Source organism: Agelaius phoeniceus, chromosome 10, assembly GCF_051311805.1.
Source record: "Agelaius phoeniceus isolate bAgePho1 chromosome 10, bAgePho1.hap1, whole genome shotgun sequence".
Taxonomy (NCBI): domain Eukaryota; kingdom Metazoa; phylum Chordata; class Aves; order Passeriformes; family Icteridae; genus Agelaius; species Agelaius phoeniceus.
Genome location: NC_135274.1, coordinates 1,914,108 through 2,058,286, shown reverse-complemented (window position 1 = coordinate 2,058,286; position 144,179 = coordinate 1,914,108). Strand labels below are relative to the sequence as shown.

The 144,179-nt window shown below is 41.4% G+C and overlaps 1 long non-coding RNA gene across 2 annotated transcripts; it reads right to left on the bottom strand.

The window, feature by feature from the left end:
* Nucleotides 1-71,151: 71,151 nt before the first annotated feature.
* On the bottom strand, nt 71,152-123,448 carry LOC143694902 (uncharacterized). 2 transcript variants are annotated; one of them, XR_013183709.1, is made up of 5 exons: nt 123,409-123,448; nt 110,814-110,980; nt 100,069-100,141; nt 96,366-96,576; nt 71,152-71,448 (listed from the first exon to the last, which is right to left on the bottom strand). It is a non-coding gene; the product is annotated as an uncharacterized LOC143694902 (long non-coding RNA). The 2 variants fall into 2 exon arrangements; XR_013183710.1 differs by lacking the exons at nt 110,814-110,980; nt 123,409-123,448 and adding an exon at nt 104,134-104,184.
* Nucleotides 123,449-144,179: the final 20,731 nt, after the last annotated feature.

Below are 144,179 nucleotides of genomic sequence, written 5' to 3'. Positions count from 1 at the left end.
AGGATTGTTCCAAGATTGAATTGTGAGTAAAAGATGAAAGCAAAACCAACAAGTCACTGGAGAAGAGGATTTAAGGCAGGAATTCTAAAGAACTAAGAATGAAAGGTTTCTGACACTCAGTTGTGATATGCAGTCTCTTAATCAAAATCACCCTGGTGCTGGAAGTTGAGATATGATTCCTGGAAAAATCAAGGAAACTAGGGACTAGTAAACTCAATGGCTCTCCAAGGCAAATAGATACAAAATAAAGAAATCATTTTGTGGTAGACAAACAAATGTAGCATTTGGGAAAAAACAAATTTGGGGAAAAAACAAGCATGCTTCATAGATGGCAGTCGAGCTTTGCAGTCCTGAAATTCTCTGAACAGGTCAAGAAGAAAAGTGAAATTAAGTTCCAACAGTACACTTGGAATTTCCAAAAGCACTCAGCAAGGTCCACCTAGCAGCAGCTTTTAAGGAGATTAAGCAGCCATATATAAGAAGAAGGGGTCTCACAAGGATAAATAATTGCCAAAGAGACAGAAAACTGAGCGGGAACCAGTTATTTTTTGTAGCAGGGAAATCACCAGGAGTTCTCCAAAAGGACAGAGACTGATATGTCCAGGTCCTTCAAAACTTTATAAAAGTTCTACAAAGGAAAGTGAACAACACAGTTTGCTCAAATTAAGTTGCTCCAGGTGGTAAATAAGACATCATCTTGCACAACTGTGGAATAACATTGCAGAGCAGACTTGCCATGCCTAAAAAACTGACAGATGAAATTAAATGTAATAAATGTGAAATTCATGGTAATAAATGAAAAATTCACTGAATGCAGGTTATAACCTTCCTCCAGCAAGCAGGATAAGATGACTTAACTTTAACTTTGGCTTAATCTTCCTGTGAGAAATCAGAGTGGCAGAAAACCCCAGAGCTGGGATTGTCACCTTCCCCTAAAAGTCATCTTCTAGAAAAACTGATACTGCTGAATACTGGGAAACTGCTGGAAACACCCCTTGGATACCCCTGTACTGCTAGAACTGGAGATCTACACTGCATGTTGGACAACAGGCACAGAAGGACAGGAAAATGGACATGGCTCCTTCCTGCACTTTATCAGCAGTTTGGGAAGTGAGAACCATCCTGGGAACCAAACTTGGCTCAAGGCTTGGGTTCAAGGTCATGCTCAGGCACATCAGGCAGGTCCAAAAAAATAGTTATTGACTCAAATCTCAAAGCTGTGTCAGGGGAAACATAGGTTGGATATTGGGAAAAAGTTTTTCACAGAAAGAGCGATAAAGTACTGGAATGTTCTGCCCAGGGAGGTGGTGGAGTCCCCATCCCTGGGTGTGTTTAACAAAGCCTGGATGTGGCACTGGGTGCCAGGGTTTAGTTGAGGTGCTGGGACTCCATGATCTTGAAGGCCTTTTCCAACCTGGTGATTCTGTGAATTCTGTGATGTTTGAGTCTCACACACCATCTCCTACTCAGGTGAGTAAAGAGCTGCAGGATTAAAATCTAGAGGAAAAACAGAACCTCAGAAATTGGCCTATCATTATCCCTGATTTTCCACATTAACTGTCCAAGCCCCCAAGGATCAATCCCCTCCCTGAGGCACAGTTGCTGCTTTCACACAGCCAAGCTCTGTGTGACTGACCGGAGTTTGACCCTGAATTACTCTTCCCCATTTGCAGTCTCAATTTCAAACACATGGCAAGCATCCACTTTTGCTTTTAATTAGTTGGTTTCTCACTTCTTGAAGGCCATTTGTGTGTTCTTCAACTGAAATACTGTGCATATCTCTACCTCTGAGGGTGGCCTGGAATGAATTTTGGTGATATATTAGATCTAAGGCCTGCAACAGAATAAGAGAGTTCCACATGTAGCAGTGCTTTCAGAGATAGAAATCTGCTGAGCAGAGTGCACATGTGCATCTGATGGTACCTTCTCATGAGAAACTGATTTTGTCCTCCTTTTCATCACCTATGTAATTGCTACAATTAAAGCAAGAGAAGTGGAAGACTTCAGGAGTGCAGCTATGGTTGTTTGTGTTAAATTGCATCATCTCCCTGCACTCAGCACAGCCTGTGTGTGCTCATGCCACTAAAAGCTCCTCTGCAGGGGGAAGCAAGTTTCCCTGGCATCTGTCTGGCTGCCAGCCAGGCATGAGATGGAGCAACCTTCCCCTGGAACTTGGTATGAGTTCAAGTGCAAGTTTCTACAGATAGTTAATCAGTGGTAGAACTTCAGGAGAAACACTGCTGCATGAGAATTTCCAGTGGGTTGAAAATGCACATTTTAGGAGGTGAATTATCTCAGATTGCCTGCTTCAGCATGTCAAGCAGCGTTGATGGGATGCTGAGCTACCCTCAGGTCCTGCTCCTTCACCACAGAAGGATGAACTCTTTCAGGCTCCAAGGCTGGAGGCTCAGACTGAGCTGTCTGGGTCAGAGTTTGGTGCTGTGACACAGAAACCCCCTGCTCCCATGGCCAGTCCTTGGGGGGGACAGGGCATGTGGGGAGATGGGGGTTCAGAGAGCCCATGGCTGCTTCTCACCAGCTTTTTCTTTTTCTCCATATTTGCCTTTTCCATTCTCTGAGCAAACATTGCTGATGATTGTTTTCACACTGGCCTTTGTTCCAGGGTGATGTTGGATGGAATGAGCTGCCCAGAAATGGATGTTCCATCTCAGGCTCCCCATTGTGCTGCCACATGTGTAAGTCTGACAACTGAGCCAGAGAGGAAATAAAGCTGAGGGGCATTCTGACAGAAAGGTATTTCAGCAATCCTTAGAGAACACCAAGACATAACAAGATTCCTACATCCCTTTAGACTCATTACTAATACCAAATCCACTGGCAGAGCTGTTAGTGGAGTTGCTAATTGCCAAATGAGCCAGTGCTAGAAGAAAATTCCAACATAAAACCCCCACCCAAACCACTGTACTTTATGTAAATGTATCGTGGGCATGAAGGTACCCTGTAAAGTGTCTCCCATTTGCAGGATTAGAAAATAGTTCTCAGGACACCTTTGTCAAAGGTTTAGCCTTGTTTTTTCCTTCCCAAGGAAATTACCCAGAGTTAATACATCAGATAAATATATAAATAAACTGAGTTCAACATCAGACCTTAAATTCAGATGTCTATAAGGTGCACAAAGGCTCAGCCCCACAGTGTGTGCTCCAGGTACTCCTGGATACACTGCTCCTCTGTATTTGAGGTCCAGACCAGGTGTCCCCCCTCAGCCACCACCTCTGCTCAGCTCTGCCCTCACCTTTCACAGCCCTGGGCTCCCTTCTCACAACTCACTCATTCTGTAACCAACAACACTCCCACAACTCCTGTGGTATATTAGAGCTAAGCCAGGCAATGGAATAAGACAGAGAAGGAAATGGACCTGGCATACCCAGGGAGAATATTTAAACTAAAAATAATTATACTTAAAGCATGTTGGCAGCCAGAGCTGTTGTAATTAAAATAAGGTTTATTTTGCCCATTAAGCAACCTGCTCTTTACTTTTATTGCAGGAAACCACCTACTTTGAACATTAATAAAGCCTTTCAGCTACTGGTCTGGCTGGAGACCAACATCCAGCCACTCTCCACAAGTACTGAGCACTTGGTTAAACATTTTTAAAAATCAGATTTGCTCAGAGTACTCCTGGTACCCTGCAGACAGAGAACCTGAAGACAGACTGGGCATCATCATAGAAAGCAGGGCCTCTAAACAAGTGTTTCATTCTGGAAACTTATAAGAAGCTGTGGCTGTACACTGTACAATCCTGACTGCATTCCTTGGACAGTGCTGTTGCATACAGGAAATACCTAAAGAAAAACCACTCAATAACGCTAATAATCTTTTAAGACCAGGAGGAGCTAGAGAAGACAACAAATTTGGACTTGAAATGCTTGCAAGACATCCAGATTCTGTGTGGCTCAGACATGCAGATCTGCCTAGGCAGACAGAGAGAACAGGTCTGGTTATGCAGTTCTGTTGTTCTGGTACCCACAACAAATAGCAAAATAAAAAAAAGGAAAACCAAACCCAAAATGTACAGGTGTTATTTCAGGTTGATTTTGAAGCATTCAAAAATAAGCAGCCAAAAAGGCCCTTATTTCAGACAAAGTTGTCCATATTTGTATCAGCACTGGGCAGCTACATCTCTAGAAACAGCATTTTAGAAATGCACTTTGGAAACAGCGTCCAGAAACAGGTTTGCTTCCCAAGCCAGTTTTTAGGATGTCATTTCAGCAGTTAAACCACTGTTGTACCTTCTGTCCATTTCCCAAAGAGCAGGATCTGAGCACCCCTGTTTGGGATGGGCTTTGGGAAGCCTGGCACCTACAAACCCTGAGGCTGTAGCTCACTTTGGAGGGTACAAGAAGAGCTCCACAGCCAGAGGCTTCCCTCCAGGGTGTGGCTGCAGTGCCTTCTGCTGCTCCTGTGTGTTCCCTGAGACCTCCTGGGACTCCTCACACCCACACCCCACCAGCTGCCTTTCTCTGAAGCTCTGTGCCCAAATCCTCACCAAACCCTCTGACTCCCCTTTGGAAAAGCAGATACCCCACCCTGCAGAAGAGAGGGACGCACAGAGCTGCAGACCTGAGCAGCCACTGGCACCAACCTCCAGCCCCCAAAGGCAGAGCTGGAGGCACTGGGCAGGCAGTTCAGGGTGCAGGACTGCTGCACGAAGGTGAGAAAATTATAAAGAAAGGCTTCCTAAAATCAGGCCTGCTCAGTTAAATGGATGGCTGGCCCTGTCAAGCTAGCACTTTGTAAGTTCCCATGTGAGAACAATCCTGGCATGAACAGTTTGTTAACATAACAATCTACTCTTGGATGAAAAACAACCAGCATCTACAGAAACATGAAATCTATCCCCATGAGAACAAGTGAAGAAAACATGTAAACAGTTTAAGAGTAGAGAGACTTGATGGACAAGTAAAATACCTTTTATTAACCAATAGAGGAATAGGCAAGAAAGCTCCTGACCAATTGGAGTCCCACATGAGATCTGTAACACTCTATAAAAAGGAATAAATGTGAATAAAAAATGGCCTTTTTCCACCATGACGAAAATGGAGTCCTGTGAAATTTATTCCAATAGATGACTTCCCACTAGCCATGGAAATGCAACTGCAAGGCCGTGTATCATCCTGCTTGCAGAGATATTGCTCCCTGTGATGTCACTGACCCAGACCTGACACCTCAACACCCTAAAGCCCAATCATGTTTCCACATGTGAAAGGGGCAGCCCTGGACCTGCTCTGTCAGCCATGTAAATTCAGTGAAAACGACAGTATTCAGGCTTTGGAAGGTTTCTCTGAAACCAGAATGAATGGTACCAACCATCACCTCCTCCAGTTTCCAGCCCAAATAAATGGATTCATGGTATCATGCTGGAGTTTCTTAGTTTGGGCTGATACTGGGAAAAATCTCCCAACATATTAAGAAGTTAACTGTGAGGTCAAGGGAGAGTTTTCCATGCAATTGTTCTGAAACCCCAAGCTTACCTGCAGTCTTTTCCACCAATTCTGATACTCTTGGAATGTCACAGCTGAGACAGCCACGACACACAGAGTGTCACCATGCAATTCCAGAAGGATTTATGCATTCAGAGAAACACCACATCACTTGAGAAAGCTGCAAAAATCTGCTCTTCTTGTTCTTTAGCCCCACCTTTTATCCCCTCATGTTGATGCATTGAGCCCTCCATTCCCTTTGGTGGTTGCCCCTGGGCACTCCATGGCTGTTGCCTTTAACAGTGTTCCCTGTCTGGCACGGCTGTAGCCCTTTGAGGCTCTGCCCCACCCCAATCACCACAAGCTGCACCTGCACATCCCCACTGCTCACCTGGGGGGTTGGCAGCCCTGGGGCTCTCCAGGCTCTCCACCCCTCCCTTGGCACCAGCAGCTGCCTCTCCCCTGCTGCCCCCCACATCCTGGGAGGGATGGGCAGTGCTAAACCCAGAAACCCTGAAGGGATCAAAACAGCCTCACCATATCTGCCTGAGCCTAACAAACATCATTTTGATTCACTTCCATCAGATAAGAATTGTGCCCTATAAACAACTTTTCAACACTGAAAAAGCAGCTTCTCTGAACACTGTGCAGTGCTACAGATAACTAACATAAAAAATGTCCTGCAACGCAGGCACTGAATAACAAAATAATCAGTTTTTCCACTCAGATGCTTCCTAATATTGCTTCTGCTTTTTTTTGCTTTTTTTTTTGCCCTTTTTTTTTGTGGGATATGGTGTTCATAATAAATAATTTCAAATCTTAATGTTCACTGTGTTCACTGGCTCCTTTGTCACTGGCAACTCTCGAACTGCCAAATGAAAAATATCTCATTTTTTGGTATTCTGTAGAAGGACCGTATATTTGTCAACAATTTTATAGCTCTTAGTAGTACTCCATGAATATCATCAGCATTGGATCCTCTCTCAAAGGTCTACTATATATAAAAAAAATAATTTAAGCAGCAAGTCTGATGATTCCCTTTTTCTCTTTATTACAGCAGCACTACTGTGCTGTTATCATTATGGGTCTGGCAGCATTTTTATTAGAAACTGCTACTCCAGGGGTTTATAACTCTGCAGTAAAAATTCACTCCAGAATGAAACTTGTCATGCAAGAGAGCTCTTATTTAAGCCCAAACGTCAGAAAATTATATTTATACATTTTTTTAAGTTATTTTAAAGCACATTCAATTGTTCAGACAATTGGACTACAACAATGGCTGGTAATTTGAGCCCCAGCACTGCAAAAAGAGCCTGCTGAATGTGACATTCAGAAATCATTTCCTAAAGCTTGTGGGCACCAAGCTAAAATCTATGCATGCCCCTTTATAAGGAGTGCCTTAAGACAGGCACTGTATTATCAACAGCACTTAAATCTCTCACCAAGCTCAGTTTCTGTCTGCTCAGAGGTAAAGCCAATCCTTCATATCACTCTGGCTGTATCAAAAAGAACATTTAACACAGTTTCACACTGTTCAGAGTTCCAGAGCTTCTTAGGGAAATCAGCAGTCAGCCCTTGCTGAATTCCAGGCAGGCTTCAGCAGGTGCCCAACTTTTAAACTCCTCTACAATCCCTAGCCAAGGAAATCTAAATAAGTATTTTCAGAGTGCTACAGAAAGCAGGGACAAATATTCCATGACCTTGAATCATTCCCGGTTTTCTTCTTTACAAAACAGGGAAAGAAGGTAGCTAATTGCAAAAACCACAATGAGCTATACTCCTCTGAGTGCTCAAGTGGTCATATTAAAATGATATAAATGCTTAAGGTATGACCAGCAATAAAATCCCACAGCCAGAGGCATCTGCAATACAGCAGGAGATGAGACAAGACCTGGGGTGATTTTTGGCTGTGCTATACAGAGATGTATCCTGGAGATTTAGTACAAAACATCAGTTCAACCCAAATTTTGGGGCTTCGAGGGTAATAGGAGAATTTGCCTCTTAAAAGGTGCCTGGTTCTGAAATGTGGTTAATGAAATTAATTCCCCTAGATCCTCCAGAAAAGCTTTTTTGCTCTTTTCAAAAGCATCAATTAATAGAGTAACAAAATTTGTAAATTCATTCTCTTTATTGCTCATTAGACTAAATTCTAGTGATTTGAAGTGGAAGGGATCTGTGAGCAAATGATCACTTTTTCAGAGCAATTCCTGATTTGCCTTTACAAGACTGTTTCCTATGCAGCTGTAACCTACAGTAACTGTTGTCTGACAAGAGCCTTTTAACTGAAATTGCCCCATTACAGCTGTAATAAAATCAGATTAGAAGATTAAGGGGCTGACTTTATGGTTCATCCTTCACTCCCCCCTTTTTAGGTGAGATTTCTATCATTTACTGTACTTTGTAACACATTAAATTCTCAAAATCAGAGGTTTTCATGCTGGCTCCCACAGAATCAAACAAAACCTCTGCAAGCAGCCAAGGTGAGTGAAGGAGCAGCCTTGCTACCACGGAACAAAAATGGCTCAGGGACAAAATGCAGCACCCAGAACATGAAAGGCAGGAAGGCTGAAGGCAGCATTTATCTCAGGGAACACTGATAAAGTGAAACATTCGTTTTGAAAATTCAGGACAGCAAATAATTCAGGAGAAGGCTGAATTTCAACAGCTCTTCTAACACTACTAAAACACAAACTTGAAGGGCAGCATTTGAGAGCTCAGAGGGTTCCTTTGAGCCACATTCAGGGGGGAATCCAGAGTACTACTGGGATGGTCAGCAGCTGCATTTCTGGCTGAATTTCTAAGTCACTGCATATAAGTTAAGTTATTTGCATTACTTTTAGTGGCAAATGGATGGGCCTCCTGCCACTGTTTACAATTCTTGTGGCACCTCTGTTATTGCCTTGCAGTTTAGAATTTCAGTGGCTGGAACAAGGGATGCTCAAGAACATCATTAAAGCCCACCCATTTCTTCTCAGGACCAGCTTTGTGGCTCTCTTGTTTCAGCATTTATGCCAAACAAAGCCCTGATGTGGTTTCCTGACTTCTGGAGCACTTGGATGCAGAACCAGATCAGAACACCTCTGCTGGGAGGATGGACAGTATTCCTGAGAGGCTGGAACAGCATTTGGAGGAGACCAAACATGTACAGATAAAATAATGCAGACCACATCTCTGCTCTTGAGTCACATGAAAACTTTAAAGAATGAAGCACTTCCTTCACAAAGAAGGTAAGGGCATGTTTTAGCTTTAGGTGTGTGCTCAAAACTCACTGGTATTGAATTAATTCCTGGATTTAACAGGATTGACTTCAGTATGTACTTCAATATTTTACAGAACTGGGAATTTTACAGATCTCATTTAACACAAAAAGGTTTTAGCAATGAGCCAGGTGCACAGTACTTATGATCTTCTGCAACTTTTACCTACTGATGGGGAATTAACAAAAATGAGCTTCAGATTACTACAAGCCTGAATCCCCTTTGACTTCTGCTGAAAATTCAACTCTTAATGAACTCAAAACTCCCCACTTTGATAATGATTTCCATAATTCAGAGTTTGGGAACTGGAAACATATTCTGGAGATCTTCTACATCCCCACAGCTCTGCAAAGCTTATTAATGCATGGGTGGTATCCTAACAGATGTTACAAAGAAGGACTGTCTTAAAACACTTTAAAATCCAAACTGATTTGCTGCAAATGCTACAGATTAGAAACAAGTCTCAGAGAAATGTTCAAACCCACAGTTGTCCTCACTGAAACAATTGTCTCCTCAAAATTACCCAGACTAGGTGGTCTGCAGACAAACTGTCAAGTGCCTGACCATTTCTGCATGTTTTGTGGGATTTGCCTTTTAATCCATGAAGCAGCTCTGTGTTCTTAGGATGCTCAGATGTAATGGTTGTTCCTGTCCTGTAAGCTGAACAAACACTTCTCAGGCAACCAGTGGAAGTTTCCCTTCAGTAAATGCTTTTGATGCCTCAGGTTTCAGCTTTTATATTTTTCAGATTCTGTGCTGCTTTATTGTGTGGCTCTAGGCTCACATCAGGGGATGGTGAGCTCTGTGCACAGAGCAGGGAGACAAAACAATTCCTGCTCCAGCTGGGCACCAAGGACAAATGATCCAAATCTCAGCCCAAGAGCACAAACACCGTGGGCTGGAGAGAGAAAAACAAGCAGGGTGGGACTGGATGGGCTAAAGCTGGAATGGGACAATGAACTGCAAGGTGCAAATGGAGCAGAACTGATCACAGTGACAGACCCCGTGCATTTTGTGCCCATTTTGGTTCACCTTGGGTGCAGCCCTGGCTGGGCTCTTGTGCTGCCCAAGGTGGATCCATTGAGGCCTTTGAATAAATCCCTGCTTTATTCTTTAGCTCTGTCCAGCCTCTGTTCTAGGTCAGCCTTCACAGGGCATCACTTTCACTGCATCACCTCAACCTCTGCCCATCCACAGCTGTTGCTGCTGCCTTTCCAATTTCAGGTACCTGAAAGCATTGCAATAAAAAGGAGAAAACCATGCCAGCTTCCCCCAGTCCCAGGACGGGTGGGCACTAACACCTCTCTGTAACTCTTCAGCTGCACAGACTGGTTTCCACTGACCCTTTCACCCTGGAATGGGCTGTGCCTGGCTGGGGCACTGCCAGCAGCCCTTTGCCTGTGGTTCAGGTATTTATTCTGTGGCTCTGCCTCAACAAAGGAAAGGTTTCTGCTTTGCTCTAAGACAGTGATACCAAAAAGTGAGCTAAAAAGAAATTCCAAAGGTAGTGTCATTAAATATCAGTGGTGTTGGCAATGTGCTCCTAAACATTATATTCCTTCAGCCCTTCCTAACTCAGATTAGCGTTTTGGAAGAAAATAAAATGTAAATCAGGCAGCCAATAGAAAGTGATTTCAACAGGCCACAAAATGTTCTTGGCTGGAGCAGAGAGAAATCCCCCAGTGCTCAGCAGTCCTAAATCAGACAAAACTCCCTCTCACATCATTGGGAAGAGAGCCAGAGAAGGGTGAGCACTGAAATCCACTCCTGGGGTGGGTGATATGCCAGAGGAGCTGTCAGTGATTTCCCCAGGCTCTGGATTAGACCCTGGCTGTGAACAAAGCTCTGCACTTGTACACACCCAGCACCAGCTCCTCTCACAGCAAAAAGGGACAAGAAACCTGAGCTGACAATGAGCCAAAGCCCCTCAGCTACAGCCACAGCCCCTCCTGGGCTCCAGAGCTGTAGCCATTCAGAAAACTCCATTTTCTTTACTATGGCTACAGATTATTTCAGTTTTGGAAAGATGCTTCATGTTAATTTTTATATGTGAAACCATATCTATATTTATATCTATACCAATTATATATATATATATATATATATATATATGTATACACACACACTGTATTATTGGCTACAATGTTTTTTTTAACAATTGATACATTATATGTAAAACAATGGTTAAAGAAAGCCTCTGATCTTACCTAACATACAAAGGTATCCAATGACAAGCTATTTTTGTCCCTCAAAAAATATTAAAAACTCCTTTTATTTCACTAGTCTATAAAAATACATTTTAAGAATATCACAAATCAATTTTTTCCTACCTATTGGTAGAGCTAGCCACTCTATATGATTTTTTAATGTTAGCAAGTAGCTCACAAAGTAGTTTTATTTTTAAGTATATTTTTAAACAGTCATAAAGGGCCCAGGAGATCCTCACCTACATTATTTCCTGGTGCTTCCCTGTTTTCAATTAGAGGCATTTTCCAAGGGCAGATGATAATTCTAAGTAATAGCATTTTAATAAAATTAAAATGTTGAAGTTCTTTTTAAAAGGTTGAAAACTGTCACTGACCAGTTATTTCACAGCTTCCCAAACCACTCAAAATGTGGCCAAAATGGGCAAATATCTGCACAACAAAGGTAGGGAATCATCTTTGCATTTGCTTGCTCTACCAACAACAGTGCTGGAATGCCTGCAGGTGTGTTTTCCTGTTCCAACACAATGTCACAGGGAGTGGCTCAAGGAGGACAATTCTTTGATCAAATATAAGTTAGAAATTCAGAATTCACAAGCTCAGCTCAGGTGAAACACCAGCTATTTCCCATGACATTATTGTAATGTCAATTATTTGGTAAAGCAGTAAATAATTACCTGTGTCAGTTTGGCTTTGTCTGAGCAGGGTCTGACCCAAAGTGGATGGAGTGAGTTTGATAAAGTTGGGATTGTGCCCTTTGACCAGGCTGAGGCCATGTTGGGCAGCAAAAGTTTGAGTGGCTAAACTCTGCATTTCTGGTAGGAAAGGAGGGGATTGTGACCCTCCTGCCAATCTGTCTTTGATTTCAGCCAGTCCTTACCCACTAGATATGGTGACAAAGATAAGAGAATAAACAGAATCCTGACAGGAGTTGCAAGTAGAAAGGGCAAAATTCTCATACCAGGCCAGATCCCACACCGAATACTTAATTTTAATTGGATTTCCCTGAGATTGGGAGTTCCATGAATTTTATTACTATTTCTTATGGGGTAACAGATACAAACTCTGTTACACCAGGTATTGGGATGTTTATTTAGAATATAATATCTCATGATCAGTTTGAATGCACCATAGAAAGCCCCATATTAAGCACATCTTCCTGCAGTCAGGTGCACAGTCTGTCCTTCCTTCACATCTCTTGGAGTGATAGCTTTATTGACAACGTGCCCAGCACTCAGCCATCCCCCACCCAGGCACAGAGCACCCCCAGATCCACACCTGGGCTTTGGAGGGAAAGCACATTTGCTTTGTGTTTTATGCTTTTCAATTATTAATTTTTCCTAGCTGCTCTCTCTTTTTAGAATATCCTAAACAGTGTCAAGAATATTCACTGCTCCCATAGTTCATGGTAACAAGCAGATGGAACAGCAGTGAGCTAAAACCTCAACATTAAAACTATGGAAAGAAATACATCTGTTATTATTTCTTGTTCTTACAAAAGATGAGGGGAATGGGAAGAATTTGAGGGATGAGAACCAGAGTCATATGGTATCTATCAAAATGCATATGCTTCCTCTCTTATCTTTACAGCACATAAATAAATGAAATTCTGCCCAGAATTGCTGCACATAAATAACTGTAGGATAACGTTATTAGGCCAATTATTATGGCCAGTTAGAGACTAAAAGAAGATGACATTTTTCTTCTTCTGTCCCTCAGCTCTCCACTAATAATCCTGGCTCACATCCACCCTTTTTCAGCACAGTTACAGCCCCATATGAGATGCTGGGTGGTTTGTGCTACCATATCATTCTTTTCATACTGTATTTGTGGGTGCCCCAATGAAGGAAGGAATGATGAATTTGACTCCATGTTCTCAGAGGCTAATTTATTACTTTATAATACTATATTATATTAAAGAATGCTATACTAAACTATACAGAAAGGATACTTACAGAATGCTAAAAAGATAATAATGAAAACTCCTGACTCTTTCCAGAGTCCCAACACAGCTTGGCCCTGATTGGCCAAAGAGTGAAAACAACTCCCAGCAGAATGCAATGGAACAATCACCTGTGGGTAACCAATCTCCAAACACATTCCAAAAGAATATGTTTGGGTGTTTTTAAGTCAGTCTCCAAACTGCTTAGCAAGAGAGGAATTTATTGGAATCTTTCAGATGGAGTGCTAATTTCAAGGTGCTCACCCTGCCCCAAGGGCAGGTTTTTGGGATGAAAATCCTGCAATCTTTGCCCTGGTGGCAGTTCCAGGGAGCACTGATTATATCAGCTCATCTGTTGGTTGAGTAGAGTGAGACAAACAGAGAGCTCTGATCCAAAACTGAGCTGTTTGTTGGATTTGCCAGTTTTCAACTAGTGTTCCCACAAGGATATGCTGGAATAAATTAAGATGGAACTTCTGGAATGAATTAAATGTATTGTATTTGAGGTTGGATGAGGGGAAAGAATATGGCTTAAGAGTTCAATAATCTTTTTCCTTTATCCCTGAAGGCTTGCTCCACTGTTGAGGATTCCTTGGAGGCCACTGAAAAGTGCCCTCACATGTGCAAGAAAAATGTTTTGTAGAGTGGTGGTGGAGTATGAGAGGATCATGGACAGGAAAGCAAAGATCAGAAGTGGAATCTACTTTTTTAAACCTTGTAAATTCCCTGCAGTGGGATGGGATGTGCTCATTAACATGTGTCATTGTGATGGTGAGTGGGTGATGGACTCTGAGGTTTCCTCTACCAGTTCCAAGCACTTTCCGTATATTCACATTTTTAGCAGCTCTTCCCTGACACTCTGGAATTTGGATATTTTTCTTTTAGTGACAGTATTTTTAGAGACTTGGTGGTTTTAGGGTGATTAGCTTTTGGTACAAATCAGGATTCAATTTTGAAACTTAGGTAATTGAGTTATTCTTAGTAACTAACTGAAAACTAAACCAAATTTTGGCTATGGAAGCAATTGCAAATTTGGCTATGGAGGCAACTCTAAGGAGAGCAAAAGCATGGGTTACAGAACAAACCAAGTGGTGAGTCCTGGTCCAGTAAAGGATTGCCCAGAGGTCTGCAGAAATCCTTTGCACCATCCTGCACTCCTATCTAAGGACATTGGACTACATTTGAGGAAAAAATTGAGTTTACATTCAACTCATTTCCAACTTTGGGGAAAAGAAAGGAGGGATGTATTGAGATAATGCTATATTTTGTTATCCCTCTGATTTTGACATTTCCTAGAGCTGAGTGAAGTAAAGCACAAGGATGGTAAATGAATTCCTAACATTTCCAAGAGAAACTCAGTGCAGTGTAACTCAGTGTAGGAACCCAGACCCTCTCCCTGATTTCCTTTTCTCTGAGGCTTCTCAGCTTCCCAGGAAAGAAATCCTGGGCAAAGAGGATTTTTCAGAAAATATGATGGTGACAAACATACAGGAGATCTTTCACACATTCAGCATCAAAACCTCTCCTATTCCACTCACAGCAACTGTGCCCAGAGTGCCACAGCAGCTTCTACCAAAATATCACTGAGAAGGCACAAGGCCTCAGAAGTGCTTTTACCACCCTGGGTGTGAGACAGCAATCAAGTGCTCTGCATCAGGAGCATCATTCCAACACAACACCTGAGGTTTATTTGATCAGCACTACAGAATATGCAGACTGTTCTCTACAAACAGGCACACAGAGCTGTCATTTAATGCCACAAATTAAAAGCAAAATCAAAAGAAGATAATTTAGAAAATTTGATCAGCTGCTCTGAAGGATTTAGACCCTCTCCCAATCTTTTTACCAATCCGTTCTTAAGCCAAAGGCCTTAGTTTGAAATCAGCACTGAAAGCCCACCACAAGCAAAGACCAATTTGTCCTGGGTTGATCAAAAGCAGCATAGCCAGCAATTCTCCTCCTCAAATACCCCACCTTCATGAGATCCCACCTGGAATTCTGCCTCTGTGCTTCTAGGGAATACATTTTACAGGCAGCCCATCTCCCCTGAATGTGCTACATCCGAGCTGGATGGTCAGGGCTGCTCTCCTCCTGCACCTGAGGGACACCAGAAATGGGCTCACTCCAGATCTGCAACCAAGCCCCTGCCCAGGAGAGCAGAGGCCTCTGCAGAGTGAGCTGTGAACCACTGACTGTGACCTCATTACCTGCTTTAGGGCAAATCTGGGAGAAAACAGGGCTAAACACACCAATGGGGATAGAATTCAGCATCGTAAAGTCACCCCAGGACACCCCATGAAAGAAATCCTTCAGCGGATGGCATTGGGATCAGGGGGCCTCAGGAAGAAAGCATCACCTAAACAAGCATTAAACAGCACTCCATCAGACCTAGTAATGGGTAGCTTTGTCCAAACAAATGTTCTCAACCAATTGGAAATATACTTATCTGCAGGAAAAATAGAAAAGGTCAAATTCAAAAAAACCTTGCACTCAGGCCTAATCATGAGACTGCAGCAGGTTTTCACTGAGGCCCTGGTGTTAGAGGAACTCAGGCAGAAAAGCAGTGTTCATCCCTGCAGTTGGGATTATTAGGGTTTTGGAGGTAAAATGAGACAACAGGATTTTGCAGGGAAAGCCACTGGTTTAGATCTCCTGATGAGAATTGCATTTTGTGTGTACAGTGCATCTTAGTTCAGATGCTCTTGTCAAGAAAACACTCAGTTTGTTTACAGACAATCTGCAGGGGTACCAAAGAGTTCTTTGAAAAATAGATTTTTACTTATAAAGTAGTATGGAAAATATACAGCAGTGAGTGAAACCAGGAAAAGTCTGGAATTCCATGACAACACTTTTACAGTAATTCAAACTACAGCTGCAGTGATTAATATTTATGATCAGGTTATCTTTCCCTCCAAAACAGTCCATTTTGTAATAATTCTTGAAGACAATATGCAGATACCATATGGTCCCAGAACATCTGGAGCCCAAAGCCATCTCTGTCAGAAGCACAGAATGTCACTCTGAGATTGCCCAGGAGTTTCCATATGATCTGCTGCCTCAGGGACTGAAAGAGCAATAACAATAAAGGGAACTGTGAGTGTTGCTTAATGTTTTCCAATGGATCGTGCACATTAGGAACAGCAATTAATGATTTGGTTTATAATGCTTCAGGGAATTACTGTCCAGCAAAATAATGAAATTTAAATTTGCAATAAAGTTTAAGTGTGCAGGCATTTCATGGCAGCACACAGCAGTGATTTGCCAGAAGAAACCAACACTGTTATTGCAGCCACATCCAGATAATCCACAGAAAAAGCTATATCAACCCTTAAGTGATTTGATTATACTCTCTTACTGTTCAAGGGTCCTCAAAGGCATATTCAAAAGCAAATACACCTCACTAAAAGACCACAGGAGCAAAAACCCTGCCCAGAGTTAAAGAACTCACTTTTAGTCTTTAAAGGTACTGCTGCAATCCTCTCCTCTAAATATACTCCCCAAAATATACTTGCAATTGTCATTATTCTATTTTTCAAAATGCCTGTATCCCTTAGCATCTGGCACCACGAGAAATTAAAAATCAGACCCATGAAATAACCTATATAAGAATTATCTGCATTTGGCCAAACTTCCTTTGGCCATTTCTTCTCAGAGTAGGAATATTTGGGAGCAGCAAGTAAAAAATTCAGATTAGCACCTCCCTGTCTGCAGCCCTAAATATCTGAACTTTCCCTCCAAAAATGCTCACAAATATAATGTTGTACACCATGTCCTGCAGTCAATACATCCAAAGCCAGAGAGGAAATTAATTCTGGAGAAAAAAAAAAAAAAAACTCTAAAACAGAGCTTCTCTACTAAAGCAGACCTAAGCTTTTCACACCAAGGGGATGTTGTAAAGTTCAGCTGTACAATTGAAATGACATTTAAAATACCTTTCCAAGAACAAAACACAGGCACCTGAATCTCAAACTTAATCTCTCCCATTTCTACTCCACATTCATGCTGCCCTTTTTTTCCAGTGTATTTATTTTGACCTGATCAGGAAAATCCTTTAATGAAGCTATATAGAGACTGGGAGGGATAACTGGAAATATTTTCAAGGAAATCTAAATATACTTTGATAATGTGTAAGAATTTTATTGAAATGTGTTTATGCAAGCTTGGCCGAGTAATTGTTAATGGGTAAATAGTGATTATTATTTTACAGAAAAATAATTTTAATGAAGAGTTTTAATGAAAACTTTGAAACTTCTGCAGAAAATTGTTGAGAACCTTGAATGAGCTGACATTTATTAACAACAGAGGTGACATGCTCAGACTTGCTTTCTTCCAATAGCACACTGGTATCTTCAACATATCTCTGAATAAAGTTCCCCTAGTGTCTCCAAAAGCTGACAAAAATGCACTGATGGATTAAAAAATCCTAAATATTTCTCACAGGGTAATCACAGGGAAGTTATTCTTCCCAGCATGCCTCACCTGCAGCAAAAGAGCTTTCATCTTTTTTTTTCCAGAAGAGTCATCATCACCCTGCAATGCAAAGTCATTCCCATATTTCATGTGCTGCCTTTCCTGTCTGCAGCAGTTTGCTCAGAGTGGATTCATCACACCACACTTTTTCAGGGACAGTTCTCTTAGCAGCTGGACTTGCATGCCAAGAGACACCACACACTCCTCTGGGGCCTTATCCTCCATCCCCCCTCTCTCCAACAGTGACCACCATCCCTCTCTCCAACAGCTCCAGGCAGGACATGGCCACGCTCCCCTGACCAGACACATCTGCCCCATGCCGAATTCCACACCCAAATGAAAAAGGATGGGTACTTGGGAAACCCTTCTGGCAAAAATTAAACTGCTTTGGCCTTGTCTGCTATGGCAAGCAGGATTGAGAAGGAAAGAGAATGACTGTGTCTTCCACAGTCCATCCCCTGGAGCAGGAATGCTTTCCATTGCCATATTTAATTAGTAATCACAGGAAGTGAAGTGAAATCAAGCAAACAAGTCATTAACTTCTGGCATTTCTGAAAAATCAGTATGGAGTTTTGTTGTGGTGTTGTGAGGGGGGGATCCCCAGGACAAGGTGAGAGATGAGAATCTGACTCCAAATTCTCAGAAGGCTGATTATTATATTTATATTATGTTATATTATATTCTGAAACTATACTAAAGAAAAAGAAAGGAGACATCAGAAGGCTAGACAAGAGTGAATAATAAAAACCTGTGACAGACCAGAGAGTCTGACACAGCTCTACTGGAATTGGTCATTAAGTAAAAACAATTCACATGGAACCAATCAAACATTGGTTGGTAAGCACCCTCCAGACCACGTTCCAAGAAATCAGATAATTATTGCTTAAATTTCTTTTCTGAGGCTTCTCAGCTTCTCAGGAGAAAAATTCTGGAGAAGGGATTTTTCAGAAAATATCATGGCGACAGAGTTTAATGAATAAGTTCAAACCCAGGACCAGAGTAAAATTCACTTTGCCTAAGTCCCTCATCCCAATGGCAGTGACTCACACCCTGCCCCAGAGCAGCAGAAGTTGAGCTCCATCAACACACCTGAGCTGTGCATGTACCTGTGGCCTTCTTCACTCAACTTTCCAATTCCTTCTGGGATGGACATCAAGGTACCCACCTGATCCAACACATTTTATAGCTCAAGTCCCACCAGGAGAGCAGAATCTACACCAACTTCAAATGCAGTGAAGGGCAGTTTTCTCAGCTCTGTAGGACAATAGCTCTGACAGCACTGACATGATGGGGGCTGTTGGTCTGTTTTACACCACAGAAACTCGGTCATGTGTGAGCAGGACATTACTATTGTATACAACATACACCTGGGAACACAAATAAAGGATATTTTAATGTTTAATGGCACAAGGATGTTTAGTCAAAAAACCCTCAAAGGGCAATATTAATACAGCAATGTGCCAAAGGACCCTTAGTAGCTAAGTCCCTGTTATAAAATATTTGTGCTGCAGGAGCTGGGAGGGTAGGATGTGCCCCTCCTTGACTCTTGACAGAGAATGACTCATCACAAATCAAGAACTCCCTGGAGATCCCTGTTTTAGTGCCCAGAGGAAGTGTCTCTCCATGTTATCCCTTATATTTAATATCTTCTTCCCACACTGCCTTAGCAAACCAGAGTGCAGCAGCTTGCCCTGAATGCAGCCAAGGGTTGAACTTGGCTGCCTCATGTGAACCTTGCTGTGCCTATAAATCTGATGTCACAGGAGATGTGGTTCTGGACACTTCCTGCAAACCACTGCAGAGGATCCTGTTTCTCATTTGTGTCAATGAATACTTGTGAACATTCATCAACAATTAAACAGTATGGAGCTAATCAAGCATTACTATCAGCAGATCATAGCAATTCCTATTTGTTTCAAAAATCTGTGCTTTACAGAAGAATGGATATTTTTGTGCTTTATGTCTGCAACCAATATGCACATGAATTATTAATGTGCTATAAAATTAGTAGATTTTGGGGGGGTTGGGGGGGAACAAGTTACCTAAGGCATTTTCATATAAATGACTGCAATTTAACTTTCAAAAAACATTTCATTTTTCAACACTCTGCTCACTTCAAATTGAAGTCTGTACATTAGATTTGGCCAAGCATGTCACAAGAAACTTCACACTTGTAAATGATTAACCCATGAAGACCCAGCATGGATTGAACACAGAAGCAGCAGCCGTGTAACACCAGGCAGACAGCACTCACCCTCAGGAGTCCTTAACAAGTTTCTGCATGAGCAGCTCCAGAAAGCTGAAGCCAATTCCCATGATGCTTGGATGGTCTGTTTAGCAGGAGCACATCGCTGCTCTTCCACACCACTGCTCTAAGCTGTGCACCAGGAAAACCTCCCAGACAGCCCTGCCCACGAGCTGTCACCAGGGGAGGCCAGGGTGGCTGAGCTGGGCTGGCCACTGCAACTCCCTCTCCTCCATCACACTCAGCTCCCAGCACCACCCAGCTTAGCTGGATGTGGAGGAAAGGATTTGATAGCCAAGAATCCTTACATTGTGGCATTCACATTCTCTGAAAAATTCTTTCACTCAGGGTTTTTCTCCTGGGAAGCTGAAAAGCAGAGAGAGAGGCTTCAGAGAAAAGGAAAACAATTTTTATTTCATTTGCTTCTCCTGTGTTGTGCTCATGTGGAATGTGTTTGGAGATTGTTTACCCACAGGTGATTGTTCCATTGGATTCTGCTGGGAGTTGTTTTCACTCTTTGGCCAATCAGGGCCAAACTGTGTTGGGGCTCTGGAAAGAGACAGAAGTTTTCATGATTATCTTTTTAGCATTCAGTAAGTATCCTTTCTGTATTATTTAGTATAGGATAGTATTCTTTACTATAATATATTATCATAAAGTAATAAATTAGCCTCTGAGAACATGGAGTCAGATTCATCATTCCTGCCATCGTCAGGGTTCTTTGATTACAACATTACATGCCTGAGATACTGTTGTAGGCAATATGTTTTTCTGCCACTCCTCCTCATGCCCATCTGAGTTCAGCAGTCCCATGACTCTCACAGAAAGAGAAGTCTCATCTTCCCTCCAAAAAAGCCCCAAATCATCATCATAATTAAAGATCAGTGTATATGTAATAAAGAAAGCTCTTGTTAGACACCAGGCAAATAATTCTCTTCCTCATCTTGTCTTGTTTCTTTCCATTGAAGGCTGAACTTGGTGTCTGATGCACAACCATCACAATCTGCTAACATAAAGCAAGCACAAGAAAAAAAATGGTCAAAATAAGGAATTGTGGATTTGTCTACAGAAAAGTAATGAAAATGGATTAAAGCAGCAGAAGCAAAATTCACACACAAAACTTGCAGGTGAATGCTTTGATTCCACATTCAATAAACTCAAAGTAAAATTCTGCCTGCAACAGCAGGGGACACTTGTTCAGCCTTAGAGGTTCTTCCAGCAAGTGGTTTGAAACAGAATATACAGGAGTGGTCCAAACACTTTCATCTGACCCAGGACTTCCTGCAGATGCTTCTGCTCAGTTCCCACAAGAGGCTTCCTCATTTAGTGGTCTGTAATTCCTGAGGATGCCATTCCCAGGATGTGTGATGTGATGTACATCTGGCCACAGCTGTGCCAGATGGAAACCACCTCTTTGGAATCTTTAAAATGCTCCTCTGGTCAAAGAAACATGCAAAAAAAATGGCAACATTTTTTTCAAACAGGTTCCTGCTACTAGAATGAGCATTCAAGACATAGGAAGCCCTTTGGCTCCCACAGAGCATGTGGGTGGGAGAATAAAGAGGAAAAAGAGGAAAGTTCATTTGGAAAGTCTTGTTGTTCGAAAGTTCATTGAAGGCAATTTAGTGATTAAAAAAAAAAAATCATTCAATAAAACCTACACTAGAGGTGATGATTCTGTAATAACGGCAACATAAAAGTTTAATAGCCAGCTTCAGCTGCCAGATGAGTTCCTACATTATTACATCAATGTTCAGCAGATAACACTTCTGTCTATAAGGAAAGCTTTGTCCAGTTTAATTTTTAAACCAGTTCAGTGTATGTCTCTCACTGTGTTTCTTCCCCACCCTCTTGCTTCCAACACAGAACTACTATGTTCAGACAAATGATCTTGCCCTCAAAACAAAATTATTGCTTCCAACAGCCTCTGCATAGGCTTTTAAAGCATTACAGCTCCTGATTCCTGAAGAAGAATGTATCATAAAGTCAAGTCATGAATTTGGAAGATTAAACAAAGCCAAAGAAACTGCGGGTCTGTGATTTAAAAAATATGCAAAGCTAACAATCTTCACTCTGCTGATTTTTACACATTCTACAAATCAGAGAACCATAAAATGTGAGCTGCTTCTGCCTGAAGTTCACTGCCAAATACAAAACTGCACCAGTGTGAACTGTGGTTAATTCCTCATTAGAAAAAGGAACCCCAAATGCAGTTGGGAACATGCTGGCCAGCACCCTGTTTGTCCAGAAAATTAAGTATTCCCAAGTCAAAAGAACTAATTCCAGAGGATGAAGAAAACATTTTATCTGTTTTCATGTTCCTTTTTCTCCATGTATTCAAAGAAGATTTTTCTTTTGCTGTTTGACCTTCACAGGCACAAGGCCAGGAATTGTTTTACAGGTATGCACAGCAGTCAGTCTAAATTGTAGCAAAAAAGGAAAAAATGCAACATGAATTATCATAGGTGAAATATTTCCATTTTTTTCCAGGGGGAAAAAAATAAAAAGGCAAGCTAGAGGACAATTCACTATTGCAATTCATCTTCTCAGGAAAAAGGAAAAAAGAAAAATCTGGCTTTGATGATTTTCCCTCCTGGGGCAACTGGGGATACCAGAGGAGTCATATTGGCATTTCCCCACAAAAGATAGTGGTGGTCTAATTTACTGCTGCACAGCACAGCCAAGCACAGAGCCAAAGCTGTCTGTGCTCCTGGCAAGAGGCTGGTGATCACTCATCTAATCCTCAAAGGGTGACAAATCTGTAGATTTCCACTTGAAAAGGCAACAAACTGTTCTGAGGAGTAACTGCTAAGTGATAGGTATGGGAATACTTTGATTTCTGCAGGTGAGAAAAAAGGAAATCAAGCATTGTCAGAGTGAAATAACCTTGTGGCTCACCAGTAAACCAAGCCCCTGTCGGTGTCTGGCTGTGGAGGGTTGGAAGAGCTGCAACACCATCTGCTGAGAAGAGGCAAAGCCAGCCAGAAGGGGTGTGCTGAAAGCATCCACATCTCCCAGGGTCATGGAGGAGCCAAACGCTCCCTGCTTTGTGTGTTAAGCCATTTTGAACGCTTTGATGCTCCTAAAGTCTGCTGTCTTATCAACAAAGCTTTCTCTTTGAATTGTCAGACATGACCTTCTCAAGGGAACCTGCACTTCTGGCTGCAAATGGACTCTTCAGCTGTGCTGAGGAGCCAGGGGCATCTGTGCTGCTTTCCCACTCTGGGTGATCCAAAGCCAGGGGCTCGTGCTGTTTGCAGAATGGGTCTGGAGAGAGCCCATGGTGGGTCAGTGACGCTCTTCCATGTCACCCTTGAGTCAGGAATGGGTGAAAAGTGACACATAGACTCTAGGTCTCCAGAAGGCTAATAACCCATTTATTAGAAACCCATTGCTTTTTATACACTACTGTTATAGATGGATAATGAGATGATTGGCTCTCACAATTAAAAGATAACTATTGTGTGAATATTAAGAAAAGCTTTAGTGATGTACAGTTATGTTATTTCAGTTTAGATGTCCTCTGTTCTCCCCACAGTTCCCTTTCCCCTGTATTGTTGCCATCAGACAGCCTGGGCTGTCCAGGACAGGTACAAAGAAGCTGCACAGGTGTCCCTGGCATGGGGCAGGTGGGAATGGAAAAGCTTGGGGGTGCTCAGGGGGTGGGCATGGCAACACCTGAGCTCCAATGCAGGTACAAGAAAGCAGTTTGCACTGATAAATGGCAAAGAAGAGCTGAGTGACAGCCTTTGGGAGGGGCCAGGGCTGGCTGATGCAATCCTAGGGGTATAAAACACTGAGCATCCATGTTGAAGATGAACTGGCTGTGTGGTGTGCATGAGGGGCAGTTCCCAGCATTGCAGCCTTTTCCTTATGTAGTCCTTTGTTGTATTTTTGTTAAGGTTTAATAAACCTTTTTAAATTTTCAAAGTGAGCAGTTGTCTCTCACACTGGGAAGATTTATCTGGCTTTCTCTCTCTGACCAGGCTGTCTCAACCACACTTCCTAAAAGAAGGGAACACCTCTTCCTGTCACCATGGGCAGGTAAGATGAGGTGCACACTCAGCAGGTGATTGCACTCCTCCAGCCCTGAGCAAGGCTGCAGGGATCAGCAATGTGTGTGTGCAGAGGGCACTCAGCCAGCTCCTGCTGTGAGCAGGATGGTTCAATGGATGCATTACCAGTGTGAAGTTTTCCTTTGGGTGACATTCACCACGTGCATGGCATGCTTGGTCGCCCCCAGTGAGTTGGATTTAATTTCATTCAATTACTTCTCATTTTAATTGAATGCAGCAGGCTATGATCAATAAAGGGAAGCGTTATCCTAACCGTTGATCACTAACTCATAAAGATGCCAGGCTTCTCCCAATAACACTGATGGGCTGCTTTGCCTGATTGTTTTTAATGTATGCTAAAAAATGGAAATTGAACTAAGCTCTTTCTCCATACCTTGCAATAGGCTGTTAGATGGCTTCCATTCGTATCACTGCACCACTCTACATCCAGATCTATTTGAAGATTGTGCAGCTGTGTGAGGAGTTTCCACAGAGAGACACAGGAGGAAAGGTGTGATACAACATTTCATAGCTCCATGTAAGATCTTCATCCAGCAGTCTCTGTGTTTGATTCAGAAACCAAAGCCTGATAGGATCTAGAGACCTCAGTATCAAATTGTCATTCTAGGAGGGGGTAAATGCAGTTACAGATAATTGCTATGAAATCAAAAAGCACAGTAGGCAGAGGAGCAAAGCAGGATTGGTATGGTTCACTTCTGCCAACTCACACACAAAAAGAAAATAAAGGGTGATTTTATGCCAACTTTAGATCCAGTCCAGGACAACATAATTTAGCATAAACTTTGTCAGAAGAAACACTATAAACTGCTTTGAATAACCCCACAGAAATATGATAATATACCCTTACCTCACCTAGACACAACTGCCAACACACAAATACAGTAAAAGCAGAATTATAGGTTCAGAAAAGCAAAACAAGGTGATCACTGCAACTCTGCTGTGCAGGGCTTACCAGGCACAAGGCACAGGAGACTCAGGTTGCAATGAAGGTGCAGAGCAATATCCAAGACAGCTTCTAACCAGCTCCTTCCATCTCCCCAGTGCCACAGCAGGGAGGCTGATGGCACATGGAGCTCAGTCCTACCCAGAGCTCCAACAGAGAGCAAACCCCAGCAAGACAGGCATACTCTGAATCTTGCATTGCTGGAGGTTGGATTTCACGTGCACCACCTCAGAGATCAGCCAAGTGTGTTTTCTCTCAGCTATCCTCTGAGGACTTCAACTTGTGTGTGGTTCAGAGAAAGCTTTCTGGTTAGCTTTTTTGATTAGAAGAGTATTTACAAATACAGGACAGAAGCCACCTCTAAACAAAGTCAAAAGTTTTCAGTAAGCACCAGATTTACCTTGGCAACAATACTTTCTATCCCTTTTTCCTCATTTGTTACAAATTTCAGTTCATGGCTGTATACTGTAAATGGAAAAATTTGGAATGAAGAAGATGAAATAAAATACCATCTTTTAAATATGCAATACTGAGTTTATAGCTCTTTTCCCTCTGGCATCTTGTCAGCATAAAATAAAAAGGCTCAGGAAATCTAAATGAGAAAAGCCTCACTCCCATACTTTATCAGTGAAGAATTTCCATGGCAATACTGTTTTGAAGCTAAATGGTTTTATTTATAGATGAAGCAGTTTTCATAGTTCATTTGCCTTTTCTCCAGATTACCATAACCATACATGATCAGTTGTTAAGATCTACAGATATTATCTGTGCAGTGCCAGCAGTTCACTTAATTATTTGAAATATGAAATGATAAATAAATTAAGTGCTCATACAACTTGCCAGGCTTACACAGCAGGCTGCTGGGGATGCAGGGATACAGAGTGGGGTGTGATGGTACAGAATGAAAACTCCTATGGCCACTTTGCAGACATATCTAATAACAACGTGGAGAGTGGCATCACTGGGGAGCAAATGGAAGGCTTGGGTGTGGTGCAACAGCAGAAGGAACAGCAGGAGCAGGGATAAAAAGGGTGTCAGGTGCTGACAGCAGGTCAGGATCCAACATAACCCAGGTAAGGACAATGCAGGATATTGAAATACAGACTAAACCCATGGAGAGACAGTGGTGGGAAGACACAGAGTAGGGGGAGAGATAAGTCAACACCTAGATAAGAAAAGAAATAAATCCTACCAATGGAGAGAAGGAGGGGCACAATAGACAAAAGGAATACAACTACTGTGACCTCCTGAAGGGTACAATCCAGGCACATTCAACACCAGCACATACTGATTAACCTTAGGAAGGTTCCAGGGTGCATAATAAGAACTAGGGAGCCAGCATTGCTTGGTCCTCTTCTTTGTTTTGAGGAATCCACATGGGAAACCTGCCTTAGTGCCTGGAGTGCTTAGTGCTGGCCTGTCCACACGCGTCTTGGTGCTCATGAGTGAAGTAGCATTTGTTTTAAAATAAAATCATCTTCTTCCCCATTGATAATGATCATATTATTTCAACATTAATTGCTCCTCCTTCCCTTGGAAAATTATAAAAGATAGTTCCAGCTTCTGCCCTCAACTTTGACACGGGGGAAGGCAGAAAAGAAGGAAGAACAGCCCACAAGTTGTACAAAACATTGAAAACAAAAGTAATAAAGATGGGGAAATCTAGCAAGAAAAATGCTTTTGGTATTTTTTTCCAGGTAGAACCACTGTCAGTTCCTCTAGTAAAGGCAGAGATCATGTAGTGGTTTTTTTGCAGAAACCTATGATTTAGCTCAAAAATTTGAGTGCTGTCTGTAGCTTTTCATTCAAATTTCTTTGCTCGTGCTCCTAATAGACATTCCCAAACAGTTAATCTCTTAACAAGTTAACTCTGTCACCAAAGCCCATGAAGTGGCTTTTTTTTAAACTCAGGAACACTATGCCCAAAGAAATGGAGAAGACTCAAGGCTCCTAACCTCCACTGAGCTGGAGCCCAGGCTGGGCCATCCAGGAGAGGGAGAAGTGCAGCATACTCTGGCCTTGATTCCATAAAAGTCAGGACTTCAAACTATTGTATTTGCTGGGAATACCCCAATGAAGGCAGGAATGATGAATGTGACTCCATGTTCTCAGAAGGCTAATTTAGTATTTTATGATACTATAGTATATTAAAGAATACTATACTAAACTATACTAAAAAATACAGGAAGGATACTTACTGAATGGTAAAAAGATAATAATGTAACTTCCTGACTCTTTCCAGAGTCCCAACACAGCTTGGCCCTGATTGGGCAAAGAGTGAAACCAACTCCCAGCAGAATCCAATGGAACAATCACCTGTGGGTAAACAATCTCCAAACACATTCCACACGTGCACAACACAGGAGAAGCAAATGAGATCAGAATTGTTTTCCTTTTCTCTGAGGGTTCTCAGTTTCCCAGGAGAAAAATCCTGGCTGAAGGGATTTTTCAGAAAATGTGAATGTGACAGTCAAACCGTGCCTGCCAGAATGGAAAGGCAACTTTCACCAGGAATATGTCCCCCAAACAGGAATAGCAGTAAGGACACAGCCTCACTGCCTGAGGTACAGGTGCCACAGCCAGCTCACAGGTGGGGGAAAGGCTGCTCCTGGTGGTTTCAATCAATTCCTCCTCCACTGGCATTACACTTCATGAGAGGGACCTTTAACTGACTCTTGATGGACACAATAAACACAAGCACCTTTCCTACAGAGGGAATGCTCAGGGTATTGACAGCTGCTTTGTTTACCATGTGAAAAAAATGTCCAAGAACTAAAAGGTGCTTTCAGTGTTACCAAAGAGCCCAGCACATACACCTAAAGATTAAGTGAAAGCCATCAACTGCATCATTCTTGCAATAATTTAATGCATACTACAGGGCCATCCAAAAATCTCATGAAAACAACACATACTCTTTAGCTCCAGTAACCATATTACTGGAAATAGATTTTGCACAATCCTCCTTCAAACAGCCATTTAAACCCCAGGCTTAAAGGAGATTATGCTGTTTGCTGATTTAAGCTGAAAGGGAAGCTTGTTCCAGTCATCTGGAGGCTCCAGAGGCAAAAGCTCATCTGCCAAATTCCCTCTTTATCCTACTACAATGTACAGCATCTAAATTGTGATGATAATCTTGAAGCAAAATGACTTTGCTTTCAAAGATAGTGTTAAAGTCCGTTTCTAAAGCCTTTCTGGCTTTCCTAGGGATTGTTTCAACTTTGGTCTAACGGTGATATGATGTTGCCTGATCTGCTTGATCTATGAAAGCTGATTTACTTCAATATCAGTAAAGATAACCCTTCTGGAACTCTTTATCTTGGACCCAAAACACAGAGGCCAGTCAGCTTTTTACAGGTACAAGCTGCAAAAAGGGGAAAAATTCAAAGTCCAGTCTAATGAAGGGTTGCTGTGGGACATAAATGCAGCATTTCTGTCCAGTTCTGCTGCCCATCCCTGACACTTCCCTGGTCACAGGCAGCCCCCCATTTCCAGAGCAGGGGCTGCCCCAGCATGGATCCCACCTGCAGAGCTGCAGCCAGAGCTGGGGTCCCCAGCACAGCAAGGACAGGTTCCTTTGGAGCAAGCCCAGAGGAGGAACCAGCATGATCAGAGGGATGGAGCAGCTCTGAGGAAAGGCTGGGAGAGTTGGGATTGCTCAGCCTGGAGAGGAGACCAGGAGTGACCTGGTGTGGCCTTGCAGTACCTGAAGGAGCTGACAAAAAACATGAAGAGAGAGTTTACAAGGACATGTAGTGACAGGACAAGGGAGAATGTCTTCACATTGATGAAGAGAAGGTTTAGATTGGGTTTTAGCAAGAAATCCTTCCCTGTGAGGGTGGTAAGGCCCAGGCACAGGGTGCCCAGAGCAGCTGTGGCTGCCCCTGGATCCCTGGAAGTGTCCAAGGCCAAGCTGGACAGGGCTTGGAGCACCCTGGGATAGTGGAAGGTGTCCCTGCCCTCATGTCAGGGGAGTGGAACAAGATGCTATTTAAGGTCCTTTCCAACTCCTGATTCCATGATTTTGGTACTTATTCAGGCCCTGTGGTTCAGTTGCTGCCTTCACTCCAGAAAAGCTGAGGAAACAGCCATGCTCCTGTGTAGCAGCAAGGCAGATGGCCAAGGCAGATGGAGCCATCCTGGTCATGCCTCCACAAACACCAGCCCAGTGACACAGGCCACAGGTCTTCCTTTCTCCACCACACTCCACTGATTAGAGAGACCGATCCTTCTTCCTCCAAGCAAAGTACACTCCTGAGGATAGCAGAGTCCAGGCTTCACAAAGGTTCTCCTCCTGTTCTTACCACAGGAAGGAAATGGGACAAATCCCATCCAAATCTTCAGGGTTAATGGGCACTGAGAGATGTTCAGAAGGACTAAAGTAGGAACTACTGCCATTGTCCTTCACACCACTTTTTTACAAATTCCCCTGTTCTTTTTGCTATTTCATACTGAAAAATGAAATCCTACCAATGGAGAGAAGGGGGGGCCACAATACAAAACGAAAATGAAAAAGTCCACCCCGCTGAGTATTTCAGATACCCTATTCTCCTCAGCCACCACCCTACTAACTGTGGTCTCCAGTGACACACATCATTTTTTTCCCAGTTATCAGAGTCAGGATACTTCCCATTCCAGACTCTAACATTTATTTTCCATTATTATTAACACTTGATGAAAAGGCAACAAGAATGCACTACATAAGAATTTAAAAGGCAATGCAGTGGAAAACTGTTAATGGTTAAATGCATCATTATGTCCAGTAACATTACACAATTAACAAATTTAATCATTTAACATTCTAGCAATGAAAACTTCGATTAAATGTGTAATTTTGTATATGAAATAATTATTCATTTATCAATAGGAGATGACTCTACTTCAGTTCAAAAGTAAAAAATACAATTAGATGCAGCAGGGCAGAACAAATTTCTGGTAGTAAGACAGACGTGCTGGAGCTGTGTGTGCAGCGATTCTGTGAGGCCTCACAGTGAAACTCATAATTCTCACAGGACAATGCCTCTAAATATCTCGGGTCATTAGCAAAATTACACAGCTAATGAAGGGCAAATTAATGGAGCTCTGGAACATTTTATAAGCCTGTAAGAACAGCTACTTGTTATACATCACCAAGAAATAATTGCAGCAGAGTCAATCCCATGAACTCATTAAGTTTGAACAATACAAGTCAGGCAGGCTGTTCCCCAAGGAGAATCCTCTCCAACCTCATGGCTGATACTCCCCAGGGAGGTGATTCCAGGGAGGGTGAGGAAGAGGATGCATTACAGACCAACTTTGGGCTAGCAGTTCCCACCTCCCAGGGCAGGGAGCTGGAGAAACCCAAGCTGCCTGCCCTGGGGCAAACCACATCTGGAGCCCGTCAGGCAACCCCGCACAAATACTGAGTGAGGTCTCAAGAAATCAATCGTGTTCTTCTGACAACATGCAGGGGAATAATGGGGGGATGACACCAATGCATTAACTGGAGATATTTGTGAGGCTATGACACATCCCCCACCAGGTCAGTGCTGGCAAGGCTGTCACAGCAAAGCTCCACGACCACTGTCACCATGTTTTTTTCTGAAAAATCCTCTTTGCCCAGGATTTTCTCTGGGAAGCTGAGAAGCCTCAGAGAGGAATGAAACCAATAATTACCTGATTGCTTCTCCTGTGTTTGCTGTTTTGGAATGTGGCTTGGACATTGTTTACCAACAGGTGAATGTTTGATTGGTTCCATGTGAATTGTTTTTAATTAATGACTAATCTGTGTCAGACTCCGAGTCAATCACGAGCTTTTATTATTCATTCTTTTCTAGCCTTCTGATGTATCCTTTCTCTATAGTTTAGTATGGTTTTAGTATAGCTAATATAATATAATATAACATAACATATCAGCCTTCTGAGAACTTGGAGTCACATTCTCATCTCTCACCTTGTCCTGGGGACCCTCACAAACACCACAGATCATCCTGCAGGAAACTCAAATGTGGTGCCCACTGCATTCAAACATGACTGCAAGAGCAAACAGTCCCGAGCCAGAGGCATTCAGAATAAGAGACTTCAGTACAAGGAGTAGCACATCTTAAAGCAAATTAAAATTAGTTTTTCCAACACCAGGAACTGAAAGTTGCTGCTCTCAAACTGGTCCCAAAATGTGTACTTACAGTATCACATCACAGAGCTACACACAAGCTGAAAGGACAAAGATGCTGAAGGCAGAACTGCCATGAAAAGGTTTTCACAGTTTACATGGTTTTGCTGGACCTCCCAAGCACCACCCTCAGTCTGCTTCACTACAGATAATTCTGGGGGGCCTCAGATTTCCACACAGTTCTCATTGGCATGGGGCAATCACCACTGAAGTGGGTATTTTTATGATTTTAAACTCATTTAAACACCTAAAAGAGCAGATCATCACCTGACAGACTCCACTCTGAGCACATTTTAGAGACCTGTAAAAGCAGAGTTCAATGCCCTGATGCACTGCTTTGAATGCAAAACAAAAGCCAGAAGCTTGCAAGAGGATCCATAAAATCTGAACCACTAAGATCCACCCAAAATGTGTTTGGATTATAGGTGTACTGAAGAAGAAGCATAATTGCCAAATTCAAACTTTATACAATATTAGGCTTTCTCATTACTCCAACATCCAAGCTCCATCATTCCTATCCTTACAAATATCTGGTCAAGGCACCCTCACTAAGAAAGAAAAATGTATTCTAAAGTATTTTTAAGTGATTTCTGCAAGGTTTTTTCACATGTGGTTCCTACAAAAATATTTTCCCAAGTACCTATTAAATCTATTAGTTCTCTCTTAAAAAAAAATATGAGATTTTACCATTTCCAAAAACCAAAAGCAGGAGCCACTGCAAGTAACAACACACTCTGGCAAACACAAATGTCTTAGGGACACTTAATGTTTTGCTCCTGAAGAAATACAGACTGTCAGGACAAACCATTAAAGTGATCATTATAGCTGATCCAATTTTCCCCTAACTTTGGGATGCAGTAATGTTTCTGAATGGGAAAAAAGGAAAAAATAATTAACTTATACCATTGAATCTAGTGGGAAGTTGGAACAAATTGTTGGCTTGCACTCTCAGCTCCCAAACCCAATCCTTACAGACCCTGGAAAAAGTATACTTCATCTTCACTGCCTTCTGATAGTCCAATGAAACTGCAGTAGGCTGTCAATAAAGTTGAAAAAAATCAGGTTAAATGAAAAAATGCGGATGTTCTCAGAGAGAAACAGAGAGTTTCCCAGGCATCATTCTGGGAAAACTGTGAAAAGCTCAGAGAAAAGAATGAAAAAATTCTTATCTTAACTTTCTGCACCTGGTATTTTGAACAGTTGTTTTCTCATAAGATGTTTGCCAAAGGGTGTTTTCTTAATTAGACTGTGATGTAAAATGTGTTAATTAAATGACCAATCAGGTCCACCTGGATCAGAACAGTGTATAAAAGGAGGAGTTCTAATAAAGTCAGGGCTTTTTGCCTTCTGATAATCTCAGAGTCTGTGTTGCCTTTCTAGTCTGTTCCTGACTCAATAGTGACAAAAATAGTCTTAAATTTTCAGCAAAAATAAGAACTTCCCATAGGACAAATAGATAATGTAGCATGAATTTCAGATACAGCACTGCCCAGCTAGATTAGACGTAAATGTTTCAGAGGCCTTCTTGGAATCCTCTGAAGAAAATGTAAGAAATTTCAACTGGAAGATGAGGAATCTTTTGCTTTCACTGAATCACATATATCAATTAAAATCCCAGGGCTATAGCTTAACAGCCTTCTGGAAAAAATTAACACCACAATAGTGAGCGCATTCCACAATCCACATCAATGGCTGCTCTCCAGAGCTCTCAACTTCTACAGCTCCCTGGGCAACAAGTTTCAGAGGCTAATTCAATACTGTGTTCTCTTTGCTAATTTCATTACAGCTCCTTCTTGAGTTTATACCAAACTGCCACCTCCTGCTCTCAGCACTCCCAAATCTCATGCAGTTTTTAAACTTCAGACATTGCATAACTTCATCTTAACCATCTAATGAACTGTAAAAGGACTCCTTTAAAAAACAGTCCTTTGTGCCTAAGAAAAGACTCTGTAGGACCATAAAACAGGAACCGTGGAAAATAATGATTCATTTTTCAGCTTCCAGGAACATTGCTGGTTTCCATGCAGCCCACAGAGGACTCATAGATGCTGTTTTGCTAAATTCCTGACTGACTGCAGTCATATCTATCACCCTGGGCAAAGGTGCACTCTGGCAGCATCACTGGATGCCTTTGCCTGACACACCATCATTTCCAAGTGCAACTTGCTGGGGTTTCTGCCAGCCCATCCCTGCACATTGTGCTGTACATCATTAGCAGCAATGGAAAAGAATTTCCTTCATACATCATGACAAAGGGTTACAGAAAAGAAGCCAACAATTTTCTTGCTGGGGCAGTATCAGTACATCTCAATTCAGTTTGGGCTCTCAGCATCCATGGAGAGTGCAAGATCTACTGCTCATATGCTGTGCTAAGAAGGTCAATGCCTGGTGAGCAGGTTTTATGCTCTCTCTACAAAACACAGATCAAATTTGGAATTCCTAGTGCATTTCTCTTGGTCCCATTATGTGCTGACTGCTTTTGTTGCTCACATATATTATAGAACACAACAGATAGGTGTTAGCCAGAAGTCCATGAGCTATTTCCAAGGTTTGCCATATTATCTATTGTACAGAGCACCCTGTCACCTTAGAGGATAACTTGGTGAATGAAGGCATTACATGGAGCTCAGTTTAGGCTCAGTCCTTGCATGTGGAAAGCTTTCCAAATTCCTGGAGTAACCAGAGCCTAAAAGTGACCACTCAAGTTATTAACCTGAACCAGGCTCTTTAAAAAGCCTGTACATTTCTGTCTATTCCCTTTTATGCTGTATTCAAGGACTGTTTCCTACCACATGTTCTCTGACAGAAATAATTCACATGGCACAGCTTAGAACATCAGGCCTGAAGAAAGTTCAGTGCCTGGTCTCTGTATAAAGGATTAAGACCAGCAAGCTGCTCCAGGGGGAAATTTGGTTTTGACCAGGAAATGGTTACTTTTTCTCTGTCTCCACATATCACATTTCTCCAAATGAAGAGTCAGATTTTCATTGAGACTGAATTACAAATTGAAATTTGCTTTTTTATTAATAAGGATAGTGCAAGATTAAGTTAAATTAGCTGGTTTGTTGAATACTATGCTATCCACTTAATTTTTTTTAGAAATATATTAATAGAAGATCACAATCAAAGCTGAATTAATTCAAAGATGAATGGCACTTTTTATGCATCGAGTATGAATCTATTAGTAGCTCCTGTGAAATCAATTGGGCTTCTTGTAAGGTACAGCAATACTTTGCAGAAGAGGGTAAAGGATAGCTGGATTGAAACTCACCACATATTTGTGAAGAGTATTTTATTTTGCCATACAGTCAAGTTAAATTATTTACACAATTACTAAGAGACCCTGTCACAATCATATTTTCTGAAAAGTCCCTTTGCCAAGATTTCTTCTCCTGGGAAGCTGAGAAGCCTCAGAGTAAAAGGAAAACAATAATTATCTGATTCACTTCTCCTGTGTTTTGCTGCTTTGGAATGTGGTTTGGACATTGTTTACCAACAGGTGGTTGTTTCATTGGTTTCATGTGAATTGTTTTTACTTAATGACCAATCATGGTCCAACTGTGTCGAGGCTCTGGAAAGAGTCATGAGTTTTTCATTAGTATCTTTTAGCTGTCTGTAAGTATCCTTTCTCTATTCTTTAGTATAATATAATATAATATAATATAATATAATATAATATAATATAATATAATATAATATAATATAATATAATATAATATAATATAATATAATATAATATAATATATTAGCCTTCTAAGAACATGGAGTCAGATTCATCTTTACTCCCCACGATGGGGGACCCCGAAAATACCACAAGACTCCCTGGGAGATTTTTTTTAATCCCCTACCCACAGGATATTGAGGAATCTTCCCATATGTCCAAATGTAAATATAAGAACCAGGCTCATCAATAAAAGCCCAACCCAACCAATGATTGTGCATACTGTTTGTTACATACACTGATGTCTCAGCAGTGTTTCCTTTAGCCAGAGTGCAGCAGCTACTGCAAACACAATTAGCAAACTCGAATTAATTTCACTGTGCAATAAAAATCTCCCAAACCAGCTGACATGTGGAGGTCAGAAACAGTTCCCTAGAGTACCTCAGCTATAAGTGCTCCAAGGTCTCTGTTTCAGTACAGTTTCTCTGACAAGTGTCCCTCCATCCCTGATGTGCCTTACAAGGTTAACAGCTTCTGTATTTTGCCTGGTATTTTCAATCCCTGCAGCTACCACCCCTAATAAGAAGACGTAACAGTGGAGCAGAATCCTGACCCAATATAAATCCAAAGAAGTGAATTCAGAAAAGTTAAGAACAAGACTGGGAAGCAGAAACCTCCTTCCTGGTGGAGTCTGTATTCCCTTTGCTGAAGGAACCCCAGGAGCACAGAAATGCCAAAGGCAGATGAGAAGCAGCTGCTCCGTTTCTAAATCTCTGCCCTTCCACACACAGCTCCCAGCACACAAGCAGAAGCAGCTGCCCCCCAGACTAGGCCTCCATCGTCATTATGAAAGCTCTGGCCCAACAAGATTAAACTCTTCCCTCATATATTTTTCACTATATCATGATCTTCAAAGGCATTTTAAAAATCCACCCAGAGCTTGCAGCAGCCTTCTGTAAAAAATGGTTGGAAAAATCCCAAAACTGCCACAAATACCAAAAAAAACCAAAAGAATATAATGAGCTGAAGTGACTCAGATTCCCAAGAGGTTTATTTCAAGGCTGCCAGAACAACTGGAAACCCCTGATTCAGGAAGGATATACCCATACACACATACCTCTGTATCAGAAACTATTTTGACCTGAACATTGACCTGTATTCACTGCCTGAGCTTCCACCTCTCTCTTACCCATCCCTTCACAAAGAGAACACCTTTCACACAGGGGAACCAAGCTTTCAGAGGAAAAACCCAAACAAATAAACCCACATCCACTGCCAAGGCCTGAAATCACGCAGCAAGCCTCAATCCATGCCCATTAGGTGAACTCTGGTTCAGGGACTGTTTCCCTGGTTGAAAAGCAAGGCAGACCGAGCCCATAAAGGGTTATGCACAGCACGCTAACTCTGTGGACACAACCTGCACACACAAGAGCCAGAGCAGGAACTGGGCTTTTGATAAAAATTGTATTATGGAAACCTAGAGAACAGAGCTGTTTCTTAGACAGTGAGCTATAAGAGGCAGTTTTTTCCAGTTCTGCCACAGAATACACATCTGGCTGTCTTGTACTGTGTACAGAAAATACCCTTCTATTTTCAAAGTATCTTTTTCTGGTCTATAAAAATCATCAAGGCAGGATATGATCTAAAATGTGTCTGTGCATGTCACTCTCCCTCCTGTGCCCCAGGTAACCAGGTAACCTTGGAGCTTGGAATGCTTGTTATCACACAGTTATCCCCACTGGCAGGGCTCTGACTTGAGATAAGTACTCATAATGTGTTCTTCTGATGTACAGGCTGTTCTGAATGGTCAGCAGAATGCTGTGCTGATATACAGCTTTTCCACAATGGCACTAGGCATCAAAATGCCGGTTCAGGAAATGTGAGCACGAGTTCAATTTTAGAAAGCAGCTCTAAAAACAGTGCCTTCTTACACAACACGTCTGCCAATGAGTTCCAGAGTTATTTTTTTGACAAGGATAAACTGGGGGGCCTATCTTCTGCTCCTGTCAGTGCTGTGAAAAGCTTCGGGAGAGAGCCAAATGTCACCTTCTGCCAGAGAGTTTGCAAATGTATAGCTCTGTCACAGGAGATATTAAGGGAATCACCCAGGATATCACAACAAATTAGTAAGCCATCTGGGAGAAAATTTAACTCCCTGAGATGTGGCAATAGCTTTCTGCAGAGTAGCTGTGCTGTCACCATGGGATAGGTGTGGTGTTTCCTCAGGGGAGGCAGCTTCTCTGCTGAAAACAAACCCCCAGATTGTAGCAGCCCCAGCCACACCTTGTCCTGCCCACTGCCTGGGCTGCCTTGGCACCTCAAAAGCTTCTCTGTACAGCAGTGATCAGACCTGGACTCAGCAGCTTGTATCTTGCTGCATGTGAAAAATGTGTATTTTATGATTGGCTTTTCGCAAATATTAAAATGACTATGATATGTGTTGTGTTAGAAAGTTATGCTGTATTAATTCCCTTAAGTAGTGTGTTAGTTTTAAGTTATAAAAAAATGTTAAAATAGAAACTATGCTATGTAAGATACTTTTTTCCTAAAGAAAGGACTTGCACTGAGATAGCAGTCACAGGATACCCAAATCTTTCAGAGAAAGAGAATTTATTGCTCTCTTATCAGAAGAAATGAACTTCTTCCTGCCTCACTCAGCCCTGAAGACGCTGTCAGGGTTCAGAGGAAGAAGCTGACACTGCCCAGACAGAATCCTGTGTTTGAATGGAATTTATGCATCCTGTATGAGGTGTATGAATATGCAACAGGCTGTTGCTTTTAAGGGTTAATCCTCTGTTAACGTGGGTCCGTTTTTGGGCTTGTGCTGTCCAGAAAAAGGTACCCGGACATCTGTAACTCTTTGTTTTTATTGTCCCATATTATCCTAACCCTAATTGCCCAAAATTTTTATCACTCTGATTATATTGCTATTTTTATAACCATTTTATCACTATTAAACTTTTAAAATTTTAAAAACAAGTGATTGGCGTTTTTCACACTGCAGAATCACCGAGCTATACAGGAGCTACAGCAGCAAGGAGCCCCTTTGGGAGCCTCTCTTGTGCAAGTCAGCCCTGTCAGAAAGGTGAGAAAAGTGAGAAAACCATCCACCCAAGGCACACCATGAGGTGCAGCAGACAGGACGCAGCCAAAAATCTTGTTTTGCGATTACAAATTCAGCTGTTTTCATCAGAAGTGGTGCTCACTGTGGCATCACTGCAGTGTTTCCTCTCTGGAATTGCTGAGGTTTTTACCTCATGGCTTGAGTTCCTATGTTTGGGGAAGCAGAAACCATTTGGCTGATATTTTAAAATTATTTTGGTATCTGAAGAGTGTTTGTATGAATCCACACAAATATATACACCTAATATATAGGAAAAGCAGCATTTGGATGTGGTACTAAGCATCTGTTGTACTTGAAATTAAATTAGCAACTCAACATCTTCATTAAAAACACCCAGGACTGTTCACAGGTAATGAGTATTTAATTTTATTTAAGGTGCACACTTGGGGGGTGTGTGAATCCAGAGCACACTTGGAGTTTGCTAATTGTACACTACTCATACTGCATTAAAAATCAGTGATTTTGGTATTTCTCTGTACTGTGCACCATGACTTTGGCATTTCTGAGGTGTTCATTTTCACAGTTAGTGCTGGTTTTTTGATCATTTTTTTCTGTATTTGAACTGGCACGTAAGAGGAATAAACAATCCCAACTGTTTAAAACTACAGTTATGATTTGTTTTTTAAGATTGCATTAAAATCAGCTTAAACCTCCTTTGTGCCAACACTGGAATAGCAAGTAAGAAAAGAATTTCAATTTTTAAAAAGTACCTATGAAGAATCTGCAAGTGACTTGTTTTGATTAATTAGTACCCCCTTGAGCTAATGGGACTTTATATTAAAACTTTCAGTGAGGGGGGGTTTGTATACTGTTATTCCTACTACTATTTCTTAAACTAAACTTCTATTTGTTTTGGAGGAATGCTGTGCATCACAGTCCTGCAGTCACATCCTTGGAGCAACATCTCCCTTCCATGCCCATTCCTCACATATATAATCCCAAAGGTCCTGCATGGAATCCTTTCAGCATGGGCAGAAATGATCCTTGATCAGAACAGAGGAGGATCAGAGTGAGTATTAGAAGCAATGATTCCGTGACAGAAACTGCAGGCATTGGATGAAGTTGCCCAGGGAAGTGGTAGAGTTACTGTCTCTGAAATGTTGAAGAGTTGTGCACAAGTGGCCCTTGGGGATGTGCTTTTGGGGTGATGGTGGTGCTGTCAGGCTGCCAATGGCACTGGGTGACTGTCAGGGTCTATTGCCACCTTGCTGACTGTGGGATTCACTGCTGAGTGCCCCGCACACCGTGTGTGCCCCATGGGTGCTGTTTGGGGCTGGCCACAGCAGTGCCTTTGGGTGCTGGGGAGATGCCCCTGGCAGTGCAGAGCAGCTGTCTTGGGGTCTCTGTGGTCAAGATGACCCCAAGGTGTCAGAAAGTCTCTTTTTCCCAGCCCTGCAATCAAAGGAGGAGTCAGGATTCTTTGGCTCTAGTTTTCAAGCTTGTTTATTCTTTGTTATCTATAACATTCTTTTACTGACCTGCTGAGGTCTGTCTAGCAGGGTGGCACACTGACCACCCCAGAGGCGGTGTTAACTTTTTTATACTAAGAACTACGTGTACATTAATTTACAATAATTTTCCAATACCTATCACCTATGTTAGACAGTCTGTTTCTACTCTAAACCAATCCAAAAGTGCCACAATTACACAGAAGATGGAGGCTAAGAAGAAGAAAGAAGAAGGACAAGGCATGCCCAAATCCCTCCATCTTGGCTCCTGAACCCCCATTCTAAAAACCCCAAAACTGTACTTTTCCATCCTGTGACAAACTATCATTCTACTTAAACTCTCGTGGCTTGTAAATCTTCACATAAAGTTGGTAACTGTTTCCATGGGCTAAAATCCAAGGCACAGGTGTCTTTGGCTCTGTGCCAAGGTCTCTGAGCCCCTGGCCAGGGGCTTGAGCCCTCCAGGGCAGCCAGAGGGATGTCCTGTGTTCCGACACAGCCATGGTGGCCCAGGCTGCAGGGCCATGGTCACGCCAAGGCCGCCCCTGTGGCTCCCTGGGCCCTGCGCAGGCCCCAGCTCAGCCGCCATCTGCAGGCCCGAGTCAGCCGCCATCTGCAGGCCCAAGTCAGCCGCCATCTGCAGGCCCGAGTCAGCCGCCATTTGCAGGCCCTGGCCCAGCCGCCATTTGCAGGCCCTGGCCCAGCCGCCATTTGCAGGCCCTGGCCCAGCCGCCATCTGCAGGCCCGAGTCAGCCGCCATCTGCAGGCCCTGGCCCAGCTGCCATCCGCAGGCCCTGGCCCAGCTGCCATCTGCAGGCCCTGGCCCAGCCGCCATCTGCAGGCCCTGGCCCAGACGCCATTTGCAGGTCCTGGCCCAGTCGCCATCTGCAGGCCTGAGTCAGCCGCCATCTGCAGGCCCTGGCCCAGCTGCCATCCACAGGCCCTGGCCCAGCCGCCATCTGCAGGCCCGAGTCAGCCGCCATTTGCAGGCCCTGGCCCAGCCGCCATCTGCAGGCCCGAGTCAGCCGCCATCTGCAGGCCCAAGCCTGGGCTACTCCTTAGTAGTAAATTCACTTATTGATTCACTTAATACCTATTCAGTGCATGACTCCCACCACATTAACACACTTTTAGTTATTTGTTGCCAAGATATTGCAATTTTGTTACAATGAAAAAGAAATAAAACCAACCAAAATTAGTTAAAAGCTACAGCTGGCTTAGAAAGGGAATCTCACCAGACAATGGAGGTATCAGAAAGCATTTAGAAGTTTTCAAGTAGGCTTTTATCCTTTTAACATTTACATCTTTCTGCATCCCATTGTTAATTCAGTAACTCACGCTGTGAGGCTGCTGTTTACAATTACAATTTATTTTATTAACATATTAAATGAAGTGCCTGAAATAAGCTTCTAAATTAGTTTCAATAGAGTAGTTTTTATGTTCTCAATAAACTTCAGCATATTCCATTGCACAAAATTTACTTGGTATTTTGACTATTATCCCTAAGATAATTTGCAAAAAATACAGAGGTGTGACTTGATTAAACACGTTCAAATGGCTAAGATTTATTTGCACTTTATTTCATTAAAGAAAATAGCTGTTAGATATCAATTAGCATATCTACTACATGCTATTGTTTGATTCAAAGTTCATGCTTTATCTAAAGCCATTTGCTTTCAGCATCAAAGCACAAATCCCACAGAGTAACTTAAATTCCAATCATAGCACAGATGAACTACAATACTGTCCTTGCAGCTGCAAGTTTGCAGCATCCAGCAGAAATATAAAAGTAAAAAAAACAATTACTCCTTCCTACAGAATGGGGAGTGCAAAAGGTCTGCTGGGAGAGAACACAAGTTGGGAAATCCCTGAAAGAGCTGAATCAAATTGGTTCTGAAAGGATTCCTCCTCTGTAAGAATTTACAGGCACCTCTGGGAACAACTTTTCTAGAGGTGGATCACCATTCAAGCATGCACAAACTCTTCATTTCTACAGTTACAGAGCAGCAGTGTATGGAGAGAAGGGAAACCAGATCTATGGACAGAAGGGAAACCTGCTTCTGAACTGGTATCCTGCCTCTACCTAAGGGTCTGGGTAGAGGCAGGATACCAGTTCAGAAGCAGGTCTGTGGAGAGTTAATTCAACCCCAAATCCTCACAAAAATCCCTGGTTTTTGTACTGTCACTCTCACAATAGGGCCCTTATTCCTACAACTTTCTATCTCTATTCCTATTTACTTCACCTCTGACACAGGGAGCAAAACTATTTGTGAACAAAGTGAGGATGTGCAGCTCCAGGCCTCTCTCACAAGTTCCATCAACAGCCACAACACCCACAGCAGCTGCAATCAAATCCCACATGCCAGAATTCCCAGCTCAGTCTGCACATATCCAGCTGAGAAAGTGTCAGTAGGGCTGGCACAGACACTGAGACCCCTTGTCGTATACAATCATTAAATGGAAGGAGTTAAACCAGGGTTTGACCAGGCCAGGAGTCATGGCTGTTGCAGTAAGGCAGAAAAATTATAAAGAAAAGCCGTATAAAATCAGGCCTGCTCTGGCTGACCTGTCATTTCTTCAAAGTCGAGCTAGCCTTTTGCAAGTTCCCATGTGAAAGCTATCCTGGTGTGAGCAGTTTGTTAACATAACAATCTGTTCCTGGGTACAAAACAACTCACACCTGTATAAATTTGTTTTACACCATTAGAAAGAAAAATGAAAACTATCTCTTAGAAACAACTTTCCCTGCATGTACACACTGAGAGTTTGAGTGACCAATCAGTACAGAATAACAACTTGTTACTGACCAATAAAGTAATTGTCAAGAAAACTACTGATGAATTGGAGCCCCACATGAGGTCAGTAACACTGTATAAAAAGGAACTTTGTGAACAAAAAATGGCCTTTTTCCACCATGACCTTCTTCCACCATGAAGAAACTGGAGTCCTGTGTGATTTATTCCCATATGACCAGCTAGGTGCAATACACAGTTCAGGTGACCTGGCAGCTGCTTGAAGGTCACTAGATTGTTTCAGCTGCTGCATGGCCAGAAGTGAGAATAACAACATGCAGCTGGGAGGCAGCAGTACCTAGCAGGATGAAGGCTAAACTGGAGGCTTGTGCAGGAATGCTGGCTACTCACCCTGATTTTTCCAATGGAGGAAACCTTTTAACAATCACTTCCTGTGGGCTAGAGACAAATAGCTTCCAAGCTACTGCATGAGGTCTTCACAGTTCCTATGTGCTCTCCTTGCTATCTGTAATCTGTCTTTTCAACCTCAACTCCTTCCCTCTGTGCATCTCAGTTACCTCCTCCCCATCATGGAAGAAACAGGACCAAGAGAGCCTGTCCATACCACACCAGTGATTCCCATTTCCACCCCAGACAGAGCTAAAGCCAAACCTTTTGTCCCTGCACTGACCCTCTCCAATGTGTGTGGTATTTTCGGGGTCCCCTGTGGCAGGAAGGAAATGATGAATCTAACTCCATGTTCTTAGAAGGCTATTCTATTCTATTCTATTCTATTCTATTCTATTCTATTCTATTCTATTCTATTCTATTCTATTCTGCTATACAAAAATGATACTAAAGAATAGAGAAAGGATACTTACAGAAGGCTTAAAAAGATACTAATGAAAAACTCCCTCTCCTGAGTGACCTCTCCTCAGAGTCCACCACAGCCTGACTGTGATTGATCATTAAGTTAAAACAATTCACATGAAACCAATCAAATAACCACCTGCTGGATAAACAATCTCCAAACCACATTCCAAAGCAGCAAAACGGGGAGAAGCAAATGAGATAATATTGTTTTCCTTTTTCTCTGAAGCTTCTCAGCTTCCCAGGAGGAGAATCCTGGGCAAGGGGATTTTTCAGAAAATATGAGGGTGACGAATGTGCCATCAAAGGGAGATGAGAATGGTCTGCAGAGGGGAAGGAAGGAGCATAGGCCAAAATTCCCTGTGTGAGGCCTTTGCAGTAGGGGGTCAGAGGACCTGCAGGCTCCTTTCATGCTGGTGCATCTTTATGCTTGTGAGCCACTTCTACAAACCATCTATATCAGGACAGTATCTTGTACAAAGACCTCAGCCCAAAGAAACTAAGAATTTGATGCAGCCTGAATAATAATTGTCAAAAAGAGTTTCAGGATCTGTATATTACAAAACTGTTATTTTTACAGACCCTAATTGTGATATTTGCTGGGTCCCCAGGACGAAGGAGGAACTGATGAATCTGACTCCATGTTCTTAGAAGGCTAATTTATTATTTTATGATATTATATTAAAGGATGCTATTCTAAAGCTATACTAAAGAATAGAGAATGGATACTTACAGAAAGCTTAACAAGAATGATAATGAAATCTCATGACCTTCTCCAGAGTCCCAGCACAGCTGGACCATGATTGGTCATTAAGTAAAAACAATTCACATGAATCTAATCAAACAATCACTTGTTGGATACAATCTCCAACCACATTCCAAAGCAGCAAAATAGGAGAAAGAAATGAGATAATATTGTTTTCATTCTTCTCTGAGGCTTCTCAGCTTCCCAGGAGAAAAATCCTGGGCAAAGAGGATTTTTCAGAAAATATCATGATGACACCTAATAAATACACTCTGACTGCACCTTTTTCTTGGTGCCCAATAATTTGCTAGAGTGGTTAAGATCCAGCAAAAAATTTAGTGTCCAAAATTCCCATCAACATCAGCATGAGAAGGGACCCATCCCACTGCTGGACTATCTCCTTGGTAAAACCTTAACATCACAAACCACATCAAACCTGACTCACACCTAGTGACAATGCTGCCAACTCTAACCCAAATTGTGATTATAAAATAATTCCCTCTATATTAATTAATATGGTAGAACTGATGAGGGGGTGATCAAACCCCTCCTCTGCCCAGACGTAACCATCCCATGGAATAATGCACACAGTTTACCAAAGAATCAGATTGAGCTGGTATTTTCACAGATAATTTCACAGCAATAAGAAAATCACATTGATTAGAGCCCTATACCATTTCCTAGACAATAATATTCACATTTGCTTAATACCAACTGTGCTACTTAATTGTCAGGCAGCATAATTTTATACAGCTAAATTGTAACAACCACAAGGCATCCACAGCATCCAACAACCTGGCAGCACCTTCTGCTGCTCCCTGATGGTGGAAGCAGGGCCAGGTTACTCACACCATCTGCTGCAGCGGGGAGCCAGGCACTGGGGACTGCTGGGTGAAAGCCCCATTAGACAGGGCATGTGCAATTTAGATGGAAGTAAACAAATTAAAAAATAATCAGAGTGGAAAATAGAAGTCAAGGGAAATCTTCCTTTCAAGTTCAAGATCTTTCAAGTCCCACAGAACAGTCCCTGGGTTATTAACAAAGCATTATTTTTAGGTACTTGTGGTCATTTTTACTCTGTTAGGAGTTGCCAATAATAGTTGCCAACACTGAGAAAACCAGCTTTGACTAGAGCTGACTGTGAATCCAGAAGTGGGTTTGGTTTCACATCAGATTAAAACCAAAGTAAGAAGAAGCCCAGAAAAGCAAATAGCCTGAAGCCTTGGATTTTCAGTCAGACTGGAACCTCAGCTTGCACTATCATGCAAAGGACACCAAAGTCAGCAGTTGCTCTCTCCATCTCTCCTGCTATCCCCCACTCTTCTCCTGAGCAACTTTCCTGTGAAGGTTAGTGCTAGCTAGCCTTTCCCTAATGTCAGGGGCAAAGCACTTGTTTTCCATGTGGACAGCAAAGTCAAGCTTCACCATCTTCTGTAGCAACAAAATTCTACTGCTCTACATCAAAAATAAATTCACTCAGAGCCACTTTACCCCAGCTGGTGCTCAGAAAGGTTCATCTCCCAAAACAGGTTGGAGCTGTGCTTGCCCATGAACTGAATGGGAGCCTCTCCAGGAGCATCATCTGCTCATGCCCATGCAGTCTCTCTCAAGCCCTTCTAATCAGAACAAGATAACAGGCATTTTAATTTGGGCCTAAGAAACTTGGCTGCTGCCTTCATTTACAGTCTCTAGCAAATATACAAATAGCACATATAATGCAACTTAGTTGTTTGCCTGTCTTCCATGCCAGCTCTCAGCACAGAATTAATGTTTTGATGGAATAATAAACCTCTCAAAATCTGAGCTGATAATGGACAGTCACGTTAGATGCTTAAATTATAGCAGCATGAACAGCCTTGCGATAATCAACCCTGCAACTGCCAAAATGTTTTCATTGTTCATTAACTGGAACCTTTTTTGCATTGCTAATCCTAATGAGCTGCCATTCTCATTACCATTCCAAGCACTGTGTGTAGCACATCTCTAGATTTCTTTTCCACCCAAACATACAATCTTATTCAACTGGCAGCCTGTTAATGCATTAAAATCACAGAAATGGCTGCTTTAATGCAACTGTAATAAATCTACAGTGCAAGCACCTTGAGGGGAAAGTTCACTTCAGTCTTCAAGAACTTTTGCTCAAGTAGAAAAACAGAAGGTCTTTTATTGAAGAGACTATATAATAGAGTTTAAGTTCCAAATCCAAAATCCATTGAAGTTAATGTGAATCTTTCCACTGATTGCTGTATACACTGAACTGTTTTAACTCCCTCCCTTCCTCTTCTGCTCCTCCCCAAGCATGAATAAGCGAATCCATGCAGAGATAGTGAATTTTCTTGCAGGGAACACAACTGATGTCTGTGTAGGGAAGGCTCAGTACTCTAATGTACTGAGTTACCAATGCCATTTCCTCTACTCTGACGCCACAGTGGCAGAGCTCAAAGAGCACAGAGCATCCAGCAGTCCTTCTCAGTCCACAAGACAGGTCCTTTCTTTGCTACATTTATTTAAATTTTGCATGAAGTTTACCCCGAACTCTGAAAAGTTGCACTTCACTGCTCCATCTGCATCTTGTTTGCAAGAAGTTTGCCCAGAGCCACTGCCTTATATCCATTTTCTATGGAGGAAAATATGCAGAAAGCATCTTCTGTAGCAGCAGGCCCCAGTTCCAGATGTAAGCGGCTTATTCATTGAGGGAGAGCAGAAAATAGAGACTGTCACTTGGTACTCAGTTGAGCATATTAAAAAAAAGTCAGCAACTTGTTAATGGTGGGCAATTCATCCACATAACCATAGAGAGGTTTTTTGAAGGAAAAGCCTGATGTGGAGCCTGGTTTATTTTCAGTGTGACCCTCTTGTTTTTAAGTATAAGAGCCCCAAAACAGAGGATGTTAACAAAGTATTAGGCATCATCTTCAAGCAATTTCAGCCTTGAACCACTGATTTGTTCCAGAAAGACAGTTGTTTCCTTCAGCTGGGAAGCAGGGAATAAATTTCTCTCCCCTTCTCAAAAGAGACCACATCTGCAGAGAATATCATATGTGAAGACACAGTATGAATTGTTCAGATGGAGCATTTTCTAAGTTGTTCTTATGACAAAAAAATTCAACATTAAAAGAACTCCAAATGGATGTAAGAGCTCTGAGTTCCCAAAGAAGCTGAAGCAAACACATAGATATAACATGGCAGTTTCTCTTCTTCAATATAAATTCATAACCAACGAAATACTTATTCCACATTGACAAAGTATTTCCACACTGACAAAGGCTCAGAACACATTAATTAAAGAGGAGTTTTGTATTTGAAGACAGCTAAGCTGTCTTTCACGAAAGCCCACATAATTTAATTTATTCCATCTGATTACTTAAAGCAGCAAGAGATGTTTTACACAGGCACAGAATAATTTTTAGTTCTTGTCCTTATTTCTCTCATCTCCATGGATCAACTAAAGTGTTTCTTTATGGTTTCCAATATAAAATTCTTGAAGCAATGCATACACTGAGTATCATACACTGCCTTGAGACACTGCCTCTGGAAAATCAAATAGCAGGCCCCAGGGACAGAAGGGTGAAAGGCAGATGTAGAATATACCTTTTCTAAAAAACAAGAAAACCAAAAAACCTGAAAAACATTCTTTTTAGGCTGTGACACAAGCCACTAGCTTATGAAATAACTATTTTCAAGAAATCAGTGGGCTGAACTTGGAACCAAAATTTCAGTTACAAGAATTGTCACCTGAAAGCAGCTTAGGAATAGCAACACTAAGGACTTCTTCCACACAGGTCACTTCCAACCTGTATAAATCTCTTGAGTGCCAAGACTCAAAATAAATCTTTCTTAAAGAGAATTGTGCTTCTAAGTTGGATAAAGAGAAAATAATTCCCATATGTAAGACAGTATTACAAAACCAGAAGTCTCACACAAAGTCCCATAAAAATTCACCCCAAATTCTCACCAAAGCCCAGAGTATTGTATCAGACATTTTGGCACTGAAACTAGTTCAAAATTCTAAAACTTCATCCACCTAATTTTAGTACTTCTCATATCATGGTATGAGGAAACAGCAGAAGATAGTTTTCTAGAAAATTCTCTGTTGCTGCCAAGGTTCAAAGGACTGGTGATGACCCAGCCTCTTACACTTTTGAAGCATCCCAGGCTTTGTGCCACAATTTTAAGTTCCTTAGCACAGACTCTATAACCTAAAATCTAATGGATTTTCCCTCACCTCACTGTAAAACCTCAAAAAAGCAGCAAAGCTGGTTTTGAACTAGTCAGAAGGCAGACCCTTGAGACAAGGCTAAAACTTGCATCAAAGAGAATTTTCAAGCAGCCTCAAAAGCACATGCAGAGAGTGGTTTATATTCTCTTCCCCAGAGATCTTTTAGCTTAAACAGGCAAGACTAGGGTCTGACTTTGATTTGGCCAAGGCCAGACAGACATTAAACACAACTTTCAAGAATTAATGCTTATGAAATTCATTACTAGAATGTATGGAATTCTCCAAGGCCTCAAGATATTCTATAGTATGGTTGGATTTCATAGTAGCTTCCATGCAGGCACAACTAATTTTATTATGCAGACTTGATTACAAGTTTGTAATGGGACTAATATAATCTTGACAGAAGAATATTGCCAGAAGTACACTTAAAAATCTTAGACATAAATTCAAAATGCTGCCACATCCAGGCTGCACTACACTCCTGTAGTGTAGATTGAAATTTAAGTGAGGACTTGTCCTGGGCTGTAAGTGTGTATTCTGTTATAATCTGTCAGAGCTGGGGCAGTTCTCTGCTGTCCATTGGGCAGTTTTTTCTTTATCTCTCCCCCAGCCACTCCTCCCTGCAGGAGATCTCTGCTGTCCATGGCCACTGAGTGTCCCTGCAGGGCTGATCCAATTCCATCATCCCATGGGGAGATGCTGCATTGCCCAGGGCAGGAGCCAAGCATTCCTACCTGGGTACAATCTGAGCCTGGCACAGCCCAGCAGCCTTTGCCCAGTGCATTGCCAGAGGAGCAGCTTCTGCTGCCCTGCATGGCCAGAGGGAGCCCAGGCCCATCTGCAGCAGCCCTGGAGCTGCAGAGGAAAACTCCCCCCTTGTGCAGGATCCCTGCTCCAGCAGAGCCACAGCTGGCACTGCAGGAGGGCTGAGCCCCCATGGGATGGGGCTGGGCCACCCCCCTGACACACAGGGGGACAGGGCATGGTCTGACTCTGGCAACAGGTTGTTTTTTGGTTTTTTTGTACTATTACTTTTATATTTTTTATTTTTCCTAATAAAGCACTGTTATTCCTACTGCCATATCATTGCCTGAGAGTCTTTTAATTTCAGAATCATAATAATTTAGAGGGATAGGGTTTGCCTTTTTCATTTCAGGGGAGGCTTCTGCCTTCCTTAGCAGACACCTGTCTGTTCAAACCAAGACAAGACAAAACTCATCCTTAGCTATGCACTCATTAAGTGACAGTTGCCTCATAGAATGGTTTGGGATGGAAGGGACCTTAAAGATCACCTTATTCCAGCTGCCTGCCATGGCTGGGGAGAATCCCCTCCCCTGACCTGCTGGTCACACTTCTCTTCATGCAGCTCAGGATGACTTTCTGAGCTGCAGGCACACTCTGCTGGCTCATGTCCAGCTGGTCACCCACCAACACCCCCATGTCCTTCTCCTCAGGGCTGCTCTCAGACCATCCTCCACCCAGCTTGCAGATGTGAGTGGGATTGTGTTTAAAAAATGTTGTCTTAACCCCTTCAAAGACTTGCTGGAAGTTAATATTGCAGCTGGACTCTGCTGGAGTACTTCTGTAATAGGATTGCCCTGACCCAGGTACACTTGGCCTCATTGAACTTCATGAGGTTTGTACAGACCCACCTCTGCAGCCTGTCCAGGTTCCTCTGGCTGCCATCTCTCCCCTCCACCATGTTTGCACCAGCTTCTTATATGAAAACTCAAAGAACTAAGAATACAATGGGTGCAGAACAGAACATCTGTGGACATTTCATCTCTCCTATCAAGGGTTGACAAAGCATGACCACACTGACACAAAAAAAACTGCTCAGTGAAGCAGATGGTTCCATCTCAGTGAAACTCAGCTGATTATAGGCTTGGATAAGCCCTGTAATAACCAAGTTGTATTACAAGCTCAGGATAGGCTAGGCAGAGACTACCTTGACCTTCCCTAACCAGAATCCAATAGGCAATTATCCATCCTTTTCTGCTCATCCGATGAAATCACTTAGGAAAGAGCTGGCACAAGCACTGATGAGATATCTTTTACAAAATTTGACCATCAAACTCCAGGAGAGCACCTACAGAAGAGGGAGGTAAAAATGACTCCAAATTGAGACTGAGACAATGTGTTTGAAATAGCATTATACCACCAAAAAAAAAATCATAGGTCTAAAGCCTTCTACTAGCTCCAAGATAAGTGATATGCCTGACAGACAAATGAGAGTTGAAAAGATTGCCTGAAGTGCAGCAGGCTGAGAAGGAAAAAATCGAAACCACTGTTTAACAGAAGTCAGACTGATCCCTGGGTGCTCCTGTGAAAGAAATCAGACCACTTCATCAGAGTATTTCTCCCCTTTCCTTCTATGTGCCAGCTACAAGTTGCAGTCAGAAAAAAGACTTGGCATGAGAAAAGCTTTTTAAAAGCAGTAAATTCCATATGAGAAGGCTATTTTTTCTTGTGTTTCACAATATGAAATTCCATACATTAGATTATAATGAACCCCAAGGTAACAAATGACTGTGGAAGGCATCCTTTCTTGGACTTGACTTTGGCTCACATGGACACTAGTGAGCTGCACAGAGCTTCAGGAGGATCCATGGATAAAAATTTTCCTGCCTTACTTCAGGTAAAGAGAAGAGCACCAAAAGGCACCACCAGTGCTTTCCCAGGAGAGAGGATCCAGGCAGTTGCTGCTGGAACTCTGCACTCTGGGTTTCCCCAGGTGACTCACTGCACAGCAGGAAGCATTCTGCATTGTTAATGTGTGTTTCCATACAGCCCTTGGCATATTCCTTGCTTTGTAAGAAACTGCTTGGAGCAACCTTTACATCCATTAAGACAACAGAGGCATTAATTTTCAACTCTTGTTCTTATCTACATCCCTTGAAAGAGAGTGGGAAATTCAATTTGTGTTACATATTTCTGTCTAAACCTGAAAAATCTGTAGATTACATTCCACTCAAGTATTACCAGGTATTATGGGACTAAATCACATAGGACTCCATTTTCTTCATGGTGGAAAAAGGCCATTCTTTATTCACATAACTCCTTTTATACAGTGTTACAGACCTCCTGTGGGGCTCCAATTGGTCAGGAGCTTTCTTGGCAATTACTTTATTGGTTAGTAACAAGTTGTTATTCTGTATTCATTGGTCACTCAAACTCTCAGAAAAGTTGTTTGTAAAAGATAGTTTTCAATTTTCTTCCTAATGGTGCAAAACCAATTTATACAGCTGCAAGTTGGTTTTTTACGAAGGAATAGATTGTTATGTTAATGAAATGCTCACACCAGGATTGCTTTCACATGGGAACTTGCAAAGGGTCAGCTTTGACAAGGCCAACCACTGATTCCAGGAGAGCAGGCCTGATTTTATGAAGCCTCTCTCTACGATTTCTCTACCTGACTGCAACAACCAGGAATGCTGCTTCCATATCAAGGTACAGTTTTAGGTTGCCACAGTGCAAAGCCTGATGCTGGAGAAGCCACTCTCTAACCAGTCAGAAGCAGTATATGTAGCAATACTGTCAGTGTTTGTCCTAAGTTTCCCAGAGATTTTTCCAAGTAATTTCCTGACATAAAAAAAACCCCTGCCAAGCAATTAACCCAGGTCTTGGATGGCCAAGTTTAAGCATGTAGCCAGTACAGGAAATGGATCCTTTCTGCACTTGAACCAGCTGTCAGAAGTGGGGAGCATTCCAGGATGTGCAGTCCCAGACATTTGATTCAAACACCAACTTCACTGCTGTTAATCTGCTGTGTCTGGCTCTTGCAAGCAGGCTGCACTTGGCTTCCTCAGATAAATATTTCAACTCCCAGCCATATTGGAAATCCAGCCATTTTCTATGGCATAGCAGCACTAGCAAAATTGGCAATTACACTAATGTCCTGTTCATCATACAAACATAGCCCCTGAGATCTGCAGTTGAAAAGAACATTTTGTTTCCCATGTGAAGATGGTAAGCATATCATTAGACAATTTACTGCTATTGACAGATACTCTATGTATTAATCTTCTGCTAAAAACACTGAAATACACACTGACAAAATTAGGAGAAATCCTACCAGCTCTTGAAATAGGTGTTTCATCCACATTATTTGGACAATAGTTCAGATCACAGTTGGAGAGTACACTCTAATTTGTGAATTTAAGCATAGATTTCCCTTGTTATTTTATTCAGCAAAATGTTTTGTTATTGGAACATTAACAGAGGAAGAGAAAGAAAGAAAAAAATCATTTAAATAAAATCAGGACAGAGCATGTAATATGGGAATGCCTAATTGCAACACATGTTGTCATCTTCTTTCTGACATATTTTTAGGTTTCTTCCTTAATAGTTCTTTAATTAGAATGGGATGACCTCATTAAAAGGGTAAACTGGGGAGATGTGACTTTTTCTAGATATGTGAGCAATGTAAGTAAAACCTGCACACACTTTTTTTTTTTTTTTTTTTAATAAAATTTATAAGCTCTCCTATCCCATACATGGAATTTCAAAGAAGAAACCAAGCACACAGTAAAACACAATGTGGTACTTACTAAAGAGTATTGGCCAAGGATCTCTTTGGTGTCTTCATGAGCACTCAGCATCCAGTGAGATCATACAAATCTCTGCAGAAATACAGAAGCCAGAATCCAAAATATTTGCCTTCTATAAAACTTGAAAGCAAAACTCTCTCTTGTTTTTCACCATAGGAAATGGCTTCTCAAGATGAAATCCTCACTCAAAAAGCAAGAAGCTGATGCAGAGGAAGGCAGGTTTCAGTCAGTCAGTTCAAGCTTATCCCTTGGGTTAGGCTGCTCAGAAGCCACCAGCTTGTGAAGATCATGAAACAGCCAGATGCTCTATCCCAGAAAATGTTCTATCCTTTACCATCTGTATTGTATTGTTGTCTAACGTGGGGAAAGAGGAAGGATAATGTTAGAGGAGGAATAATAAGTTATTCAAAATTATATAAGACAGTCACACATGGAAATAGCAAATATCTCCTCTTCCTACAGGGAAAAAATTGGTTGGTTCTTTTCCCTCTTTTAAAATGCTAACCTTTAACTAACAGGTAACATAGCTGTATCTTTCACAGATTTCTCTTTTGAGCATATCAATTACTACACATAACCATCCCTAGAGTAAAAAAAAGATAATTTAACTTGCAATAAAATCTTACAAGTACAAATGAATAAGTTATTCTTTCTCATTCCACTGAGAGAACTGAGAGGTCTTGCAGGCCAGTGATGAGACACTTGAACTTTGATTTGAAATTCCTCTTTATTTTTGGCTCATCTGGTTAAAGTTACTTGCCCTCTTTCAATCTGATTCCTTTTTTTTTTAATTTATGCAGAAGTAGATTCATCTGCACAACTACCAGAAAATCTTTTTGAATTCCTACACACTCTTTATGAGAAAAACATTACATCTACTGTCCAGACTTTTCATGTAAGTGTTAATAGCATCAGGTGATGGTTGTATAAACAGCTTCTGGGCCCACCTATCCATTCTCTCCAGGTTTGAATGAATGTTAAAGTGAGTTTATAATCTGCACAGTGAGATTCAAGCCTTTCTACATTGCCCTCAGTTTGATACAGAGCCAAACAAACAATAAAATCCAAGCAAAAAGTGCTGTAACTAAAAAACTTACAAAGGTTAAGAGTCCTCCTCTCACTTTCATCATTTAAGCCTAGAAGATGCATAATTTTTCATAGTGGAAGAAACCACATGTGTGTTACTGGATTAGGTTGATCTTCCAGCACTTTGAAAATGCCTTAAAAACTTTATGTCTATGAAAAATGTAGACTGGTAAATATAAATCTTTAGGCAATGCAGACTCCAGTAAGGAGAGCAGGGCTCCCATCACTGCAGCCTTGTGTGAATGTGATGGTGCAGAGAAGAATAGAACAGAATTCACAAATCAAATTGAATTGCTTCTCATGTTTACATCCCTGGGCACGAAGATAGAACTGAAAGCAATTGTGCTCCTCTTAGCAAGTTGTTTGACTTTGGAGCACTTGAGAAAGCCTCAAATTCTAATGCACAAGGATAAGGAACAAGCATTAGCTTTAGAAAGTCATGTTGCATGCCAAAAGCAGCTTGCACTGACCTAAACCTTTAAGAGGGTAACATATATCTGAAAATAAATCAACATCAATCCAACTTACAGTGAAGTTATGGTAAACCCTCTCGTTACCAGCCAGATAAGCAAGAATCCTTTCAAGAACAAGGGCAGCCATACTTCCTTGAGCACAATTTTCTTGTGAGCATTGCAAATGCAAAACATCAAAGGTGGACAAAGAACAAGCTTGGAGGGAAAAAGATGCAAATAAATTCTATCCATCAGTCTGGAGGTACTAGATTATCTTGAATAGAAACAGTTGTGTTCTACACAGCAATTCCTTAAAATCAACATGGAATAGGCTCATACCTGGATATGGCTCAAAGTAAGAATTTAAAATACCAGAAGCTAAATGAGACTGAGAAAGTTGCTTGCAGTCAATGCAGTTTTCTTCCATTAAAATCACAGTAGATTCAGATTCCTATGGAAATGAGCTAATTGGCACAGCATGGAGAACTGCAACTTCCAACACCACTGAGTAAAACACTCCACAATTTTGGTTTGCCTTTTTCTTACTTCCAAATGCACCTCTCACAAAGCCAGCTTTGGTCACCACTCTATGCAGTAATAGCCAAGGGAACAGGAACTCCCACTGCTGGAGAAACATGACCAGAATGGGGAAAGGGGATTTGAAAGTAAGATGTGGAGAAAGCAGAAGCAATTTCAAGTGTAACAGCAAGAGAGTGCTGTTCTAGCATAGCCTCAGATTCAGCTACAGCTGAATCACCTGTAGCACCAAGCCTGGGCAGAGCTCATGTTACTGCCCACAGAATGTGAATCTTCCCCAGCCAAAGGAGATGTGCACCCTGGTTTTAAGGTGCTGGGATGTGGGCTTTTTTGGGTTTGGATTGAAGGTATTTGAGATGGTATTTCATGTCCAGACTCAGGTGTTTATTATTTCTTATCAGTAAAACAGCCTCACTACTGTGAGTTCAGCAGCTTTTCATTAGAAGGCACAAAATGGCCAACAATCTCTTGGTACAAGGTCTTTTAAGACTAAACTATCCAATTAAGAACTGACACCTGGATTATTTTCCCTTTGAACCCAAGAACTGATCCCACAGAGCCCACACTGCAGACTCTTCTGCCCAATTCCAAAATGCCACCCAAACCCATGGAGAAGAAGGAAGAAGCAGCATGAAGAAGAAACCCAGGACAACACCCTGTGCCCTCCATTTTGCTTCCATCCACAACACACTAAAAACCCCAAACCCTCAATTTCTCACCCAGTGATGCACCTGCACTGCTCTCTATAATCTATTGCACACTTTTGTGGGTTCCAGTCTATCTTGAAGTCTGGGAAACTTTCCCCATGGATGAGGGTCAGAGTCAGTGCTGCCCTGGGGGTCAGGGCAGCCCAGAGCAGACACAGGAATATTCCCTGTGCTCTGGGTTTCCACATGGGAGGGGAGGGAAAAGGGATGGGAAAAGGGATGCTGCCTACCCATCCGTAGCACTAAGAATGAACACAAAGACACAATGCATTTCTCATTCAATTTCTTGACTCTGGTAGGTAAAATTACTTCCACAGCAGTAGCCCACATAACCAAATTCTGCTATTTCAACCTGATCTAGCAGCCTAAGATTCAGAAATCTGTTGGTGGAATACCTCCTTGAGGGTGGCTGAGGCCTTAGCATGGAGCTCTCCCCATAATCCATGGCATTCAAAGTATTAGAACATAATGCAGCATATATTCTTCCCATCCATTACTGGATAGAAAAAGTGTACAGATGCACAGTTAGGAGCCTCCAGCAAGTAGGGATGTGGATCTCAGGATGAAGAGGTGGATCACAGGTTTTCAAAGAAGTAAAAATCTTTCACACCACCAGCCTATAATTATCTTTCTAACTTAATACAAAGCTCACTCATCTGTGCTTTTTCCCTCTTGGAAAAGTTCAAATTTGAAAAAAAAGAAAAAGTCTTTGTAATTGCCTAATACTTCTATAGAAAGATTTATGTCCTTCATTAGCAGGAAGATATTAGGGCACACTAGGAACTGGTTATTTTTAAGAAAAATGAAGACAAAACTACACGTTTAGGACCTCAATTAGTGTTTTGCAGGAATTTTATAAGGCAGTGCATCTCCAATATTTGATATCAAAATCAGGGAATCCCACCTATTATCTGCCATACTAGAAATACAGTCCATTAGAAGCACTACAGCAATGGTTTTATCCTGCTTGAGATGAAATAACTTTGCAAGTAAAGTTCTAGAGAGCTGACAAATTTAATAACTCTAAGAGCACCTGTACTTTTGAGTTACTATTATTCCTAGTCTAATCCCAGTGTAATGAGGCACTGGCACAACAGCCAATCATGACAAAAAGTCTCACACAGCAAACATTGTTCAGAGACATCCTCAAATGCCTTTTCCCTGAGTTAAAACACTGTGCTCTCCCAGTCAAACAGCCCAATGCTCAGAGCTCCCTGTGGAGGCAAGCCCAGCTGGAGGGGATAACTCTAAACACTCTCCCAAAATATAAAGATCACCACACCTGCCAGGAGAGCACTTGTCTTTACTGAGTGCCAAGTGAACGCACAACCCCAGGCATTGTGCACGGCTGTGAACACGCCCATGACTAACAGCAGAAACAGACCCCACCAAAGGGCAGAAAACCTTCAGGCCAGCTTTTGACCACTGATGCCACCATTCAGTGACAGTGAACAGTGGCTGGGGTCTAAAAGTTATGCTGGAGAGAAGATATGTGCTGGTGCACTTGAACTAAATTGATGAAAGCAGAGCACTTCAAACCTTATGTCCAGTTCAGAAGCTGGAGATTCAGTCTGAAGTGGGCATGGAACAGTCTCCTTTTCACAATAGTTGCCGCTGGCCCCAAGTCAAGCAAGCTGTACAGGATTTCTGTTAAAGAGATGATAATTGAATTCATTTGACATTTGTAGGAAACTCTTGTCAGAGTCAGGCACCAGGCAAACTTTCCCCTCTTCCCCAGCCAAGGTTTTCATTGCTTCTGTTCTCAAGTTTAGACTCTCACCCATCTGTATCCACTCCAGTGAGTGTCCCATTAAACAATCCTGGAGGTTAAAAGGACATTTTACTAAAGATCTGAGCTCTCAGATCTCAAGATAAGGCCTGACTGCACAGTGCTGCTCATGATGGTTGAAAGCTCTGTGCTACAGTAAGGACAGCCAAGGAACAGGAGACCTGGAATCCTGACTGCATTTAGGGCTTACCTAATCTAATATTCCATGAATGGTCAGGACCAGGCACTTCATAGGATCTGCTCCACAAACAGAACTCTAAACATGGGTTGCATCTGTCAAATAATGTGATGTTAGAAAATGATACTCTAGGCAGGGAAGTCTGTACTTCATTAATTACCAATAGTAATTACTTAGCAAGAATGGAATTCTTTCCCCTCTAACATATGGTTTTAGATAAGAGAATTACTAGACTTCATTATCTGGAGTATAGAATTGGAGGGTTTGCTTTAATGTAAGCCATATGCTGGGATGCCAAGTCATCACATGGATACTGTGTTTGGGAAATTCTTGTCACAGTTACCCTACATTTACCCTCTAGTGAGGGTAAACTATTTAACTTCTCATTTATGTTGGCTTTGTTTCCCATTTTGTAAGCACACTTAAAACTTTCTAACATTTACATACATCTCTTACTTGAAACAAACTCCTGATGCTTCCAAAAAAAACCCAGTACTTAAAAGAAAATTAAAAAACACTTCCATTTACCACAGAATACTTAGGTTCAATTACAGCATCTGTTTTTTAAACAGAGTTCCTGATTTCTGACTGAGTTTGCCAGCTGGGCTAAATCAAGCCCCAGGAGTTAGCTACCCCTCGTTTTCCGAGCACATCTCAAGTGACCCTGCATGTCAAAAATTAACAGTGTGTGTAAGTTAAAAGGAAAAATTATTCAAGTAACAAATGCCACATGGTGTAAGCATTCCATTTCCAGACTTACAACCAAATAGTGTTCCCAGGCCATCACAGCAAGGAAGCTGCAAGGCACCAAGAGCCCCACAGGGAGCTCAAATTGCCAAGGGAATGCCAGGGACCGCATGCTCCAGCAGCAGCCTTGCAGAGCCTTCAGGAGTGCTCTGTCTGCCACCCTGGAGCAGGGGTACTGCTGGAAGTTCCCTTAAGGAGCACTGACAGCCCCGAGTTTCCTGGTTTCCTCCCCACTCTGCTGTTCAGTCCCCTGCAAGGAGCTCCTTTCACCACAGGGATGCAATGACACCCCTCATCTCAGACGGGGTCAGTGACTTCTTTATTTCAAACTCAGAGTCCTTTTAATGCTTAAGCAAACAGTGGCAAGGCTGGAGGTCATGAATGTGTCCATTTCCCCAGGTAAAATGGATGACAGCTCAGGATTCCTCAATTCATTTTTAGGACAGGGACAATTGATTTAACATAGTGGCAAGCACCATAAGCAAAATAATTCCTAAAAAATCCAATTATGGAAGCCTTGATTAGGACATTTATGTAACTCTGTCTTATAAACTAAGCCTCTCCCTCCCTTAGCCACTGGGTCTAGGCTTTAACCTGTTGCCTTTCCTATTCAGATCAGAGATTACTTTGAGCTGGGTGTGCTGTCCTGCAGCAGGATGTCTGTCACTGCCAAGCAAAGCTCCTCTCCTGGGTGTCCCTGCAAACCACAGCACCCAGTCTGGAGCCTCCCAAATGAGCCTTGACACAGCCAGAGGACTGGTGTCTCCAGAGCTCACATGTCTCAAGCTCTCCAGGCAGAGCTGCTGAGCTCACTCTGGGCAGGGACTTGTTCAGAGCCAGCTGTGGGTCTCTGGCACTCCTCTGCTCAGGCAGCTGGGCTGGATGGCCACTGCAGGTCCCTTCCAGCTAAAATTATCTCTTCTAAATCCACCAGCCTTCTCTGAGCCTCTACTCAAACCCTGCAGCTTATTCAGCTTCTCTGGCTGAGCTTGAAAACCGAGGAAAAGAAAGAGTAATTCTGTTGCACTTGTAGCTTTGACAAAAGAACATTTTGTTTTCAACCTAACTCAAAGTAAACTGACAGGTAAGTGAAAGTGTGACATTGTACAGATCCTGATGGCCACATCCATTCAGACCACCTGACAGTTCTGTGAGGTAATTAGTTGGATTTGCATAATACCTGCTCTGCAATAAATCCTTGGACCTTTACCAGCTCATTGACTTTCTTCTGTCCCTCCAATGCTGCAGCATTGTGGAATTCACTCCTTGAGATGTATTGAGGGGGAGAGGAGAGGGGAGGGGAGAGGAGAGGAGAGGGGAGGGGAGGGGAGGGGAGGGGAGGGGAGGGGAGGGGAGGAGAGGAGAGGAGAGGAGAGGAGAGGAGAGGAGAGGAGAGGAGAGGAGAGGAGAGGAGAGGAGAGGAGAGGAGAGGAGAGGAGAGGAGAGGAGAGGAGAGGAGAGGAGAGGAGAGGAGAGGAGAGGAGAGGAGAGGAGAGGAGAGGAGAGGAGAGGAGAGGAGAGGAGAGGAGAGGAGAGGAGAGGAGAGGAGAGGAGAGGAGAGGAGAGGAGAGGAGAGGAGAGGAGAGGAGAGGAGAGCTTGTCTCTACTCAGGGGAGTCTGAAGTGGCATGTTTGGCTTACCTACCATACTTTACCACTCAAAGCCAACCTGGCATTCCATAGGGAACATAGCACTCTTGCCTCAGTTTTTTTCATCACCTTGTTCCATGGACATGCTTTAAGGATTTCTTTTGGAGGCCTTGCTCACCTTAAGTGGCCAAAGGATTCACCCTAAAACACACATTGTATCATGCCCAGATCCACTCCAGAAAAGTGCTGAGTGCTGAGGAGCAGCACCTTCAGAGAAAAGAGGATGCTTTCACCACAGCTGAAAACAAGACTAAAGCCTTGCCCTTCAGCAAACATCCACAGACATCTTAGTGTTTCTAAATGAACAATGTGGAGTTAGCTGGCATATCTGGCACAGTTGCCAAAACCCACTCCTGTTATCTGTCTTTTGAAATGGTGAGCTCCAGATCTATTTTGGTATGAAGGACAGTTTACCTTCCTCAGTTCAGCAGGTAGGAAGCAACAATGTCAACTTTCCAAACAATGTTCAAAGTGGAAATTTAACAGTCAACATGCTTCTGCTTCCTCAGGCTGTATCTCTAGACTTTGAAGTGGTGATTACTTTTGCAAAACCTCATTTTATAGGCATGCCAACAGATCTCCACATAGATTGCAAATTAACTAGCACAGAAAGCTGCAACTGGGGTCCTCATTAGCACACAGTCATTTCCAGTGCTTCTCTCCAGCTTCCTAGATCATTACTTGAGCTCTGAACTAAATCCAGCATCATAATTAAACTACCTCTTTTAACTTGAGACCCTATAAAATTGCAGTCGAGTTTATTCTGCAATCTGTTTGTGCTTTGTATTCTGACTGAAGCACAGGTTTGCTTTTTCTGAGACTTTGGTATTTGAATTTTACTTTTACAACCCAAACAAAGCAGTGAAAAGTGTTTGATTTAATTTTTTCCTGGGCAGAGCTTAGTTTTATGCTTTCTTTGATTTTCAATGTCAAATATGGCAAGACTACCCTTCAGGATTTGCAGACTCAACCTGACAGATATTTACTAGAGTAAGAAGAGGGAAGAGAAAGATAAAAGTGCAAATACCAAATTCAGCACCTTTCTCTATGTAGGGAACCTTGATCTCGATCTCCCATTTTCTAGTAAAGGAGCACTCAAAGTTTTCACTCTTTAATCAGTCTGGAACCAAACTTCAAATTATGTCATTGGGGAGAAAAAGAACAATCAAAAAAGAGTAAATATTTTATCAAACCCACATTTTCAGCAGCTGAACTGGAACTTGCCATCCTCCCACAGAGCCACAAATGCCTCTAGCTGCTTTCAGGTTCTGATCAGCAAAACCCTAAACAAGGTTCAAATACCTGCCAAGGCAGGGCATTCCTGAGTCTGGGGCAGCAGTTCCAAAGGTCCCACCCAAGCTCGTAGGTGCCTTTAGATTTCACATGAAATTCCTCACTCTTGACAACCCCCAAGGGAGCAACATTTACCCTAAAAAACAAACAAACAAAAAACCCCCAACCACACAAAAAACCCAAAACCAAACCAAACCAAAAAAAAAAAAAACCCCAAACCAAAATAAACAAACCAAAAACCCCTAAACCAAAGAAAAAGCTGGGCTTTGATTAATATTGAAATGATGCTTCCAGTAAGTCAGTGAAAATCTCTAACTTTTGAATCTTGCTAGGTGTAAAGCAACATGCTGAGTAGTTAGAAGATAAAAAAGAGGAGGTTTTTAGAAAAAGCAGTTTTGGCCACAGGCAGAGAAATGGTTTTGGACACTTCTGCCAGGGTAAACAAAGGCTTGGCTTCTGCACTGCCTCATTGTTGCTGCTTCCCATACTGTAGGTGGCAGATGGAAATTGAGCCAGGCATTCAAATGCTACCTAAGTCAGGATTTTATGCTTTCATGCAGTGTCTCAATTAATCAAAGTTTTGCAATAAAATTTGAGCAGCAATGCTCAAAGCCAAGTCAAGTCATAAAATACAAGCTGATTAATTTCCCTCTAATTTGTATGATAATTAAAATTCCAACTTTTAATTCTGTTAATTGTCCTCCCACAAGGAGGTTGATTGGGCTTTGCTAATACATGCTGTGAAAACGCATTTCCCACAGGTCTGTCTTTGTTTCTTTTAAAATGCAATGCTTTTACATAATTATCCCTTAACTTCCATAGATAAAGGCAAGCTTATCTCTGGCCTGTTTTGACACAAGTCCCCATGTAACTTAAGCTGTGTCCATAAATCACATGCTCAAAGTCATTGGGTGTTTCATCAAAATACGGTGCCAGTGTGTGCTTCTCTGTGACATTTTAATGAGCAATTAAACTTGCAAAAGACAGAGGGAGGAAAAATCTAGAGTAAAAAAATACGCACACATTCCCTTCTGGAAGTCAAATATCTCTGAACTGGAATCAGACAAAATATGTGATACAGCAGACATCCTGCTTTCCTCTCAGCTTCTGCTTTCCATAATCCCAACAAACTGCACATGAGAGCAGTCAGAGGAGAGCTGGGCAGAGCTGGCACCTGCACACCTGGAAAAGAAAGTTTAACTGGTAAAGCTGCAGTCAACCTCCAGCTTGTGCATCTCTGGCTGACTATAAAATAAACTTGTCCTTTATCTGATAGACCTGAATGGAAAATCTTACCAGTCCCTTCCTTGGGGTACAACAGTTATTTGGGGTACAGAGACAATACCTGCCATGCTGTCTGCCGTACATTTTGGCCATTGCAAAGAAGGAACAAAGAAAGTTTTTTGTGTGTACTTTATCTCTGGACACATGCAAAAGTTTGCATAAGCAAGGATGGAGATGAGGCTGGTAAATCCATCACCATTTGCACTCAGTCTTGCCTGGTTATCAGTATCCATGCAGACTATTTTTCTTCCTCAGAGTATGAAATGACCACTTGTCTTCTGCCCTTTCATGTGCCTTGAATATCCTTTCTTTACACTTTCCTAGCTTATACTTCTTTTTCTGTATAAATGGGTATCATATCATGAGGACACAACATAAAATAACCTCCTGTCTTAGGCTGCAAGATGTGGCTGGGGTGAGTATTCTATCCCCATCTGTCAGAGCTGGGGCAGTTCTCTGCTGTTCATGGGGCAGTTTTTTCTTGATCTCTCCCCCAGCCACTCCTCCCTGCAGGAGATCTCTGCTGTCCATGGCCACTGAGTGTCCCTGCAGGGCTGATCCAATTCCAGCATCCCATGGGGAGATGCTGCATTGCCCAGGGCAGGAGCCAAGCATTCCTACCTGGATCCAATGTGAGCCTGGCACAGCCCAGCAGCCTTTGCCCAGTGCATTGCCAGAGGAGCAGCTTCTGCTGCCCTGCATGGCCAGAGGGAGCCCAGGCCCATCTGCAGCAGCCCTGGAGCTGCAGAGGAAAACTCCCCCCTTGTGCAGGATCCCTGCTCCAGCAGAGCCACAGCTGGCACTGCAGGAGGGCTGAGCCCCCATGGGATGGGGCTGTGCCACCCCCTGACACACAGGGGACAGGGCATGCTCTGACTCTGGCAGTGGTGTTTTGTATTACTGCATTTTTATTTTTATTTTTCATAATAAAGCACTGTTATTCCTGTCACTCCCATATCATTGCCTGAGAGTCTTTTAATTTCAAAATTATAATAATTCAGAGGGAGTGTGTTTGCCTTTTCCATTTCAGGGGAGGCTTCTGCCTTCCTTAGCAGAGACCTGTCTGTTCAAGCCAAGACACCTCCCAAAGCTGTCTGGATTTCCACTGCAGAGATAGGTGATTACACTTCTTCATAGCAGGGGCACTGCCATGTTCCCACCATTTAACCACTTTTCAAAGCCCCCAAGTTACAACTTTTAAATTCCAACAGCACCGGCAGTGAAGCTGGGGCTCAGGTGATGGATGACAGACAAGGAAAGCAGAGTCTCAGCCCTCACTCCCCTCAGGAGCAGCAGGTGGCCCAGAGCTCTCCCCTATTCTTGAACCTCATCAGCATCACACCATCATCCTGTGTGAGAAAGCAAAACCTCTTTCAGGCCTGAACCCCTTATCTGGGACTTTTCCCATCTTCCAGAGCTATTCCTTTGACAATGCAAAAACGATTAAATCTTATTTTCCATGGAGAATAACACTCAAAATGTAAAAGGGGGCACGGAAGCTCTGGCATAGATCACCCTCTGACTCAAACCTATACAGGAATATGCTGAGTGTGTTACACTAATCATATGGCCAAAATCTTGGCAGATAGGACAAGAAAATCAATTGTAATTTCTTTGGCTGTTTTCTCGTATATTCTCAACTTGTTAGCAGACATTTTTTTTAAGAGAGCGGTCAATGAATATTTAATGTTGGGACGCACTGCCAATTTTATCTGCCAGCTAATAAAGAAGCTGCTTGGTCATGGGTGTAAGAGAAGAGGTCTATTTTAGCCTCTGTGGCTGGCTGGCTGTAATAAGAGGGATGACAATTTTAAATTGGGAGATTAATGGATAATTTGGAATCACTGTCATTCTGACACAGCCAGTGACCTTTTCAAATTGACAGATAGCTCTATTTCACCCCAACCAGCTAGAACAAGAGATGGTTTTAAACAATTGGACCTAAATGCCAGGCTTAAAGGAGGCCAGGCATAGGAATGTGGCAGGGCAGCTTATAAGTAAAATAGGCCTCCCACAGATTAATGGAATAGTTAGGAGGGCCATCCATCCAGCAGTTCCAATTCTCAGGTTTTAGCTACTGCAGCATTAGCAAGGTAAAAGGCACTGATGTCAGAAAGAAGAATGCTCAGTATTATCTTTTCCAGCAAGGAAAACAGTCCAGCTGAAGCATTGGACCTTCTAGGGTCTGCCGAAAATTATATTGTGAAAAGATATGAAATAGGTGAAAGGAAACTTCTGCAGACATCTGTACCCATCCTGTGATATTGGGCAGCATTGCTTCAGCAGTAACACACAGAGCCATAAATCACTTGTGAGAAAAATAAAATAAAAAAGAAACAGAAAAACTCATTTCCTGCTAGAGCCAAGTTTTGCTCAAGAGTGCTGAATAATGGACCTTAAAAGTAAGTTATTGCTAACCACAGAAAAACTACTTTATGCAAAGCTGTGAGAGCCATCTCTTTGTATGTTCTCTTCAGAAATCTTTCGTATTTTGATTCCCAGTGTTCAAGTCCAGTTTCATGACTTTGTAAGTGAAGTCATGTTTATAAACAAGGAAGTGAGTTGTCCCTTGGCAAACTTGACATGTCATTATGCAGTTTAATACGCAACATGAGAAGAAATTGATTTAAAGGTTACTCTCACATTAATTTAGAATTCTGTTTTTAAAACTGTTCCTGTACAAAAGGCTTTGTTTTACTTGCAGGGGTTTGCTAGATGTGGATTACCATTTCTTTCCAGTGACACACACTGTCATATACTCATTTTTTTAGGAAGATGAATGGGGTAGCACTTCAGGCCAGCAGCTCACCTTCCCAGTGATCACTGCTGGGAGATCCACATTCCCAAATGTCTGCACACTCTTACCCTTATTGTCACAAACTGTTTCTGAGCAGTTACTTTAAAACACTGACAACTACTGGGCCATTTTCTAAATGCAGAAAAAATGTCACCAAGCACTCCTCATGTGGCAAACTGAAAGCCTGTGTTGGAAAAAAGACGGGGATGTTGCAAAGAAATACACTGACTTTCCAGGAGATGGAAAAGCCCATGTGAGGCAGATGCATGTCACCTGCCACACTAATGAAAGGTCCCCATGAATTCCAAAGTCAGCAGTGGTCATCATCTGTTACAGCTAATTTCAGCTCATGTCCCCACATCAGGACTCAAGTCCCAAATGCAGCACAAGATACAGCTCAGGATGCCATGCAGATGGCTGTGCACCCCAATAATCCTTATTGGGTTCAGTAGCATGGCTAAGATCTTGGAACTAGGAGCATATTTTAGATTCTCTGGGAATTAAGCAAGACAGAGTTCTTGAGAGATTCTGCTTGCTCCTGCTGGCCACTGAGAGTGCCAGACACTGTAACTAACTCCAAGTGTTAAAATGGAACAGAATATTCCTTTTGGAAGGGACTGGTGATGCCTCAGGTTTCAGCTTTTATATTTTTCAGATTCTATTCTGCTTTAGTGTGTGGGTCTGAGCTTCATATTATGGGATGGTGAGCTCTGTGCACAGAGCAGGGAGACAAAACAATTCCTGCTCTGCCTGAGAACCAAGGACAAATGACCCAAATCTCAGGCCCAAGAGTGCAAACACCGTGGGCTGGAGAGAGAAAAACAAGCAGGGTGGGACTGCATGGGCTAAAGCTTGAATTGGACAATGAACTGCAATGTACAAATGGAGCAGAACTGATCAAAGTGAGAGACCCCGTGCCCAGTCGTGCATTTTGTGACCATTTTGGGTTGTGCTGCCCAAGGTGGATCTATTTGAGACCTCTTAATAAATCCCTACTTTATTCTTTAGCTCCATCTAGTCTCTCTTCTAGGTCAGCCTTCACAAGGCATCACTGGCAATGATCACACCTTGTCCAACTGCCTGATCACTTCAGGGCTGACCAAAAGTTGCAACTTTTTATTAAAACCACTGTGCAAATGCTTCCTGAACACTGACAGCCGTGGGGCACTGACCACTTTTGTATTTGTGGGGTGCCCCATGGCAGAAAGGAATGATGAATCTGACTCTCAGAAGGATAATTTATTATTTTATGATACTGTATTATATTAAAGAATAATATACTATACTACACTAAAGAATACAGAAAGGATACTTACTGAATGCTAAAAGGATAATAATGAAAACTCCTGACTCTTTCCAGAGTCCCGACACAGCTTGGCCCTGATTGGCCAAAGAGTGAAAACAACTCCCAGCAGAATCCAATGGAACAATCACCTGTGGGTAACCAATCTCCAAACACATTCCACATGAGCACAACACAGGAGAAGCAAATGAGATCAGAATTGTTTTCCTTTTCTCTGAGGCTTCTCAGCTTCCCAGGAGCAAAATCCTGGCAAGGAGATTTTTCAGAAAATATGACTGTGACAGACCACCTCTCCAGGAAGCCTGTTCTAGGCCCTGACCCCACTCTCCAGTAAGGAAATGCTTCCTTTTGCCCAGCTGGAGCCATTCCTTCATCTCCTGTCACTGGGTTTCAGGAGGAAGAGCTCAACACCTCCCTGTCCACTTCCTCAGGAACCCTCAGAGGGCAGTGAGGTTTCCTCCTTCCCCTCACAGCCCCCAGCCTGCACCTGTGGCCAGCATTACTCTGCCTTGCACAGGAAATAAGCTAAATGATCATAAGAAGGCAAAGCTGCCATAAATCACCCAAACCTTCCTGACAGGAAATAAAAAAAAAAGCCAGCAAACCTGCAATGAGATCAGTACCTACTTTTTCCCCAAAATCTTTAAAACCTGAAAATGTACTTATGAAATACACACAGCAGATTCTTAACTAGCTATGTAACATTTCACCTGGATCAAGTGTAATATTTATTACATTTAGTGAGTGATGCACAAGAAATTCTGCCATTAAACATGATAAATCCACTTCCATGATCCATTATTTGTGAGCACACTTAGAAGTACCAGGTAACAGACTAAAATTCTTGGTTTTTTTCTGAATTATCACAGTATTTTCAAATTTTCAGCATGATTTCAGGACATAGGAGATGTTTCATAGACAAATAGGGGTGTATGGGGTAAATTTATCACCACACTGTGATAAATGAGTTACACATTCAATATGCACTAAATCTCTTAGGTAAGCTAGGGATGAGTAAGTGCAGGGATTGTTGTGGTTAACAGAAACCAGGAGATTCCAAATGTTTGCTAAAGTGACACAGAGGAGTGATCAGAAAGTTACACTGGAATTGAATCATGCTAGGTGTCAGAAAGGGACAAAATATCCCAGAGAGGAACAACCATAGAAAAGATTTTGGCATTGCTACCACCAGAACTAAAGAGAAACTTCTGTTTTCTGTCAGAGCCCATCCTGCCTGCACACCACAAACAGAGTGCACACAATAAAGGGCTGAAGCAGAGCAACCAAGTTGATAATTTCAATATTTCAATACAAGTTTTAAATGACATTTTCAGCAAATGCAAGCCAGGTAATTCTAAAATTGGAAGCAGTTAAAACTTATGATTTTCTTTTTACCCCACAACTAAAAGCAGGAAATTATCTTTAAATTTATAGTGCAAAACCAAAGAGGTGCTTTTGTGACATTCCAATGCTGTGCCACTAATAGCATTTATTCAAAGTCATACAACTAGAAAATGGCCCACTGTAGCCAAATTGCTTCTTTTAGAAACAGAGTGGTTTGAAGATAGTTGGCTGCTAGTACATTACAGAGTACAACTTTGATTTTATATTAGCAAGACTGGGAAGTCTGCACTTTGCTGTAACACATTAGAGCATTTGTGCAATTTCAGCTGAACTAATCTGGCACCCCATTTACATCAAAACTTTGCAGGAGAGCTCTACAGCATAAAAAGACCTGTTTGTGATGATTCTTTCATTTGATGGTCTCTGAAAATAATCCTGTCTCAAGTAGACAGGATTACTTTCCAAGTTTCATTTTCTTGTGTTATCAAAATACCAAAACAGATTTTGAAGAGGAAAAACTGGAATTAATCCTCCAGGCTGAATAAGTTGCACTTTATTTACAAAAGAAAAATGAAAAAGTAAAAAAGAACAAACAAACAAAAAAAACCCCACCAACCAAATCCACACAAACAGAAGAAAGCAAAGCAAACAAAGCAAACCACCCCAAATAAAAATGCTGGTAATGTTACCAGGCTCCATCCCTGTCCAGTGCTAAAGCAATTGTGTAATTGAGGGTAACTGCTCACAAACCCAAATCCCTCCTCACAGCCTTCAAACCCTGAGCTTTTAAAGGTCACAGAATTGTTATTAGAGAACTATTTGGTCTTGCTTTGGGAAGGTCTTATCACAAATTCAATATTTGTTACATATGATTTCTTTTTCCCTCCTACTTTGCCATGAACCTCACAGATCAGTTGGGCTGAGGAGTGAAACAAACTCATGCCTTTTAAATCAGGATAATTTCCTTCACTTTCCCATTGCCACACCTTAGTGACCAAGAGCTGTTATACATTTTGCAAAACCACTACTTAGAATTTGGAATTGGGCATCCAAAAATTAGAGGAAGCTTGAATATTTTGGCTTTTGCCTAATTCTGTCTGTCACCAGGATAGAGGAGAACCAGCACATGGTAAAATTAGTCCTGCCAAATTTAACTGCTCCTATGAAAGCAGCACTATATAAACTCACCTAATTGTGAGTTAATTCTGTGCTACATCTCCCCAAGTGACACAATCTGGACTCTGTGGTGTGAGAATTTTACCTCTAAGAGCTGTGTTAGTGTGCAACACCTCCCCTCCAGAAGTCCACAGATAAAAGACATCATCTTTTCCTTTCTTGATATGAAAAAATTACAGGTGGAATTTATTATGCTGCTAATCAAGCAGAGGCTCCCATACCCTTGACACACCTTGGCTATGTGAACACAATTCCTGAGACAGTAAAAAACTGGTTTAATACCATATTAAAGTAATGGAGTTAGATGCAACATTAATTCCAAGGAAAAAGCACCTAAGGAAATTCTATGTATGTATTAAAGTACAGCAGCATTTTGAAAAAATATGACACAAGAAAATAAGAACTCCTCGTTTTTTTTGGCTTTTTGCTAGTTCTTGAAAGCAGGGAACAATGAGAATAGTTTCAGATCTCCCTTTTCATAGAACATTACTGTATTCTAACTGAACCCAATCAGTTACCACCCCAAGGGAAGGCACTGCAGGATTTACTCATTTTTAATGAAAGTTCAGTAGTGAAGCATAGCAAAATGCCTTCATGAGTAGAAGAGCAACTCACTAAGTCTTAAAAGCATAATAAAATATTTACTAGAATTAAAAAAAAAACCCTCTATACTATTTTATTGTTAAGAAAGAACAAAAAAAAACCACGCAAAATATTAAGGGTGTTTCAAAACATGTTTTTCCTTTTGATATTTAATGGATGTTTTTATTGCCATGCTGAATATAAACTCTCTAGATACATCCAACTGCTTGTTCAGTTATGTGTTAATCAAAGACAAAATTCCTTACCTGTAAATCACAAAAAGGAAAGGTTTTCACCACTTCTGTGTGGTATTTTAGAATAATATTCCAAAATCAGCCCTTTTTCTACATGACAAAATCACTGTCTATTAAGGATTAAATATAAGCAGGAAATTAATGACAAGGTCTTAAGTGCTTCAGGCATTCTAATATTTGGTGTAAACTTTGGCCCTCAGACACAGCAAGCAAGGACAAAGTTCTGGAAAGCAATTGAAAATATCCCTGTCACTTTGAAAGGTGAATTAGGCAGTAATAAACTGCCATAAAACTTTCACGAGGTTCCCTGGCCGTTTTCCAGAGGGAAGCTAAGGTAATATCCTTACTAGAGCAGGGCAGTAAAATGGAGAAGACCAAAGGAAAAGGAGCTTTTTAAAATGTTACAAGTCCATCTGTAATCTTAAATATTAGCAAGGCCAATGCACCTTTTTCTTGCTGAAAACTCAGGTCTGCCAGTGAGCCCAGCACCAAGATTTATGTCCACAAGTGGCTCAGTGACAGTATTTTTCCTCTCATACAGAAACTGCTCAGTTGCCTCCTTAATAAACCCAGAGCACAGCAGAAGTGTAAATGCAGCCCACCTTGACAAGGGGAGAGAATGATGAGGAGGACTCCATCTTATCAGAAGGCTAATTTATTACTTTATTATACTATATTATATTAAAGAACACTTTACTATACAGAAGAATACAGCAAGGATACTTACAGAAGGCTAAAAAGATAATAATGAAAACTCCTGACTCTTTCCAGAGTCCCAACACAGCTTGGCCCTGATTGGCCAAAGAGTGAAAACAACTCCCAGCAGAATCCAATGAACAATCACCTGTGGGTAAACAATCTCCCAACACATTCCACATGAGCACAACACAGGAGAAGCAAATGAGATCAGAATTGTTTTCCTTTTCTCTGAGGCCTCTCTCGCTGCCTTTCAGCTTCCCAGGAGAAAGTCCTGGGCCAAGGGATCATGTTCAGAAAATGTGAATGACACACAGCAGCTCAAACCCAGAGAAGTCCTCTAATCCCAGAGCAGTGCCCCTGTGCTTGGAGGGAACAAATCACTCTCCTAAAGGCTCTTCTTCCCTGGGAGAGGAGAAACATGTCCTGCTTGGGACAGGCTGCTTTCTTAGGAAGGTAATAATAGGAATCCAGCTGAGAATTCATGCCCACTTCCCCAGATCATTACAGGCTCCATCTAAAAGCTCTGCTTTATCATCAAGAACTTGCAGAGATGGTAAGAAACTTGAATTTTAGAGATGGTAAGAAATTAGAACTGTTCATTAAGAACATGCAACACCTTCCTGTCCCTCTCTAAATGAGCTATGATTCCATGTCCCTGCCAAATTTATCCAGGAAAATTTATGCAGAAAAAAAAATCCAGAAAAACAGGGAGATCCCTCAGCATTTTCAACTGCAATCCTCAAGTGCTCAGCCAACTCCTCCAGGGTCACCTCCCAGCCTGGCTAAGCTGCTTTGTGTTCCAGTGGCTGGAGTAGCAACCTGCATCAGGCCAGAAGCACATCAGATCTTAATTCCAGCTGGCATTCTGCAAGACTTCAATAAGTCATTTGACCTCTTCATGCCTCAAAGCATGGCTTGAAAGATGTGTGGGAAGTCACCACATCCATGGAAATCAGCACCTCACAAACTGAGAGTTTCCAGTGAAATTAATTAATATTAATTAAAAATTTAATATTACAGAACTGACTGTTGGTCAAATTCTGACTAAGAGCAATATGGTAAAATATAATTAGACCTTGTTCAATTCCCTAAGAGATCACACTGCTGGGAATGGGGCTGTGGACACTCTAAAATCAAGGTACAGGACTTCACATTCTACCATAGTCATTTTTTTAAAAATCACTTAGGCTGGACAGATTTATTGGCTGCAATTAAATGAATTATGATCACATCAGTTTTGCACAGTAGCTATTATGCAAAATAAATTCAGGGATTTGAATCAAAACTATGCCCATGCCATCACACAACACAATTCCTGCTAAAGTGAACAGGTTATACTCCCAAAATCCATCTCACTTTGTCCATATAATATTTTGTTCATGAGACAGGTATTTTGGTAGTCCTAGGATGCTTTAGTCTCTCTTTATTCTCCAGTGCAACTCCTCCTTAGGCAATTCCAGAAATATTCATCTTCTTGACCATTAGGGAGAATGCATCTAGCAAAAAGGGACAGAAAGATGTCAAAATTATATTGAGGAGAATAAATTACAACCATTTTAAGTTTTATTACATATAAAAGTTCTTCAGCTACATGGAAAATGAATTGACAGAGAAATAAGGCAGTCTATTAGGAATCAAGGATGAAGTTAGTAAAGGCCAAAACAAATTGGGCTCAATTGCTGTGTGCCCTTTTGCAATGGATAATAATAGTCTTGGTGGTATGTGGGAACCCACATTTAACATTTCCTGCTAAAAGGCTTCCCACAATTCATGGGAACAAAGGAGACAGGCAGTTTTATGATCTTTATTGAAATGGAGTTGGCAGCACAAAATTCCTCCCCGGATGGAATGGAATCAGGGTGGGTATATCCCCCATTTAGCTGGAACAGGCACCAAATCTGACCTCTAGAAATGTAACCAAGGGCCACTTTGGAAATTTGAATAAAGGAAGGTAAAAAAAAAAAAAAAAAGACAAAACCACAAAACAAACAAACCAACCAGCAAAAAAAAAACTCCAAGACACCAAGAAGTCATCAACCCAAAGATCCCAAGAGGTGAGCACCTTCATGGCTTTGTGGTTTGGGCTTTACATTCCTGCCTGAGCTGCTGATTTCTTTCACTGCCTGCCCCAGAGGCACCAACAGAGCCACCTGACTGTGCTGCAGGGTGAGATCACCACAAAATCGGAGCTTATTAATCAAAAGCTAATGCTTGGCAAAGCAGGCAGCTCTTCACAGCACAGATTAGTCTGCTTTAGCAGCACTGTCTGTAAAATCAAGGTGGGTATGCTTAATCAAATATATAAATACATTCAGAGTATATAGTCACCTTGTAATCTAACATTAAGAGAACCAAACAATTGATAAACTCCGTTAAAAAACTCTAACAATATACAGAAAAAACCCGAATGTATCAGCTTCTAATGAAATATACCTCCAAGTTTCTGTTGTCAGATCTAGTTGCAACAGATAACATGTTCATTAGAAAAGGAGCAAATCAGACAGAAATCACAGTCATCCCAATTATTTTTAAAATATTTTTATTTTTACTACAGGACTTCCAGCTTATTGGAGGAGGTGAGAAATTATATTATGTCTGACAAGGTACTCCCTGCTTCCTCCCTGCCTTAGTTTTAATTATCAGCTGAAGAATTTGGGCTAAATTTATTATAACTATGCCCACTAGAGAATTCTCTCCTCTGACTCATGAGAGATGCCTGCATTCATTCCACTCTTCTTGCAAACATAAGTCCAAAAATAGACCAAAATACACTGAAACTTTTGCCCCAGGAGCCTCATGCCACGCTAATGAAATCAATGGGAAATTCACCACTAACTTCAAACAAATGTAAGATCAAGCACAAAATTATCTTCTAAGATTTCATACCTATTTAGAACCCTGCAGAAGATCTGAAACTGTTTTAAGACATTTATTAAATTAGGTTCTACATAATTTTGTGAACTTGGGCATACCCCATCTTAGCAATAAGTAAGCAAAAGGATTTTAAAAGTGGTTTTCAAATGCTAAATCTGCACCTGATTGATCACTGACCAACATGAACTTCATTTTTAGCAGTACTACAAGATGCCTGGGACAAAGTGGCTTTCCAAAAGATCAGGGCCCAGTTTTCCAAACTGAGGCCTCTATAACTTCATGCCAACACAGGAAAAAAATAATCAATAGTCACACTTGGAAATGCGATTGCTTTCAACTTTACCAAACTCTGCCCAAAAATATTTATGGCAGAGGTCAGTCTTGGCAGTGATTGCACTCTCTGTACAGTTCATTTTTCCTTCTGCTACAATGGAATTCTTTCTTGTTACTTTTCATTATGGCACAGTCAGGACTGCTTGCTTTTAAGGGGTCTTTCCTCCCCTTTCTGTTCTTGATCCAACCTTCATGGCACTGTACTGGTTTGGGGTCTTTCTGCACATTCTCTTACTTACAAGATAAGGTTCATTGTCTCATGAAATAGCATTTTGACTATTTTGATCACTTTCCTAAGCCCAAACCAGAACATTTAGTAGCAGGTATTATCTATGATGTCCTGTTTTACCTCTTGTTAACTATTGCCCCCAATAATCTAGTGGAAAAGTCATGGAAAATTATAGACTCAAGATGCTTGGTAAAATAGACCATGATCCAATTCCTTCAACTAAGATAAAAGTTTTCTACCTAATCTCTACAGCATGTGTAGAGATCTTGTAGACAAGAATTAAGGCAGAAAGCAGAGCTGAAGTGCAGTAAATGATTCACCTGAAGCTGGGGCAATGGAAACAGAGAGATTTGCTAACAAGGTTCCAGACTCTGAGGACAGATGTTGGAGTCTGTGACATAAGTTACAGGGCTAATACAAAAAAACCCATTTACAGGTATTTACTGAGCTGCTGCTTGCTCCCAATTTACTTTTTGATAGCTCAGTGACAGACTGCTCATTATCAGGACAAAGATACCTGCATGTTACTAATGCCTACAATGCCAATATCAAATTTGGTGTTCAAATTTTTATTCAACACTTTGCAACACTTAGAAGACTTAGGTAAAACCCTTCCAGAGCACCTTGAGGAATAAACCTTTAGCTGTTGGGCCCTAAAAATACAAGGCATCTATTATATTTGCAGGGACCCCATGGCAGGAAGGAATGATGACTCTGACTCCATGTTCTCAGAAGGCTAATTTATTATTTTATGATACTATATTATATTAAAGAATACTAAACTGTACTATACTAAAGAATACAGAAAGGATACTTACAGAATGCTAAAAAGATAATAATGAAAACTCCTGACTCTTTCCAGAGTCCTGACACAGCTTGGCCCTGATTGGCCAAAGAGTGAAAACAACTCCCAGCAGAATCCAATGGAACAATCACCTGTGGGTAAACAATCTCCAAACACATTCCACACCAGCACAACACAGGAGAAGCCTGTGGAGAAGAGTGCATACTCTAGTGGCCACAGCATGAACTATTACCTGATAACCCTAAATAAAAACCATTACTGTGTTTGATAAACAGACAAAAATTCAATGTCACAATCTTAAATTAAAGCACGTGCATCAGACTGACATCTGAATATGATTAAACAAAGCTAGAGTGTAGAGAGTTAACTTATGGCAGCTCAAGAAATAATCAGGTCCACTACAGTTATACAACACAGCTATCATCTACTAGAAATAAACCTGCATAACTTAGCAGCTGTGTATTTTGAAGGCCTCCCTTCCTACACCATTTATGCAACTACAGATTCAAGTAAACATTCTGAACATGTACACTACAATGGGAATATAGGAAGAACAGCAGAATCAAATTCAGAATAAATAAACCCCAAGTAAAGCAGCTTAGTGTACCTGTTAACTTGAACATCTCAGTTCATCAGAGCAAAAAGTGTGATCAGCTTTCACTCCAAGAGATGTCCACAATGGTTTAGGGCAAAAAAGAGCTGGGGCAGTTAAGACTCACTAGAAATATTCAACTGCCCATTAATTCAGGAGGTGAGAATACCCAGACTTGTGTTAAAGTATTTTTGCTGCAGGGTAGGGGAAAGGATATGCTCATTCCATAGGCAGAAACATTGTTGTCCTGTTCTGTAGGGCCTTTTATCCTTTTATTGATAGGGAACATGAGAAATACTGAAAGACCTGGCCTTTTTGTCTTCTGTGCACAGCTAATCCTAGACCTCTGTTTTGGATCAACTTGTCTGAGCTCACACAGGACAGTCCACAAGACTTTTTGTCCAAATTGCTTTTTGTTTAAACTCACACAAATAGGTAGGTTCTGCACTTAAGAGCTGCCAGAAATTAAATACTATGTCAAAAATTTTAAGACCTACTAATTGACTGAGATTCTTTTAAAAATTGTATGTAAAAGAAGTCTCAGCCTAACTGCAATTCATGATAATATGAATTAGCTGAATGCAGCACTGCTGATGAAGCTTCAAGGTACTTACTAGAGGAGAAGCAAACATCTGGTTGTTTGTAAAAAGCACTTTTTTCAACTCATCCCCCCAGCTTTTGTAATATTTCAGGTCATTTGCCAGCAGGGAGGACAGATTGAGGAAAACAGCAGTCCTGTGTCTGGGGAGGTCTGCTCCTGGGTAAATCAGAAAGAACTGAAAAAAACCCACCCACTTAACAGCAAAGTGCATTGGATAGCTGTGGCATTCACATTCTCTGAAAAAATTCCTTCACCCAGGATTTTTCTCCTGGGAAGCTGAGAACCCTCAGAGAAAAGGAAAACAATTCTTATCTCATTTGCTTCTCCTGTGTTGTGCTCATGTGGAATGTGTTTGGAGATTGTTTACCTGTAGTTAGAAAAGGAAAACAATTCTTATCTCAGTTGCTTCTCCTGTGTTGTGCTCATGTGGAATGTGTTTGGAGATTGTTTACCTGTAGTTAGAAAAGGAAAACAATTCTTATCTCAGTTGCTTCTCCTGTGTTGTGCTCATGTGGAATGTGTTTGGAGATTGTTTACCTGTTACTTCAGTTACTTTCCAGCTCTTTACAGCAGGTAAAGTGTGCCAAGTTATCACCACCTGCCCAGCAGGCAGCACCAAGCAGTTCATCCAGTGTGTCCTTACTAGAATGCTGGGGCCTTTTGTCGCACTTGTATGCTTAACTTTCCATTTTCAGTGTCAAATGGGGATGGGAATTTCAGGTTACTGAATAATGGGATCTGTGGGATATATCCTTGAAATAGCTCTCACATTGATTTCTCAGCAGAGCAAATATCTTTCAGTTCAAGAAAAGTCCCAGCAGATAAGAAGGCAGCTCCCCACTTCTCCCAGCACCATGCTTTGAGAATAACATATAAAAATTCATCATTGCAAGTTTCCTCTCATTCTTTCACTCCAGAGGCAAAGCACCAGGCACTGAAGTCAGCCTTGTCCTTTCAGTCTTCCTGCAAAGATTTACTGAATTGCTTTTTTCATTCTGTCCCACTCCTGTCAGTATACCAAAATTCAGCAGAATACTGCATATGACAAATCAAACTGTCTCTCTCCAGTTAAGGATGAGATGTCCTTGAAGTCCTGTATTTTTTACAGCTGGACATATATCATGTTCCAGTTGTGCCCCGTGAAATTCTAGATAAACATATGGAAGATTGATTGAGATCCAGCACTAACAAAGTGCAAAAGAACAAAAAAATTATCTCTGCATTTGGATGGAAACAAATTCTAGGGACTTGGACTGTCCTTCCTGGTTAAGCTCAGGTATCTCATATTTCCTTAACAAATATATAAGGGAATTTGTTATTCCCTTTACAAATGCATGCATTTTAGCCCATTTAACCGTACACCAGGGTAATAACCTCATCTCAAGCTTTTTTGAATAGGAAATTCAAGTGTTCTTCATGTCAGAAGAATGCTTTTGCCTCTCTAATTAATGTCCTAATTGGCAAGGATCATGCCCACCAGAGCAACTTCCCATTAATTTTGAAGCCTCAAGATATCTTGAGGATTCTCACTACTTCAAATAGTAGGTTCAGAGAATCACATGGACATAAAACTCAAAAAAAAATCATATTACAGAACTGACTGTTGGTCAAACTCTGACTAAGAGTAACATGGCACAATATAATTTAACCCAGGAAACCTGATATAATTCCAGACTGTTCACCTGTATTTGTGCAGGGTGAAATAACTAAGCTTTCTGCATTTCTCTGAACTCAGTTACCTCCAGGACCTTTGATTTCACATTTTTGCAGCTGGCAAAAATCTCTCTCCTATTGTATTTGCTGGGAAATGCCCCGTGGCAGGGGGGAATGATGAATCTGACTCCATGTTCTCAGAAGGCTAATTTAGTATTTTATGATACTATATTATATTAAAGTGCACAGTACTACACTACACTAAAGAATACAGAAAGGATACTTACAGAATGCTAAAATGATAATAATGAAAACTCCTGACTCTTTCCAGAGCCCCAACACAGCTTGGCCCTGATTGGCCAAAGAGTGAAAACAACTCCCAGCAGAATCCAATGGAACAATCACCTGTGGGTAAACAATCTCCAAACACATTCCACACCAGCACAACTCAGGAGAAGCAAATGAGATCAGAATTGTTTTCCTTGTCTCTGAGGCTTCTCAGCTTCCCAGGAGAAAAATCCTGGGCAAAGGAATTTTTTCAGAGAATGTGAATGCCACACTCTCCCTTTTGCAAACTGAAAGCTGAGCCTGCAGCACTTCAGCTCACCCTCTGCCATATGTTTCAGTTTCACAACTTTGGGCTTCTCTTTGCAGAGTCTGAGTGTGGGGTTTGCTATTCTTAGCATTTCTGCCTGATTAAAAGCTCAGTTTCTGGTGACTTGTAGCAGAGAGATCACAAAAGCTCCAAGACTCAGGTTCCAAGCTCTGCAGCATGCACTTCTCCTCTGATGGTTTTCAGCTTTTACTGCTCCAAAGCGCAGCTCAGAGCACATGCTGTGCTGACCCACAGCTTCCCATATGCACTCAAATGAGCTTTCTTCTCCTTGGCAACAATAAATAATCTAATAAAAAAGACACTGCATCTTATAAACAGATTGTTATTCCTTTGCAGATCTCTCCAAGGGCCAGCAAACTTTGACCCAGCAGACTGACATCTCCAGGCAGATCAGATTTAAAAAGAAAATACCCAGCACTTCTATGAAAATATCTATGCCATGCTTACACAAGCCACATGCCACCTCAGCTGTTTGAGAGCACTCTGAACCTCAAGTTCCAAATCCAAATGAGGATATAAGTGTTCTGAGGTGGCCAGTGGCAGGGTGCAAGGGGCAGCTTTAACTGAGGTCACACTGTGGTTGCCAACAGGGAAACAGAATGTATTTATACATTTTAAAGCAGCCACAACAGACTTAATTGATCCCACAAAGGAATCGATTGCTCACCATCCTTCTCAGTGCAAGGGAATGGGGGGCATCAAATAAAGCTGCAGAAAACAACCAAGTGAAGAGGAAATTCAGGCAGCACACAATTGATCTTAGATAAAAATTACATTTGTCCATCCTGTCTTAAGCATTCATTTCCGGGCTCTCATCTAACTGCACTCCTGCAAGGCCATTAAGTTAATTAAGTTTAGAAGACCAAAAGCATCTCAGTTCCAGATGAATCTGATGAATCCACATGGAAATATCTTTGGGAACCAGTCTTTTATTCATGGGGATGACTGTTCTTGGCCAGTGCAGGATTGTTCTTCAAAGTATTAAGACTATCCCTATCTGCTTTTCAATATTCCCTTCTTTCATAAAACAAAATATTCCTGGACTGCACGTAGATGCTGTAACTCATGACCCAGTAATGTTAGTTACTTTTCCAGCTTCTGAAAGTTTCTAAGGCAGTAATTTCCAGCTTCCTCATCCCATTTGCTTGGATTAGTTAGACCTGGAATTTGGGAACAGAGCTCAGAATCTCTTCCCCTCTGTGCCTCAGAGAGGTCTGATACCTTCCTGTCACATGGCACTATGCCCCTTTAAAACAAAACTGCTCAGAACTGCCAAGTTCCTTTTTCACAGAACAAATTCAGCTACAAAATTCTGTCCTCCATCAGACCCAGCTCTAACATTACTGATTATAGGTTTCTCTCCTCTCCTCCCTCCTGCTATTGAAAGTATGTTTCAGATTAATTTCCCTACACAGGTATTTGCTGTAGAATTAAAAACAAATTAAACATTTCATCCCAGATTTCTAAGTCCTAGAGACGTTTCCAAACAATTTGGTAGGAAAGTACATTTAGAATAAGAAAGAGGCTGCTTGCATTTCACTTCAGATTACCATTTGCCACTTTGGCTTCATTTTACAGTCCGCTTCATCAGCATGCTCTGCAGTTGCCAAACATACCCATGCAATTGTTACTCTGTAGAATGAAAACCCAGCTGTACACACAAGGACCCAGGTGCCAAGACATATTTAGAAGGATAAAAACTATTGGAACTGATGGAGTCCCACACTTAAATACTGCAGTGGAACTGGGGTCAAATTTTAGGCACGAATCAAGACAATGCAGAAGCTAAAACCACTCAAGAGGAAAGTTCTTCATGGTCCTGGCTCCACTGCCAGTGCTGTGACCCCTTGGATGTTGTCAGTGCTCGAGAATGTCAGATAAGACTCATTACAGAGCAACCTGCATGAAATTCAGTGACCTCTGACACCAAGTGGATCAGACTAGACGATCTGATTATGCTTTCTGTGAACCCCCTAAGAGCCATGGATTAGATCCTCCAATGAAAAAGGCTGGGCAGAGCCCCCCACTGCTCTTAGAGCAGAGGTCTTGCCATCAGCATTTCCAAACAGAAATCAAAGTCAACCTCTCAGTCACCTCCCTTGAAGTTGACAATGTTTTGGTTTTTTGGTTTTATTTCTCAAACAGTAAGAACCAGAAAGCAGCTTGGAATTTCTGTTTTTTTTTTAATAATTCTGCTGGAAACACTGAGTGGAGAAGCTGGGAATTTGTGGCTTGGAGTTTGGACATGAATCAGCAAAGATGGGATGCTCCCCTTGGCAGAGTGCCCTTGAATTAGAGGAAACTGTAAAAGGAGCAATTCTCATGGTTCAAGCTATTGAGGCTTGTGCCCTAATTCTGCACAGATACACACACACGGTGCTTCTCAATGAATAGATGTTGCTAGGGATTCTCGTCTCTCCCATCATTAAGTTTTAACCATTAAAAACACAAGTTTCTCCATGCAGACCTGTTTTTATTGTAAGTAATATAAAAGTAACTTAGCAAAGAAAAAAGGTGGATTGAGATTACTATATTTAGCAAAGGACTACATAGATATGAATTCAAGTACATGAAAAGCAGAAGGATGGGTCAGTGCATGAAAATGCCCAAAGGACAAAGAAGTATGAAAGATCCACAGAGCAGAAGCTGTGAATTGTGACAACTACTTGGGTTTAAAGATACTTATAAAACAATTGCCAGCATTTTCTCGCATTCTCTAAAAATTAAAGTTCAGCAAAACAAAACCTGTATATACACAAGACAGAGAAGGAGTCCTGTTCCACATAGATTTACTCTTTCTTATAAAAGAAAAAAAAAGGAAAAAGAAAGAAAAGCACACACATGCACACAAAAGAGGAAGCCAGTAAAGTCAGGCTACTTGACAACCACAAATCCAGATGTGCACATGGACTGGTCACCTGCCAGGGGTGGAGACCTTCCCACTGAGCCTCAGCAGGAGCAATCACTACTCCAGGCAGAGGAGAGAGGCTGCTGCTACATGAAGATAAAACCTACAGTGCATCACAAGGAAGCCCACAACCAAGGGTGACAAAAGAAATTCTTGCTGCACCCCAGATTGCAACCGTACACACCTGACCTGACTGGGGAGCTGCCCCAAAATCTCCTCCTGCAAACAATCTGGGTGGATCCCACCACTTTGAACAGAGCAGGTCAGAGCTCACAGCTCACTTTGTCTGGATACAATTTCAGTGAAGGCAATCAAGAATAGTTTTACACACAACAACTGATACCGGGGTCCCTTAGATGCCATTTTAGCCTGCTTACAAGGATTTGTGGTCAAATAACCTTGGGCAATTCTAAGAGTAGGTATCCAGCTAACAGTGCAAACAAACATAATGAGGCACCTCATTGCATGGCAGGGCAGGTAAAATGCTACATTTCTCCTCTGGGACCAATCTAAATGTACATGAATAGACATTTGATTTTGGGAGCAAAAGAGAAAAGGGAAAATTGTCCTAACCAGATGGATAAGCCTGGCTGGCTGTGGCTGTGCTGTACACTTTCCCAAGTGCTACCAGGTGCCAGCCACACTGATGCTCTCAGTGAGTCACCACAAGCCAGACACTCTCCAGAAGAAGCTGTCCTGTGGCCAACAGCAGAATTTATCCAAGAATTTATACAAGTCCAGCTTTGACCCCAAGTTCTTGCTTTGGAAGCTCAGACTACACATCCTAGCCCTAGGAATACCAACCCCAGGAATCCCACCAGGCCTCTGAACACAGAGGAACAACAAAACTGCTTTGATTTACTGCTCAAAGTCTCCATCTGCACTGAGATTGTTGTTCTGAGAGATGCTTCCATCCATCCCTGACTCCTGAGAAGCACTGGGGTACTCAGTGCTCACAGACAGTGTGTTTGTGTGTGGTTCCAGCTGTGGTGCAAGCTGACTGATCAAGGAGTTGGCAGCAAGGCCCAATGGTCCACATCCAAAGCAAAGTTCAGCTCACAGCTCCGAGCCTTTGCCCTTTAAAGCATTTTCCTGCACCACCCTGTGCCAAGAAAATGAGTGAGCAAACAGAGAAAGGCAAACACTGATTGCAAAAGTCTATTCCTGATATTCTGAATGTGCTCAGTGACTTGTCCATCACAGCCAGATGTTTGAGATTTGAACAAACTAAAGCCCAAATTAAAGTTGAACAAATTAAAAGCCCTGCTTTTTGCCCTTGGCGTATTTTGGTTTGTAGTGCATCTCATTAGTGTGATTTCCTTTAATGGCTCATTTAGTTTTTGGACTGAAAATTAGAAACCAAGCAAATCCTAATTTAAGCAAACATTTTTTTGTACAGCCACTTGCTGGCACCTCAGAACTTAGGGGGCTTGGGAAGGATAGGGAAAAAAGGGCTTTCTGTTTATCCACTTCACCACAAGTCTTTTTGATGCTAAAATATTCAGGTTCTAAATACTGCAAAGAGAATATTTGTTTTCTTAAAAAACACTTCCATGAGAATTTAGAGGTCTGAAGTTGATATATCTACCCTTAGTGGCCAATTTTAATTGGCAATATCCCTTTAAAAACAAAGGGCCTTAGCTGCAAAGAGGTGCTTTGAATGAGAAAACAAATTTGGTTTTGAGGAGTTCAGATGCCTGGAACCTGACATCTTTAAAGCAGAAAGAGCTTTCCTCAAGAGATTCAGCTTCCCAAGAAACTGAACTAAAGGCCAACAGCATTTGGAGAGGGAATTTTAAGAACTGAACAGAAAGCTTCCAAGATCTGTCCACTTGAAAGAATCAGGTCTTTAAAGTTTGAAATAATAGCATTATATAAAGAAAATGAAACTCTTCTCTGTGAAGCTAATCACACTTTAAACTGAAGATACAGAAAATGCTAAAGGTTTGTGCTAAGCAATGAACCACACAAAGCCCTCACCCTTCTGGCCTTATTAAATATCACGCAGACATTCACAACTGTATTCTAAATACTTCACTGTTTTGTATTAATGACACATGATCTGACATCCCAAAGATGCTCCATGGATTTCAGTGTTTAATGCTGCTGGGCCACTCTCCTCACATTGTCATTGCAGAAACATTTATCTCAACAGCATGATGCCAGCAGCACCTCTAGAGGTGGGCACCAAAGAGTGATCCCCTTAAATACAAGTTACACATGTTGTTCCAAGTCCCTTAGGCTATCCAGTAAATTCCATGATGCCATGGAAATACAGGTCTAACACTCTGGGGCATCAACAAAAACAAAACAGCAAATTGCACAAAGAGCTGATGTTTTCCATCTCACAACTTCCTTAAATAAGTAAAATTGTTGGAACTCCTCCCTGCAGAAAGTCACATGGCAAGCAATGTTTTTGCAGTGCTTTTGCAAATTTCTGGAGAATCTCTAACAGAGGATAATGCTCATTTAAGTGCACATTACAACCCTTTCAACCTGCATTAATTTATCTTGTAAGTGATCCCAGCTATCAGCTCCCTTCCTCTGCCTCACAAATATATCTTGATAAAAAGCAGTTACCCATTTCATAAAAAAAACCCCTGCAACGAGATATTCCTGCAGCTGAAATCACCCTTGCCCAGTCTCCCACTTCTTCAGAAAAGGCTCAAACACTTGTCAGATTCTAAGTCACGTGGAGGAGCAGAAAAGATGAAGTCAGAAGTCTTTCCCTGCAAAGCAGAGGGATGGCAGGTGCAGCAGGACACTGACTTCCAGAGGCTTTTCCACAGTGTCAGTGTGGCATTGCTGGAACATCCTCCCCACACCAGGGGTGGCCCAGATTGCTGTTCCAGGTTGAAAGGATGCTCTCACATTTCAGAGCTGTCAGTCACTCCCAAGTTGCTCTCTCAGAAGATGACCCCTGAGCTGACACTGATGCCATGATGGGTTTTTTGCCTTTCCTTTTTATACACATTTATAACATATTCTTAGCATTTATATTTATAATTCTTTAAACCTAATATCATACCATAGTCCAGGTGTTCTCCTAGAGCAGAAGAGCAAACATCCTAAAGGCCTCACAGCTGGAGGCCCAAAAGCCTCACTCTGTCTTGAGCCACCAAGGTTCTCTCTGGAACATACTCTAAACTAGGATTGAGTCCATCTGGGGAGAAATACTTTAAAATAAGGAGATGTCACACCATTCATTTAAGCCTCTCATGGGGAAATCTTTGTCAAATATGCTAATTTGCAAAGTCTAAAAAATTGTTTACATGATGCACCGTGTGTGCATTTCGGTGTATTCCACCTTGACAAATTGTTGCATGGAAGAATCCTTATTAAATACCAAGGTAAAACCCCTTTTTTTGTCCCTTAACCATGTTTGACTCATAATTCTAAGACCAGGGAAAAGGCATTGGCAGAAAGCTGTGTAATTTCCATAAGGACAGAGGAACATGAGCAGCCCCTGAGGAGGAGCTGGGCCTGGTCCTCAGCCTCACATGCTGAACATGAGAACTGATCTGCAACAGAAATTGTCTTAAATTTTTTAAGAGATTACTCTTTTATTGTAAATTCAGGCAACCCCAATGAGGGGAGAGAATGATACATCTGTCTCCATGCTCTCAGAAGGCTAATTTATTACTTCATTATACTATTTATGTTAAAGAACACTATACTATACTGAAGAATACAGAAAGGATACTTACTGAATGCTAAAAAGATAATAATGAAAACTCCTGACTTTTTCCAGAGTCCCAACACAGCTTGGCCCTGATTGGCCAAAGAGTGAAAACAACTCCCAGCAGAATCCAATGGAACAATCACCTGTGGGTAACCAATCTCCAAACACATTCCACATGAGCACAACACAGGAGAAGCAAATGAGATCAGAATTGTTTTCCTTTTCTCTGAGGCCTCTCTTGCTGCCTTTCAGCTTCCCAGGAGAAAAATCCTGGGCAAAGGAATTTTTTCAGAGAATGTGAATGCCACACTCTTTCAAGCCACACAGAGGTAGCACGGATCACACTCTGCAAGGTAGTCCCAAAACTCCATCTGAAGCTGTATGCACAGCTTGAGAAGGTCAGGAGGCACAGGCTGTATTGAAATGAACAAAATAAGTTTAGCTTGCTTTTTATCCAAATTTTCTCTCTCTGCTCAAAGGAGAATGAGATGAGTAGAGCTTGCCAAGATTTTTTCCTTATTACATTTGCTTTAAAAATCCATAACTTGATATCTAAATCATTTGTGTATTTGGACTAAACACATAGAGTTTGAAGAAAAATACAGTTCAAAAGTTTGTTCTTTTTTTTTTTTTCTTTAATATTCTCAATGAAACATTTTGGATACTTTTCCCAAAGCTTATACCTTCAGAATTAAAGGAAATGTTTTAAATTAAAATATTTCTTTAATGTCTGAATGTTTTGGATTAACTAGAAAGGATTATCCAGCAGTTTCATAGCTAAATAAGAACAACAAAAAATCCTGTTATTTCAATAGCTCTAAAGAATGTGGATTAGAAAGACACATCGTGTACAGCACTTTATAACTTTTGGAAACATGTTGTGAGAAAAGCTGTAGGAGAGCTACCTACAAGGAAAGCCATAAATAGAACTGGAAATTCATCCCTCACCCCTGCTGCTGTTTCACAGGTCTCCCTGAATATCACTGTGTATTTTGAATATCACACAGATCTTGAGCAGGTGAAGTCACTGCACTGCAGCAGCTTCAGAGGAACTTCCTGGACTTTTTGTGCAACAAATCTCCCATGACATAAGGATTTTTTTCCTTTTTTTTTTAGTGGCTCAGTGCCCCATTTTGGTAACTTTCTAGAGATACTGCCAGACTAATTGAAAAGGCTCAAAGTAAATAAGTAATGAAATTAGAGTCTGAGAACTGATTCAGAAGGAGTCTTGTTGGTTTTGTGGTTTGGAAACGTGTTTTAGAGGTTTTGGGCAGAGAGCCCACTGACTGAAACTTGCAAGTTAAAGGCTGTAAATCCAGAGCTTGTGGTGAATACACAAATCCTCTTTGAAACAAACTCCTGTAACTGGAATAGTCCTTAGGCATAAGCAGTGTGCTCCCCAAAGGCTCTTGGAATTCTTATGACTCTATCAGCTGCACAAAAAGGTGCTGTTCCTAGAACAATTTATCATCTGAAAGTTTGGGGCAAGCCTCAAGGAATCTATCTGAGGACATCAAGAAAATAAATATTTACTGCAGATTCTTCACAAGTTTGAATTAAATTCAGTGCAGTGTTTGCCATGGGATTTATTCATTAAGTTCCCTTATCATTAATGTGAGCTATGAGGAGAGCACATCACAGAGGAAATTCATCCACTGCTGTATCAGCAGAGATGCTGGAACTCACGGGTGTGCATGACATCCCAGATTGAGCCAGAACCCAAAATCTGCCATTGCAAAGCAATTCCATGGATGACATTACAAAAAGCAGTTCCTCTGTGTTAGATGCAGGGTCAGGCTTGTGCTATGTTTCAAAGCCAGAGCCACACAGATCCTTGGCATAGTTTTCCTTACATGTTTAAGTCTTCTCCATGAATGCTTTTTTGTCAATAATGCCACATAACTTAGAATGTTTATTTCCAGCAAGTTGCACACAGCAGAAACAAATTATTGGCAACAGGCAATAATATGACTTTTATTTGTAGTGGTGAAAAATAGAGGTGAAATTTGAGTTTGGAACAGATACAACTAAGAGCACCATTGTAACCAGTGCCCAAATCCTCCAGGGTAGTGTCATACATGCTGAACTGTTTGACATAATATTGTGGGAAGGCAAGTTTATAGAAATAGCAGTACTTTGAAAAGGGTTTCTAATACCTGTTTTTTTCAAAGGAATTTTGGTCTGTATCTTAGAAATCTGCATTTACCCATGGAGCTATTTAAAAGTCAAACAAGCCTTTAATCTTAATTCCACTGAACAGAAGGGAGGCAACAACTTCATGTTAAATCAAGGATATGGACGTACAAACAGTAAGCAGCTGAGTTTATTTTTTAGAAATATCTCTTCTGTTCTCTGCTCACAGACTGCCCTAAAAACATATCCCTGCTCAATTCTCAGTCTGACTGGCTTCTAAAGCCAGCTACTTTAAAGGTTCAGGCTTAGCTAATCAGGCAGACAGCACCACTGTCCCTGTAGCTCTTCAAACTCCTAATCAAAACCATTCCACAGTTCTTCATTTAGATACAGAAAATATATCACATTTCTACAGAAGCACAGAGACCTCAGCAGCTGTTAGTTTCCAGATTAGTAAACTGTAATTGGAGGGTAGGTGCTGATCCTAAGTCATTAGCAGAATGTCCCCAAATGCTGTGGATGGCTGCCTGCTGTGCTCCTCAGAGCAAAGGCACCAGCAAAGAAACACTTTCTGAAGAGCAGAGATAACAGAGGTCACCAGCATTACGATCAAGGTTCCAGATAATCTCCAAATTAAAGGCCTTCAGGTGCAATGAAGCCCAGCTGGCCCACATCAGGGTGATAATCTAAACATAATCCACAACCTGCCAAACTGAAGACTGAATTAATTATAACACTGAGGGGCTATGTAAAAAACCAGATTACTGAGCTCCTATTGACTGAATTTGATTACCCTGGAAACAACATGGCAATTCATTGAATTTTATCCCCTTCAGTTCTGCTTTGGACAGACACAGTTTTGTTGAACTGTTGCTGTATCTCAAATTAAGCCTCTGCAAGATTTGGCATGCAGTAGCAACCTTGGCTGAAAAGCCTGAAAATTTGACAGCTAGGTAAGCGATCCAAATCTTTTAGTTCTTTTCTTCAGAATATCAAGTTCTCAGAACAGGCTGCCTCACAAGTATCCTGCTATGCTTCATGAGGTGCTACATAACCCAAGAACAGTCACATTCTTGCAGCACTTTGGCTTTTTATTAACTCCATCTTAGTGGACAGTACTAAAAATAAGTAAAAAATAAAAATCCAGGAAGATTCATGTTTAATTACTTTCAGTTTTAGATTTATCACAACTGGTTTACTGAGGCCTAATACACTGTTCCTCTACTATAACATAACTCAGTTCCCTGACAGTGAAATTCTCTACATCTGTAAATAAAAAGCCTGTTCTTTGTGCATTCCAGGAATTGAGATGCACACTGCTTAAAGAGGAATGATCCAAAAATACAGCAGAAAAAAGGCTCTGCTCATTTTCATAAGCTTAATTTTTTGCAAAACCCTTGTTAGTATATTTTAAATAAACTCTTGTTATATTGTTTTAAATAATATATTTTAAACATTTTAATAAACATTTGATTCATGTCATTTATGACTTAAAACACAAAACTGCAGAAAAACATTTATTAACAGATTACAGTGATTCACTTATCTTCCTTCTTCTACCTGAAATGGAGGTAGAGCTGTCCATTTAGAATTTCTCATTGCTTACTGAATTGAGCATTTCTGTTCTGCACACACCCTCCTCTTCCAACAGAGCATTTTCAAAACAAAATATTTGCTCCCCAAAGCACACCACCACACCATGACCAGGAAACATGTTGGAAATAAATACAAACAGATATTTTTAAAAACACTTCAGAAGACTTCTAGGGTTGCTCCCTTCAAAAGAAAAGAACACAATGAAGATGCTCCCTGCCATGCCCCTTCCTCCTCTCTTTTTTCCTTGCACTGTTTCTTAAATGCTGGAATTATCTAATTTGAACATTACTCATTATTTAAAAAGAAAAAACAAAAAATACCAAACTTTGGCACAGCAAGTATTCTCAGAAGAAATCTCACATATTTTTAGACTAGCTCACAGTTTGTAAAGTCCCCAGGGCATAAACATGGAAATAAAAAGCACTTTAAACAATCAAACTACAAATATGCTGTAAAATGAGCATGGATGTTGCAGTGATTATGCTCATAATTTTTTAAAAATCTTAAATATTATTATTATTATTTTAATTTTTTTTACAAAATTCAGCCTTTGATAAAATCCTCCACAGGTCTGAACTACCAGTCAAAAATTCACATGCCATCTCCAAATCCCACGTTGATCCCTTCAACTCCACTTCCTGAGGTTAAATGCCTTTAAATGCCAACCACAGGGCTGATGGTGAAACATTTCCCTACTCTCCTAAGCAAGGGCAATTGAGCAGAGGGACCTGCAGGCCTGGCAGTGCACATCAGCCTGCCACAGCCCCAGGTGGGATTGAGGAGAGGAGATTTGTTTGTTCTCATGGTTTTCCCTTTAAGAGCCCAGGCAAGTGCCAGGGCTCCCCAGGGACCAGCCCCAGGGAGGGTCAGGCAGTGCCTGGGACCCTCTGGCTCCAATCCTGCTCCTTTCTGCACCAACCCTGGGGGTTCTGATGCCTTGGGAGGATGCCAAAAACAGAGCTAGACAGGGTTAAAGGAATAAAGTAGAGATTTACTAAAAGGCTTTCAAAGGATACACCATGGGCAGTACAAGGCCATGGCTCCACCCAAGATGGATGAGGTCAGGAGTTTTCACACTTTAAGTTTTGGTCCATTTCCATATTGGGGTTAATTGTCCGATTCCAGCTGCAGGTTATGCAGTCCTATCCTCCCAGTTTGCTCTCCTCAATTCCCTATTGTTGGCGCTTTTTGGGCCTGAAGCTGTGATGTTGTCCTTGGTTCTCGGGCCAGAAAAGTATTATTTTGTGTGACTGAGCTGTGAGGAGAATTGCTAACACTTCAAGTTCAGAGGTTGCACACCAAGGCAGGACAGAATTGGCAAAATAGGAAAGCTGAAACTTAGGGCATCAGTTCTGGTGGACATCAGGTGGAACATGAGCCAGCAGTGGGCCTTTGAGGGGCCAAAGGGGGCTGATGGTTTCCTGGGCTGCATTGGGCACAGCAGCACCCTCAGGCTGAGGGAGAGGATCCCTCCCCTCTGCTGAGGCCACACCTGGAGAGCTGAGCCCAGGAACGTACTGAAGGCATGTCTTAGTTGGAAATGCAAGATGTGGCTTTGGGTGTGCATTCTATCACCATCTACCACAGGTGGGGCAGTTCTCTGCTGTCCATGGGGCAGTTTTTTCTTTATCTCTCCCACAGCCAATCCTCCCTCCAGGAGATCTCTGCTGTCCATGGCCACTGAGTGTCCCTGCAGGGCTGATCCAATTCCAGCATCCCATGGGGAGATGCTGCATTGCCCAGGGCAGGAGCCAAGCATTCCTACCTGGATCCAATGTGAGCCTGGCACAGCCCAGCAGCCTTTGCCCAGTGCATTGCCAGAGGAGCAGCTTCTGCTGCCCTGCATGGCCAGAGGGAGCCCAGGCCCATCTGCAGCAGCCCTGGAGCTGCAGAGGAAAACTCCCCCCTTGTGCAGGATCCCTGCTCCAGCAGAGCCACAGCTGGCACTGCAGGAGGGCTGAGCCCCCATGGGATGGGGCTGTGCCACCCCCCTGACACACAGGGGGCCAGGGGGCCAAGTTCTATTTTTTTTTTTTTTTACTATTACATTTGTTTTGGTTTTTTTTTAGTTTTCCTCGTAAAGCACTGTTATTCCTACTCCCATATCTTTGCCTGAGAGCCCCTTAATTTCAAAATCATAATAATTCAGAGGGAGTGTGTTTGCCTTTTCCACTTCAGGGGAGGCTCCTGCCTTTCTTAGCAGACACCTGTCTGTTCAAACAGAGACAAGGCAGCACAGGGTTATCAAGATGATTGAGGGACTAGAGCACATCCCCTGTGAGGAAAGCGGAGGAAGCTGGGCTGCTGCCTGGAGTAGTGATGGCCCAAGGGGATCTTCCAAAGCACATCAATACCTGAGTGAAAGGTGCTGAGAAGATGGCCAGACCCTTTGCAGTGGTGCCCAGTGAAAGGACAAGAGTCAATGGACACAAACTGGAGCTGAACATCAGGAAATGCTTCGTTACTGTGAGCATGACTGGCACAGCTTGCCCATGGAGATTGTAGGATCTCCATGGCTGAAGGCTTTTAAAAACCATCTGGACATGGTTTGGGCAGCCAGCTCTGGGCAGCACTGCTTCAGCCTCCCTGCTGGGGAACATGAAGCCTCAGGTTTCAGCTTTTATATTTTTCAGATTCTGTGCTGCTTTAGTGTGTGGGTCTGGGCTTCATATCAGGGGATGGTGAGCTCTGTGCACAGAGCAGGGAGACAAAACAATTCCTGCTCTGCCTGGGCACCAAGGACAAATGATCCAAATCTCAGCCCAAGAGCACAAACACCGTGGGCTGGAGAGAGAAAAACAAGCAGGGTGGGACCGGATAGGCTAAAGCTGGAATTGGACAATGAACTGCAAGATGCAAATGGAGCAGAACTGATCACAGTGAGAGACCCCACGAGCAGTCATGCATTTTGTGACCATTTTGGGTTCATTTTTGGTGTACCCCTGGCTGGGCTCTTGTGCTGCCCAAACTGGATGCCTCTTAATAATGCCGTACTTTATTCTTTAATTCTGTCTAGTCTCTGTTCTATGTCAGCCTTCACAAGTCATCAGACAAATGACATCCAGAAGCTCCTTCCCACCCCAACCATTGTGTATTATATCTGTGATTCAGTATCCTTGCTCATTCCAAAGCTGAAAAAAAGGAAATCACCCCCTCAGCCACTCCACTTTTGAGTTACTTAGGAAAAAACTTTGGTGCCTGATCCTGATAGACAATGCATGTATTGAGAGCACTGCTGAGCAGAACAAAAGGTTATGTGGGGGCAACAGCCCCCCCACCACAGACCTGCACTTGAGGTCTCACCCACAAAAGTGCTCTCAGGAGCTGCTCAGCAGAAAGGGAGAACAGGACCTCCTGAAGCACCAAGCTGGGCACTCACAAGGGGAAGACCAAGGCACACAGCTGTGTGACATGGGGAGCAGCTCACTGCCTGAGGCTGCTATAGTGAGCCAGCAGGATCACAATGGGAAAGAGAACCAGCCAGGCTGCAGAAAAGCACCTTTTCAGCCTCTTCTGACCTAAGGAATAAAGCACCTTTCCCATTCCAGGCAACTTACATGCAATCATGTATAATTTACAGAGAGCAATGCCCTTTACCATTGGACTTTACAAATATCAAGTGTCAAAATGTTTATATGTTCCAGAATCAGTGTAAGGTGTAAGAAGCTGAATTTACCATTGCCTTGAATCTCCAACAACCACTTAAACCACAACAAAATGGAAGTATCTGCAGTAATTTCATGTATATGAACACACATTGAAAATCACATCCAGTAAGGACTGTAAAATAGTAATGATTAGTCTTTTTTGTGTTTAATGCTTATTTTGTCCCCATTTGTCATTTAATTGCTTATTAGCTGGTGACAGCAAGAAAACAGAGTCCTCACAAAATGGGAAATTCTACAAACCTGAGTGAGACAAAAAGTCAACAGTCCAGTGGAGGTCACAGAGAACCACACACCTCCACACAAACAGACCATGCCCCTAGCCCCTGGGCAAAAAGAGATTTTAAAATGCAAATTAGATACCCACACAGTAACAAATCATTGTAAGTAGAAAACCTTTCAGCCCAGTACTTTAATTTCAAGATGACATATAGTTTAATGTTGGTGCTATAAAACCTCAGTGCTGTTTTTAACTTGCTGTTCTGCTCTCCCCTCAGATTTACTGCAACAGAATTGAACCAGGGTTATAAAGAGCATGTGTAGTTAAAGAAATTCTATTTGATCCTGGAAATAGTTTCAGAATGGGCAATTAAATCCATTTTTCCAGCAACTTAGATAGTCTCAGCAGTCAGTGTTGTAATTTGTTGTAAAGCCTACCACACATGAAATATTGTGGCTATCAGCTTCTGGCTTTTTAATGGTGTGATGCCAACCACAAGAGCTCTTTAATACAGTAAAGCTTAAAAAGACCAGAAAATGAACAATTTTTCATCTTCATTTTTCAAAACTGAAAAACTCTCACACTCTTGAGATGAAAGGCACCACAGAAAGACTTTAATATTAATTGTCTATGATACGCAATTCAAATATTCCTACAGGAAATTGCTAATCTTAGAGTGATATTAATATAAGCCTGACTTAAGACACCAAGTAGGACTGCACATGGAACAAACAAGACATTCAAGAAGTTGTCTTGTGTGGCTTGGGCACGAGGATGGGCAGAAACATCTGACATTTGTTTGTATTTGTTTAAAATCTGGACAGAGCATGTGGTTCCTCCCTGACATAACCTCTGCTCTCCTAACACAGGGTTCTAGTCCTTTCACTGCATTCTTTCTCTCACCTGAACTCAAGACATACTGTTGGTTTCTGCAAAGTACCAAAGCAGACAGCTCCTCATCTCAGTTGACATATCTGTACACTATGACACTGCAAAACAGAAAGAAATATTCCAAAAGGGAAACAGTGTTGAGTGTACGAGGAAGAGAATCTCATTATTTTATATACATGTATACATATATATACACACACACAGAAATACAGAATCCTTCTGGTTGGAGAAGACCTTTAAGTTCATCAAGTCAAATCATTCCCTCAGCACAGCCAAGCTCACCACTAACCACATCCCCAAGTGTCACATCTAGAAATCTTTTGAATCCCTCCAGGGGTGGTGACTCCACCACTGCCCTGGGCAGCCTGTTCCAATGCTTAGAAACCCTTTCTTTCCATGAAAACATTTTTTTCTAATTTCCAATCTAAACCCTAGTGTGACTTGAAGCTGTTTCCTCTTCTCCTGTCACTCATTCTTGGGAGAAGACACTGACCCTCAACTCATTACAATCTGCTTTCAGGTAGTTGTAGAAAGGAGTAAGGGGCTCCCTGAGCCTCCTTTTCTCCAGATTAAACCTTTCCCAACACCAAGTTGTTCCTGTAGTTCCCAGATTCTGTTCCTTATTGTAGATAAGGATCACAGCTGCTCACCTCAGGTCAGCTGGGAGCTCCCCACAGTCAAGAGTGCTGGTGAATGATGGACAGTGAGCACTTCCACCAGGTCTCAGCACCCCGGGAGAATCCCACCCAGCCCCACAGACCTGCGTATACCTAAGGGCTGTGGCAAGTTGCAGCATTCACAGTCTCTGAACAGAGAGAGACATAATTCCCTCTCCCCCAGGATTTCTCCTGGGAAGCCAATGAGAAGCTTAGAGAAGAAGAAAAACAATTCTCATGTCTTTCACTACTCCTGTTGTTTTGCACACATGGAATGTGTTATGGAGATTTGCTAAGAGTGATTTGTTAATTGGACACCAGTGAAGATTGTTAGATTGTTTTGTTTCCTTGGCCATTTGGGTCAAAGCTGTATCCTGACTGTCTCAGACAGTCATGGATTTTCTTTAGTATAGTGTAGTATAGTATAGTATTCCTGGGATCTCTGCTGGTCAGAGTGACTTCGAGATACGTACAAGTCTCTTTTCTTAGCTCAGCAGCTGAAGAAGGAGTCAGGATTTTTTCTGTTTTCATTCTTAAGGTTGCTTATTTCTCACCTGCAACATTCTTTCTTTGGCTTGCTGAGGTCTGTCTGGCAGGTAAGACAGAGGGACACTAACCATCCTCAGAGGCAGTGTTGTCTTTTATACTAAAAACTATATGTACATTATTTACAATAACTTCTTAATACTTATCACTTATGTTAGACAGTGAGTTTCTACTTTAATCTAAAAGTGCTAGCATCACTCAGAACATGGAGATTAGGAAGAAGAAAGAAGGACAGGGTATGCTTAAATTCTTTTATCTTGGGAATTCAAGCCTCCATTCTAAAAACCTTAAAAATCTATTTTTCACTCCATCATAAACTAACTATTATTTTACTTAAACTTTTTTGACTTGTAATTTTTTATATAAAGGTGGTAATTTGTTTTATGGGTCAAAATCAAAGTCACAGGGGCTCTGTGCCAAGGTCTCTGAGCCCCCTGGTAGGGGCTCAAGCCATCTAGGACAGCCAGAGAGATGTCTTGAGTTCTGACACAGTATAGTATCTCTTTAGTATAGTTTTAATATGGTATTAGTGTAATATAATACAGCTTTAATAAAGCAATTGTTCAGCATTCTGAATCAATGGAGTCAGATGCCAATCATTCCCAGACATTGGGGTCAGCCTGCATTCAATAGCAAGCCACTGTTGTTATCATATTGCAAAGCTCCCATACCTTCTCAGTGATTTCTCACGAGCAGCTCCTCACAGCACAGCCAACAAAGTCTAACACTCTCCTCACCCAGCTAACCCCCTTTCTATAGCACTCATCCTCATTGGACACAGCTGTGGCCTGTTAAGGGCAGGCCTGTTCCTAATCTTTGCTAATAAGTACAGCTGCAACTCCTCAGGGGTGAGATTACCTTCTGCACTATCTTTATCGTCTTACATTCTATCCCTTCACAAGTCACTAAGCATTCTCCCCTGGGTTGTGGTGCTCCATTCTGCTCCCTATCCCTGTTTTCCCTCTCAGGGAGTTGTGTACCTGGACAACAGCTGTTGTTACTCTTAAAGGCTGAGGGAAAGAAGGTTTTAAGTGTCAGCCTTTTCCTCATTCTTTGCCACTATATTTTCTTCTGCATCCAATAAAGATGGGAGATTATCCTTAGCCCTTCTTTTTCTGCTATTTATTTACTTTTTACTGCCTTTTGTGGCACTGGGACGATTGAGCTCCAGCTGGATTTTGCATATATAGGGGTGTGTGGGTATAATTTCAGAGGCAGAATGAACCCTCATTCTCCCTGTTCCATTTCTCCAAGTCTGAAACTCTTAGTGGCAACAGATGAAAAAGCTTACCAGAAATAAACAAAAGAGTCAATATGAGCCAGACAGAATTGGTGTGGGCAGCCACACCATGCATTGGTGTCACCTGAGGGTCACACTAAATCCTCACACTGAAGGGTTCCTCACCTTCCCAAGGCATCTCTCAAACCTCAAGAATTGGAGATCCTTGGCTCTCTAAAAATGCTCTTTTGTGCCAAATTTAATTATACTGAGAAAAATCAAGCTTTAGTTACAGATGTTTCTCCTTGTCATGCTACATATAAAAATCAGACATATTGGTGTAATCATATTTCTTTAGTTTAGTCAGCATTTAATATCTCTTTTCAATTACCACAGGGGATGTTTTTCATTTGTGGAGATGGAGTTTGTCTTGCTATCCCAGGACACATCATAGGTGGACCATGGATCATTGGGAAACTTACTCTGCTAACACCCAGTGCAAAAACGAAACATAAATGTGAAAGATCTATCAGTCAATATGAGCCAGACTGCAAAGATGATTTTGAACCTTGGAGTTTTACCAAGGATATCCAATTCTTGAGGTTCAAAAGATGCCTTGGGAATGTGAGGAACTTTCCAATCCCACACATCTACTGGGGACCAAAGATCCCGTGTGGATGATCCTGCAAATGTACTTTGCATGGCTTCAACAATTTCTTTTGGAATTGGCCAAGCATCCACTGGCAAACAAACTAGACAGGTGGAAAATGTTTTTTCTGGGGTTGTGTTGGACAGAGATATAGTATCTAAACCTGATACATCAGTGAAAGTCACCCAAACATTTTCTCACTGGCAAATCTGTATTACTAAAAGCAAGCAAAGCAAAAAAGCAGAAGCATAAGACACTGCAAAAGATATTGGAAGTAGACTAAGGGAAAAGGTTTGAATTGCAACTGACAAGCTGTTTGAATCAGATTATAGCAGATACTGCTTTAAAAATATTTACCAAATATACCTCAAACCCCATGAAATTAGGAAAGCTGAGTAAGATGTTTGCAAGAATTTAATTTTAGGAAAAATTCCAACTCACACCAGATTAACAGATCAAAATCTGACCTTTTATAACTGACAAGGTCAGCAACTTTCTTAGTGCCTTGCCTGACCCACAGGATTTCTGACAGAGCCCAGCCTTACCTCTTCTGTTGTGCTTTCCAGCTGGAAGATCACAGAGAAGTCCCCCAGCTGAACTTTACCCAGAGATGGTCAGGTGGCCTGCCAAGCTCCCTCTGCTTACTGAAGGAAAATGCCATCAAATGCTGGTTTTTTTCCAGCTGGGTTAGAAAGTTGTTTGTTGTCAAGCACTACAATGGTGAGGCATGATGCTGAAAACTGAAATAGCTGTAACCTGTGCACAGTGGGAAGAAATAAAACACAGCTGTCATTTTCAGGGCTTTAGTTCTCTATCTCTCTGATGCCTCAGGTTTCAGCTTTTATATTTTTCAGATTCTGTGCTGCTTTAGGGTGTGAGTCTGGGTCTATATGAGGGGATGGTGAGCTCTGTGCACAGAGCAGGGAGACAAAACAATTCCTGCTCCAGCTGGGGACCAAGGACAGGTGATCCAAATCTCAGGCCCAAGAGCACAAACAATGTGGGGTGGAGAGAGAAAAACAAGCAGGATGGGACTGGATGGGCTAAAGCTGGAATTGGACAATGAACTGCAAGATGCAAATGGAGCAGAACTGATCACAGTGAGAGACCCCCATGAGCAGTCACGCATTTTGTGCCCATTTTGGTTCATCCTGGGTGCAGCCCTGGCTGGGCTCTTGTGCTGCCCAAACTGGATCTATTGAGTCCTCCTAATAAATCCCTGCTTTACTATTTAACTCTATCTAGTCTCTGTTCAATATCAGCCTTCTCAAGGCATCACCACCTTTAGTTCAGGAGTTTACATTTTTTTAAGTGAAGCATCTTGGACTGCCCTGAATTTCATCTCATGTCTGGATGGGCTTCATTATTCAAAGGGCACATTATCAATTCCTGATGTCCAGGAAGAGAACTGTGCCTGGAGAATTTTTAATCTCTATGTCGGTAAAAAAAAAATACAGTCAGAAATATCCTGAGAGAAAAAATATTACATAGCAATCCCCATGTATGGACTAAAGGCCCTGACTTCTTGGTGTCTCCAGCTATGTATTACAGAATCTAAATTTGTCATTAAAAGCCATAACCTTTAGCTAAAGAAAATCTAAGGAACAAAAGAGCAAAGCAAAGGGATGATAAATTCAATAGGATCTCCTGTGTAATATCAGACAGGAATTTTGCACTGCACCACCTGCCTCCAGCAAGCTGTCTGAAAATGAGGCAGATTCTACACCCACAAGATTAACTCTTAAAAACGTGCTTTGTTTCAATTTTTCCACATTCAGTGCTCGGAACAGTTCTGTGCTGTTTAGGAAAGGCAGTAAATCTTGAATCCAGCCATAACATTTCCTCAAATAATATCACACCCCTGCTTACAGCACAAGCCCAACGCCAGCGCAACCATGCTGGACTCTGCCTGTGTCCACAGGCTGGGAAAAGCTCATTCCATGGCAGCACCAGCCAACTGGAAAGCTTTAACTGCTCAAGAATTAGTGTGCAACTACCATGTTTACTCCTCAGAACTCTTCTCTCTTTGGTGGTTGCTCCATTATTCATGGGTCAAAGGCCCCAGCTTAACCCAAGAGAGAGCAGAATAAAATCTGTCTACAGATACAGAAAACATAACTGGTGAAACTAATTCACTCTCCTATTTCAGAATATTGAAACATTTCTTTTTAAAACAGAAATTATTCAAATCCTCTATTTTATTGTGACATACAAATGCCAGGATACTCAGCCTTAGATTCCTGTGTTCTGTAGACCATATCAACACTGGCCAGAGTATCAACAAATGTGGGCAAACACCACGATGAGGAGCAATCAGGGAGGAAGAGAAACTATTGCAGCCAATCTGACACTTGCCAAAGCAGCTGTCAACAAAATTTTTCAGGCATTGAGGCAAAGTTTTTCAAGGTTGGATGTCAGAATGTGGCTAAACCAAGTCACATTTGAATGAGTTACATCTGAATGTCAGAGAAAACATACAGCAGAGAATTTGCAAGGAATACTCTTGTCAAGTGAATTGCCTTGCCACAGGTTGCAGTGATAACTGCATGCCTTGAGTGCTGCTCATACTTGTGCTGGGGAAGCTGAGATGAGGCTTTACTAATTTACACACTGAGTCTTTGCAAGGTTCTGCAATTCAGAATATTTGTTCTTGACACGTGTGGATATAGATTTTTGTCAAAGCCTTATTTTGTTCTTTAAGTAATAAAACACTGGCTGCCTTGTATCATGTACAATAAAAATATGCACTTAATATTCTGAAGCATGAGAGAATTTCCAGAAGTTGTGCCTCATCTTATTAGACAGAGCAGAAATGCCTAAACAGTCCCCTGTTTGATGCTTCATTGTGTTCCATAAGTGAATTCCCCTTCCTCCCACTTCACATTCACTGCTCATTTTCTTTCTAAGCTGATCACACTAATGGTTTCACCTTTGTCTATTTGTGTGGGTTTGAAATTGGACAAAGAATCTCTCATACCTACTTTCAGAACATTTTATTTCTTTTATCTTGATAACATGCATTAGGAGTGTGATAGGCTGGTCTCTATCAGCACTTTCCTCTGTATTTAGATGAGATCATTTTGAAAAGCAAGGCAGCAGCAGAACTTCCAGATGAGATCATTAAAAACAATGCTGTTGAATTCCAGGGAAATCCAATCTGAGCAGGTCTCATTATCACTCAGGTTACAGACTATCATGAGCAAGTCTAAACTATATACATTATCAGCTTTCCTTTTAGTAGTGTAAATATTGGGTCTCCTTTGCTCATCCTTTCCTCCCAAAGTGCTCTATTTTCCAACAAATCTTACCTGATTCCAGAATTTGGCCCATCTCTGACCTCAATCCACTATTATGAGGAAGGCTACCAAGATGATTAGAGGGATGGAACACTCTGCTTTCCTGCTATGAAGAAAGATTGAGAAAATTGGGATTGCTCAGTCTGGGAAGCTTCATGGTGACATTAATGTGGCCTAAGGTACTTGAAGGGGAAAAAAGGTGGAGAGGGGCTTACTGCAAGAGCATCTAGAGACAGGGCAAGGGAGAATGCCTTCAAACTGAAAACCAGAAGGTTTAGGTTGGATATCTGGAAGAAATTCTTGACTGTGAGGGTGATGAGATCCTGGCACAGGTTTCCCAGAGAAGCTGTGGCTGCCCCATCCCCAGTGGCAGGGGATGGAATGAGATCTTCAAGGTCCCTTCCAACCCAACCCGCTCTATGACTCTATGATTATTTCTAGGGAGTTTAGCAACCTGAAATGTGTTAGAGGGAAGCCTAGAGAATCAGCCTAACACACCATTATTAAGGTGCATGTTAAATAAACAATCATTAATAGTCAGTTTTAGCCTCAGCTATATTCTGAAATGTTAAATTCTGGGATAGGCTCACTCTAAATATTCTGTTCAATAGCTTCTCAGGAACTCATTAAAACAAAGTAAGCACAGTAAAAGCAAAACACAATGCAGATAATGCACATTCTAAAATGTAAATAATGTAAAATAATGTAAATACTGTAATATGTTCAATATAAATTGAAATAAAAAGCTCCAAAGCTTGTAGGGCAGGGCACTGACCCATATACATGTGCGAAACATCCAGCAGACATCCTGTGCCAGCACCAGAGCTGAAGGATGAGGTTACTTTGGATGATGGCAGGAGGGATGAGGTTACCTTGGGATGATTTTTCACACAGACTGTGAAAAAGTTTAATACAGCAGGGACCAGGACAGAGATTTCACATTCAGCCTTACCTTTGTCACTTCCACAGTGCTTTTGACAGCCCTTAAAATAGCAGTGTTTGGTGGAAAGTGTAAGTCTTCACCTCTGCAGAAAGAAAAGCGTTGATGTTTTGTTACTGATGTGCTTTCCCACAAAAGGTGAAAGAATGTCATGGCAGATTGAAATAAATTCTGCTTGTGACAATGGTTGCACAGTTGTACACTTTATAACTTAAAGAACAGTTAAAAATTACATCTCAGCTATTCCATTTTTCTCTATAAGGAAAGAACTGCAAACCCGCTGCCTGCCCTTACCAAAGTGTAACTGATAACAGATCATGTATACAGAAAAGAATTTGTTGGAAACACTTTTAAAAACATCTAAAAATATAAATGCTGCTAAAGTATGACCCTTGGTCTTACTTTGTAGTGGTATGATTGTGTCAGAGCAAATAAATTCCTTTCCAATGTATTTATTTACTAGTACCTTAGCAGATTTTAATTTTGTTGACACCTGCCCCTAAAAATGATGAAAGCACACCCATTCTGCCTCTCCCACTGCCTTATTCTAATGCACATGAGGGCAATTACTACTTGACAGCTCTCTGATGAATAATTCTGCTCTTTGCTAAGCTTGTCACATTGATCACTGGCCAGCAATACAATTAATAAAGTATTGCTGCCCACATAGCCCATTAATAACTAGCCTGAACTAGAGGTGGCAAGTCTGGTAGATCCAGAGCATTTTAATCTTTCATACCCTGCCAGCTTGGAAGATTAAAGGAAATCTCCAAGACAGTCTCCACATGCCTGCACTGGGCTCCATGACACCCCAGCCAGGGGTACAAGCTCGAGACCTGATATCTCATTAATGCAACTCAGTTGGACATTTCAAGCTTCATTTCCAAATGCTGCACTGCCTTGTGGTCAAAACATTATTTATTTCTTTCTCCTTCCTATTTATATTTCTGAAAGGTAGAATTAATTAAAGTTGTCAGTTCAACCAGAATTCATTAGAAAATAATGGCCATAAATTTAGTGCACTCTCAAACATTGCTTAATAATTCCATAACATTTAGAATGGGAAAAATCAATCTAGGAAAGGTCCCACTTCTTTAATACAGAAAAGGATGAATTAAAGCTCAGTCATGAGCAGCAAGTCTGGAGTTTTCCCACAAGAAAAGAGTCATTTTAATTTCTGCTTTTTAGAGTTTTGCTGACAAACTTCAAGAAGATTTTTTTTTTATTATTATTTCTAGGATATATTATGATCTGTTCATTTAGTCAAGTCCACAGAGGACAGAAAGCTCATCTAGCAGAAAAATATTTTCAAGAACCCCAGCAAGATACTCTGTCATCCTTGGAAATATCAGTGCCTCCATTTCACATTGTGAGAAAATTCCAATTGCATCTCCAGCCTTGGACTAACAAAATCCACATCAGGATCTCTTCTGTTGTCTGTCCTCAGCTTTGCCCAACTTCCAGCCACTTGAGGCTGACCATTTCTGGCTGCCACAAAGAAATTTGGCACAGTAGAGATTCTCCACTAGAATCATATAATCACCCTTTAATTGCACTAGCTTTATTAAGCAGAAACAACACAGGGGAGGTAAAGCATTCTAAGAACAAAAAAGGAATGTGATATTCTCCCTTCTTTGAGAGATGTGAAAGGCAGGAGGAATGCTTGAAAGGACTTCACTAATCCTAATCGCTCAGCATCAGCCAAGAATAGTGAAATGGGATGAAAAAAGAATCCATGTTTCCAGCAGAGCCCACCACGTGGAAGGGAACTGTGGTGATTTTTGTGCTCCCAAATACCAAGGAGCAGGGTGTCCCACCACCAAGACTATTCCCCCTTGATGGGCATTTCAAATCTTTTGCAAATCTTTTATTTCCAACTTTAGAGATTGTGTAATTCCCACACCTGGCACAGAACAGTTCTTTTCCACAGTTCTAGAGAGAAACACACGGATCTTTATAGCTTATGTGGATTGACCTGCAATATTCTGTATCACAAATATTCTCTTATTTTTCTCCCATTTCTAAGTGGTCTGCCTGACATATCCATTCCAGCTTTCCCTCAAGTGTTTCCTAAGAGCACCAGGAGTGTTCAGCACACCACCTGAGGCAATCACCAGATCACCACTGAACTATCTGCTCCAGCAGATAAGCAGAGTCCCACTGAAATACCAGCTCCTCTTTAGGTTATCTAAGCGCAGAAAGCCTTAGGATAAAGCTTCCTGGGCAACCTGGAGTGCTGCAGTTCTGTCCCAAGGTTATGGCTGACAGCAGCCTGCTCAGCTGTGGAGGGAGATTTGCTGTTAGCTGATCTCACAGAATTCACAGAATTCACAGAATCACTGGGTTGGAAGAGCCCTTCAAGACCATCGAGTCCAACCCAGCCCCAACAGCTCAACTAAACCCTGGCACCCAGTGCCACATCCAGGCTTTGTTAAACACACCCAGGGATGGGGACTCCATCACCTCCCTGGGCAGCCATTCCTGAACTTTATCACTCTTTGTGTGAAAAACTTTTACCTGATATCCAACCTAAATTTCCCTTGGCACAGCTTGAGACTCATTGGGAGCTCAGCCCAGCTCTGGGACCAGGAATGGATTACACCCACAGACAGTGTGCTGAGGATGTTCTCAGCCTCCCAAAATCCTTCAGTTTTCAATACCTTGCTTCACAGGGCCAAGAAGCTGTGCCATCAGTCTTGCTAAGCTATTTTTTATTACGCTTTATTTTGCCTTTGGTTTCAAGGGCATGCTTAACACCCATAGGCAAACACAATGGAATATCTCATTTGTCTATGTACATTACATTATTATAGAAGTGACATAGCAGAAGCAATGTGGACTTTAGAAGCTTCTTCTCACTCTGTTTTAATAGAAAAGTTTAATAAGGGAATCTTGACTTCTAGTAATGAAATTAAAGTTTATTGAAGTGGCATAATATGCTGGCAGTGGATGGAATCACAGTATGCACTTAATTACAAAGATGGCTTTCATAAGATTACCCATGCAAATTAGTTGCCTCTTTTCTATGTGTTTAAGGGTTGCACAACCAAAAGACATTTGCATTGTAAATTGTAAATAAAAGAAAAATGGCAGCAACCAGTTATAATACCAGTTAAAGTCATCTCCTAGGAGTGCATTTTCCTCATACACTCCACTTTCCCAGCTCAATGCACCAGTTCAGCTGCAGAGATCCATTCTACCATGAAATTTTGCATGCAGACTTTTGGAGAAAATAATATGCATGTAAAATATCACTAGAAAGGATTATCATGGGAAACAAACTTAAACAGCCGCTGAGGATGGATAGATGAGACCTGTCAGAGGGAATAACACAACTGACAATCCTCAAAGATGGCAGAAGCCTCTGGAAAAAGTATAGCATTAAATTCCAGATATTTCTATCAAATCTGGGGGTTTTAGCACAGGCAAAAAAACCCAAAAAACCCAAAAACATGCAGTGGGAAGAGATAGCTCAATGCCCAGTGCTGGGGTTCAGAAGGAAGAAACTGTTGCTACAATTCATTTATCCATTGGCCTGGAAGTCCTGCCATCAAATGAGAAGTGGAAAAGTCTCATATCCAGTTTTATATTAAAAAAAAACTTTTTTATATTTATATCCAGTCTGTTCTCCTTAGCTGGCCAATTTTGTTTCTGAGAGAAAAGAAGAATTTGAGTTAAACACTAGAAGTAACATTTACAACCATTTCAAAGGAAGCAGTTAAAACAAGCTCTTTTCAAATGCATTTGTTCTTTTGGTTTTGTGAAAGGGCTGTTGAAGGGAGTTGTCACAGCAGGAGAGTCTCAAAATTCTCTCTAGCAGTCACCCTTGCAAAAATCAGAGGAAGAATGGTTCCAAGGAAGTCTTCAGAGTGAGAGCAGGTAAAATTCAGTGATGACAAGCAAGACTGAACTAAAAGGTGGTGGTGTTGGACCTTCTGTCAACATGCGTGTGCTCCCTGCAAGGCCCAGCAGAAATGGGTCCTATCAGCTCACAAGGAGTTTGGTGCACTGTCCCACCCCAGAGTTTCTCTATTTTTATTTTTAGGGACTGATTTTTAGCCAGTGAAATGTACTCACAGAAACCCAAACCAATCCACTAGTGGAAGATACAGTCTTGAAAAGAATTTCTAGGCGTTTTCCAGAATGCTTGTCAGGCCTTGGTCTTTGTGGAAGGGGTTGAGTGATGAAGCAGCCCTGGACTGTACTGGGAACTCTGGAGTGGATGAGGTAGGAGCAGCACTCACTGTTCCAGAACTCCTGCTGCCTGGTGAGAGTGGAACAGTCAGTCACACCCTGGAACGTTCCTCACCTGAACTCTAACCTGAGTGGCATGAAAACATGTTGGAGCTCTGCAAACTCTAGAAATTGCCAACCTGGATTGTGGCCAGGGTGGGATTTCGGTTTTTGTGACTAAAGCCAATGATCTTGTGACCCTAGTGGTCCCATGTCATCCCAGAGTCTGCAGCCAGTTAATAATTAGCATTGACTCCATGATTCCAGAAGGCTGATTGGCAGAACCCAGGAAATTCCTCTGACTGCCCTGGAGGACTCGAGACCCTGCCCGGGAGGCTCAGAGACCGTGGCACAGAACCCAAGACCCCTGTGCCTTTGATCTTGGACCATGGAAAAACAACTACCAACCTTAATATAAAGAATTACAAGTCAAGAGAGTTTAAGTAGAATCATAGTGAATTTATTACTCGGTGAAAATGTAGATTTTTTGGGGTTTTTAGAATGGGGTTCAGGAGGCAAGATGAAGGAATCTGGGCATGTCCAGCCTTTCTCCTTCTTCTTCTTGGCCTCCATCTTCTGCTGTGATGGTGGCACTTTTAGATTGTTTAGAGTAAAAGCTCACTGTCTAACATAGATGATTGGTATTAGGAAGTTATGGTAAATAATGTAGTTTTTAGTATAAAAAGACAACACCACCTCTGAGGTGAGCAGTGTGCCTCTGTCTGACCTGCCACACAGACCTCAGTGGATCAGAGAAAGAATGTTCTAGATAAGAAACAATAAACAACCTTGAGAACCAGAACAGAAGAATCCTGACTCCTTCTTCGACTGCCGGGCTGGGAAAAGAAGCTTGTACCTATCTCAGAGTCACTGTGGCCAGCAGGGATTCTGAGAGCTGATCAATCCCTTTGTTATACTATATTATACTGTACTTCTTGAGAAACTCATCACCCTCACAGCCAGTTCCATACCAACAGATCCAATTGGTCAATCAATCCAAACACCATCACCAGTGGCCAATTCAGAAACCACCCTTTGGAAAACAAATTCACATAACACATTCCACATGTGCACAACAACAGGTGCAGCAAGCAGAGATAAGAATTGTTCCTCATTCTTTTCTCTGAGCTTTCTCATAGCTTCCCAGGAAAACCCTGGGAGAGAGCTGTGTCAGAGGATATGTGATTACCACAGTCCTGCATGAGGCACTGCACACTCCTGGACTGCAGCTGGCTGCAGACAGCATCTCCTTCTGAGAGGATGCTCTCAGAGCTCACAAAAAACCATAAAAATGCATACTGCATATATATTTTTATAATATATAATATATAATATATATTATATATTATATATTACAAGATATGTACTATATATAATATATAAAGTATCAATATATAGTAGATACAGTATAAATATAATATTATATACATTAGATATATATAAATATATAGTATGTATATAAAGTATAAATATATGTATTCTATGTATATAGTGTGTATATATATATATATATATATAAAAAGCATAAATAATGTATTTATTGTTTTGAACAACTCACCAGCTGCAAGTTGACTGCAGGCAGACCATTTCTTTGTTTGTGTCCCCAAAGTCAAAATGGAAAAATCTTACATAAATAAGAATCTGAAAAGAACTCTAAAAGCTCCTTTGAGAGTCTGGACAGCTACCTGAGCATCCTATTAGAGTGAGAGGATGTACAAGTGTCCATATGAGTGCACTAAGTCTGCACAATTCTTAGAACTCAGCAGTCAAACACAACATTGAAAGGGTAGTAGGTAGATCATGAGCATGGATAATTATATTGTTGAGTAGGATAAGTACAGTCTAAAAACACCCCACAGGAATATAAGGTGCATACACTAGGAAGGCTGCCATGGAAAGCATCCACTTGACTTTAAGAGACTGTGGTGTTTGTACAGGCTGTTCAAGCAGCTCTGCTGCCTGGCACTGTGGGTTTGCAGCTGGGACAGCAGGGTCCTTCCTGCTGAGATTCAGCTTCATGGCATCTGTTGGTGCAGGGCTGGGCACTGCATCTGTGCAGATGTATGTGGAGAGGGCTGTGAGGGTGATGGTTGCACTGCAAGACCATGTCCTTGAAAAAGAAGAATAAATATCCATTATTTCATTGAAAACATTGGATTTAATTTGCAGGTTTCTTATAAATCAGCATCACTGACGCATACTCTAACGTAAAAATATTATTCTTGCTCTTCACAAATTTTAGATATTTGCATTTTGGAAAGGGCCATTTGCTGAGACAAGAATATTTAAGTAATTAAATATGAAGTTGCAGATCTCTTTTGGTCTATAAAACACTTATTAATATGAAATGAGTGAAACAAAAACACAGTGAGGAGTCAAACAAGTCAGTCCCAACTACTGATGGCTGTATAATTAATCACATAATTAATGGCTATTTAGTCCTTGGAATAACTGGAATCACCTTTATTTGCCAGTGTACCATGGTCCAGCAATCCCCAAACATGAACACCCAGCCCAAAGTCACAGATTGCTGCAGCTCAGCCCATGTGTAAGGACTGCAAGGACATCATGTGCCATGGATGGAGCCTTTGTTCCTGCTCCAAACAGAGCAACTCTAGTGCCCACAATCCACTATCAGCTTAGAGATTTTGTTTTTAATCACTGTTTCTAAGCCTGATTCATCATAAATACATTCACAGGCACCCTTTAAAAGTCAGTTCTTTGTTCCAAAGAAATGCAACACACCAGCAGGAAGATATTATGCAGTAACACACCAGGGCAAGCTATATGCAAAGGAAACCTGCCAAAATGAGTTTTTCCTCCTTTTCTGCAAGGCAGCAGTTTTTTTTCCCTAAGCTGTCTCACTTGAGGGCTGTGTATACAGTAAAGAAGCAAAAATCCATTTCACTTTCCTCTCTTTCAGGTTCATTGCCATGACACCAAACCTCCTTTTAGGTTGCTGTGTCCCACCCTTCAGGCTGACCTGGCACAGCATTCCAGCAGCATTTCCATGGCTCCAAGCCCTGGTGCTCTGAGTGAGGAATGGAGACCTGACTGCAGAAAACACTTTCCCTCTTCTTTCCCAGGGCTGTACCCATCAGAATCCACAAGTTTTGTATTTCTTCCACGAGGCTTTCCTCTCCAATTTCTTATTCAAATCAAAAGCATGCCCTTAATCCAAATATCTCAAGTCAGGTAAGGTAAAAATACAACACAGATGCAAGTTGTCTGTATCTTCCCAGGGCCACACAACTTGTAGAAAGTATTTATAGCTCCAGATGCCTATATTATTGAATTTAAAATAAAAGCAGCATTATTTGTAGCTTCACTGGACAGCTGACTTGATGTGATTTATCCTCACAAAAAACTTCTGCTTTTCAAAAAGAAAATTCTCACTTTAGTCTTAAAGGAAAAAAAGACAACAAAGAAGCAGTCAGATTAAAATCTGTTTTGAGGCCCTACAACATAAATTAAGTTAGCACAGCAGGGCTTTCACTGTAATAATTTAACTTGTCAGTTCACATCATTGACTAACTTAAAGAATTCATGGGGCTTAACTGATCAATATAATAAACAGTTTGGATGGCTCTGCAGGAATAGCCTAGTCTTAATTTGAGGTCAGTTCTTATTCCTTTTAAGTCTCATTAGCAGAAGCCAACGTAAATCCAGAGATGTAAGGACAAAAGCAGAAAGCTTTGCATCAACAGCAAGGCCAGCCCAGTGTCCAGTTGAATTGGATGCATCCCAGCTGCAATCTCTTCCAGGTCTCGGGCATGGAACAAAAAGCCTGTGTGATCACTGGCAGCAAAGGGGGACAGTCCTGGCTTCTAGGAACCATACATTTTCTCTAATTCCAAGCTGAAAATCCACCATGGGTGTACCAGGCCAGATTTTCAGCTAGCACAGAAAGATTTCAGTCTAATACACTCTACAGAGAAAGCCAATCCCCAGCTGATACCTTCGGTTTTAAGTTTTTCTGTTCTGTTTTGGTGTGCAGCTCTTAGCTTTGTTGTGGAGATCCCAGCTGTGGGTTTCTCTGGGTCTGCACTGAAGGCACTCCAGGCAGTAGTTTCATGTTCAGACTCAGGTGTTTATTATTTCTTATCAGTAAAACAGTCTCACTACTGTGAGTTCAGCAGCTTTTCATTAGAAGGCACAAAATGGCCAACAATCTCTTGGTACAAGGTCTCCTAAGACTAAACTGTGCAATTAACAACTGACACCTGGATTATTTTCCCTTTGAACCCAATAACTGATCCCACAGAGCCCACACTGCAGACTCTTCTGCCCAATTCCAAAATGCCACCAAACCCATGGAGAAGAAGAAGCATGAAGAAGAAACCCAGGACAACACCCTGTGCCCTCCATCTTGCTGCCATCCACAACACACTAAAAACCCCAAAACCTCAATTTCTCACCAAGTGATGCACCTGCACTGCTCTCTATAACCTATTGCACACTTTTGTGGACTCCAGTCTGTCTTGAAGTCTGGGAAAGTCAGTGCTAGTGCTCCCCTGGGGGTCAGGGCACCCCAGAATAGACAAATATTCCCAGTACCCTGGGTTTCCACATCAAGTGTTACTGGGATCTTTGCACAGGGTGGTGAAGACAAAACAATCCTATTCTAGCTGGATGCTCAAGGACAATCTCTTCAAATTTCAGGCCCAAAGCATGAAAAAAGCATGAAGAGAGGAGGGTGGGCAGGCAAGCAAGGGGGATGAAACTTCCTCATTTGAAGCTGTTAATTGGGCAGTTAACTCCTGTATGCAAATGGACTAAAACCTATAAAAATGTGAGATCTCATGACCAATCCCTCCTTTGCTCCCACCTTGGAGCCCCCCAGGGCAGAGCCAGGACTGTGGCTCTGGTACTGCCAGGGTGTGGCCTCTGAAGGCACCCCAATAAATATGAATAGATCTCCACTTTATTGCTCTGAACTCCTTCCAGCCTCTGCTCCAGCTCCTTGAGGCATCTCAGCAGCCAGGTTGTTTGAACAGCACACTTAAGCAACCATTGCCTTTCACCCCTAAATTCTAAAGCAATTCCCTGAAGGCCTGTCCCAGCCTTTGTACAACCTGCTATGGGGTCCTAGGCCAATTCTGCAGGAGCTGAGCAGCACCAGGGACAGCACAGCAGCTCCACGGAGCCACCCAGCCCTGTCTCAAGCCCAGCCAGGCAGGCAGACCCTGGAGCCCAGCCCAGCTGATAGGGGAGGCAGAGCTGTGTGAGCTGGGACCCACTGCCCCACCATCAGCTTAAAAGCTGCCTTCAGAACAGGCAGAGCTGCCCCTTTGGAGAAGTCCCTCTGAATACTTATTATCATTACTGAATACTTATTATCATTACTGAATACTTATTATTATTACTCTGATGATGATGATGATGATTATTATCATCATAATCATAATAATAATAATCATCATCATCCTTTTAATTGAAGGGGTGGGACCACCCCTTCAATTAAAAGGATAATAATATAATTTTAACCCAGTCAGGTTAAAAACAATTTATTGCTCAAGTAAACATCAGTCTCAGAGGCCATGAGGTTTAAGAGAGCAAGCATTCAGCCACAGCTCAAAGTGGTCACAAGTTCTTTGTTATAAGACAATATATAATTTCTAATATATAATTTCTAATTTATATTATTGATATATATAATATATATAATATTAAATATACTATACCTAATATATGTATTATATATTATCTGTCTATCTATCTATATATCTATATATATATAGATATAGATATATATAAAGAATATATATATTATATATCTAGTATATAATTTCTTTCTAATACAATGGACAGTTGCCACAAAGTTTATTTTGCTTTTCTAACCTATCACCTTTACTTACTTCTACTGCACTGTGTATACTTTTATCCAAAGAGCTGCTATCACACCTACACACAGATGCTTCTATTATAACCTCTAAACTCTCAGCTTACTCTGTACAATTATACTCCTCCATTATAAACCCTTCACCATCCTATCAATACAGTTTCTTACTTACTTAAGGCATATTCTTACTAACAACTATAGAAACATAAGTCTATGATTTTTCTGCCTAATGTCCATGTATTTTATTTTTACATCAATCCAAGCTTCTTCCATGACTGCAGATCAAACCCTTCAGTGTCTGTGGAAGTTTCTGTCTTTCCATTTCCCACAAATACTGATCTGTTTGCCCAGTGTGCCAAAGATTGAAGAGTGCTGCTTTAGTCTTTCCAAACAGCCACATTTAATCACTCTCAAAGGAAAGGAACATCCCAGGCCAACACCTCTGACTGAGCAGAGTAGCAGTATGTGAACTCCACTACAATGAGTGAGAAAACTGAAGCTCTCAGGTGACTAGTGAATGTTCTTTTTCCTCGGCCTAAGATTTCAGAAGTTCCTTCAGCTAGAAAAACTCTTAGAGCTAGAACTTATGGCCCTTACCTTTACCCACACCATGGCATCATCCCTAAATGAAGTCCAAGGAAACCAGTTAATTAATTTGTACTGAATCATAGGGAAAACCTACCCTGCAGCCAGGTGAAGCACACCCCATGCACCCAGGAATGAAGTTCAGGTAAGGTCATCAGCCTGTGGACAGATGCTTCTGCAGCAGAGTGAAAGTGGAAGAAACATGCAAATGAAATCACTTCTATTTGAAGAGCCAGTTGAAGGCCGAGTCTGTAGGCTGAGGATCTGTAAAGGAAGAATTGAACTACATAAATTCAAGGACTAAACCCATTTTTATCTCAAGAGAGAGGCAGCAAAAAGCAATAGAGCATGGTAGTGACAATGATGTGTTAGAAAACCAACAATCCTTCCATTTTTCCTATTTACTTGTTGTGTTGTTCTGTGTGGAACAAAACATCTGCTTCACAGCTCCTCATCAAAAATACCTGAGCCTGATTAAAACCCGGGATGGAAAGGATGACTTCCATGCACTGTTATTCAGGTGCATAGAAAATATTAATGGATGCTTATAAAAGTGGCAGAGCTTGAAAGGAAGACAGAGTCCTTAAAAACATATCAGGACATCAGCTGCAGCAAAATTCCCAGAACTGTGTAACTATTGTTGCATCCAAGCTCTGTACTCCCCAGTGCCCCTGACTGAGTTTACATTTTAACAGGAAGGCCACAGAAAGGTTAAAAAGAAAACAACTCATTATTCCATATGGAACAGAAGCACATTCAAGATATGCTTCAAGGTGCCTGCTTCCAATTCCAAGTATGAAAGAGTGTTTACCCTGTTTCATGTGCTGCAGACCAACTGTCAAGCCACAGGAAGATTGCTGAAATATCAATTTGCCCAGGTAAGTAAAACATCACCTGTTTTCCCAAGTGAGGCTGGTGAAATCCTTGTTCTGTTTGGAGTGACCAGTGCTGTAAATGGGAGCAGTTTCAGTCCCTGGTATTTCATAGGTGGCTTTTCCCCACAACAGGGTTCACAGCTCAGGGACTGGGGCATTTGAATTGATAGGAGCATTTTTAATGGGACATTTTTAACCCCACAAAGACAAAAAGCAAAGCATACATCTTGCAAGTGATGCAGAAAGAACATTCTGAGAAAGCCAGATCTTTACAACATTCAGATTGGTGCCACTTTCACTCCGGTAAAAATCAGTGCTTTGTAACTAACTTTAGACCATCACTACATCCATATACATAAAAATGCCAAATTTTCTAAACACTTTTCCTTATTAACACAATGTCCATGTCTAATGATCTATTTCCTCCATGTTTTTCACCATGAAGGCCATCCCAGTCACTGCTTTTCCACATTGCACTCTCAGCCTCTGCTGACATCTGCACACAAACTCCTTTTATGATACAGAAAATTTACAAAAAGCATTTTTCCCTGCCAAGTGTTAAGACACTTGCTCCAAATTTCAGCAAGATATACTGAACCCTGTGCCTGAGCTCTGCTCCTATCAATTCACACAACACAGGTGTTACATTAAATGGAGCATCACTTAATCTGTCAGCAATGCTTGCAATGAGAAAAGCACATGGGGACCTCACCATAAATTTCTCATGTTTAAATGGAGAAAAAGGCATACAGTAATGTCATATACATCAACTTTTCAAGTGAAACAATTCTGTGATATACAGACCGCTAATCTTCCATGTAAATATTAGCCAGTATAAAGTGTCTAACATCTAAGTGAAACATCAAATGAAAGCACATTTTTAAGGTGTTTTGCTCCTGAGGAATAAGGCTTCTCCCAGTAAATGGTGTTTCCCTCTGAAATCTATTTTCCCTGAGCTGAACATTGCACTCAGAAAAAAAATCAAAGGGAGATATCTAGGAGGAAGTTTTAACTTCTCATCATGAAAGCCCCTAGATACAGAATTTAAGACAACTATGACTCCTCAGGTATCTTTACGGAAACAAGAACAACTTTCACATGGCCAATTCCCACTGGCTGACTTGGATCAGAACTCCATTGTGGAAAGCCCCATTGGCAGATCCCTGCTCTGATGGCTTTTGTAATGGGGGGGAGGGGGGAAGTTTGCTTTTCACCAGAAATAAACCCATTCCCATAACTTCCAATCTGGTTTTTATTGCATCAATACTAAAGAATTACTCAAAGGAGACATGTGGCTAGCTGAGTGTCTCTGGTGAATAGCCCCAAAATGAGAGGACAGCTCTGATGATGTCACCCTGTTCTTCTAAGTTCTTCTGAGCCTTCTGATGTTTACACTCTTGTAACAAACTTTCTCATGCACTTTTATGTAAATAATTATTGGTTTACATTCTTCTCTGAAGGAGGAGAAATTTGACAGGCTGTTGGTTTGTCCAGTGTGATTGGAGAGGTGGCACTGTCACCCTCCAATCCACTGTCACTTTTGAAAGTCTATAAATGTTGGAGTCAGAAATTAAACTTCCATTCTCTTTACCTTAGAGTAAAAAGATTCAGTGTCCATGTTGTTTTATTTGCAATGTGATGTGAAGTCTGCTCACAGGTTAAAAGCTGTGTGATTTTATGTCATCAAATCCCCAGCAGGGTTTTTTTGTCCCTCCTGCAATTTTCCTCCTGAACCACTTGAACCCCAGACACTGCTTCTCCTTCCAGGCACTGTGTTATCCATCAGGTTCTTCCTTTCCTATGATTGGCACCAGCACATTCCTAAACCACCAGCCCATGTGGAAGTCCTAAACCACCAGTCCTTCCCATGTGTGGACTCATTCCTGCAGGAGTTAATATTTACCCTGTCACCACCTAATTGTGCTGAGATAGAGTTTTATTCACCATCAATTCTGTTTACATGAATTCCTTTTCCAGGAGCAATATATCTTTTGCAAGTTCCTATTCAGCACATTATCCTGAATGTCATAAAACAGAAGGAGACAAATCAATAGCATCTAATCTGAGTATGGCTCAGTCCTGTGCTTTTGGTAAAAGGAAAATAAGGAAAAATAACTAATTAGCAGACATCTAGTCTTAGATACAGTATCAAACATTGCCAAATGGACTTTATCTTTAAATACAGTAGTCCAGATCCAATAAAACATTTAAAAATGTGATAGTCAAAAAAAAATCCATTCATTAATTTCTATGGTATAATTTGAAAATAAAGAAGTTCTCAGATAATTGCCAAATTTCCATATTTATAAGAAGATGGCACATGTGGGGATAATAGCAAATTTGGAAGTACCACTTTTCTATTAATATGGAAATTCAGAAATTATTGGAGTTATCTGTTATAAATCAACTTTCTCATTCTTTTGCTGATGGAAATGCCATTTATCCACTACAATAAATTCCAAAACTACTAATGCAACTCCCCTTTCACTCTGATAAATCAGTGTAATGGTTGTCATGCTTATCCTCAAATTTGGCAGGAGTTCTGCTCTTATATTAAAATGGGTCAAGCCAACCCTAGTAGTGCAGTACCACTACAGGTTTGGAAGTTAGAGGGAGGAGGGATTTGCTCACACAATTTTGTTATTTTCTGAGTTCATCTGCCCCAAACAAATACTGCAGAGCCACAAGGCAGCAGCATTATTCACTTAAACTGACCAAAGGAGACTGTGTAATTCCAAGGCAATATTTCATGGAATCACAAATGATTTAGTGGAAACTGGCAAGAACAAGAGATTTTTCAAGGATTTGGGTTTTTATACCAAGAATTGCATGTTGCTTGATGTGAAGGTAGCCTATCATCTTCCACAGAGGAGTGCAGCAGTGCATGCCTGTCACCCTGTTCTTCTAAGTTCTTCTGAGCCTTCTGATGTTTACATTTTTATAATGGAGTTTATCATGAACACTTTCATGTAAATCATTATTGTTTTGCATTCTTTTCTGGAGAAGGAGAAAATTGATGGACTGTTGGTTTGACCGGTGTCATTGGAGAAGTGGCAATTTCATCCTCTAATCCAGGGTCACTTTTCCAATTCTATACATATTGAGGTCGAGAATAAACTTCCCTTCTTTTTTACCTGGGAGGTTTCCAGAATGTGTGTCATTTTATTTCATGTCCAGTTGTGACAGATCCCTTCTTGTGGAGCAGAAGAGTCATCTGTCTTGATGATTCATCTAGACTGGTTTCATCTAGATGGTTTCATCTAGAAACCAGTCAGATGCTGAAACTGCAATGTTTTTTCAAGTGTTGGTCCCCTAAAGACATTGTTCCTCTCTCCCAAAAGTGGTTTCACAGTTCTGTAACACTTCTAAACGAGGCAGTTGATGTGAGATAATAGCTTATACCGGGGCTAACATGGGGCTACTGCTCTCTCTTAATGCAAAAATTCTACAGAGCACAAAGGGCAATCATGGACACTTAGGATTGTTCCCCCATGCACAGAATTTCTCCTATCTCAAAATGAACAGCCAAACCTCTGTTAATTATTTGATGCTTTAAATTAAGGTGGGTGTTCAGCCTGTTGATGCTTTGCCTTCCCAAGGTGAACCCAGGAGCTTGCAGGTTTCCCAGCAAGGTTCCATACATGAAATAAAACATCTCCCAAAATGATACTAGTGCAATCAAATCTTGAAAAAGAATCCTGCCAGGCCTTTTACCCCCTGCTTGCTGCACAGCCTGTAGGGCAGTTGGCTAGACCAGCATTGTACTGTTGGAAGCAGCAGCAACCAAATGTGAGCAGCAATGCCCTTCCCTGTTTTACCACAGCACTAATTCACACATAAAAGATGAAATGCTGAAGATGAATCCATTGACATCAGCTTCACAAAACTGTCTCCACAGGGGACCTTTTCAACCTGAAAAAGTCAAACAACTGGCTGCATCACTACTTAACAGTAGGGTCTTTGTAAGGATGAATGAGGAAAGATGGTTCTCACCTACTATAAGGATGAATTTATTATTCATAGAGAGACATCTAGAAGAAAATCTTACTTTTATCCTATTTGTTATTACGTTCTAAGTGGATCCCAAAATCTGCACAGGGTCCTCAGTCTACCTGTTCAGAAAAAAAAGCTCTTCCATCAATATTTCAATCTCCTGCCAGACTCTGCAATTTATTCTGCATAGCTCACACAGCACAGAGCTGGGACAGAGGGCCAGGGCTTGACACAGCATTGGACAGAGAACTTTGTCCCAACTAAACCAGTTCCACAGGCAAGGCTGCAAATGGTACCAAAGTCCAACCAGCCTGTCCCCACTCCACACCCAGGGTCAATAAGCCCATGAGCATCCTTTAGTTATTTCACCCTGCACAAATACAGGTGAACACTGGAATTATATCAGGTTTCCTGGGTTAAATTGTATTGTGTCGTGTTGCTCTTAGTCAGAATTTGACTAACAGTAAGTTCTGGAATATTAATTTTTTTGAGTTTTATGTCCATGTGATTCTCTGAACCTACTATTTGAAGTAGTGAGAATCCTCAAGATATCTTGAGGCTTCAAAATTAATGGGAATTTTCTCTTCTCATGTTACACTTCCTTGTCACTAGAGTTTCTAACAGTGTGGCTTCGAGCTGAACAGTGACCTTCCCCCAAAATCACTCCAAATGTTTTTAAAGCACTGTTCACATTTGGAGGATGGGAGATCACACATGCACAGGTTAGTGAGGAGCCATGAGCCCTGCTGATGCCTCCTGCCCACTGTGCTGCTGTGTTTTGGGTGAAACCACAGAGAACCCTCTGCCATGATCACCGTGGCTTCCCCTCCTACCACAGCTCTCTACACCCAAAGCTTATTCCACAGTTTAAAGGTCAAACAGAAAAAATTGTGGCATGATGACATGAATAATTTGTTTCAGTAATTTAGCAGCATGGGTTTGTTGTGATTATTGCTACAAAGTCCTTTCGTATTTACAACTGTATCCTTTTAACATCTGAATAATTTATATCTAGTGATCAGTGATGCGTGTGGCAGAGAATCATGAAAATTAGCTCCTCTAGTGCTCCCTGACTCTAAGAGGACATATTTTCCCATCCAATTGTACTGTTTCTCTGTTGTTTACATTTTGAATACAGAGAAGCACCATGCCAAGAGGTTCTGAATGGGAGCTACAAGATGATCTGCACTTAAGATGTAGCCATACAGAAACACCCATTAGACATGCCAATAAATTTCACCTTCTCCACAAGAATCCAGTGAGGGTCAAGAAGATGGGAATAATTGTATTTTTCACCAACTCACACTGTGCTGCAATTTAAAATCAAAACCAAACAACTCCAAAGTAGACACTTCTCTCTCCAGCACGTTACAGAATTAACTGAACATAGAGAAGGAACTGCGGGAAAAAAAAGTTACATATTGTGACACTTGCTTTAAGTGTTTGCAGCCCTTCTGGGCAACAGGGATCCTGAAGGACACTGAGGGAAATCCAGTAACCTCAAAGACCCAGAATAAGAGGTGTTCCACAAATATTGAAGACAGACGAGAGATCAGTAGCACTAAAGCTGAAAAAAGATGGAAAATGTGGGAAGGAAACTTGTATAAAGGGGCTTTAAAGCCTGGGGAAAGCACCAAAGCTGTAGCTTGCAGTAGCCATCCCATGGGCTGAGATCCTCCTACAAACACTCCTGGGCAGAGATAAGTGTGCCCAACACCTCAACAAGACAAATCAGCAAGACAAATACAGATAAGACAACATGAGGCATGCCTGACAGGAAAGTTGTGCAGGAAAGTTGATCTACCAAAAAAGGGGCTGATGGAATCAAGGTGCAGCTGTGGCAAGTGAGGCTGGAAGGGAACTTCCCTTAAGAGATGGCAATATCTGGAACAAGTTTGGTAGTGACATGCTTAAGGGGCTCATCAAGCACATCTGTTCCAGCCTGGAGCTGCAGTTCCACCAAACAGCTCAAACACAGAGTGTCCACTGCATTGCAGTTCAGCTCCAGCAAGATCCCTGCCTTCAGGAAACTCCTGTGTAGCCCCACATTTCTCTTTACAGAGAAGAGCAGGGCACAATTCTTCCCACGAATATTTCTGGGATACACATTCTCTGCACCTCAGAAAAAGGAAAAAAATTCTTATCATTTGCTGTGCCTGTGTTTGTGCAAAAGTAGAATGCAATATGGAGATTGTTAACCCAAAGTGATGGTGTTTTGGTTCCTTGGCTTGTCAGGGCCAAGCGTATAGCCCCACATTTCTCTTCACAGAGAAAAGCAAGGCACAATTCTTCCCAAGAATATTCTAATCTCATTTGCTGTGCCTGTGTTGTGCAAAAGTAGAATGCAATACGGAGATTTTTTACCCACAGTGATGGTGTTTTGTTTCCTTGGCCTGTCAGGCCCAATAGTGTGTGTGTGTATGGGGACTGTTGGGTGACAGTCATGAGATTTTGTACAGTGTGAGCAGTTGTGTGCAGGGTGGAGTGTTTGGCAGATTCAGTTTTAAATGTATAGAACAATATAGTGGAATAAATTAATTAGCTATCTGATATCCATGGAGTCAGATGGATCATTCTCTCTCCCCTCATCAGGGCCCTCACAGCATTCCTGTACTCTTGCAGGCATGGTGCCTCAGACAAAGCAGAATTTCCCAAGATCCATCAAGGTGTTTAAAAAAGAAGAAAAAAAGGCCAATAAAAAATCCCAGGTCTGCTTCCCTATCTACCCACAACAAACACAAGCACAAAATTTATGAATCCCACCACTTCAGCAAAAAGGCTGCACAATATTTCCCACTCCCAAGCAAGGGACAGCTGTGAGCCAGTGCTGGTCCCTCCTTCAGGAGAGGCAGAGACAGCAGCTGCCCTGCCTGGGACCTGGCTTCACTCAAAGCCAAGATGAGGCACAAAACTGCCTTTTGACTTGACCCTCCCAGCTATTCCTGGAGTATCTTCCTTCCCAGCAGGTTTATGTCAAAGCCCAGTTGTAGATTCTAGAAGTCACTTGCCTATTGAGCACTGGCTTGCTCTGTAACAGTAATGCATAATTTCATTTTAAATTGCAGCAATGCATTTCTGAGGTGCTCTCAAAAATTTCTTACACAGAGATAATCAAGGAAGCATTAAGGTATGAGCCTGCTGCATCTGCAAAGCAGGAGAGATTTAGCACATGGAAAAAAATGAAAATCAGATTAAGATGCTTATGCTTAACAGATGAAAATCAGGAAAAAATATGCTGATTGTACACATTCTCCAATATAACAAATAGAAGACCAAAATACAAAATGTGTGGCCCAACAGCTGCATTACTTTGAGCAGCCAGAGCCAAAACATATAGAATATTCCTTTTGCTGATTGGAATCTCTAAGACACTTCAACATCTGTTAGAACAAGATGTTTGTTTACCACATTCCCCTACGAAATGGAATGATGTTTCTTACCTAATGTACTGAAGAATTTTTAGATGAAAGAGGGATGTTTATGAGATCCATGCAGGGTGTAATTGAAAGAATATTTCCGGATAAAAATACCATATGTTTTGTATTTCCATCCAACCTATAAATATCCTTCTAACACTTTGGGCCCAAAAATACCATGATTGGGAAGAGTTTTATGCATTTGCTTAAGGCTTTTATTACTTTCAATTATCAGTTTGCTAACTGCATCTCATTTCCCTCCTGCTACATCACAAGTATTCCCAAGGATAAATTCAGAGATGTCAGTAACATCACTGGGATGGGCACAGAGCTGAACAGTTGGAACAACCTGGCCTTCACAGGGCACAGACAGCAATTCCTCCCCCACCACAAATGCTCTCTACAGTATGTGACCTCCAAGATATATTTGCTGCCCTGGTTGCAGGGTATGACGGAGAAAACCTTAAAAATGCAAACCTCCAGCAAGTCCCAGCTGCAGAGCTGTGTAATGTAATTCTTCCTGCACAGCACATTAGCAGGAACAGTGGAATGTGAGCATGAAGGAAGAAATCTAAGCTCCTAGAGAGACAGAAATTACAATATGTTACTCCTGACCACATAAGAAATTCTTAGTGTCTTTATAAAAAAACTAATAAATTAAAAAAAATCAGTGTTTTCTAAATCCTACCACTGAAAGAATCCTTTCAGGGAAAACTGCCAGTTTTCCGTGAAAAAATGCAATTTTCACTTTTTTTTTTTCACTGTATTTTGGTAGTACAAGAGCACTGTTTGCCCTTGTTTCAAGAAAAACTATTTTACTATCAGTCTTGCTAAAATCTGATTTCTGCACTACTTTTCTACTCCCTCAGAAATATGTTCTCCTAAGAAAAATTAACGTTTGCTTATTTCACTTTCAGCTTAACTTACACAATGGTTTTATTCCTCTGATGTTTCATATTAAAAAAAAAATAGAGAACATCTCTGCACAGTTAAGACAAGCCTTGCAATTCCATGTGCACTGTTCTGTGGTGCCAATAGCATTATTCAGATGCATGAAAATTAAAAAATTAAAACAGAGTTTAAAAGTTGAAGAATTCAACAATATGCATCCACCAGCACAGAAGCTGGTGAAGTCCCCTGGAAGAACACACAGTTTTTCCACTGAAATTTTTCAGTGTCCCTGCAATTCCAGATTACAGTGTTTGGAGTGTTTGAAGTGTTTGGAGTTCCATGGGTCTCTCCATTTTGCATACGGGTCACCCTGTGCCCTTTTCACCTTTACCAGGTGAATGACAAAAGAATTCTGTGGCACTCCAACATCTGAGAGCTTTGAGGGACATCCCACTCCACAGTCAGGAACACAAAATGTTGTACCCAACGATGATCAGACTTTTACAGCTTTCTAGAAAAAAGGAAAAAAAAAAGGGAGGAAAAATATTATCTCTGGAATTGGAACCCAAAATCAAATTCTGCTGCCAGATTCAATGCCAAGTAAGGAATTTAAATAGGATTTATTGTTTAATAACAAAGTTTTCTGTGTCTCATAGTATCATTTTAAGTCATCAGAAACTCAACACTAAATACACAAGTCCATTTCCCAGACAGTGCAAAATAAATGTAATTTTTTTTCTTTTTTACTTCTCCAGTATACTGCATTCATTTCAGGTTAATAGGACTACAAGAGAGATAAAACAATTTATACATGTGTGTGCTCCTAATAAAACAGTTTTTCAACAACTACTTGTTTAAGACAAGTGTTACCACCATTTTTAGGCAAAACAGCAGCTTGTAAGTAGCTCCCAATTTCCTGCTGACCACTGTATTTCCACCTCACCATTTTAATTATTTATCAAGTGTTTAGGCCCCATTGGAGCAGAGCTCCCATGAGTTTTGCAGGGTGATGATGCCACTCACAAGCAACAACCTGTATCCTGGTCTGGGGTGTTCCTTTCTCTGGAGTCCACAGGACCTATCAGATCGGACAAATGTCAGCAGATTGCTTTGGAAAGCACACATAAGGGAGAAATAACATCTGCTTTAGGGCAGATATCTTCTCACTGATTTACAAGAGATTTACAATTACTGCAGGGAAAGCCCTTTGGAATAGTGATTTTCCATTGATAGTGAAAACTTCCTAGGGAAAAAAAAATAAAAAAAAAAAGAAAACAAACATAAAACCCACAAAAACCAAACCAAACTAACAAAAAAAAAAAACCACCAAAAAAACCCCAAAAAACAAATAAACAAAAACCCTTGATGAAATTAAAAAAAAAAAAAAACACAAAAAAAAGACTGATTAAAGGGACCTAATGGTAGTGCATTAGAATTCAACCAAGAGCTCACTGGGACACAGCAGCAGCTGAGTTCCTGTGTCTTCACAGCTTCCTGAGGATGAGGAGATCCGCATGGTCTAGGAAACACTGCCATGATCAGAGCAGTGTGAGGTAACCCCACAGCAGACTAGAGCTACAGCCAGGAGCCTCTGAACTCCAGGAGCCCAAATCCCATGGGCTGTGTCAGGCAGCACCTGGAGCACAGAGCCAGGGAGGTCAGAATGCACATGGGCTGTGCTCTGTGCTGTTAGATCCAAACTGGGATGCTGCAGGCCCAGGACTGGCTCCATGGGAAAACTTCAGGAGACCAAAGTCAGCACAGATGGCTGGACAGGCTCTGCACAGCCCTTGGGCTCAAATGTGCTGCTTCTCTTGGACTCTTTCCACAGGCTGCAGACACTCCTGCAGCAGCAGAGCAATGGCTTTTCCCATTTTCTGACTGCTCACTTCCTGTGCCCACTGCAGCAAAACCACCTGGAGATGATTGCTCTGACAGGAATGAATGACATCAGCAGGGAGACCCTCCCCAAATGAGGTGTTCCAGACATTTTCCCAGCAGTCTGGACACAACTGCAGAGTTATGAGCACCACAAGTGACAGCCCTGGAGCCTCACAAATGGATTTTGGGAACCACCAACACCAGCTAGACACGTTCTGGACATGTGTGCAGCAGCTGTCCTGGCTGAACACCATTCCACTCAACACCTCCCTGCATAAGCTTACATACAGGCTAAAACTAGCAGGATCTCTTCAATTTTCAGACAATTATGAAGAGAAAACGAGTCCTGGACACCTACAACCAGGCAAAGCTCACACAAGGGCAAAGTCTAAGGCAGCTCTGAGCCACTGATCTGATTTCCTGTATTTTGGTTTCCCAGACATAACATTAAAGAACAGTTTTGTATTGTGTCATATAAAGCCAAACTCAAGGGATTAGTCTTTTGAAGTAAGCTGTTCCAGTGCAGTATTTCAGAACATCTTCTCTCAATGCTAGACCTACTTTATGTTACTTATCTGCCCTATTTTCTTTGGGTATATTTTCCAAGCATTTTTCCCCCATCAGTTGCTGTAAGTCAGTGCTTTAGGACAGCCTGAGCTTTGGGACAGTACTGCTGGCTTACTCTGACTAGTTACCATTGGTGTTCTACCAGGAATCTAGGGCAGAACTAGCTAGGCTGAAAAGAAATGGTAGAGTACACAAATATTAACTCCCAAAAGTAGTTTGGAGGAGGAGGAGGACTCATTGGGAAGGCTACAGATTGCCAACCAAAATATCTGGGCATTGGGAACTCAGAACAAGGAGCCTGCATGTACAGCATCCATTCAGGAAAGAGTGGATAGAACACTTCCCATGCCTTGTTTTAATAAGAGGATTGATTTACTGAGAGTGCTTTGGCATTGTGTGGTTACAGCCCACTGGAATAGTTACCCCTTCATCTTAACTGACTCCCTCACATCCCTCCTTAGAAATAAAACTGGAGGGGAGCCAAGCAGGAAATAGCATTTCTGGATCTGCCAAAATATCATTTGATTCAATTGGATATTGAGAAAAACCACTTGTGGTGTTTTCCTTGCTTGAAATCACCCAGCTCAAACACTTTTATACCCTTGGAAACTGCCAGCAGCAGAAGAATGGCTGTTCCCAAACACATTCTTTGTGCTAAATCTAAAGTGCACACATTTTTCAGACTATTATTTCCATTCATCACCTTGCCAAACTTGGCAAAATGACTCAGTGTTGCAATTGCCTTGGTGTGATGTGCCCTAGTGCCCATTATTGTCATGTTCTTCCCTTTCTAGGTCCACAACAAGCCTTAGAGAATTCCTAAGCAAACTCTAGGAACTAAGATTAGTATAGAGTACCTCCTAAATTACATTTTTTACAGGTTTCCAGGTGCATGAAAGCATTTTGCTAGAATTCTTCTACAGGTTATTTGGGGTTTAAGGTGAAACCAAGAAATGGTTATAAATGCAACCAAGAAATATACAAATATAACCTAGAAATGGTTATAAATGTAACCAAGAAATATTTAATATAACCAAGAAATGGTTATAAATGTCAGCATTCTTCTTACTCTGTAGATGGAAACACAGCTCCATGTGCTTCAAACCAGCAGAAGGATGTCAGTAAATGTGGGGTTTGGAGTTTTTTCACATTTATCACGTGGGTGTTCCAGGGGAGTTAAGCCCATTCTTGTCTGCTGATCCATTGGGCCAGGTTAATAATCTGGAAGAAGCTTGTTCAGGTAAAAAAACATCACAATAAAGATCCAATCCTAAAGGTTATTTTCTGCAATTCGACAGCAGGTGAAGAAAGCTTGGAAAATTCTGAGGCCTGAGATAGAAAAGAGGGGTTGAGGATTGTTTTGAATCCATGTTGGCCAGCAATTTTGGCTTCCATGAGTATAGCTTCAAAAGTTCCCCTTTGTTAACAGTTGTTATGGAAGTTAAAAAAGCACTACAGCTTCCAAATACATCACTGAGTCCCTTGCAAGAGTTTTGCAGAACCAATTTACTGTGGTATAGACTTGATGAAATGACTCTTAATAGGTGAACAAATTGAGCTTAAAACTTAAAACATAAAATTAATTTAGAATTTCTGCTTCTCTGCTTTCTGTCTGTGGATCAAGATGCTTCATGACAGCAGAGAGGATTTTTTAGTAGAATTTATTTGCGTTCCAACTATTATCCTGGAATAACAGTCAGTTGTACTCTATATCATACTAATTACTCTATCATACTAATTATCATACTAATTACACTGAGAGCACAATGGCCAGTAGGTGGGCAGGAAGGTAAAAGCAGCAGAAGTTCTACAACTGTTTGAAAAAAATTGCTTTCCATAATTACAGTGCTGTAAAGAAAAAAGGAAGCTCATCTACTCCCATTTAGATCAGGGACTCCTCATTCAGCCTTTTCTAGTGCAGTGCAATGTTACTTTTTAATGGCCAATACCTTTTCCTGCCTCTAGTGAAGGTCCTGTTCCAGTACTGAGCATAAATTTTGGATGGCATATAAGAGACAGTACCTGACTCAGTTTATGCTCTGAAAATTTGGATCAACTGAGAAGTGAATCCTAATCTTAAATTTATAATTTTAATTTTTAAAATTAATTTTTAAAATTAATAATTAATTTTTAATTAATTTTAATTTTTAATTTTATAAATTTATAATCTTAATTTTATAGTCCTAAAACCCTTACTAATTTCAATCTCCCTTGAAGATTGCAATTCAATGCCTGAGAAATGATGGGGTGAATGAAGAGAAAATTTGAAATATAAAAGTCAGAGAAGAGACAAATATAAGTTCCACCCTGAAAATAAAATGCAGCCACACAGAAGCACTGAGCAAGGAAATGAGTGAGGGTTTGATTGCCAGTCCTTACAACAGCTTGAAGTCCTCAATGAAAGGCAGTAACAAAATTGAGCATGACCATGTCATGTTCTTCCCTTTCTAGGTCCAAGAAAAGCCTTAGGGAATTCCTAAGCAAACTCTTGGAACAAAGATTAGTATCAAGTACCTCCTAAATTACATTTTTTACAGGTTTCCAGGTGCATGAAAGCATTTTGCTAGAATTCTTCTACAGGTTATTTGGGGTTTAAGGTGAAACCAAGAAATGGTTATAAATGCAATCAAGAAATATATAAATACAACCAAGAAATGGTTATAAATGCAACCAAGACATATATAAATATAACCAAGAAATGGTTATAAATGCAACCAAGACATATATAAATATAACCAAGAAATGGTTATAAATACAACCAAGAAATATATAAATACAACCAAGAAATGGTTATAAATGCAACCAAGACATATATAAATATAACCAAGAAATGGTTATAAATACAACCAAGAAATATTTAATATAACCAAGAAATGGTTATAAATGTCAGCATTCTTCTTACTCTGTAGATGGAAACACAGCTCCATGTGCTTCAAACCAGCAGAAGGATGTCAGTAAATGTGGGGTTTGGAGTTTTTTCACATTTATCACGTGGGTGTTCCAGGGGAGTGAAGCCCTGTATCAACACCACAGTGATTGATGTAGTGGAACATGAAGAGCTGAGGATGTTTGCCTTGCTTTGCAACACACCAATGTATCTAAAAACATTATTTAACCTCCTAAGCAGCTGGCTTGGGTGCAAAGGAGAAGAGTTTCTCTTTTCTTGGATGACACTGTACCTCCCACATCAATGATTCATTCCTCTTAGCCTTGGGAGAAGCTTTCTCTCCTGGCTTATAAACACATTTGTGAAGTATCTGGCAGCACTGGTGGTCTCTGCTCAGAATCCCTTCCCTTATGCTGCTTCCTCTTCAATTCAAACAGGCTCTGAAAAATTTCAGTCAACAGCCATAAATATTTTTATTATTGTTGATAATTTTGTTGGAGAAAAAAAAATCAATCCTTAAAAGGTTTGGGAAGAGGTCACACATTTAAACCGCATCTGTTCAAGAGCTAAATATGTTTCCTGTGATTCCCACATTAGCTGCCAGTCCAGGAATTCACTGCTACAAACATCTCCCTAATGATTGTGAAAAAACTCAGTCACAAGATTTTCACCACAAATTACAGGAAAGTAGGATTTTTAAGCACTATTTCTGGAAATTCAAATGCTAGACTGAAAGTGTTTCTTAATGGCATATTTACATGCTTGATACTAAAATCAGTACTAGCCCAAATGTCTACATTTTTAATGAAAAAACATGATTGACCCAGTTTTTAATTACACAATCTGGTTAAAACCTTCATGCTTTTCAAAGAACATTGTGTGTTCTAAATTTATTTCTATAAATTCACATCCAGTTTGGTTTGTTATTTTTTCTCTCCTTTTTTGACGTCTTTCTTCCCACTGTTTTCCTTCACCAGGAACTGGATGATGTGATAAATGCAAACACCTGAACAGAATTTCAACCTGAAATTCACTTCTAAAGGTTTCTCAAAGATTTTGAAAAAAACTTTTCCTAACCAGTTTTATAAGTTAATTTAAAATTTTTCTTTCCTATATATTTATATACATACACACACATGCTATACCTAGTAAAGAACAATAAACATACTCTCATCCTGATGATCTGAATAATTGAAAGATTTCCACTTTGTATCTATCAGTTAATTTGCTCTGAAGGAAATTTCTCATGTTAAAGAGCTTTGCAGAAGTGACTTCAAGGTTCTGCTTTGTTTTGGATGACACCCTTACCTTTCTCTGCAAAAAGCAGCATAACATCAATGACAGCAATACAAATGGCACAGGTTTTCCTTGAATCATATAAAGGGAGTATCTGGAGAAGCTGATAAAGGCACAAATTGCACTATCAGGGACTAGATTTCAGCAGCTTTAAGAGCCCTCATTTCTACCTTCTTCATAGGAAGCAATATTTTTCAAATGCTAAAGCCTCTTTTGACAGGTTCAGCTTTGTCACAGGTTGGTTGGTAGTCACAGCATTTCCAGCCTATAAAAAACTGATCCAGAGTACAGGGTCTGTAGAGAGTTGGCTGAAATTACCTCAAACTGATTTCATCAGGCAGGACACTAAAAGATCATGACTGAAAGAGGAAAAATCAGAAACAGGGACCGGCAGAAAACAATGAGATAGTTCTCCTAGGAAAGCAATTTCAACAAGAGATTATAATTCCTGAGAGACAGGGATTGCAAAGAGCAGATGTCTTTCCAGGTCCTTCAGGATAAACAGCATGATTAGAAGGAACAGTCACTTTGTAATGATAGATTACATTTTCACCTTAGTGACTGTCAGCATTAAGATAAGTGAGGTTTGCTTCCAAGCCCACTGAAACGACAGGCTCTGTGTATCCCAAATCAAACTCAGCTCCAGCCCTGATCTTGGTGAGGTGAGGATATTCTGCTTGCTGTTCAACCCCTCCACTATATTTAGTCCCAAATAGAGCCATGGAAGTACCCCAAGCCTGCTCTTCTGAGAGAAAAAACCCATCTGAACAGGACAGATCCTGCCTCAAGTGGCATTTACAGCCAACCTTTACACACCTACAGCACACAGGCAGGAAGCAAAGCCAAACACATGGTGCAAACATGCACTTTGAATGTTTCATTTATACAGCTTTGGTGTTTCTCCCCCAGATGCCAGTGTCAGGAGGTGATTTGGAGCACATTGCTGAGCAGGAAGTGCAGCCCATACTGACAGAGATGCTGCTTGCAGTCTCATGATGTTCCAGAGGGTGGAAGAGGTTTTACAGCCACTTCTGTGAGCCAGAGAGCAGTTTGATAAGAGAATCCATGTTCACCTCTGAAAGAATTCTCTGCCAAGGTCATTGACATAGAAACCAAAAAAGAGAGAAAGATAAATAAGAGAAACCTGCAACTGTCTGTTCCAATGAGCACTTTGTCTCTCCTAACCAATTGTGGGAACTCAGCACATCGTTCCCGATGTCCAGAGATGCCAGGAGAACCCTTGGGGGTCTCGGAAATCCTGGAATGTTGCCAAGAGTGTTTGGTGGCTTGATTTTGATCCATCCACAGAAGTGACAGCAGTTTGAGGACATGAGAATCACTTTAGAGTGAAGGGTGTAAAAAGGACACATTTAGAGGGTGAAATATAAACTTTAAGGTTTTTGGTACAGGGGGGTTATGGAGACAAGATGGAGGGATCAGGGCGTGACTTGTCCTTCTTCTTTCTTCTTCTTGTCTTCCATCTCCTGTGGTGATGTTGGCACTTGGGGATTGGTTTATGGTGAAGGTGCACTTGCCAACATGGGTGAAAAGCATTGGGAAATAAAAGTAAATATCATGTACGTAGATTTTAGTATAAAAAGACATGACTGCCCCGTGGGTGGTCAGAGTGCCCGTGGCTGCCTTGCAGATCAGACCTCTGTTGGGCAGACAGGAAATTTTGTGGATAAGAAACAATAAACAATCTGAAGACCGAAAGCTGAAGAGTCCAGACTCATCCTTTGAAACGCGTGCCACCCAAGAACCACTCTACCCGTGTCGGGGCAGAGACAGACAGACGGACCCGACAACCAATGAGTCAAGTGTAAATTTATGAGTTTTGTAAGAATGGATAGAAAGCATGCATGCTAGAATAAAAACAGTTTGAAGCCTTCTGAAAAAGGAGTTGCTCTCTATTGTCTCCATCTCAACTTTGACACCAGAGCAGAGGAAAATAGGGCAAGCCATTTCTAGAGCATGGAGGTAAAACACAAAGGAGCCACATCCAATCATCACCAGCAGAGCTGGTTAACTGGTGAGATCCCAGCTGACTGGAGGGTACAAATGTGATGCCCACCTACAAGAAGTGTGGGAAGGACAATCCCAGGAACTTCAGGCCTGTTAGTCTGATCTTAGTGCAGGTGCAGATCACTTTGGGTGCCATCAGACAGCACCTGCAGGACAACAAGGGGATCAGGCCCACACAGAATGGATTCATGATGGGCAGGTTGGGCTTGAGCAGCCTGATCTCCTCCTCTGAGAGGAAGATGCACTAAATGGACAAGGGAAAGGCTGTGGATATTGCCCTGGAGTTCAGCAGCATCTTTGATAGTGACTCCCACAGCATCCTCCTGGAAAAGCTGGTAGCCCTTGGCCTGGACAGCAGCACTTTTGGCTGGCTAAAACCTGGCAGGATGGCAGAGCCCAGAGGGGGATGGTGACATCCAGCTGGGGCTGGTCACAAGGGAGGCTCCCCAGAGATCACTATTGGGGTCAGCTGTGTGTAACATCTTTATCCATGATCCAGACAGGATCTGGCCCTCAGTCAGTGTGCAGATGACTCCAAGCTGGCTCAGTGTCCATCTCTGGAGGGCAGGACAGCCCTGCAGAGGGATCTGCACAGCAAGGATCCATGAGTCCAGCCCAATGGCATGAAGTTCAATATGCTGGAGTGCCAGGGCCTGCCCTTGGGTCACAACAAACCTCTGCAGAGCTACAGGCTGGGGGCAGAGTGGCTTTTCCAACCTAAACAATTCCATAATTGTTCTTCCTTCATCTGGAAATTTTCTCATCTGCTGGGAAAACTATAGAGCCAAAGCTGTGTCATGCCATGGTCTGTTTTGACTTGCTAAATTTAAAATACAAATACATTCAAACTATTTGCTGCAATCATGAAGGATTTTTCTGTCCTGACAGTTGCTTGCTATGATTCAAATGACCATTTATTTCTGTTGTTCTTGGGGTTGTGGGGTTTTTTAATTGCATGTCATGTGCTTTACTGGAGCCACATCCCAAAGAAAAAAGTCTCTTTTTGGTTTTTCCACCTTTGCACAGGCAGTGTTTGAAGGTGTAATGCAATGGGGTTTGCTGGGATAGATTTGACATCCAGTAAAGGATTGGTTGAATTGGACATGCGACTTAACAATGAATGAAAATCAAAACAGTCACAGCTGGGTTCAGTTCATGCCTCATTCAGCACTACTCAAGCACAAACTGCAGTAGGTTTTTCTGCAGGCTATAAAAAATTCAAAAGGTTTTTGTACTATGACCTCATCATGCTGAATTTTTAATATTTATAGGCAAACTTTAGGTAAACAATCATAGAAGACACCTAAATTTTCTATGACTGCTCAAGAATAAGAGTAGTTCTTACCACCACACCAGTGTGTTTCTGAAAAATTAATCTGAGTGTTTGTGGCTAAACTAATCTTGAATTGGATATATTTATCAATATTATTTTTGCAAGATGGTGATGCACTTCATTTGAAACATTAAAAGCTGAATTATTGGTCTTGGAAAATCTGAAATGTAATATATTGCATTTTAGGTTTCCAGTTTTAATATTTCCATTTGCCTTTATGCTATTAAAGAGCAAAGGGACTCCTCTGGCTTTCTACAAAGGGTGCTTACTGTGATCAAATATAATGGTTAAATAAACAGTAGCTCTTATTTTAAATATTTGACTTAAACTTTCTGATTTCCAAGATCCAAAAAGACATACCATCACTAGCCTGGATATAATATACCTAATATTTCTGGCTTCACCATGTTAAAGTCATAGTATCTCCCAAGGACACAAGGTTTTCACCTGCACTGGAAATATCAGTGCTGCAATATTTTTCCATTTAACAGATTGTAAATTTTCTAAGATTAACTACTGGCACTCATAATAAACTTTGTTATCAGTGTATGACAGATTAAAGTTTTAAATTAAATACTAAATCACCTCAAGTTTTTCTGCAGAACAGAGGAAGCTGTTGAGATATTCAGGCATCACCAGAATTCACCTCTTTGCAGGTGTCTCCTGGTACTAGAGAATGAATCCTGCCTTTTGGATAGGCAGCTTTCTAGAATACAAAGAAGTTTTGCACTGCCCATTAAACAGGAGGCTGCATTATAAAAAGCTCTTTTTAAATCCACATCAAGCAGAAAAAGAAATTGTCTCAGACTGTAATTATTCCCTAGCATCTTCAAGAAAAAAATGTGAAAAGCTGCTCAAAACTCTCAGTTTGCATCTATTTCTCCTCCTACCATCTGGGATGGCAGAGGGTGCCTGATGCAAGGCTCCAATCAGATTATCTCTGCTCATTTCAGCTGGCTTTGAATCATGCTCTAAAGGAGGGGATGGTCCTTGCCTTTGAAAAGCACTCAGTCACAATGATGGCTTTTGGGCTACCTATACACAGAGGTCAGACAGAATTAAGGCAATAAAAAGCAGTTCTATTTATTGAAGGGCCTTCAGGTACATTTAGAGCAAAGCCCCCCAGGGGCTACACCCAAAAATGGACCATGGCTCACAGGTTTGCACACTTTTATAAGTTTGGTCCATTTGCATTTTGGGGGTTCATCTTCCAATTCCAGCTCCAGGAAATGAAGCCATGTACCCCAAGTTTGCTGCCCCCAACTCCCTTTTGTTTCCATCTCTGGGGGCCTGAGGCAGTGAGGTGTCCTTGATTGCCAGGCCTGGAGAGGAATTGTTGTGTCTGCCCAAAATGGGAAAGCAGCAGCTCACACTGTGTGTGGAGTTTAGAGTTATACACTACAGGATTACAAATAGATGAAAAATATAAAAGCCAAAATCCTAAGGCAATACCCTACAAAGATATTTCAGTAGCAACCTAAGAGCTGCATGGTGGACTGGCTGTCAGCTCTCACAAAGCATACCAAACAACAAAACAGGAGTTTTGCTGCAAAGAGGATGAGGAGAGGTTTCTAAATCTTAAATTACACTTGTAAGTAAGTAACAGCAGACTGTTGGTGCACAAGCAGCTGGGGAACTCATCAGCTCTTCAGGAGCTCTGACCTGCAAGGTATGTGCATCTGGTAGGGAAGTTGATACTAGGTTTAAATCCCAAAATTATCTCCTACTGTAGTAAATATTTACTTCCTTCCAAGTGCTCTACTGCAGGTTTAATTTCTGTCCAAATTAAATGTGCAGTAGAGGCTTAATTTTTTTACTTTACCTGAGAAATTCAGGCTGCAGTCACCTCACCTTTTATATTATAGATTATATAATATATAATATTATATTTATATATCCTTTTATATTGATGATGTGAGTTTGCCTGAATATATTGCTATTGAATATATTGCTATTAAATCTACACTTGTTGCTATAATCTAACAAACTCTGGATTTGATGGAGCACCTCATATCAAGCTAGGCTAGGCCAGGACCAGGACTTTGAAGCACACAGCTGATTTCAGGCACTAAGCACAATTCAGACATTGCTTCTTCAGCTCATTCTCAGGCTCTTCTTGGTGTAGGAGTTTTGCTTTTTGTTAACAGAGTGACAAAACTATCTTTTGTCTCTTTAAAAAGAAAGAATATCAGAAGTTTCTTTCTTCGATTAAGTGAAAAGACACCTCATAGGATTAAGGGGACTTTACCTCACACTTAAGGATAGGAAATTGGATAGAAGCTGAAAAGTCTTGCTTAGGCAATTTAGTAGAAAAAGAAGAGAATAAAGCAAGTAAATGTTTTTGTAAAGTGTTTTACTAGGAGCAAGACCATTTGGCTTCTAGCTTGGATTTTTGTTTGCTATTTTGCTTTTTATTAAACTTTTTTGTTTTCAACACTGCAACAGAAGCCATTTTGCTAATTTTTATGCTTCTAAAGGTAGCTGAGCTATCTTAGGTGTGTTATAGGCCTCTGAGAGCTCATTAGACTTGGCTCAAGGAAGTTACTATAACATCTTGGAGGAGTCTGCAGTGAGTGGCACCCCAGTAATACATTACACCCATAAATAGCATTTTGCTTTCTTGGGTGTTATGGGTCTTGATTGCCACCTCACTGCCACTGGACATATCTGCTACAGGCCAAGCCAAGTGTGCTGCAAGCGCTCATGGTTTTCAAAGATATTTTCCTTGCACAATCTGCAAAAATAACTTTCTCCTAAAGTCCTTTCAAGCTCCTCAGGCCCTCCATGTTTGTTAGCATGCTTAGCATGAGATTTTTCTGCCCCTAAAACACTTTTGTCCCAGTATGTGAACACAGCATCTAAATCAAAGTACAGGTTCCTAGAGCTGTCTTAACCTTGTCCTGGCAAAAATTAGCTCCTGCTAGACCACCCCATTCAGTCTTCTTTGGACAAGGGGTTTAATTCAGTAGAGAGTTTTAGCATATTCATATTTATGAATATAAATGCTCAATTAATGCCTGCTTGGATTGTCCTTTAGCTGCCTCCAAAAATGGAGTGTGACAAGGCTTCTGTCAGCTTACAGCTGATTGAAAACACAGAACTGTTCCTGGTACTTGGCTTATAAAAAAAATCAGCATTCACAGTTTGCACAAGGATTTCATTAAGCATCATAGCAGGGTGATGTAGTTCAGGCAGCACAAAAGAAAGAAGCATCTCTCCTTGTGAACCAACTTTGTTGGCATCCTGGAGTCTGATTCACACATTAGGTATTTGAAACAAGATACCTTCAAATTGCTATTGGCACAATATCATGCAGCCATGTAAGGCTGAGAAGCAGAATTTTATTATTATAACACACTGAGAGTGATTTGCAGCTTGCAGGAATGGGCAGTCTGAGCACTGGTTTGCACTTTTTCTTGGCCATTGCCCTGAACACAGAGGCTGACCTGGAGCACTCATAGCCCAGAAGTTTATTGTTGGCAGCCTTGCCTAAAAGGTCTCCCAAAGGAAGCACCATTATCATAACAGGTCAGCTAAAAAAAGAGGAAAAAAACCCATTTGCTTTAAAATGCTCTGAAGTCTCCTTATACAGTCGATTTCTCATAAAATACTTCCATTTTAGTAGGTGGTAATAGCTGTTTAAGGCTGAGTAGATTATATAATCAAAAATTCAATTCTGCTTGAACATTACCCAGAGAAAGCATTTGCTCTTATGCAAGATCTCAATTTACCTCTAGAAAACAAAAGATTTTGACTTTAAATAGCTAATCCCCGTTCTTGCTATTTTATTTTGTGGCGTTATTTTCATACCAGTCATGTTATTACAAACACTGAAACACAAATGAATTTCTTCACAGCAGGTCTGCATTGTTTGTAGGGGTGGTAGGAAGTTCTCAGGCCATCAAGTGAGCTTGATATTAATCCCAGTTCATGCCACAAAGCTCTGTGACATGGGCTTCAAACACTTTGACAGACAGTACTCATTTTTGTAATTAAGCACAGTCTTGGTGCCCTCTTGCTTCAAGGCTGAAAACTTGAGTAAGTCAAAATTGTTTCATTACACTGTATATCCTACAGCTCTTCCAACCTCCTATCAATTACTTCAATCACTGATCTGCCACGTGTGATATTTGATGCCTGAGGCAGGCAAGGTAAATTACATGCACAGCACATCAATTTTTTTGTGCTTGGGGTTTAAAGCCCTACATAGAGCACGTGCAGTACAAATGCTGTGCCTGCCCCTACAGAAAACTTGAGAAGCTGGAGTAGGTTGCTTTGTAAGGCAGAAGTTCATGAGATCATCATGGGGTAACCAAGCTGGAAGGGTTTAGGAGGGGTGCTACACATCCCTGAATGGGGATACCCTTAGAAAGCAGGTAAATTAATCCCTGTGCCAAACCCTTAAATGTTTACATATAAGCCAAAGGATCCAAATTCCTACATTTTCTTTTCCAGAAAGGCATTTTCAACTGGCACTACAGGGGGAATGTTTGCTAGCTGAGTTCAAGACAAAGAGTAGACAGGTGGCTGTGGCAAATCCCCTGATCTGGCACCTCCAGCACACAAAGCCAGCATCTGACAGCACATCTGCTCCACACTGTGCCCTAAGAGCCACCCAGCTTCAGGTGAAATAGGCTGGAACACCTGGAACACCTGGTGTTTTGTGCACTTGAGGCAGTTTCCAAACCAGGAGGAAAGCTCACCCACGTTGGAATGCCTAAGCAAAAGCTGCCTTGGATTTAGCTCTACAGGAAGGAGTTACTCATGGCATTAGTATCTTAATCTTTTCAGGTATAACATTATGTCCCCACATTTGCACTGACTATTTCTCCTCAGTTGTGCCAGAAGCCCTGGAAACCAGACCTTTAGTGGAGCAGATAATTCCCTTGCATAATCCAGGATCCATCCCACTTCACACTCTGCAAGGCTGCTGTTCCACATGGCAACTCTGCTCAGCAATCAGCTGAGGAGAAAGGCAGCTGATGAATAATGGATGGCTGTTAGAGCTCCTGAATAACAGCACTGCTTAAGGGAGATAATAAAAGATAAATGTGCACTCCTGCACATCCTTTCAGATCCCGTGTGTTTAGCACTTTGTTCCATGCAGTTTTCTTAGCCCATAAATAGGTATTCAGGGGGAATGCATGGAATGGCAGTGGAGAGGGGGTGTCTTTCATTCTGACAAAGTCACTTCATGTACCTGGAGGTCACTTGAGGTGTCACCTTTGAAGAAACCAACTGAAGCACTTCCTTGCCTTCAGAAAAGAGGAGGTACCACATTTTCTTCCCACACGAGAAGTAGTTGTAAGCCAGCTAGCTCAGGCTCCTTAACACAGCTTGTTTTCAGAACTATAAATAATTTTTAGATTCAACGATCCAACCAACAGGTCTCCTTTAATCTTTTAGCTTATTTAGAATATGCTTAAAGTGACTTTCAGTAGAGGGTTTAATATGGTTAACATGGATCAGTTTTGGTGTGTAGTGACTTAATCACTTGCAGTCTTTTGAACATCAGACACATGCTACTTCTGTGGCTTGGAAAGCAACTGCTGCCCAGACCTGAAATCTACCCTTATTTCCAGGAACTCTTCTTTATAGCTCACCTTGTCCATTATTCTTCTAAGTCCACTCACATACTGCAAATCTCCATTTCCTATCTCTTCCTAATCTCCAGTTTTCTCTGTGATGTATGCATTTCTTCCTTCCCTCTAACAGTCCTTATCTCTTATCCCCTCCCAAGGCACATCAAGTTTTTCCTAATCTTTTATCATTACGCTCAGTCACATATTTATCTTTTTCCCAAAAACTCCTTCCAATGAAAGCAATATAACGGAGCTCTATCCTCACACTGCCTCTCTGAAACACATCTGTTCCTATTTTGCTCTAATGATGTGTTTTCTATTAATTGGTTTGACATAGATTTGAAGGGGAAGAGCACGACTGCCAGGAAAACAGTGATTTCTCTGGATAGTCAAATAATATAAATAATCAAATAACTTCCCAGAAAAAGCATTATTAGTCACAAGCATATATAGCTGTGTTTAGGCATGGAAAAAAGAAATGGACAATTAAGGTTCCAAAACATGACTTTTTTGTCTTGAAATGTGTCCTTCCTTGAATTCAACCATTTGTTCTTAGATCAGCACTTCTGAACATAAATTTGGGTTCCATCCCAACACGTATTTGTACAGATTGTACTTGAAGCTCCTTTTAACACAAACTCAGCAGTGAGCTGGGATCATGTAGCTGGTTCTGAGCAGCTAAATAGAGTCCACTTTTTGAGGAAATATGGCAATAGAATGCAGCATGGTACTAAGATGAAATCCAAGGCAAAGCTACTGCTGTTCAGAGATACATCAGATCTCACTGTCTGTGAAGCTGTTCTAGTTCAGACTTTTTCTGTTTAAAATCCTGTTAGGGTCTTGAGTGTTTATTTGGCTTCAGCAACACCCTGCTCAAGAAAATCCAATCTCAGACTGTTCTCCTTTTTTTTGGTTTTAATCAGAAAAGGCAAGGCTGAAGTGACTCCATTGCTTCCATAGTGCTTCATGAATTGCTGTGTATTTACAAAGGCTGACAAGAACACTGCACAGCCTATGAACTTAAAAGAGATTCAACAGCAATGACAGAAAAACCACTCAAATTCAGGTTTTGGGAAAGTTGCCTTACTTGCTGAAAAAGGCATTGCCCTCCATTTGCAAGTACCTTCTGATGCCTTGTGAAGGCTGACCTAGAACAGAGACCAGACTAAGCTAAATAATAAAGCAGGGATTTATTAAAAGACCTCAATGGATCCACCTTGGGCAGCACAAGAGCCCAGCCAGGGCTGCACCCAGGATGAACCAAAATGGTCACAACATGGACATGAGGTCACGAGGTCTCTCACTTTTATAAATTCTGCTCCATTTGCATATTGGAGTTCATTGTCCAGTTACAGCTTCAGCCCAGGCAGCCCCACCCTGCTTGTTTTTCTCTCTCCAGCCCACGTTGTTTGTGCTCTTGGGCTGAGATTTGGATCATTTGTCCTTGGTGCCCAGCTGGAGCAGGAATTGTTTTGTCTCCCTGCTCTGTGCACAGAGCTCACCATCCCCTGATATGAAGCCCAGACCCACACACTAAAGCAGCACAGAATCTGAAAAATACAAAAGCTGAAACCTGAGGCATCACTTCCATAAACGTCTACTTACATCTTTGAGCAAAGACCGAGACACTCTTACAGTTTCCTTTTCCAAGTTCTCTTCAGCTCACATTGTCCAAGCCAGCCTCTGTCTCCCTTCCCCTCCTGACCCCATGGCTTGATAAGCCTGAGCTTTCCTGGCAGTGTTACAGGTTCAGCCTCACTGTCTTTGCTGCCCACAGATGATTTTCTCCACCCTGCAACAGGAGCACGCTAGGAGCTTCAGAAAGTCAATCCAGGCTCTGGTAGGACTCCAGAAGCAGCCAGGTAATTGAACAGAAGCCAGCCTGAGACTTCCATTTGTGCATGGAGTTTATTTGTAGAAATCCTTCCCTGTACTGCCCTCCCAGAGAGCAGCCTTATTCATTTTGAAGTCTTCAAGGATACCTATCAGGCAGAATGATCTACCTGGAAAATAACATTAGTGTTGCTGCTGACTCATTTGACAAAGAGTATCATTTTTAAGGTTATTGTTGGGTCCTCTTTGGAGGTAACTCCGCCCTGTGAGTAGGATCAGCCCTCACCTTCCAATGGACTACAAATAAATTGCTTTTTACAGGTCAGTGCAAGGTGTCCCACACCACAGGGTAAGCCTCACACCTAGATCAGATCCTCATGGGAGGATTCATTCTTCCAGCACAAGTAGGTTTAGCATTTTGTGAAGATAAATGGATAGAGATCCCTCCAGGAAAGCAACTCAAATTCCCAGCACAGAAACACCACACTCTGCTAACAGGGATCTCTGGAGAGGAATTCATAAGCTCCTACCACTGCAGCATCCTACAGTAATTCCACACAAGGGGAACCTTTCAACAAAACCTCCTTGTGACTGACTGAATAGTGTATTAGCCTAAGACAAGGCACACAGGAGAGCCCCAGCCGTTGGAAGCTGTTTTAAGATGACTCCAGTGCTACTCTTCAGTTACTGCACATGCAAAACCAAATATTCAAGGTATTTGCTCATTCTGGGGTGCATCTCTCAAAGGACATTCCGTTTAATTTCCCCTTTCACTTAGACCAGCATTTAAGGGCTTTCTGTCACCAAATAGCTGCAATACCTCAGAGTACTTTCAGAGGAATCCAGAGGCCGCCAACACAGCTATCACAAATGTAATTTGTTTCTTTGGTGGGAACAGTTCCATTTTCTGTGCTTTTCAGTTTTTCTGTTTGTTTGTATGGTGTAGTATGGCCAAGCAATGCCTGTTCCCCCTGGAGTCTGCAAGTGGAAGTTAGTATGGAAATGGAAATAGGAGCACAGCTGCTTTTACAATGTGTATGAGAAGCAAATAGGTGTCATTAATAGTTGGCTTTGTCCTAGCTGTTTTGGAATCTATTACTATTAGCAGTCACTCATTTTTTTATCATTTAGTCACTACTGACTTGCTTGAAGGCCAGTGACAAAAAACTGAGTTTTCATCCCTTACCCCCAAGCTGCCTGGCTCTGTGTTACAAAGGAAGATGAAATGACCAGTCACACTGACACATTTCTGTGTGATGTTCCTCAGCCTGAGGTTTGTTTTCATGTATCACTCTTTGCTTTGACTGTGCAGTTCCTGCACACACCTCATTTTATCCTAAAGTAAATTGTTACTTTTCTTTTTAGTTGCCTGATTTGGGGAAATTGTCTTTCTTGCCATCAGATGAACTAATTTCTTCTTTTTCTCTCCAGCAGCTAATTTTTAATTTGCTCTTTATCTTACAGTTGTTTTAATGTAGTTATATACTATTATATATATATATATAACAAGTATAAAATTACTTTGACATAGTTATATGCTATCATCTGTTATATATATATATATATATAACAAGTATAAAATTGCTTTTTTTATGCAGTTATATGCTATCACCTGTTTTATATATATACAAGTATAAAATTACTTTTTTCTGTACTATTTCATCTCCAAAACACAATTTTATTTTTTTGCTGAAAATGAAAAAATGAGTGACCAGTAATAGTAATATATTCTAAAACAGACCAGTAATAGACCAATAGTAGATTCTAAAACAGCCAGGACAAAGCCAACTGAACACAACTATTAATGACACCCATTTGCTTCTCATATGTGTTGCAGAGGCAGCTGTGCTCCTATTTCCATTTCCATACTAACTTCCACTTGCAGACTCCAGGGGAAACAGGCATTGCTTGGCCATATCGCACCATACAAATGAACAGAAAAACTGAAAAGCACAGAAAATTGAAATGTTCCCACCAAGGAAACAAATTACATTGGAAAAGCCTCAACCAACCCAGTGTTAACCTTTATCAAGACACACAAACCTTAGTTCTGTGAACAGATCATGCAGCAGTTTTCCACATTCATTACCAGCCATGCAAAGGCACCTGGCCAGGCCTGACAGATAAGTGCCAGAGCAAAGGGCCACTGCAAACAGCCCCAAATGGGAAATCTGATCTTTGCCATCTTAGCACACAGAGCTGCTCCAGCAGGGCTATCAGCAGCTCACAGCACCCAGCCTGAAGGATTCCAGGTGACAGCTGAGCAATCTGCTAAACACACATTCCATGTAATTAAACATTAAGGGATAACCTAAAGCCTCCCACCCCGTGGGGTCTAAAAGATGTCACCATGATATTTTCTGCAAAATGCCTTCACCGGGACTTCTCCTGGGAAGCCTCAGCTTCTCCCTGTTTTGCTGCTTTGGAATGTGATTTGGGGATTATTTACCCAGCATGTGAACTGTTTTAATTTAATGACCAATCACAGCCAGCTGTGTCAAGGCTCTGAGGAGTTACAGGTTTTCATTATTCATTCTGTGAAGTCTTCTGATGTATCCTTTCTCTTTCTTTAGTATAGTTTTCATATAGAATTCTAGAATAGAATAGAATAGAATAGAATAGAATAGAATAGAATAGAATAGAATAGAATAGAATAGAATAATAAATCAGCCTTCTGAGAACATGGAGTCAGATTCTCATCTCTAACCTCATCCTGGGGACCCTCACAAAAAGCCATTAAAGCTTGCCTCTTACAGAGTGTGGCCAGAACACATTTTACATGCAAATGCACCCCCAAGCCCCCTGTAACCACTATGCATGCTAAATGACTTGGACTTCTGCTTTCTGAAATACTCCTTTTTTTTCTCATTTTTTTGTGTATTTTACAGCAACATACTCTACCTGAAACAGAATTATGTACAGCACCCTCTGCCTGTGGACACTCCGCACACAGGAAGGTGCTTGCACCATGCACTGCCAACATTCCCATGTCATCCATTCAACTCAAGGCACAGCATTCAGCATGGAAACATAATTAACTGGCACGTGTACAAAGTTCAGCATTATGCATGTCATAATAAAAATAGAAATAAAGTCTTATACACTAGAAGAAGTTTTAGAGATGACTCTTAAAATACCAGGTAAGCTGACTTCAAGGAATCAGGGTCACAATTTAAAATTGCCTTTATTAAAGTTTATTAAATTCCAATAAAATGAAAAGCAGTTTTAAGCATATTACAAATACAAGTAGCATAAGTTAGGGGTGGTGGGCAGAGCAGGACTAAGAGATGATGAACTATGATTAAACTACTCTCTCTAAAAAAGCTGTTTTACATGTAAGTAATAAGTGCATTTTTTAATCCATTCTAGTTAAGGTCATTAACATCAGTGTCCATAAATCATAAAATGTGTCTTGTTGGGTGATGTGGAAACTGGTTCCCTAGAGGTGCTGTGATTTCAGTGACATGCCCCAGGACAGGCTGTGCTACAGCAATCTGAACTTGGGATTCTTACTCCCAAAAAATGAGAATGGGGGAACGAACTTTTCTTTTGAGCATGTGAATAGACTACAGAACTCCTGGGAAAGACTGAGTAATGGGACAAAAGAAAAAGTCTCTAAGAAAGGATTCTGTAACTCCCAACTACAGGATCACACCTGGCAATGGAGAGGACCAGGGAGACTGACTCGATGATCAGAATCCAATTTTATTGTGGGATACAAGCACTTATATACCATTTCAGGGAGACTAGTAATGTGTACTACAATGATTAGGTTAAAATCACATACACAAACTTATGCATATAACAACATCTCTTGCTTGCAGAGTTTAATGGGATTTTCTTTTACTGGTAAACTCATTTGATTTAATCTTCTTGCAATCCAGGTCGAATTTTCAAAGTTCCGTTTGTTTATGCCAAGGCATCCTGTTATCAAATCTCTGATGTTAACCTGGCCCAAAGTGCATCATCTGTCTTGTGTCCCCCAACATTCCAATACACACCTAAGTCAGCAAGGGCTCAATTCACTGCATCCCTGATTCCCTCAGGTTCATGGCCAGCACCTCCCACAGCTTCAGTCTGCAAAGACACAGAGAGCAATTCACACACAGGGCGCACATCTCTGGCTGCAACTCCACTCACACAGCTCTTACAGAATCAGGAGCACCGGTGTTTGAGCAAACAAAGACTTTAATGGAGCCCTGATTACAGAGACTGAGGATTAGGAAGACTCTGGTCATGCTTGAGCTGGTCCCTGGGATACAGCAAGGGTTCCTTTGATCTTTGGGACGGTGTATTTGCTTTTCAGTTAGACCTTTGACATCTCCCAACAGCCAGCAGCTCCTGGAGGGGGAATGTGAGATGCTTCAGGACTCATTAGCAAAGTTCCATGCCTGCTCAGCCAGCCTAAGTGCAGCCTCAGGGGATGTCTGCTGCAGCCACAGATAGGGGGAATATAAAGATATCAAAGGTAAATTTAGACCACAGTTGGTACCAGGCTGCTCAGTTTAGCCACAAGAGCGCAGGGCTTGCCTAGCAGGGTCAGGCTTTTATTGGCAGGGCTTAGGCTCTCCTCAAATGCACTGCCTCAATTCTTCCAATATTCTGTGTGGGAAGAATATTCCTCACAGAAACTCAACTGTTAAGTGGATTTGTATGCATACCTCCCACACAACTTGAACATGCAGGGGATTTCTCACCACACCCTGTCCTAGATATATACAGATTGGTGCATGAGCTAAATTACTGTTTCAGAGTTTCCTCTTTCTCTGACACTGTTCTAAATTAGGGTTACACAGTGCTGTCCCCTCACCCCCCACACTGACCAAGAGAAGGGAATTGATTCCGTGGTGGTGTCATGAGAAATCCAATACTAAAACAGTGGCTTTGAAATCCTCCACAAGTCAGCCAAGGTTAAATGACACAAAGAATGCTGTAAAGCAACTCGAATACTCAAGTCATGGGAAAATAACTTAAATGTCACCAGGGCAGACCAGCTAGGATCAACTGAATTCCCCAACTGCTGTGGCTCATGCACCTGTGAAAATGGCTTTCTTGAGACCCACGTTTACAGCAAGTCATCGTTTTGTTCTTTAAATATAAACAATGCATTTATTTAGCAAACTAATTTACATGATTAGATAGTAGGTTGCACAGGTTTTCTTGATTTGCAGCACTGGGATTACTACTACAGTTCTGGATCCTTTTTTTTTGTAGCATGTGTGCTGCCAACACACATCTGGCATATAAACTGCAGATGAACATTCACAGATGGCAGAAAATACCTCAGCAAATGGTTTGCCCAGATATAGATGGGGATGAAATTACTCAGAGTGCAATGCTGGCAAAGTTTTGCAAGTATGTGAAGCTGTACATGAAATTTCTCTGCAAATAACTGCGAGGCTAATGCCTTTACCCAATGCTTAAAGAAACCTGCCTGGATTAAATTTGTATGACTTGAAATTTCATAAGGTGTCTTGTCAATTCTTTGACTTCTTTTCTGCCTCTGCCAAGGTTGGGATTGAAGTGCTCAAGATGGTATTTCATGTTCAAACTCAGATGTTTATTATTTCTTATCTATATCACAGTCTTACAAGTTGTGAGTTCTAATCCATCCTACTAACAAGCTACAAAATGGCTGACTACCTTTCTCTACAAGGTCTTTTAAGGCTAAAGTATCCAATTAAGAAATGACACCTAAATTATTTTCACTTTTAACCCAATAACCAATCCCTCATGTCCCACTATGTGGACTCTTTTATCCAATTATGCAAAACCACCCAAACCCATGAAGAAGAAGGTAAAGAAGGACCAGCCTCAGCCCTAAAGCCTCCATCTTAGCTCTATATATATTACTATATTCTAAACCCTTAAACTCCAAATTTTCCACCCTGTGATATCACACACTTCTACTCAAACTCCACACCCACAATCCCAGTTCTATCATTCCATTTAGAAGCTTCTCCTCAGCCTCAGGTCAAATGCAGTGTTCTCCTGGGGGTCAGTGCCTGTCAGCACAGAAAGCCCAAAATTCTCAGTATCCAGAGTTCCAACAATGTCTAGATATTAGACTTGCACAGACAGAGCCCTGAAGGGAGTGCCCATGACTTAGGAGCATTTCCTTGCCACTGCACACACACTTACCTGATCACAGGGAGGAGCTGAGGGAACAGCTCTGTCCAGATGCCCAAAGGAGGCTATGCATTCCTCTACTCCATACACATTGTAATGCAGTTTGAACAGTGGGCCCCAAATGTTTAACCACATTTAAAACTATGGTAACACTAATTAAATATTTTCACCTGTGCTAACATGTGTAATGGATGAGGAAAGCTGAAAGCACGTAGCTAAAACTAAATGTAAACATCAGTATCTTTATCAGAGAATAATGTTTAAGTTTACTGTTCACCATATGCTACATACCCTTGATTTCTTCTGTTCCTTCTCTTCTTATGAGAATAAAATAATTTTATTTCTCTTATTAAATTAACTCTCCACTCTGCAGTGTCTCTAATCAAAATATATTTCACAGTCAACAGAACCCAAATAAAAAGACCAAAAAACCCAAACAAACAGGGAAAAAAAAACCCCACCAAAATCAACAACAACAAAGAGCTGTGCCTGAGGTTCCAGGATTTTGTCCTTAATGAAAAGCCTTCCTCAAAGGGGGTTTGGTTCTTGAGGAGAAATGGCATCACTCCCATCTGGTTGCCATGCTGCAGCAGTTTGGCAGAAGGGATAACAGATGCTGAGACTCCAAACTGCTCCCACATTCTTTTCCCTGTCTCTGAAGGGAGTTGCATAGAGTCATCACTGAGCTGTTAATGGGTGCAAGATGTGTATTTCTGCAACACTGAAGGCTGGGAGCATGTGCAGGAAGTGAGGGG